General features: G+C 44.4%; 1 protein-coding gene and 1 long non-coding RNA gene across 2 annotated transcripts in view; both read right to left on the reverse strand.

Moving 5' to 3' along the window:
- The window catches only part of LOC130356191 (arf-GAP with SH3 domain, ANK repeat and PH domain-containing protein 3-like), a 151,183-nt gene extending 147,392 nt beyond the window's left edge, over positions 1-3,791 (reverse strand). The window contains exon 1 of the mRNA XM_056557348.1: positions 3,658-3,791. The gene's annotated coding sequence lies outside the window, so the exon portion shown is untranslated. The remainder of the gene's footprint in view (positions 1-3,657) is intronic.
- Positions 3,792-53,018: 49,227 nt separating this feature from the next.
- LOC130356194 (uncharacterized) lies at positions 53,019-112,615 on the reverse strand. The gene is made up of 4 exons (XR_008888808.1): positions 112,557-112,615; positions 80,126-80,180; positions 61,367-61,443; positions 53,019-53,236 (listed from the first exon to the last, which is right to left on the reverse strand). It is a non-coding gene; the product is annotated as an uncharacterized LOC130356194 (long non-coding RNA).
- Between the last annotated feature and the right edge of the window lie 13,858 nt (positions 112,616-126,473).

Consider the following 126,473-nt stretch of genomic DNA (forward strand, 5'->3'; position numbering starts at 1 on the left):
TGTCATGCGGTAGTTTATTTGTATGACATAGGGACGATATTGATGTACTGTATTAGGCATGTGCCCTGGGTGGGGATCCCCTTGTTGAGGGAGCTCACCCCGTTTTTGTGCTTTGGCTGCTTTTAGGCCTGTTTTAAATGTTTTTAAAACAATTTTGTCTGTCTCTTTGATTCATGTATTAATAAAAGTACTCTTTTTGATATCTATGGGTGTGCGCTGTTTTGCGTGTTTCTTTTTCTTTTTGGATATTGTATTACGTTGATACGTATAGCAGCACCCCTTCTCTTGTTGATATAGCTGAGCCCGCTCACATTGTAGTGTTTGATTTCCTGTTATTATCTACACCGACCACAAGAACCTCTCCTACCTCCAGTCGGCCCAACGGCTGAATCCTCGCCAGGCCCGGTGGTCTCTGTTCTTTGCCCGATTTAATTTTGAGATTCACTTTCGTCCTGCCGATAAGAACATTAGGGCCGATGCTCTCTCTCGTTCCTCGGATGCCTCAGAAGTTGATCTCCCTCCGCAACACATCATTCCACCTGACTGCCTGATCTCCACTTCTCCTGCCTCCATCAGGCAGACTCCTCCAGGAAAGACCTTTGTTTCTCCACGCCAACGCCTCGGAATCCTCAAATGGGGTCACTCCTCCCATCTCGCAGGTCATGCGGGCATCAAGAAATCTGTGCAACTCATCTCCCGCTTCTATTGGTGGCCGACTCTGGAGACGGATGTTGGGGACTTTGTGCGAGCCTGCACTATCTGTGCCCGGGATAAGACTCCTCGCCAGAAGCCCGCTGGTTTTCTTCATCCTCTGCCTGTCCCCGAACAGCCTTGGTCTCTGATTGGTATGGATTTTATTACTGATTTACCCCCTTCCCGTGGCAACACCGTTATTTGGGTGGTCGTTGATCGATTCTCCAAAATGGCACATTTCATCCCTCTTCCTGGTCTTCCTTCTGCGCCTCAGTTGGCTAAACAATTTTTTGTACACATTTTTCGTCTTCACGGGTTGCCTACGCAGATTGTCTCGGATAGAGGGGTCCAATTCGTGTCTAAATTCTGGAGGGCTCTCTGTAAACAACTCAAGATTAAATTAAATTTTTCCTCTGCATATCATCCCCAGTCCAATGGACAAGTAGAAAGAATTAACCAGATCCTGGGTGATTATTTGCGACATTTTGTTTCCTCCCGCCAGGATGACTGGGCAGATCTCCTTCCATGGGCCGAATTTTCGTATAACTTCAGGGTCTCTGAATCTTCCTCCAAATCCCCATTTTTCGTGGTGTACGGCCGTCACCCTCTTCCCCCCCTCCCTACCCCCTTGCCCTCTGGTCTGCCCGCTGTGGATGAAATTTCTCGTGACCTTTCCATTATATGGAGAGAGACCCAAAATTCTCTCTTACAGGCTTCTTCACGCATGAAGAGGTTCGCGGATAAGAAAAGAAGAGCTCCCCCCGTTTTTTCCCCTGGAGACAAGGTATGGCTCTCCGCTAAATATGTCCGCTTCCGTGTCCCTAGCTACAAGTTGGGACCACGCTATCTTGGTCCTTTCAAAATTTTGTGTCAAATTAATCCTGTCTCTTATAAACTTCTTCTTCCTCCTTCTCTTCGTATCCCTAATGCCTTTCACGTCTCTCTTCTCAAACCACTCATCCTCAACCGTTTTTCTCCCAAATCTGTTCCTCCCACTCCTGTTTCCGGCTCCTCGGACGTCTTCTCGGTCAAGGAAATTTTGGCTGCCAAAAAGGTCAGAGGGAAAAATTTTTTTTTAGTAGACTGGGAGGGTTGTGGTCCTGAAGAGAGATCCTGGGAACCTGAGGACAACATCCTTGACAAAAGTCTGCTCCTCAGGTTCTCAGGCTCCAAGAAGAGGGGGAGACCCAAGGGGGGGGGTACTGTTACGCCGAGCGCTCCGGGTCCCCGCTCCTCCCCGGAGCGCTCGCTTCACTCCCTCCGCTGCAGCGCTCCGGTCACGTCCTCTGACCCGGGGCGCTGCGATCCTGCTGCCAGCCGGGATGCGATTCGCGATGCGGGTAGCGCCCGCTCGCGATGCGCACCCCGGCTCCCCTACCTGACTCGCTCCCCGTCTGTTCTGTCCCGGCGCGCGCGGCCCCGCTCCCTAGGGCGCGCGCGCGCCGGGTCTCTGCGATTTAAAGGGCCACTGCGCCGCTGATTGGCGCAGTGGTTCCAATTAGGGTTTTCACCTGTGCACTTCCCTATATTACCTCACTTCCCTTGCACTCCCTTGCCGGATCTTGTTGCCTTAGTGCCAGTGAAAGCGTTCCTTGTGTGTTCCTTGCCTGTGTTTCCAGACCTTCTGCCGTTGCCCCTGACTACGATCCTTGCTGCCTGCCCCGACCTTCTGCTACGTCCGACCTTGCTTCTGCCTACTCCCTTGTACCGCGCCTATCTTCAGCAGCCAGAGAGGTGAGCCGTTGCTAGTGGATACGACCTGGTCACTACCGCCGCAGCAAGACCATCCCGCTTTGCGGCGGGCTCTGGTGAAAACCAGTAGTGGCTTAGAACCGGTCCACTAGCACGGTCCACGCCAATCCCTCTCTGGCACAGAGGGTCCACTACCTGCCAGCCGGCATCGTGACACTTCTGAAGTTGAGTTGCTGTTTTCTGTCTAACTGCTCTCTGATGACTCACGTCCCGGGAGCTGTCCAGCTCCTATGGGGATATTCTCCCATCATGCACAGCTCCCGGGACGTGACATCATCATTGAGCAGTTAGACAGAAAACTTCAGAAGCTAATAACTATTGGAAGGATTAAGATTTTTTAATAGAAGTAATTTACAAATCTGTTTAACTTTCCGGAGCTAGTTGATGTATAAAAAAAAGTTTTTGCCTGGAATACCCCTTTAAACAGATTTGTAAATGACTAATAATCAGAAGTGGGGGTACTCTATCTATCGGGTAGTGTATTGTCCGAGAAATTAGCCTTAAAGTGGTATACTCAAATCACTGGAGTAGACAGTAAAAGGTAAGGAGTTTGGCTGGTTCTCAAGGACTAAAATAAAAATAAATAAATAAAATAGAAAAAATAAAAATAAATATAAGAATGTGGTGAAATAAATATGTAATGATATTGATAATAAATGTGGTCAATGTATTAGATATGTCTCTATTGAGTCCTATGTCAGTGTGGATGAAGGCTGTGTGAATGAGTGTTGGTAGAATGTAGCAAATGTATCAAAGGGGGATGTTGTGGTTGATTAGTACATTGGAAATGTATCGATTTAGTGTTTAAGAGTAAATCAGGTGCTTACTATGTCCAAAGTTTAAAAATATTTTATTAGATACAATTTAAACACAATTTAGAAACATAAGTATATCACTATAATGCCAGTGCTGGATCCTAGCACTACCTTACAGTGGCCACGCCTGCAGTGCACTTGCAGGTGCTGGAGTACCACAGTTTATTGCCCACTCCTGTTTATCCAAGGTTAAAATTATTCGTTGTTGGTAAAAAAGATGTTATAGGTGCCGAACAGGCTAATTACAATGTCTATGATGTTGAACAGTTGTTAGTGAACGGCTCGGCGGCCGTTTGAAATCACAGCACGGCGGCTGTGCAGCAATGCTCCAGCTATAAGATACGGTACGGCAGCCGTGAAAAAGAATAAAGTCCCGCCGGTACAATGTACCGCTTACCCTGTGCTGGAGGATGTGTCAGTCCTCTCCCTCTTCAGCGGTGGATTCCTTTTCTCAACGGCCGGGTCTGCCTTCCAGCAGTCCGGTCGTCCAGGTCAGGATGTCAGGGATTGGGTATGGCGGTTTGCGGGAGCACACAGAGTTGTAGCCGCGGAGCAATTTCGTTGAGGGGGCGGGCGTGACGTCACGAGAGGCAGCCCTGAACATGGAAGCCCGCACACAGCGTCCGGAACAATAAACTTCCGGACGCTGGGGAGCGGAGCTTCTGACACAGGGCAGCGGAGTACCCCTTTAAAGAGGTTATCAACTATCAAGTATCTAAAAATGTATCCCCCTATCCACAGGATCCAATCGCTAATGCCCCGGCTCTATGCATTAATGAAGTGTGTTGACAATGATACAAAACTGTGGCCGAAATGCCTCCTTCATGCATCTCTAAGGCTGGAATTCCACTTGTTTTTTTGTTTTTTTTTGTCAAAACGCCAGGAAAAATGCCAATTCTGGTGCATGGCGTTTTTTGGGCCAAAAAACGCTGAGGCCAGATGTTAGCTGTAAATCAATGAGAAATCGCAAAATTCATATTCCACTTGGCGTTTTTCACTTTGGCGTTTTTTTATCCTTTTGGCGTTTTTTCACTCTTTTTTGGCGTTTTTCAGATCGTTGGTAATCGCAGCATGTTGAGCCACTGGCGATATTTAGTCAAAATCGTGGCGTTTTTCTCCCATAGAAGTCTATGGGAGTGAAAAAACGCCAAGAAAAACGATATGTGTGTTTTAACTTTGGCGTTTTTGCTGGCGGTTTTTATTCTTTTTTGGACTTTAGCGATCCAAAAAAGTGATGGAGATACCTTTTTTAATAAAATTTGTAGGGTACCATAAAAAAAAAAAAAGGATGCAGTAGTGAAGAAATTTTTTTTATCCAACGAAATGTATCTTTTTTATAACAAAATTTTTATTACTTTTTAAACAGGGATCGATTTATGTGGGCGGGCGGGGACCTAAAAATGTAGCCGACAATAATAAAAATGTAGTGTGTGTGTTTTTCACTTTTTTTCTTTATTTTTTTAGGTAGTACTACTACTCCCAGCATGGAACGCACTGTACCATGATGGGAGTAGTAGTGCCTGTACTAATTGACAGATCGCTCGTCGTGATCCTCCTGTATAATGTATAGATGCGGCGGACGTATATATACACCTATTCATATTTCCCGCAGAGAGCTGTGATTGACCAGATGGTTCCAGCCAATCACAGCTCTCTGGGGGAAATAGGAATATGTGTATATATACGGCAGTGTAGGGGACCATAGGAGAGCGGCAGCCGCATCTATACATTATACAGGAGGATCACAGCGGGTGTCAGTAGTGACATCCGCTGTGATCTTTCCTTAACTGAAGGTACTACTACTCCCAACATGGAGCACACTCTGCTTCATGCTGGGAGCTGTAGTAGCTGCATTAATAGACAGATCGCAGCGGGTGTCAGAAGTTACACTCGCTGCGATCTGTCTATTATTGCAGGTATTACAGCTCCCAGCATGGAGCAGAGTGTGCTCCATGTTGGGAGTAGTAGTACTTGCAGTTAAGGAAAGATCACAGCGGGTTTCACTACTGACATCCGCTGCGATCGTCCTGTCTATAGCAGAGATGCAGAGCGGCTGTATACAGCACTCGCATAGCTGCACTATACTCCAGCCACTCATTCATTCACATTTCCTGCTGAGAGCTGCAACCATCCGGCCAATCACCACTCTGGGTGGAAAATATGAATGAGTGATGTTCTATTCACATCGCTGGCCGGAGTATAATGCAGAGATGCGAGTGCTGTATAGAGCCGCTCCACATCTCTATATTATGGACGATCGCATCGGGTATCAGGACTGACACCCGGGGCAATATGTCTATAGTACAGGTACTACTACTCCCATCATGGAACAGACTGTTCCATGCTGGGAGTAGTAGTACTACCTAAATAATTTAAAAAGTAGAGAAAAAAATGTGAAACACACTTTATAAAAAAAATTATAAAAAATTTGTTAGAAAATGTATACATTTTGTTTAATAATTTTTTTCCATCACTACTGCATCCTTTTTTTTTTTGGTACCCAACAAATTTTGGGCACCAAAAAAAACTGCCAAGGTGCAATTTCCACACAAATGATAAAACGCCAGAAAAAATGCCAGAAAAAACGCCAGATGCAGGACATTGCACCGGCATTTTTTCAGGCATTTTTTTCAACCCAAAAAACGCAGCACTAGAAAACAAGTAGAAACTTAGCCTAAGGCAGAGCCGGAAATACTTGAACACTGTATCTCCAGCTCCACCATAGAGATACCTGGAGGTCGACACGCCTTCATTCATGAGGAGAGCTGGGGCGCCGGGCAGGAGTTCACAGGGGGTCCCAGCGGTCGGACCCTGTGATCTGACACTTATATCCTGCGATTAGGGGATACGTTTTTAGATACTGAATAAGCCTTCTATTCATACAATATTTTTCCATTATCAAAGCCAGTGGGTAAAACACCTGAAAAAAAGACTACTGTCTGGATTCTAGAAAAAATAAACAAAAATAAACACACCAGAAAAATGCCACAAAGAAAAACATCTAATTGTCGCACAATACATATGCCACCACTAATATGTCCACCACCACCCACACTGGCTGAAGGAGCCCAGCACCACCCCCATAAAGTTACAGAGCACCCTACGTCACCACCTATTCAGTTACTAAGCCACCCGTGATACATCCCACATAAACAGGCTGAGATCCCACTACCCTTGAATCTAAGCTGTGTTTACACTTCCCTAGAGCCTACTGTTAAAAGTATATGTAGCATGAACATTCCGATCTATTCCACTGTATACAGATAGACTGACATGTACAACAGCCACCCTTATAAAGAAAAGTCATACCATAGTATATACGTTTATATTTTTTACTGTATCCCTCTGCATAGAATAACTGGAAATTCACAATTGTTGTTTGCCAAATATATGTCATTCTGCTGGTTGAATGAGAGAGTGTGGATACATTCAGTGTATACATTGGGAGCTTTCCCGGTGCATATGTGGAACATAGTTTACAAAGACGATGTTTAAACTGCCTTCCTGAGTGTCCCCACCACCACTCAAGTGGTAAGAGCTGAGTGGAGATGGTTTTATGGCCATGAGAGTAAAGAGTTCCTGTGAGTAGCTCTTGAAGCATGGACAAGGGTTTGTGTGACTTGGGAGTCCTGGTTTTAAAGGGGTACTCTGGTGGAAAACTTTCTTTTTTTTTTTAAATCAACTGGTGCCAGAAAGTTAAACAGATTTGTAAATTACTTCTATAAAAAAAAAAAATCCTAATCCTTCCAGTACTTATTAGCTGCTGAATACTACAGAGGAAATTCTTTTCTTTTTGGAACACAGTGCTCTCTGCTGACATCACGAGCACAGTGCTCTCTGCTGACATCTCTGCCCATTTTAGGAACTGACCAGAGCAGTATATGTTTGCTATGGGGATTTTCTCCTACTTTGGACAGTTCTAAAAATGGACAGAGATGTCAGCAGAGAGCACTGTGCTCGTGATTCAGCAGAGAGTTCTGTGTTCCAAAAAGAAAATAATTTCCTCTGTAGTATTCAGCAGCTAATAAGGAAGGATTAAGATTTACAAATCTGTTTAACTTTCTGGCACCAGTTGGTTTAAAAGAAAAAAAAAGTTTTCCACCGGAGTACCCCTTTAGGGGTCTTGAAACTGACTGTAAGTACTTAGCCCTGATTGAAAAGAGTCATCACATCGGTTAATGCCTGTGTCCATTAGTGGGCCTGTCCAATGCTGCAGTGACTAAGGGACCTGTTGCAGCAGAGCAGTTCTGTTTGCATCAGCTGTGAGTCTACTGTGGCCTGATAACTGCTGGTAAAATGCTGTGCCCAGGTGTTAGCAAAGCATCAATTGAGAAATATGAAACGCCAAACCTACTTGCTTTGGCATTCTTTCACTCTTTATTGGCATTTTTTATTTTTTTTTGGCTCAGTGCCAGTTTTCAAAAATCTCAGCATGCTTAGACTATGGCATTTTTCCCGTGAATCATGTGGTTTTTTTCTCCCATAGACCTATATGAGAGGGAAAAAAGCCAAGAGAAGCGCAATGTGGTACAATTTTGAAATTTTTTCCCACTGGTTTCCCCCAATTCTTCTATAGAAATCCTTTAATAGGAAGTGTCAGATTAAAATACTTTTTATTTGTTGTACATCTTGGCAAAACATTAGTCTTTCTAATATACTTCATGAGAACAAGTTTTATAGAAATCATGACTTGAAAAAAAAAAAGACCACTAGGGGTTGTCATACCATCCAAAACAAGGTCCTGTCCAGCTGCAGCATCATCTTGTCCAAGCTGAAGCACAGGCAGGGGAAAAGTCCAGTAAGTGAGGGCGGGACTAGTACTCCTCTGTGCTCACTCCTGTCCTATCAGACTGCAGCATTGAAACAGAGAGGAAGGAGTTACAGAGCAGCCTGTAGTGATTGGATGAAGAGACACAGCACAGCAGTATTTTTTCTTTTGTGGTCAGGGTGTGGTTAGGGCAGCTGTTATTACCCTAGGGGCAGATGGCATTAGCCCCTTGAATCCTGGGCTAGGCGCGGGGCAAATAATCACTCCGATGCCAAGTAACAGACCAATGGCAGCTTTACTGAGGCCGACAGATGGAATAGTCTTTAGGCCCAAGGAGATGACCAGTGACTTAGGAGACTTGCGGGCTTGCTGGGACTTGTAGTGGATTTGGATAGAATGCTGCAGACCCACGCTGAATTTAGACAGACTTTACTGACTTGACTAGGACTGACTAGACTTCACCCCTTGTGTAGCTTACCAGGCTTTGACGTTCACCTGTGGGATACTTGGTTGGTGGAAGCGTGGCTGCATGGTTAGGCCTTGGTTCTCTTCAGGACACCAGACACTCTCAGGTCTTGACTGTTCTGTACTCAGCAAAGACTGGAACTAAAGAGAGTGAACCAGCTCCTCCCTTAGTTTATATAGGAGGTCTTTTGGGGAGTCTTATAGATCACCTCACAAGTCACCTAGTCACTGAAACCTTCCTTGGTTACACAGGCTTAGCAACAATATTTAAAGACACACATGCCTCAAAAGATTAACCAACACATAACATAAGAAAATATTGCATATTTAACACTTGACAGTCCATAAGAGGGATGTGGGCCCAGGGAACACCACAACAGAGTCCGCCAAACAGGACAGCAAGGGTACAGGGGTGCAACTCCTGTACCTGGCCACCACAAACTCCCCAACAGCCATCCTCGGCTCCGAGTCCTGGAGGGCGAATAATATAAAGTGGCCACTGGAGGCCTTGAGATGACAACAAAAACAATTCCTGGGGCCTTTGAACCAATGGGCTGATGAAACTGAGGAAGAGTCCATGTGGCATTGTGTATAACGTCCATACATGCTCAGTCTTTTGGGGCATTTAACCATGATAAACTGTACCAAATGATGGTGAGGTGTTATGGACTCGTAACTGCTAGATGGTAAATAATTGGTATGCTGAAAGCTTCACGATACCTTTTGGTGATATTGATGGCTCCATTGACCTGGTCCCTTGGGGAAGTGTCATCTCCCACCTGGAGCTGCGCCCACCAGGGCTCTGGGGTGTTAGCACTGGATCCATAGGCAACTTGAGTTGCACGCTGTCAGGCAATCAGAAGTTCTGTCACAATGTCTTTCGACTCTAGGAGGTACAACTGAGCGACTGAAGTGTATTTGGGTAAGACAGTAGCAGAATCAGACAGGTTTACTAACCGCACTGGGACTCTCCCGTTGGTGACAGGGACGGGATTTCTCGCAGCTCGGATGATCATCCAACTGCATAGGTTCAAGCAGGGCCAGATAGTCCCGATTCTTGACTCTAGAATGTGCACGACACCAGATGATGGTTTCAGTGTTGGGTTGTATGGTCACCGACCTGATATCTTGAACTCGTACTCTGCAGATTTCACCTTGCTTGTTGGCAAACTTCTGCTCCACCTGTGGAACTTTCAAGTTGTGCTGTGCAGCCTGCTGGTCTGAAGGGGACATATGGGGGAGAGAGGCATACAAGACATTCAAAATGTCAGTAAAACAATTCCTCATAATGTTCATCCCCAATATAAATTCAGCTGACCCCTTATCTGTCACACTGGTTACAATTACTCCCTGCCCTTTAAGTGCATGTTCACCCAATTGAATGCTTGGCTACCAGTGTCCATGTCTGGGGACTGGTTGCCCATTACCCCCAACTACTTGGAAATTAACATTATCAGGCTCACACAATACACGAGCATCCCAATGATAGATAGAAAACACATTTAGATATGATAGACACTTGTGACCCTGTATCTATTAACACCTCTAAAGTTACAACTTCTACAATAACCGTTACAAGGGGGCAGGAGGTGACATAAAGTGAGAGTCCTGACTTAGGTCGTTCTGGAGTTGAGCCTGCTGACTTTTCTCCCGAGGGCCAGTCCTTGACCCCTGAGGGAATTCCGTTTAAACCCCAGCAGTGCATTTTCCAGTGGCCGGACTTGTTACAGTAAGTACAGAAGGGTCTGTTACTCCCAGATTACCTATGGGGTGAAGGAGCACAGTAATTGGGATTACATGGGGCAGGAGCAGAAGGGGATTTTCTAGGCAATGATTGCTCACAGGAGAGTGGAGCAGGTCGGATGGCGAGCTCCTTGATAGTCTTAGTCAATTGTTCCAGATCTTGTTTAATACTCTGTAAGTCTGAAGCCATAGTGACTGAATTGTTGCTTCGACTGCGCCAGGACAGTTGAATGGTGCGGTATAGTCCTGACCGTCGCCCCTGAGGGCCCCTGAGCAGGTGCAAGGGGGGTACAAGCATCTTTAGACTCAGCCTTGCACTCAATTACTTAGATAGCTAGTCTCTTAAAAGCAAGAAATCACATATTAGGATTTTGGACTGCTAACATTCTCAGTTGGGCCTTGTCCCAATAAATCAATAAATCTGTCCATTAACACTTTGTTGCCCTGTTCAAGAGTTATACAATCTAACTTCTGGACAGTCTCTAGGGCATTCTGTAGGGCTACAGCATATGCTCTCAAGGTCTCACCTGGCTTTTGTTGTCTTTCATACAGCCAGAGACATATCTCTGATGGAGAATGTGACTCAAATACCTGGTACAGCCCTTCAAAGACCTGCTCTACCGTCACCTTCTCAGATGCTGGCCAGGTGTGGACTTCCTCTAGTGCCAGTCCCTGGACTTGTCCTGTTAACAGTTGCACCTGTTGGCTAGGTGGGAAAGAGTAAAAGACAAACAAACTCTGGATCCTCTCTTTGAAATCCCTCAGGGTGAAAGGATCTTCATTGTAGGTAGGAAGGACAGGGTTCCCCATGAATACTGGTGCAGATGTTGAAACACCAGGACTCTTGATGCTTGCTGGAGAGAGGGGGGGGGGGGGGGGGGGCAGGACCCTGGCTTATCGAACAGGTGATGACCTCGCCGCTGGAGATGTTGGGGCGCTGGCGCCTGGTTGATCTGTGGTGCTGGGTTCCGATATCTTGTTGTTTTTGAGTGCGCTGTCGTTTTAAGAAGAATGGTGTGTGTTCCTTTTTAAGAGAGCTGATGAGGTTCTGCAGCAGCTCCGGTTTGAATGATGGGGGTACTACAGCAGACACTTCCCCTCTATTTTGCAGGCACCCGGAGATAAACAGCTGTGGTGGCCCAGTACAGGAGTTGCACCCCTGTAACCTAGCTGCCCTGTCCGGCAGACTCCATACAGTGACCCCTGCCCCCTCCCCCCTACACTTAAGGAGAGGAAAAAATGGGAAAAAACAATGGGGTGCTCCCTAGTGTAGTATTTTTAGATAAAATAGATGATGCAGTAACTCACCACCAACACCACCAACACCAAAGGTGTCGTACTGACATTTAGTGGATGTACAAAAAGGTCAGCATGACCTGTGTCGTGTGGTCTGCGGGTATGCAAGGAGAGTAATAGACAGTCTGCTGCTCTCACCCCTTTTATTTTCGTGTTCCCTGAGGAGGAGGATGGCGGAGGCAATGTGGAAAGTACAAAAATATGTTTTTCTTTTTTGAGAGCGCTACTGTTTGTCGATGTGAATCAAATATAATGAGACGTGAGCCAGCACTTGCACAGGACTAAGTTTTATTGAAAAAGAAGTCAAAGGAAAACCCCAGCCGGGACTACGAAATATAATTTTGTGGACCTGAGGAAGGTGCGAGTGTGCGCCGAAATGCGTTGTCCACTTTTCACCTTTTACTTATTTTTCAATAAAAGTTAGTCCTGTGCAAGTGCTGGCTCACATCTCATTATATTTAATTCACATCGACAAACAGTAGCGCTCTCAAAAAAAAAACATCTTTTTGTACTTTCCACATTACTCCCTTAAAGGCCTATGTTATTCCATATAATCTACATAAAATGTGTTATAACTTTAGGACCTGTTGTCATGTGATTGTAACCCAGTGATGTATCAGGGGGACCTAAGGGGGACCAATGGGAGCCCTGGGTGGAGTTAGCTCGCTCTCTTATGCTCTTGTATGCTGAATTGCAGTAAGGTCAAGTCCTAGGTATGTGTCTGGAGTCCATAGGAGGCCTAAAGTCAGTCAAGCAGCCATGGATTCCCAAGTCCATTGCCCGACAGGGAAAGTCAAAGCCTGGTAAGCTACAGAAGGGGTGAAGTCAGTCATAGTCTGCCATAGTCAAGTCTGTCCAAGTCATCCTGTATCAAGTCAGCGTGGCCTGCATCCAAATTGTCCAAGTCCACTATAAATCCCAGCAAGCCCTAAGATCTCTGAAGTCACTGGTCACCTCCGTGGGCCTAGCCAAGCTGTATAGACTGTTACATCTGTTTGACTCAGTAAAGCTGCTGTTGTTCTGTAACTTGGTGTCTGAGTCATTATTTGCCCCCATGCCTAACCCAGGATTCAGCGGTATTCCTTCGGGTGGTGTAGAGGATAAACCACGCCCTGGCATCACGAACACAAGGGGTTAATGCCATCTGCCCCTAGGGTAATTCCATTTGCCCTTATCACACCCTCACGACACAGCCTTGCGACCAGACTTGCAAACAATAACGGGACAGCAATCACAGATTCAGGTATCGGAGACCTGGCTTTGATGATCGGTAGTGTATTCAGAGCTTGTACTGCAGGTGACAGCCGGAACGGAGCGTAGTAACCGGAACACTCCAAGATGGCTGCGCCCAGGAAACTTCCTGTTTAGGTGCAGTCAGAAAAATCTTCCCCTGTGCAACAAAGGGCGGCTCTTTGGTTCCTACTTGTTGGTTTGAAGAGGCGTCACCGCTGGGGACTGATAGGGGCGGAGCTGCAACCGATCGTGCGCGTGGGAAACACTGGACCAGATTAATTCTTTAAGGTACAAACGTTATGCAGTTCACAATGGCAGATAACAGACTTTTCTTCCCCTCCCCCTTTATTTCACAAGCTCCTTGGAATGAACACTTTTCACTGACAAAGTCCTGTACACTTTCTGCCGCAATATCTTTTCGCGCGCAAATTTTTGGAAATACTGGACACAGTTCAGACTGGGGGGGGGGGTCTTTTTGCATAAGGCGCACGCCCGTATCCTGTTCGTAGGACGCCAAAAGTTGTGGTGAGGGTGTGATGGAGGGCAGATGTTATTACCCTAGGGGCAAATAGCATTAATCCCTTGTATTTGTGAAGTCAGGGAGTGGTTTAACCTCTTAACCACCCAAAGGTATACTGCTGCATCCTGGGCTATGCATGGGGGCAAATAATGATTCCAATGCCAAGTTACGGAACAACGGCAGCATTACTGACAGGTGTAACAGTCTTAACAGCTTAGTCAGGCTCAAGGAGGTGACCAGCGACTTCAGAGACCTCAGGGTTCGCTGATACTTGTAGTGGATTTGGACAATTTGCTGCAGGGCCACACTGATTTGACACAGATAAATCTTGACTGACTTTACTGGAACTTACTAGACAGACTTCACCCCGTTTGTAGCTTACCAGGTTTTGACGTTCACCTGTGGGGCAGTAGACTTGTGGATGCATGGCTGCGTGGTAGGCTTTAGGCCTCCTCGGGACACCAGACACTCTATCTCAGGACTTGACCTTGCTGCACTCAGTAGAGAAGAGACAAAGAGAAGAGACTGAACTAGCTCCACCAAGGGTTTATATGGGGAAGACTCTGGAGGGTCACATAGGTCACCCGGTGGGTCACATGGTCACTGGTACCTTCCTTGGTTACAACACATAGCAACATTAAAGGTATATAACAATATATGTGCAGTGGCGATTAAAAGTTTGGGCACCCCAGGTAAAAATTTGTATTAATGTACATAAAGAAGCCAAGGAAAGATGGAAAAATCTCCAAAAGGCATCAAATCACAGATCAGACATTCTTATAATATGTCAACAAAAGTTAGATTTTATTTCCATCATTTACACTTTCAAAATAACAGAAAACCAAAAAATGGCATCTGCAAAAGTTTAGGCACCCTGCAGAGTTAATAACTTGTACTGCCCCCTTTGGCAAGTATCACAGCTTGTTAACACTTTTTGTAGCCAGCCAGGAGTCTTTCAGTTCTTGTTTGAGGTATCTTTGCCCATTCTTCTTTACAAAAGTCTTCTAGTTCTTTGAGATTTCTGGGCTGTCTGTCACGCACTGCTCTTTTAAGATCTATCCACAGATTTTCAATTATGTTGAGGTCAGGAGATTGTGAAGGCCATGGCAAAACCTTCAGTTTACGCCTCTTGATGTAATACCCCGTGGATTTCAAGGTGTGTTTCGGATCATTATCCATTTGTAGAAGCCATCCTCTCTTTAACTTCAGCTTTTTCACAGATGGCATCAAGTTAGCATCCAAAATTTGCTGAAATTTTATTGAATCCATTTTTCCTTCTACTCATGAGATGTTCCCTGTGCCACTGGCTGCAATACAACCCCAAAGAATGATTGATCCACCCCCATGCTTAACAGTTGGACAGAGGTTCTTTTCATTAAATGCTGTTCCCCTTCTTCTCCAAACGTACCTTTTCTCATTCCGGCCAAAAAGTTGAATTTTAACCTCATCGGTCCACAGAACTTGTTTCCAAAATGCATCAGGCTTGTCTATATGTTTATTTGCAAAGTTCAAACGCTGATTTTTGTGGTGAGGACGTAGAAGAGGTTGTCTTCTGATGACTCTTCCATGAAGACCATATTTGTACAAGTATCTCTTTATAGTGGAATAGTGTATCACAACTCCAGTGTCTGCCAGATCTTTCTGGAGGGATTGTGCAGTCAAACGTGGGTTTTGAATTGTTTTTCTCACAATCCTGCGAGCTGTTCTGTCTGATATTTTTCTTGGTCTTCCAGATCTTGCTTTAACTTCCACTGTTCCTGATGACTGCCATTTCTTAATTACATTCTGAACAGAGGATATTGACATCTGAAAACATTTTGCTATCTTCTTATAGCCTTCTCCAGCTTTGTGAGCGTTAACTATTTTCAGTTTCAGACAACTGCTTAGAAGAACCCATGGTGCTGATTGTTGGGGCAAGGTCAGATGAGTCTGGGCATTTAAAGGGGTTATCCAGGAAAAAACTTTTTTTTATATATATCAACTGGCTCCAGAAAGTTAAACAGATTTGTAAATTACTTCTATTAAAAAATCTTAATCCTTTCAGTACTTATGAGCTTCTGAAGTTAAGGTTGTTCTTTTCTGTCTAAGTGCTCTCTGATGACACGTGTCTCGGGAACTGCCCAGTTTAGAAGCAAATCCCCATAGCAAACCTCTTCTAAACTGGGCGTTTCCCGAGACACGTGTCATCAGAGAGCACTTAGACAGAAAAAAACAACCTTAACTTCAGAAGCTCATAAGTACTGAAAGGATTAAGATTTTTTAATAGAAGTAATTTACAAATCTGCTTAACTTTCTGGAGCCAGTTGATATATAAAAAAACTTTTTTTCCTGGAATACCCCTTTAAATCCTTTGAGATTGACATCACCTGGTCTTCCCAGATGATGATTGAGAACAATCCATGACACTGGCAGGTCTCAGCTAAGCAAAGGGGGCAGTGCATGCTATAAATTCTGCAGGGTGCCCAAACTTTTGCAGATGCCATTTTTTTGTTTTCTGTTATTTTGAAAGTGTAAATGATGGAAATAAAATCTAACTTTTGTTGACATATTATTATAATGTCTAATCTGTAATTTGATGCCTACTGGAGATTTTTCCATCTTTCCTTGGCTTCTTTATGCACATTAATACACATTTTTACCTGGGGTGCCCAAACTTTTGATCCCCACTGTACATTACATTGAATAACATAGGCACTTAGTACTATTTATGGAACATAGGTAAAGGGGGTGCCCATGGGTCACTGAATGGAGTCTGCCTGACAGGGCAGCAAGGGTACAGGGGTGCAATCAAATCCTCCTACATAAAAGGACACCAGAATTAAACCAGATGGACCCCATTAAAGTCAATGGGATCAGTCAAGATCCATTGCTCTCCATTGTGCAACTATCCAGCTGTTTTTTTCTGGAGTGAACAGACTCTAAGATGAAGGCCCTAAACTGAGCTTCCACTGCATGTCAACAAGTCCTTAGGCCTTCTCCTCACACAATTTTTTTTCTTACTTTTTTCTTGTTCATTACATTTCACAACACAACATGCAACCTGTATTGAAGTCTGTGGGGAAAACACACAAAAAAAAGACTTTGAAAACAAAAATGACACAAAATAAAAATAAAAAACACCAGAAAAACACCACAAATTATTTGTGACAGGTCCGGCACTGGCCACTGGCCTGAGAGGGGGCCCGCTGCTGCCAGAACTTTTCTTTTTTTTTCCCCCGAAAGCTTAGTTGCTGGCCGGGCCAGAGAGGGGGCCCTCCGCCAGCCCCTCCTCCAATACCCACTCCCCCACCCCACACAGTAACAAATAGTGTAATGAATGAAGATGAAACAGGTGCTTTTCCCACCTCCCCCCCCCCCCCCTCACATCTATGTATTAACCTTTTACCCACCTGACTGCAGTTCAGGTGGAGGAGGGGGAGGGGGTCCTGTCCATCACACCCATTCTTACACTCATGGGCGTTGCTAGGTCTTCAAAAGACAAGGGGCTAGAGCCCATAGCCCAAGCCACGTCCCTAACCAAGACCCCAGTCAAGTCCCTTACCCCGCCCAATCGCACACAGCCTCCTCCTTCAATATACCCACTGCTACCAGTGGGCAACTGTACAGTGTGATTTCGGCAGTCACACTCCTATCACCCTCATACTGTTACTAACCAAATCCTGTATACTGAGACCAATTTTACCAATAATAAAAGTATACAAAAATAAAATTTATCACCAGATATATTATCATCATCCTGTTACTGATCAAATCTGACCAAAACTGAGACCAATATTACAATAATACCAGTACAAAAAAACTAAAATTGTCAGTCTGCATCTCCAAACAAAATGTGCACAGGTGAACATTGCTAGTTTTGGGTGGTACCAATTAGGGACAAATAATATCAGCACACCATGACCACTAATACCATTACCACTGACGAATACCGCTAAATTGTTCCTAAATAAAATCCACTATACAAAAGACCAATATACCCACATTAATTCACATATAGAAGTAGATACCAACTGTACACAGGATCTGTATACCATATAAGTGATTATATACAGGACCATACAGAGGTAGATACCAGCTGTACACAGGATATATACATATTAACCTCTTCAGAACGCATGGCGTATGCATACGCCCTGCATCCTGAATCCTTAAGGACGTATGGGTATGCCGTAGACGTATGGGTATGCCGTGGGAATTTCGTTCCCTGCCGCTAGCCGGTCGGGGATGCCTGCTATAATCATTCCTGAGGCCCCCCATATCAGCGATAGCCGGAAATCGCCAGTCATTCCAGACCGGCGACTTTCGGCGATTCCGGGTCATATGGGTCTCCGGTGACCCGGAAAATAAGGGGGATCGGGGGTGTCCAAGACACTCCTGGTCTCCCTGAAGGGATAGGAGTGAGGTGGCAGGGGTGCCATCCCTCCTATCACTACCATTAGAAGCGACCGACCAATAGCAGATCAGGGGCGGAGGGGTTAAAGTTTGGTACCCCCGTTCTGCCCACCCACAGTAATCCGGGCAGAACGGGGGAACTGTATCATGACCGGCAGCGGCGGTGGAGGTACCTTACCTGCGATCGGCGGTGGCGATGACGTGCGGCTCCCTGGTACAGACTATGGAATCCGGTGAGTAGTTGTCTAGCAACAGCTGGAGAGCTACAGTTTGGAGACCACTATACAGTGGTCTCTAAACTGTAACCCTCCAGATGTTGCAAAACTACAACTCCCAGCATGCCCAGACAGCAGTTTGCTGTCTGGACATGCTGGGATTTGTAGTTTTGCAACATCTGGACAGCCACAGTGTGGAGATCACTGTGCAGTGTTTTTAAACTGTGGCCCTCTAAATCTTGCAAAACTACAACTCCCAGCATGCACGAACAGCAAAAGGCTGTCTCACCATGCTGGGAGTTGTAGTTGCGTACCTCCAGCTGTTGTATAACTACATCTCCCAGCGTGCCCTTCGGCGATCAGTACATGCTGGGAGTTGTAGTTTTGCAACAGCTGGAGGCACACTGGTTCGAACATACTGATTAAGGTAACAGAATCAAACTGAAGGTTTTCCAACCAGTGTGCCTCCAGCTGTTGCAAAAGTAAAACTCCCAGCATGCACAGTCTGTCAGTGCATGCTGGGAGTTGTAGTTTTTCAACAGCTGGAGGTTTGCCCCCCATGTGAGTGTACAGGGTACATTCACACGGGGGGTTTACAGTGAGTTTCCTGCTTCAAGTTTGAGCTGTGGCAAACTCCAAGCGGGAAACTCACCATAAACCCCTGCCAGTGCGAATGTAGCTGTCATGATCACACCCTATCGGTCCAGCCAAGACATTAGAGAGAGTGTGATGGTGCAAGGGTTAAAGCCGCCAGACCTCTGGGTATCCACTACTAGTCCCAGCAAGTCACCAAATTAACCCTTAGATAAACGTGTTTCCACCAGAGCTGCCTTCAGAAAGGTGAGCTCATATATTTAGAGATCAAAGACCAGAGCTGATTAATTAAACATTTAATCTGATAAAAGGTATCACAGTGCTATATATATATATATATATATATATATATATATATATATACAGGAACAAATGACGTACAGGTACAAAAATATATAAAAGAGTTTAGCAAGGCAAGTTCAGAAAACAAAAGATGAAGTTCTTACAGTATGATGATATAGCAGTCCATGAGAGTGCTGTTCTTAGGATGGTCTTGTCAGCCTGTGGCACAGCCTTGAACAACAGTTGAGTCCAGCATTTTTAAATCTTATCTCTGCTTCTTTGGAGGGAAACTCCATTCCCCCCCCCCCCCTCCCCTCTGATCTCACCAAGTGGGGCATCTCTCTTCCTGACCCCTTATCTGTTTGATTATATGATGGGACGAGAGTGCATGACTTCAAAGGAGATACCAAACAGCTAGACCCCCAATAAAATGCAATACACAAAAAACAAAGGATACACCGTCTGAATGACCCCTCACCCATGTCTTGGATAATACATCACACAGTTATAATTATAATACACATATAGAATTCAATAATCAGGCCTTGGGCCTGACAGTAGCCTAAAAACACTACACTACACTACACTTACACAAAATAAAGGGTAAAACACTACATATACACCCCCTTTCACTGTCCCCCCAATAAAAATGAAAAACGTATCGCACGGCAGTGTTTCCAAAACGGAGCCTACAGCTGTTGCAAAACAACAACTCTCAACACTTCCGGACAGCCACTTACTGTCCAGGCATGCTGGGAGTCTATCAACAGCTGGAGGCACCCTGTTTGGGAATCACTGGCGTAGACCACCCCTATGCAATCCCTAATTTAGTCCTCAAACGGAGCAATTGCATTACAAATTATTATTTTTTGGGCGGGGGGGGGGGGGGGGTCTACTCCATCCTGTTAGTGGAAAAAAAATGTACACTAACATGCTGGTGTTGACAATACTTTTTATTTTCACAAGCGGTAAAAGGAAAAAAAAATATCCCCAAAATTTGTAACGCAATTTCTCCTGAGTACGGAAATACCCCAAATGTGGGCGTAAAATGCTCTGCGGACACACAACAAGGCTCAGGAATGAGAGACACTATGTACATTTGGGGCCTAAATTGGTGATTTGCAGCAGTTCTGACATAAACGCAAAAAATAAATACCCACATGTGACCCCATTTTGGAATCTATGCCCCTCACGTAACGTAACAAGGGGTATAGTGAGCCTTAACACCCCACAGGTGTTTGATGAATTTTCATTAAATTTGGATGGGAAAATGAAAAAAAAATTTTTTTTAACTAAAATGCTGGTGTTACCCAAAATTTTTCATTTTCACAAGGGAAAATAGGAAAAAAGCCCCCCAAAATTTATAACCCTATTTCTTCCGAGTAAGAACATACCCCATATGTGGATGTTCAGTGCTCTGTCCGGAATTGAAGGCCACGTGTGTTTTCAAAGTCCCCATAGTGCCAGAACAATGGATCCCCCCTTCATGTGAACCCATTTTGGAAACTACACCCCTCATGTAATGTAATAAGGGGTACAGTGGGCATTTACACCCCACTGGTGTCTGAGAGATTTTTGGAACAGTGATCCGTTAAAATGAAAAGCGTAATTTTTCATTTGCACAGCCCACTGTTCCAAAGATCTGTCAAACAGCAGTGGGGTGTAAATGCCCACTGCACCCCTTATTAAATTCTGTGAGGGGTGTAGTTTCCAAAACTGGGTCACATGTGGGGGGGTCCACTGTTCTGGCACCACGTGGGGGCTTTGTAAATGCACAAGGCCCCCGACTTCTATTCCAACCAAATTCTTTCTCTAAAAGCTCAATGGTGCTCCTTCTCTTCTGAGCATTGTAGTGCGCCAGCAGTGCACTTGATGTCCACACATGGGCTATTTCCATACTCAGAAGAAATGGGGTTACAAATTTTGGGGGGCATTTTCTCCTATTACCCCATGTAAAAATGTAAAATTTGGGGAAAAACCAGCATTTTAGTGAAGAAAAAAAATTCATTTACACATCCAACTTTAACAAAAAGTCGTCAAACACCTGTGGGGTGTTAAGGCTCACTGTACCCATTGTTACGTTCCTTGAGGGGTGTAGTATCCAAAATAGTATGCCATGTGGGGGGGGAGGGGTTTTAGCTGTTCGGGCACCATAGGGGCTTCCTAAATGTGACATGCCCCCCAAAAATCATTTCAGCAAAATTTGCTTTCCAAAAGCCAAATGTGACTCCTTCTCTTCTGAGCATTGTAGTTTGCCCGCAGTGCACTTGATGTCCACACATGGGGTATTTCCATACTCAGAAGAGATGGGGTTCCAGATTTTGGTGGACATTTTCTCCTATTACCCCTTGAAAAAATGTAAAATTTGGGAAAAAAATCAGCATTTACAGAAAAAAAATTAACACATCGAAAACTTTTACGAAAATTCGTCAAACACCTTTGGGGTGTTAAGGCTCACTGCACCCATTGTTACATTCCTTGAGGGGTGTAGTTACAAATTTTAGGTTGATTTATCTCCTTTTACCCCTTGTAAAAATACAAAAACTGGGTCTACAAGAACATGCGAGTGTATAAAATGAAGATTTTGAATTTTCTCCTTTACTTTGCTGCTATTCCTGTGAAACACCTAAAGGGTTAAAACACTTACTGAATGTCATTTTGAATACTTTGAGGGGTGCAGTTTTTATAATGGGGTCATATATTGGACATTTCTAATATGCAGGCCCTTCAAATACACTTCAAAACTGAACTGGTCCCTGAAAAATTCTGATTTAGAATTTTTTTTGAAAAATTGGAAAATTGCTGCTGAACTTTGAAGCCCTCTGATGTCTTCCAAAAGTAAAAACATTTCAACTTTATGATGCCAACATAAAGTAGACATATTGTATATGTGAATCAATATATAATTTATTTGGGATGTCCATATTCCTTATAAGCAGATAGTTTCAAAGTAAAAAAAAAAGCAAAATATTCAAAATTTTTATCAAATTTTCGAACTTTTCACCAAGAAACTATGCAAGTATCGACGAACATTTACCACTAACATAAAGTAGAATATGTCACAAAAAAACTATCTCGGAATCAGAACGAAAAGTAAAAGCATCCCGGAGTTATTAATGCTTAAAGTGACAGTGGTCAGATTTGCAAAAAAGGGCTGAGTCCCTAAGGTGAAAATGAGCTGCGTCCTTAAGGGGTTAATGATTACACTTAGATCTAGAAACTCACAGGTGATGTCTTTTCTGAACGGCATCGCCCTCTTTCCACTCTTCGTCGTCGTCTGGATCAGGCCGCTATGATGACTCCCTCCAGCCAAAATTTTAACTCTTTGGCATCTGCAGGACAAACATCGTAGATTCCACATTTTTCCAGTGCCCTCCCCTCCTCTATACTATCTCCTCATCTATAGCCATCAAACTGTCCGGACATGCTGGAAGTTTTAGTTTTGCCACTTCTGGAGGTGCCCTGACTGGGAAACAATGTGGTAGGTAATTAGATAGCCAGGTATGTAGGTAGGTCATTGTTTACCAACCAGGGTCCCTCCAGCCATTGCAGAACTACAACTCCCTCCATGCCCAGACATACTCACGCTATAGAAGTTGCTGTGCATCTGTAACTTTTAGTTAGGTTTTTCCTCAACCAATTTGCCTCAAGCTTTGCAAACTACAACACTAAGCATGCCCAGACAGCCTTTGACTGCCTGGGCATGCTAGGAGTTGTGGTTTGCCTACATCTGAAGGCACACTGGTTGGGGAAAACTGCCTTAGAAGCTACAGATGGACCAAAGATGGTGGTGAGGAGGTACAGGTTCAGTATGCCCTGGTGCGTTAAGTCCCAGATGACAAGGGTGTACTTGTACCTTCTCACCACTATCTTTACTATGGAGAGAGAGCAGCTCCCATTCATTGCTGTGCATCCATTACATTAAATTGGTATTCCAGGCAAAAACTTTTTTATATATATATATATATATATCAACTGGCTCAGGAAAGTTAAACAGATTTGTAAATTACTTCTATTAAAAAATCTTAATCCTTCCAATAGTTATTAGCTTCTGAAGTTGAGTTGCTGTTTTCTGTCTAACTGCTTTCTGATGACTCACGTCCCAGAAGCTGTCCAGCTCCTATGGAGATATTCTCCCTTCATGCAAGGGATATTCTCCCATCATGCACAGCTCCCGTGACGTGACATAATCATTGAGCAGTTAGACAGAAAACTTCAGAAGCTAATAACTATTGGAAGGATTAAGATTTTTTAATAGAAGTAATTTACAAATCTGTTTAACTTTCCGGAGCCAGTTGATATATAAAAAAAAGTTTTTGCCTGGAATACCCCTTTAACCTGTTGGGGACGAAGGGCGTATGCATACGCCCTTGCGTCCTGGTACTTAAGGACGAAGGGCGTATCCATACGCCCGTGGGAATTTCGGCCCCCGCCGCGCGCCGGGCGGGGACCGGGCCGGGGTGACTGCTGATATCTATCAGCAGGCACCCCGTGCAAATGCCCAGGGGGGTCATTAGACCCCCCCATGTCGGCGATCGGCGCAAATCGCAAGTGAATTCACACTTGCGATTTGCGCCGATTCCGGGTCATTACGGGTCTATGGTGACCCGGAATAGAAGGGGGATCGCGGGTGTCTAAGACACCCACGATCCCCCTAAAGCGATAGGAGTGAGGTGGCAGGGTTGCCACCCCTCCTATCTCTGCTATTGGTGGTCTAGACGCGACCACCAATAGCAGATCTGGGGCGGAGGGGTTTACTTTCGTTTTCCCCGTCCTGCCCTCCCACAATAGGCGGGGCAGAACGGGGAAAACGAAGAGGAGCGGCACCGGAGTCCACTTACCCCTCCGGAGGCAGCGGAACGACTGGGATCTGCGGCGGCGGCGGAGATCTGCGGCGGCGTGCGGCAGAAGAGGACGGCTCCCGGATGCGACGGAAGCCGGTGAGTATTTGCCTAGCAACATCTAGAGGGCTACAGTCTGAGACCACTATAGTGGTCTCTAGACTGTAGCCCTCCAGATGTTGCAAAACTACAACTCCCAGCATGCCCAGACAGCTGTTTGCTGTGTGGGCATGCTGGAATTTGTAGTTTTGCAACAGCTGGAGGTCTGCAGTTTAGAGACCACTGCACAGTGATCTCTATACTGCCCTCTAGATCTTGCAAAACTACAACTCCTAGCATGCCCACACAGCTGTTTGCTGTCTGGGCATGCTGGGAATTGTAGTTTTGAAACATCTGGAGGTCCACAGTTTGGAGATCACTGTTCAGTGGTCTCTAAATTGTAGCACTCAAGATGTTGCAAAACTGCAAATTCCAGCATGCCCACTCAGAAAACAGCTGTCTGGGCATGCTGGGAGTTGTAGTTGTGTACCTCCAGCTGTTGCATAACTACATCTCCCAGTATGCCCTTCTGTGATCAGACATGCTGGGAATTGTAGTTTTGCAACAGCTGGAGGCACACTGGTTGGAAAATACTGAGTTAGGTAACAGAACCCAACTCAGTATTTTCCAACCAGTGTGCCTCCAGCTGTTTCAAAACTACAACTCCCAGCATGTACTGACAGACCGTGCATGCTGGGAGTTGTAGTTTTGCAACAGCTGGAGGCTCACTGGTTGGAAAATACTGAGTTAGGTAACAGAACCTAACTGAAGGTTTTCCAACCAGTGTGCCTCCAGCTGTTGCAAAACTACAACTCCCAGCATGTACTGACAGACCGTACATGCTGGGAGTTGTAGTTTTGAAACAGCTGGAGGTTTGTCCCCCCCCCCCCTCCCATGTGAACGTACAGGGTACATTCACACGGGCGGGTTTACAGCAAGTTTCCTGCTTCAAGTATGAGCTGCGGCAAATTTTTCGCCGCAGCGCAAATTCCTAGCGGGAAACTCACCGTAACCCGCCAGTGTGAATGTACCCTAAAAACACTACACTATACTAACACCTAATAAAGAGTAAAACACAACATATACACCCCCTTACACTGTCCCCCCCCCCCCCCCCCAATAAAAAGGAAAAACGTATTGTACAGCAGTGTTTCCAAAACAGAGCCTCCAGCTGTTGCAAAACAACAACTCCCAGCATTTCCGGACAGCCTGTGACTGTCCAGGCATGCTGGGAGTTTAGCAACAGCTGGAGGCACCCTGTTTGGGAATCACTGGCGTAGAATACCCCTATGCAATCCCTAATTTAGTCCTCAAATGCGCATGGCGCTCTCTCACTTTGGAGCGCTGTCGTATTTCAAGGAAACAGTTTAGGATCACATATGGGGTATCGCTGTACTCGGGAGAAATTACACTACAAATTTTGGGGGGCTTTTTCTCCTTTTACCCCTTATGAAAAGGAAAAGTTGGGGTCTACACCAGCCTGTTAGTGTAAAAAAAAAATGTTTTACACTAACATGCTGGTGTTGCCCTTTACTTTTTATTTTCACAAGAGGTAAAAGGAAAAAAAGACCCCCAAAATTTGTAACGCAATTTCTCCTGAGTACGGAAATACCCCATATGTGGGCATAAAATGCTCTGCGGGCGCACAACAAGGCTCAGGAGTGAGAGCACACCGGGTACATTTGATGCCTAAATTGGTGATTTGCACAGGGGGGGCTGATTTTACAGCGGTTCTGACATAAATGCAAAAAAATAAATACCCACATGTGACCCCATTTTGGAAACTACACCCCTCATGTAATGTAATAAGGGGTACAGTGAGCATTTACGCCCCACAGGAGTCTGAAAGATTTTTGGAACAGTGGTACGTGAAAATGAAAAATAAAATTTTTTTGTTTGCACAGCCCACTGTTCCAAAGATCTGTCAAACGCCAGTGGGGTGTAAATGCTCACTGTATCCCTTATTACATTCTGTGAGGGGTGTAGTTTCCAAAATGGGGTCACATGTGGGGGGGTCCACTGTTCTGGCACCACGGGGGGTTTTGTAAATGCACATGGCCCCAGACTTCAATTCCAAACAAATTATCTCTCTAAAAGCTCAATGGCGCTCCTTCTCATCTGAGCGTTGTAGTTCGCTCGCAGTGCACTTGACGTCCAAACATGGGGTATTTCCATACTCAGAAGAAATGGGGTTACAAATTTTGGGGGGCATTTTCTCCTATTACCCTTTGTAAAAATGTAAAATTTGGGGAAAAACCAGCATTTTAGTGGAAAAATATTTTTTTTTCATTTACACATCCGACTTTAACAGAAAGTTGTCAAACACCTGTGGGGTGTTAAGGCTCACCGTACCCCTTGTTACGTTCCTTGAGGGGTGTCGTTTCCATAATAGTGTGCAATGTGGGGTTTTTTGCTGTTCTGGCACCATAAGGGCTTCCTAAATGGGACATGCCCCCCAAAAACCATTTCAGAAAAACTCACTCTCCTAAATCCCATTGTTGCTCCTTCGCTTCTGAGCCCTCTAGTGCCCCCGCCGAACACTTGACATACACATATGAGGTATTTTCTTACTCGAGAGAAATTGGGTTATAAATTTTGAGAGGATTTTTTCCTTTTACCCCTTGTGAAAATTCAAAAATTGGGTCTACAAAAACATGCCAGTGTAAAAAATGAAGATTTAGAATTTTCTCCTTCACTTTGCTGCTATTCCTGTGAAACACCTAAAGGGTTAAAACGCTGACTGAATGTCATTTTGAATACTTTGAGGGGTGCAGTTTCTATAATGGGGTCATTTATTGGGTATTTCTAACCAGAAGACCCTTCAAATCCACTTCAAACCTGAACTGGTCCCTGAAAAATTCTGATTTTTAAAATTTTGCGAAAAATTGAAAAATTGTTGCTGAACTTTGAAGCCCTCTGATGTCTTCCAAAAGTAAAAACTCATCAATTTTATGATGCAAACATAAAGTAGACATATTGTATATGTGAATCAATATATAATTTATTTGGAATATCCATATTTCTTATAAGCAGAGAGCTTCAAAGTTAGAAAAATGCAAAATTTTCTAATTTTTCATGAAATTTTTGAATTTTTCACCAAGAAAGGATGCAAGTATCGCCGAAAATTTACCACTAGCATAAAGTAGGATATGTCACGAAAAAACAATCTCGGAATCAAATTTATAAGTAAAAGCATTCCAGAGTTATTAATGCTTAAAGTGACAGTGGTCAGATTTGCAAAAAATGCTCCCGTCTTTAGGGTCATAATGGGCTCCGTCCCCAAGGGGTTAAGGGCAGTGTGCCTCAAGCTATTGCAAAACTACAACTCTCAGCATGCCCAGACAGCCTTTGGCTGTCTGGGCATGCTAAGAGTTGTAATTTTGCAATATCTGGAAGCAGCCTGGTTGGGAAACATTTTTTACAGATGGAGAAAAGATGGCGAGGAGGAGGTGGTGAGAGGTTGTGGTGTGAGGTGCACTGCTGCTACACATCAGCTGCTGCGTTCAGATATCTGCTGTGATGGAGAAAGAAGCAGCAGCAAACAGGTGTCCTGCACTTTGCCGCCAGTGGGCCCACAAGGTTAGTTTGTGGTGTGGCGCTCTGCTTCTCCTCGGTGTGTGCCAAACAGAGCTGGACATCACTGGGGGTAGGCCGGTGTCTTCTGTCTTAAAGCAGTGATGGCTTTGATTTTTGCAGCGGCGGCTTGAGACTCAGGGCAATCCGATATAGCCTGTTAGCTCCCCCTAAGCGTTGCCACTGATTACACCCATAATTAAACTGCTCATGTTCAATTGGACCTTTCATTAGACTATGCTGCGCTATATACTATTGGGACAGGTCTACTCTCATTTTAGCCAAAATGGCACAAAAATATACTGTGCAAATACAAAAATGACAACAGTACATTGCAGTCGCAAAGATAGATGTATAATGTAAATCATTTTAAATTGAAATACTGCTATATAAAAAAAAGGGGTTCTTAGCATAGCATTTGATCAAATAGTGTGTACAATTCCACTTGTATTGCAACCATGAAAATAACACTGTGATGACAGATGTGTAGGTCAGTCTGTAACCGACATAATAAAGATCTTTGTTGGTGTACCCAAAAGGAATGCAATGTATTAAAGGACTTATACTTCTTTTTCCTACTGGATCCACTTCTGACTTTGGCTCACAAATTGCAGGTCGATGTGTGGCTGATAATGATCATTTCATTGGCTGCACAAAAGATTTAATGAGACAAAAAAATGTGCAAAGCAGCTAGTATGTCAGAGTGATCGCTGGCCCTTTTACATGGGCCGACTATCAGGAACATGCGTCACCAATCAATGGGAGTCAACGGGCAATGAATGTCTCTGGATGGGTGCCAGTTACAAGTGGAGTACCACAGGGGTCAGTACTGGGTCCACTTTTTTTCAATATGTTTATTGACACAAACTATACAGATGACACAAACTGTGTAATGTGATCACCCAGGATCTTGGGAACCTGAGGGGTTCGGCACAAACATGGCAAATTCAATTTGCCGGTGCAGTACAGTTTCCCCACATTAGGTGCAGTACAGTTCCCCCACATTAGGTGCAGTACAGTTCCCCACATTAAGTGCAGTATAGTTCCCCACATTAGGTGCAGTACAAGTTCCCCCACATTAGGTGCAGTATAGTTCCCCCACATTAGGTGCAGTACAAGTTCCCCCACATTAGGTGTAGTATAGTTCCCCACATTAGGTGCAGTATAGTTCCCCACATTAGGTGCAGTATAATTATCCACATTAGGTGCAGTACAGTTCCCCCACATTAGGTGCAGTATAGTTCCCAACATTAGGTGCAGTATAGTTCCCCCACATTAGGTTGGCAGTATAGTTCCCCCACATTAGGTTGGCAGTATAGTTCCCCCACATTAGGTGCAATATAGTTCCCCACATTAGGTGCAGTATAGTTCCCCACATTAGGTGCAATACAGTTCCCCCACATTAGGTGCAGTACTGTTCCCACACAATAGGTGCAGTATAGTTCCCCCACATTAGGTTGGCAGTATAGTTCCCCCACATTTGGTTAGCAGTATAGTTCCCCCACATTAGGTGCAATATAGTTCCCCACATTAGGTGCAGTATAGTTCCCCACATTAGGTGCAATACAGTTCCCCCACATTAGGTGCAGTACAGTTCCCCCACATTAGGTTCAGTACAGTTCCCCCACATTAGTTGCAGTATAGTTCCCCACATTAGGTGCAGTATAGTTCTCCACATTAGGTGCAGTACAGTTCCTCCACATTAGGTGCAGTATAGTTCTCCACATTAGGTGCAGTACAGTTCCCCCACATTAGGTGCAGTACAGTTCCCCACATTAGGTGCAGTATAGTTCCCCACATTAGGTGCAGTACAAGTTCCCCCACATTAGGTGCAGTATAGTTCCCCCACATTAGGTGCAGTACAAGTTCCCCCACATTAGGTGTAGTATAGTTCCCCACATTAGGTGCAGTATAGTTCCCCACATTAGGTGCAGTATAGTTCCCCACATTAGGTGCAGTATAATTCTCCACATTAGGTGCAGTACAGTTCCCCCACATTAGGTGCAGTATAGTTCCCCACATTAGGTGCAGTATAGTTCCCCCACATTAGGTTGGCAGTATAGTTCCCCCACATTAGGTTGGCAGTATAGTTCCCCCACATTAGGTGCAATATAGTTCCCCACATTAGGTGCAGCATAGTTCCCCACATTAGGTGCAATACAGTTCCCCCACATTAGGTGCAGTACTGTTCCCACACATTAGATGCAGTATAGTTCCCCCACATTAGGTGCAGTATAGTTCCCCACATTAGGTGCAGTACAGTTCCCCCACATTAGGTTGGCAGTATAGTTCCCCCACATTAGGTGCAGTACAGTTCCCCACATTAGGTGCAGTATAGTTCCCCACATTAGGTGCAGTACAAGTTCCCCCACATTAGGTGCAGTATAGTTCCCCCACATTAGGTGCAGTACAAGTTCCCCCACATTAGGTGTAGTATAGTTCCCCACATTAGGTGCAGTATAGTTCCCCACATTAGGTGCAGTATAATTCTCCACATTAGGTGCAGTACAGTTCCCCCACATTAGGTGCAGTATAGTTCCCCACATTAGGTGCAGTATAGTTCCCCCACATTAGGTTGGCAGTATAGTTCCCCCACAATAGGTTGGCAGTATAGTTCCCCCACATTAGGTGCAATATAGTTCCCCACATTAGGTGCAGTATAGTTCCCCACATTAGGTGCAATACAGTTCCCCCACATTAGGTGCAGTACTGTTCCCACACATTAGGTGCAGTATAGTTCCCCCACATTAGGTGCAGTATAGTTCCCCACATTAGGTGCAGTACAGTTCCCCCACATTAGGTGCAGTACAGTTCCCCCACATTAGGTGCAGTATAGTTCCCCCACATTAGGTGCAGTATAGTTCCCCACATTAGGTGCAGTATAGTTCTCCACTGTCACGATGCCGGCTGGCAGGAGGTGGATCCTCTGTGCCAGAGAGGGATTGGCGTGGACCGTGCTAGTGGACCAGTTCTAAGTCACTACTGGTGTTCACCAGAGCCCGCCGCAAAGCGGGATGGACTTGCTGCGGCGGTAGTGACCAGGTCGTATCCACTAGCAACGGCTCAACCTCTCTGACTGCTGAAGATAGGCGCGGTACAAGGGAGTAGACAGAAGCAAGGTCGGACGTAGCAGAAGGTCGGGGCAGGCAGCAAGGATCGTAGTCAGGGGCAACGGCAGGAGGTCTGGAACACAGGCTAGGAACACACAAGGGAACGCTTTCACTGGCACAATGGCAACAAGATCCGGCGAGGGAGTGCAGGGAAAGTGAGGTATACATAGGGAGTGCACAGGTGAACACACTGATTAGAACCACTGCGCCAATCAGCGGCGCAGTGGCCCTTTAAATCGCAGAGACCCGGCGCGCGCGCGCCCTAGTGAGCGGGGCCGCGCGCGCCGGGACAGGACCGACGGAGAGCGAGTCAGGTACGGGAGCCGGGGTGCGCATCGCGAGCGGGCGCCACCCGCATCGCGAATCGCATCCCGGCTGGAGGCGGTATCGCAGCGCACCCGGTCAGTGGATCTGACCGGGGCGCTGCGGGAGCGAGAGTGTAGCGAGCGCTCCGGGGAGGAGCAGGGACCCGGAGCGCTCGGCGTAACAGTACCCCCCCCTTGGGTCTCCCCCTCTTCTTGGAGCCTGAGAACCTGAGGACCAGACTTTTATCTAGGATATTGTCCTCAGGTTCCCAGGATCTCTCTTCAGGACCACAGCCCTCCCAGTCAACCAAAAAGAAGGTTTTTCCTCTGACCTTTTTGGAGGCCAGTATCTCCTTTACAGGAAAGATGTCTGAAGAACCGGAGACAGGAGTGGGAGAGATAAGTTTAGGAGAGAAACGGTTGATGATGAGTGGTTTAAGAAGAGAAACGTGAAAGGCATTAGGAATACGAAGAGAAGGAGGGAGAAGAAGTTTATAAGAGACAGGATTAATCTGGCACAAAATTTTGAAAGGACCAAGATAGCGTGGTCCCAATTTGTAGCTGGGAACACGGAAGCGGACATATTTAGCGGAGAGCCATACCTTGTCTCCGGGAGAAAAAATGGGGGGAGCTCTTCTTTTCTTATCAGCAAACTTCTTCATGCGTGATGAAGCCTGTAAGAGAGAATTTTGGGTCTCTTTCCATATGGTGGAAAGATCACGAGTTATTTCATCCACAGCGGGCAAACCAGAGGGCAAGGGAGTAGGGAGGGGGGGAAGAGGGTGACGGCCGTACACCACGAAAAATGGGGATTTGGAAGAAGATTCAGAAACTCTGAAGTTATACGAGAATTCGGCCCATGGTAGAAGATCTGCCCAGTCATCCTGGCGGGAGGAAACAAAATGCCGTAAATAATCACCCAGGACCTGGTTAATTCTTTCTACTTGCCCATTGGATTGAGGATGATAAGCAGAAGAAAAGTTTAATTTAATCTTGAGTTGTTTACAGAGAGCCCTCCAGAATTTTGACACGAATTGGACGCCTCTATCCGAGACGATCTGCGTGGGCAACCCGTGAAGACGAAAAATGTGTACAAAAAATTGTTTTGCCAACTGAGGCGCAGAAGGAAGACCAGGAAGAGGGATGAAATGTGCCATCTTGGAGAATCGATCAACGACCACCCAAACAACAGTGTTGCCACGGGATGAGGGTAAGTCTGTAATAAAGTCCATACCAATCAGAGACCAAGGTTGTTCGGGAACAGGCAGAGGATGAAGAAGACCAGCGGGCTTCTGGCGAGGAGTCTTATCCCGGGCACAGACAGTGCAGGCCCGCACAAAATCAACAACATCCGTCTCCAGAGTCGGCCACCAATAGAAACGAGAGATGAGTTGCACGGTTTTCTTGATGCCCGCATGGCCTGCGAGATGGGAGGAGTGACCCCATTTGAGGATTCCGAGGCGTTGGCGTGGAGTGACGAAGGTCTTCCCTGGAGGAGTTTGCCTGATGGAGGCTGGAGAAGTGGAGATCAGGCAGTCAGGAGGAATGATGTGTTGCGGAGAGAGCTCTACTTCCGAGGCATCCGAGGAACGAGAGAGAGCATCGGCCCTGATGTTCTTATCGGCAGGCCGAAAGTGAATTTCAAAATTAAATCGGGCAAAGAACAGAGACCACCTGGCCTGGCGAGGATTCAGCCGTTGGGCAGACTGGAGATAGGAGAGATTTTTGTGATCGGTGTAAATAATAACTGGAAATCTTGATCCCTCCAGCAGATGCCTCCATTCCTCAAGTGCTAATTTAATGGCTAGTAGCTCTCGATCCCCGATGGAGTAGTTCCTCTCCGCCGGAGAGAAGGTCCTAGAAAAAAAACCACAAGTAACAGCATGCCCGGAAGAATTTTTTTGTAGAAGGACCGCTCCCGCTCCTACTGAGGAGGCATCTACCTCCAATAGGAAGGGTTTAGATGGGTCAGGTCTGGAGAGCACGGGAGCAGAAGAAAAGGCAGACTTGAGTTGTTTAACCCCTTAAGGACCAAGGGCGTACAGGTACGCCCTTGGTCCTGCTCTCCTGATATAACGCGGGGTTACACAGTAACCCCGCGTCATATCGCGGCGGGCCCGGCGTCATAGTGAAGCCGGGACCCGCCTCTAATAGCGCGCAGTGCCGATCGCGGCACCGCGCGCTATTAACCCTTTAGCCGCGCGCTCAGAGCTGAGCCGCGCGGCTAAAAGTGAAACCGAAAGTGGCCGGCTAGCTCAGTCGGGCTGTTCGGGATAGCCGCGGCTAATCGCGGCATCCCGAACAGCTGACAGGACAGCGGGAGGGCCCCTACCTGCCTCCTCGCTGTCCGATCGCCGAATGACTGCTCAGTGCCTGAGATCCAGGCATGAGCAGTCATGCGGCAGAATCGTTGATCACTGGTTTCTTATGAGAAACCAGTGATCAGCATAGAAGATCAGTGTGTGCAGCGTTATAGGTCCCTATGGGACCTATAACACTGCAAAAAAAAAGTGAAAAAAAAAAGTGAATAAATATCATTTAACTCCTCCCCTATTAAAAGTTTGAATCACCCCCCTTTTCCAATAAAAAAAAAAACACAGTGTAAATAAAAAGAAAAATGAACATATATGGTATCACCGCGTGCGGAAATGTCCGAATTATAAAAATATATCATTAATTAAACCGCTCGGTCAATGGCGTGCGCGCAAAAAAATTCCAAAGTCCAAAATAGTGCTTTTTTGGTCACTTTTTATATCATTTAAAAATGAATAAAAAGCGATCAATAAGTCCTATCAATGCAAAAATTGTACCGTTAAAAACTTCAGATCACGGCGCAAAAAATGAGCCCTCAAACCGCCCCATACACGGAAAAATAAAAAAGTTATAGGGGTCAGAAGATGACAATTTTAAACGTATTAATTTTCCTGCATGTAGTTATGATTTTTTCCAGAAGTCTTAAAAAATCAAATCTATATAAGTAGGGTATCATTTTAATCGTATGGACCTACAGAATTAAGATAAGGTGTCATTTTTACCGAAAAATGTACTCCGTAGAAACGGAAGCCCCCAAAAGTTACAAAACTGCGTTTTTTTTTCAATTTTGTCGCACAATGATTTTTTTTTTCCGTTTCACCGTAGATTTTTGGGCAAAATGACTGATGTCATTACAAATTAGAATTGGTGGCGCAAAAAATAAGCCATCATATGGATTTTTAGGTGCAAAATTGAAAGAGTTATGATTTTTTAAAGGCAAGGAGCAAAAAACGAAAATGCAAAAACGGAAAAAACCCCGGTCCTTAAGGGGTTAAAGGCGTCTTCCGCTTGAGGAGGCCATGACTTAGGATTGGCATTCTTTTTGGTTAAAGCCACGATAGGAGCCACAATGGTGGAAAAATGTGGAATAAATTGTCTGTAATAATTGGCGAACCCCAAAAAACGTTGGATAGCACGGAGTCCGGAGGGGCGTGGCCAATCTAAGACGGCAGAGAGTTTGTCTGGATCCATTTGTAGTCCCTGGCCAGAGACCAAGTATCCTAGGAAAGGAAGAGATTGACATTCAAACAGACATTTCTCCATCTTGGCATAAAGTTGATTGTCACGAAGTCTCTGAAGAACCATGCGGACATGCTGGCGGTGTTCTTCTAGGTTGGCAGAAAAAATCAGGATATCGTCCAGATACACAACAACACAGGAATATAAGAGATCACGAAAAATGTCATTAACAAAGTCTTGGAAGACGGCAGGGGCGTTGCACAGGCCAAAGGGCATGACCAGATACTCAAAGTGTCCATCTCTAGTGTTAAATGCCGTTTTCCATTCATCCCCCTCTCTGATGCGGATGAGATTATAAGCACCTCTTAAGTCCAGTTTGGTAAAGATGTGGGCACCTTGGAGGCGATCAAAGAGTTCAGAGATAAGAGGTAGAGGGTAGCGGTTCTTTACCGTGATTTTGTTAAGACCGCGGTAGTCAATGCAAGGGCGTAGAGAGCCATCTTTTTTGGACACAAAGAAAAATCCGGCTCCGGCAGGAGAGGAGGATTTGCGGATAAAGCCCTTTTTTAAATTTTCCTGGATGTACTCAGACATAGCAAGAGTCTCTGGGGCGGACAGAGGATAAATTCTGCCCCGGGGTGGAGTAGTGCCCGGGAGGAGGTCAATAGGACAGTCATAAGGCCTGTGAGGAGGAAGAGTCTCAGCTTGTTTTTTGCAAAACACATCAGCAAAGTCCATATAGGCCTTAGGGAGACCGGTTACAGGGGGAACCACAGGATCACGGCAGGGAGTACTGGTAACCGGTTTAAGGCAGTCCTTGAAACAAGAGGTACCCCAACTCTTGATCTCCCCTGTGGACCAATCCAGGGTTGGGGAATGGTGTTGAAGCCAGGGTAGTCCAAGGAGAATTTCGGAAGTGCAATTGGAGAGGACCAAAAACTCAATTGCACATTAGGAGGGGTTCCGTGCGGTAACGCACGGCACAGTCCAATCTTTCATTGCTAACGCAATTGATGTAGAGAGGTCTGGCGAGACTGGTCACTGGGATGTTGAACCTGTTGATGAGAGAGGCCAAAATAAAGTTTCCTGCAGATCCGGAATCCAAGAAGGCCTTAGTGGAGAAGGAGAAGGTAGAGGCAGATATCCGCACAGGCACAGTAAGACGTGGAGAAGCAGAGTTGACATCAAGGACTGTTTCACCTTTGTGCGGAGTCAGCGTACGTCTTTCCAGGCGGGGAGGACGGATAGGACAATCCTTCAGGAAGTGTTCGGTACTGGCACAGTACAAGCAGAGATTCTCCATGCGGCGTCGTGTCCTCTCTTGAGGTGTCAGGCGAGACCGGTCAACTTGCATAGCCTCCACGGCGGGAGGCAGAGGAACGGATTGCAGAGGACCAGAGGAGAGAGGAGCCGGGGAGAAAAAACGCCTCGTGCGAACAAAGTCCATATCCTGGCGGAGCTCCTGACGCCTTTCGGAAAAACGCATGTCAATGCGAGTGGCTAGATGAATGAGTTCATGTAGGTTAGCAGGAATTTCTCGTGCGGCCAGAACATCTTTAATGTTGCTGGATAGGCCTTTTTTAAAGGTCGCGCAGAGGGCCTCATTATTCCAGGAAAGTTCTGAAGCAAGAGTACGGAATTGCACGGCGTACTCGCCAACGGAAGAATTACCCTGGACCAGGTTCAGCAGGGCAGTCTCAGCAGAAGAGGCTCGGGCAGGTTCCTCAAAGACACTTCGAATTTCCGAGAAGAAGGAGTGTACAGAGGCAGTGACGGGGTCATTGCGGTCCCAGAGCGGTGTGGCCCATGACAGAGCTTTTCCAGACAGAAGGCTGACTACGAAAGCCACCTTAGACCTTTCAGTAGGAAACTGGTCCGACATCATCTCCAAGTGCAGGGAACATTGTGATAGAAAGCCACGGCAAAACTTAGAGTCCCCATCAAATTTATCCGGCAAGGATAGTCGTAGGCCTGAGGCGGCCACTCGCTGCGGAGGAGGTGCAGGAGCTGGCGGAGGAGATGATTGCTGAAGCTGAGGTAGTAGCTGCTGTAGCATCACGGTCAGTTGAGACAGCTGGTGGCCTTGTTGCGCTATCTGTTGTGACTGCTGGGCGACCACCGTGGTGAGGTCGGCGACAACTGGCAGAGGAACTTCAGCGGGATCCATGGCCGGATCTACTGTCACGATGCCGGCTGGCAGGAGGTGGATCCTCTGTGCCAGAGAGGGATTGGCGTGGACCGTGCTAGTGGACCGGTTCTAAGTCACTACTGGTGTTCACCAGAGCCCGCCGCAAAGCGGGATGGACTTGCTGCGGCGGTAGTGACCAGGTCGTATCCACTAGCAACGGCTCAACCTCTCTGACTGCTGAAGATAGGCGCGGTACAAGGGAGTAGACAGAAGCAAGGTCGGACGTAGCAGAAGGTCGGGGCAGGCAGCAAGGATCGTAGTCAGGGGCAACGGCAGGAGGTCTGGAACACAGGCTAGGAACACACAAGGGAACGCTTTCACTGGCACAATGGCAACAAGATCCGGCGAGGGAGTGCAGGGGAAGTGAGGTATACATAGGGAGTGCACAGGTGAACACACTGATTAGAACCACTGCGCCAATCAGCGGCGCAGTGGCCCTTTAAATCGCAGAGACCCGGCGCGCGCGCGCCCTAGGGAGCGGGGCCGCGCGCGCCGGGACAGGACCGACGGAGAGCGAGTCAGGTACGGGAGCCGGGGTGCGCATCGCGAGCGGGCGCCACCCGCATCGCGAATCGCATCCCGGCTGGAGGCGGTATCGCAGCGCACCCGGTCAGTGGATCTGACCGGGGCGCTGTGGGAGCGAGAGTGTAGCGAGCGCTCCGGGGAGGAGCGGGGACCCGGAGCGCTCGGCGTAACATCCACATTAGGTGCAGTACAGTTCCTCCACATTAGGTGTAGTATAGTTCCCCACATTAGGTGCAGTATAGTCCTCCACATTAGGTGCAGTACAGTTCCTCCACATTAGGTGCAGTACAGTTCCCCCACATTAGGTTGGCAGTATAGTTCCCCCACATTTGGTTGGCAGTATAGTTCCCCCACATTAGGTGCAATATAGTTCCCCACATTATGTGCAGTATAGTTCCCCACATTAGGTGCAATACAGTTCCCCCACATTAGGTGCAGTACAGTTCCCCCACATTAGGTTCAGTACAGTTCCCCCACATTAGGTGCAGTACAGTTCCTCCACATTAGGTGCAGTATAGTTCTCCACATTAGGTGCAGTACAGTTCCCCCACATTAGGTGCAGTACAGTTCCCCACATTAGGTGCAGTATAGTTCCCCACATTAGGTGCAGTACAAGTTCCCCCACATTAGGTGCAGTATAGTTCCCCCACATTAGGTGCAGTACAAGTTCCCCCACATTAGGTGTAGTATAGTTCCCCACATTAGGTGCAGTATAGTTCCCCACATTAGGTGCAGTATAGTTCCCCACATTATGTGCAGTATAATTCTCCACATTAGGTGCAGTACAGTTCCCCCACATTAGGTGCAGTATAGTTCCCCACATTAGGTGCAGTATAGTTCCCCCACATTAGGTTGGCAGTATAGTTCCCCCACATTAGGTTGGCAGTATAGTTCCCCCACATTAGGTGCAATATAGTTCCCCACATTAGGTGCAGCATAGTTCCCCACATTAGGTGCAATACAGTTCCCCCACATTAGGTGCAGTACTGTTCCCACACATTAGGTGCAGTATAGTTCCCCCACATTAGGTGCAGTATAGTTCCCCACATTAGGTGCAGTACAGTTCCCCCACATTAGGTTGGCAGTATAGTTCCCCACATTAGGTGCAGTATAGTTCCCCACATTAGGTGCAGTACAAGTTCCCCCACATTAGGTGCAGTATAGTTCCCCCACATTAGGTGCAGTACAAGTTCCCCCACATTAGGTGTAGTATAGTTCCCCACATTAGGTGCAGTATAGTTCCCCACATTAGGTGCAGTATAATTCTCCACATTAGGTGCAGTACAGTTCCCCCACATTAAGTGCAGTATAGTTCCCCACATTAGGTGCAGTATAGTTCCCCCACATTAGGTTGGCAGTATAGTTCCCCCACAATAGGTTGGCAGTATAGTTCCCCCACATTAGGTGCAATATAGTTCCCCACATTAGGTGCAGTATAGTTCCCCACATTAGGTGCAATACAGTTCCCCCACATTAGGTGCAGTACTGTTCCCACACATTAGGTGCAGTATAGTTCCCCCACATTAGGTGCAGTATAGTTCCCCACATTAGGTGCAGTACAGTTCCCCCACATTAGGTGCAGTACAGTTCCCCCACATTAGGTGCAGTATAGTTCCCCACATTAGGTGCAGTATAGTTCTCCACATTAGGTGCAGTACAGTTCTTCCACATTAGGTGCAGTATAGTTCCCCACATTAGGTGCAGTATAGTTCTCCACATTAGGTGCAGTACAGTTCCTCCACATTAGGTGCAGTATAGTTCCCTCACATTAGGTGCAGTATAGTTCTCCACATTAGGTGCAGTACAGTTCCCCCACATTAGGTGCAGTACAGTTCCCCACATTAGGTGCAGTATAGTTCTCCACATTAGGTGCAGTACAAGTTCCCCCACATTAGGTGCAGTATAGTTCCCCCACATTAGGTGCAGTACAAGTTCCCCCACATTAGGTGTAGTATAGTTTCCCACATTAGGTGCAGTATAGTTCCCCACATTAGGTGCAGTATAGTTCCCCACATTAGGTGCAGTATAATTCTCCACATTAGGTGCAGTACAGTTCCCCCACATTAGGTGCAGTATAGTTCCCCACATTAGGTGCAGTATAGTTCCCCCACATTAGGTTGGCAGTATAGTTCCCCCACATTAGGTTGGCAGTATAGTTCCCCCACATTAGGTGCAATATAGTTCCCCACATTAGGTGCAGCATAATTCCCCACATTAGGTGCAATACAGTTCCCCCACATTAGGTGCAGTACAGTTCCCCCACATTAGGTGCAGTATAGTTCCCCACATTAGGTGCAGTATAGTTCCCCCACATTAGGTTGGCAGTATAGTTCCCCCACATTAGGTTGGCAGTATAGTTCCCCCACATTAGGTGCAATATAGTTCCCCACATTAGGTGCAGCATAATTCCCCACATTAGGTGCAATACAGTTCCCCCACATTAGGTGCAGTACTGTTCCCACACATTAGGTGTAGTATAGTTCCCCCACATTAGGTGCAGTATAGTTCCCCACATTAGGTGCAGTATAGTTCTCCACATTAGGTGCAGTACAGTTCCTCCACATTAGGTGCAGTATAGTTCCCCAAATTAGGTGCAGTATAGTTCTCCACATTAGGTGCAGTACAGTTCCTCCACATTAGGTGCAGTATAGTTCCCCACATTAGGTGCAGTACAGTTCCCCCACATTAGGTGCACTATAGTTCTCCACATAAGGTGCAGTATAGTTCCCCCACATTATGTTGGCAGTATAGTTCCCCCACATTAGGTGCAGTACAGTTCCCCACATTAGGTGCAGTACAGTTCCCCCACATTAGGTGCAGTACAGTTCCCCCCCCCCCATTAGGTGCAGTATAGTTCCCCACATTAGGTGCAGTATAGTTCCCCACATTAGGTGCAGTTTAGTTCTCCACATTAGGTGCAGTACAGTTTCCCCACATTAGGTGCAGTATAGTTCCCCACATTAGGTGCAGTATAGTTCTCCACATTAGGGGCAGTATAGTTCTCCACATTAGGTGCAGTATAGTTCCCCACATTAGGTGCAGTACAGTTCCCCCACATTAGGTGCAGTACAGTTCCCCACATTAGGTGCAGTACAGTTCCCCCACATTAGGTTGGCAGTATAGTTCCCCCACATTAGGTTGGCAGTATAGTTCCCCCACATTAGGTGCAGTATAGTTTCCCGCATTAGGTGCAATACAGTTCCCCACATTAGGTGCAGTATAGTTCCCCCACATTAGGTTGGCAGTATAGTTCCCCCACATTAGGTTGGCAGTATAGTTCCCCCACATTAGGTGCAATATAGTTCCCCACATTAGGTGCAGCATAGGTCCCCACATTAGGTGCAATACAGTTCCCCCACATTAGGTGCAGTACTGTTCCCACACATTAGGTGCAGTATAGTTCCCCCACATTAAGTGCAGTATAGTTTCCCACATTAGGTGCAGTACAGTTCCCCCACATTAGATGCAGTACAGTTCCCCCACATTTGGTGCAGTATAGTTCCCCCACATTAGGTGCAGTATAGTCCCCCACATTAGGTGCAGTATAGTTCTCCACATTAGGTGCAGTACAGTTCCCCCACATTAGGTGCAGTATAGTTCCCCAAATTAGGTGCAGTATAGGTCTCCACATTAGGTGCAGTACAGTTCCTCCACATTAGGTGCAGTATAGTTCCCCACATTAGGTGCAGTACAGTTCCCCCACATTAGGTGCAGTATAGTTCTCCACATAAGGTGCAGTATAGTTCCCCCACATTATGTTGGCAGTATAGTTCCCCCACATTAGGTGCAGTACAGTTCCCCACATTAGGTGCAGTACAGTTCCCCCACATTAGGTGCAGTACAGTTCCCCCCCATTAGGTGCAGTATAGTTCCCCACATTAGGTTCAGTATAGTTCCCCACATTAGGTGCAGTTTAGTTCTCCACATTAGGTGCAGTACAATTTCCCCACATTAGGTGCAGTATAGTTCCCCACATTAGGTGCAGTATAGTTCTCCACATTAGGGGCAGTATAGTTCCCCACATTAGGTGCAGTACAGTTCCCCCACATTAGGTGCAGTACAGTTCCCCACATTAGGTGCAGTACAGTTCCCCCACATTAGGTTGGCAGTATAGTTCCCCCACATTAGGTTGGCAGTATAGTTCCCCCACATTAGGTGCAGTATAGTTCCCCACATTAGGTGCAGTATAGTTTCCCACATTAGGTGCAATACAGTTCCCTCACATTAGGTGCAGTACAGTTCCCCCACATTAGGTTGGCAGTATAGTTCCCCCACATTAGGTTGGCAGTATAGTTCCCTCACATTAGGTGCAGTATAGTTCCCCACATTAGGTGCAGTATAGTTCCCCACATTAGGTACAGCACAGTTCCCCCACATTAGGTGCAGTATACTTCCCCACATTAGGTGCAGTATAGTTCTCCACATTAGGTGCAGTACAGTTCTCCCCATTAGGTGCAGTATAGTTCCCCCAGATTAGGTGCAGTATAGTTCCCCACATTAGGTGCGGTATAGTTCCCCCACATTAGGTGCAGTATAGTTCCCCCAGATTAGGTGCAGTAAAGTTCCCCACATTAGGTGCAGTATAGTTTCTCCACAGATATACAGCCTTCAGCCATATACAGGGTATGGCTGGAGGCTGTATGCCTGTTTACTGCCCCACTTCAGTGTTCTGACCCCCGCTCCTCCGGTCTGGGGACCCCGGGGACCGGGGCCACGATCTATTGCTATGGCCTATGGGCCATCGTAGTAGGTCCCGGTACCGGAGGAGCGAAAGTCGGAACACTGAAGATGGCGTGCTGCTGGTAACTTACCATGAGATCGTCATCCTCGATGCTCCGCTCTGTTACTATGGGCGCACGTGTGCGCTACCTCCTGGCGGCCCCTGAGTTTTTAAAGTTAACGCGGGGGACACCGCAGAGAGGTAACTGCCGGGACATCCTTGTGTCCTGAAAAGATTTTTCGGGACACAGAGATGTCCCGAATGTGACGGGGGTCCCCTGTGTGCACGGGGCCCAGAGCAGGCGCTCCAAGAGCGTCAATGATGATCCGGCCCTGTCTATGACACGGGCTCAAGAGCTGAGCGCGCGTCATAGCAGGATGGTCCTGGCATGTCTAATGTCTACAGATTGCGATGATGCCGGTATTAAACCCTTAGACGCGGTGATCAAAGTTGATTGCGGCATCTAAAATAAGAAAAGAAGGGTCCCGGCAGCTGAGAGGATGGAGGAAGGGCCCTTACCTGCCTCCTTGGTGTCCAATCGTTGGTCTGAATTTGGTCAGCAATGGCAGGCTGGAGCAGCAGAGCACCGATAACACTGGTCAATGCTATCCTATGGCATAGCATTGAGCAGTGTATGCAATCCAAGGATTGCATGTAATAGTCCCCTATGGGGACTAAAAAAATTGTGTAAAATAAGTTAAAAAAAAGTTAATAAATGTGAACTAGCCCCTTCCCCAATAAAAGTTTGAATCACCCGCCTTTTCCCATAAAAAAAAATGTAAACAAAGATAAACATAAATATATGTGGTATTGCGGCATGTGTAAATGTCCGAACTGAAATGTCCGAAAAATGTAATGTTACTTTAACCGCACAGTCAATGGGGTACATGTAAAAAAAATATTAGTCCAGAATTGCGTATTTTTGGTCACTATGTATAACCTAAAAAAAATGTGTAAAAAAAAGGATCAAATAGTCCCATCAAAACAAAAATGATACCAATAAAAACTTCAGATCACAGTGCATAAAAATTAGCCCTCACACATCCCTGCATCCCTGTATACAGAAAAATAAAAAAGTTAAAGGGGTCAGAAAGGACAATTTTAAACATACTAATTTTCGTGTAAAAAGTTATAGTCTGAGATTTATCAAAACCTGTGCAGAGGAAAAGTTGCTGAGTTGCCCAGAGCAACCAATCAGATTGCTTCTTTCATTTTGCAGAGGCCTTGTTAAAAATGAAAGAAATTATGTGATTGGTTGCTACGGGCAACTGGTCCACTTTTACTCTGCACAGGTTTTGATAAATCTCCCCCATAATTTTTTAAAAGAAGTAAAACAAAATAAAACCTATATAAGTTGGGTATCACTTTAATTGTATGGACAGAATAAAGGTAAGGTGTCATTTTTACCTAAAAAAAGCACTGTGTGGAATTAAAAGCCCCCCAAAATTACAAGATGGTGTGTTGTTTTTTTCCAATTTTGTCCCACAAATGTTTTTTTTTATTTTGTTTAGGCATAGATTTTGTGGTAAAATGATTGATGTCATTACAGAGTAAAATTGGTGGCGCAAAAAACAAGCCTTTTTATGGGTCTGTAGGTGCAAAATTGAAAGTGTTATGATTTTTTGAAGGGGAGGAAGAAAAAAAAAGTGCAAAAATAAAAAATGGCCCGGTCCTCAAGGGGTTAAAATTTGTCTGGAACCTAATTTATATGTGTGAACATGGATAGGCTGAGCTACAAAAAAAATCTTTTTTAAAAGTGTCCTTTTGTGCCCCGATACCCTGCTGCTTTCTTTCCAACAGTGCTTAGTCACATTGCACAGCACAAATTGGTCTCAGTCTCTCACCCAAGGAATTGCTTGCTCAGTCAATTACTGGCCACAGTAGCGACCCATCTTAGACAGTAGTAGGCTAATAAGGCAGTACCTTAGCCCAAAACCAACACCAGCTGGATTAGGCACCATCACAACATCAGCAGTAGGGTGTTTGAGCAGGTGAGCACACATTTTTGTATATTTTTCAGCTCATCTTGTCCACATTCACACATAAAAATTGGTCCGCAGGCAAGACCCTTACAGCCAAAACTATGCTGATAATTAAAGAGGTATTCAAACCTTAGGGGGGAAAAGTAGAAGGTGACTCAGAAACAAAAAGAAAACAAACAATACTCCCCTGCACATATCCGCCACTGTTACCATTCTGACATCTCTGGGTCCCTGTCATCCACCAATACTTCCTAGTTACTGTCAAGCATCAGCCCTGTAGGAGCTGCCCATTAAAAATGTATACTGCATGACATTGATTTTTTTGAGTGATGTATTTATCAGTTAGTTATGCTTTTCTACACTATAAATAAAATGGACACTACTACCTATATACAGCAAGCGTAGGGACTCAAACATGCTCAGCACAGAGCCTAACAGTCTTCAGAATAAATTATCATGGTTCTTATCCATCAAAAAATATACATGGGAAATTTCACTATACAAGCTGTAGATTTGTAATAATTGGTAAAAGGATATAAATGTGTGGTAATACATACTTATTATTAGATAGATAGATAGATAGATAGGTAGATAGATAGATGATAGATAGATAGATAGATAGATAGATAGATAGATAGATAGGTAGATAGATAGATGATAGATAGATAGATAGATAGATAGATATTTAGTATGACCTTTAGATGTACTCATATGAATAGCCCAGGGCAATAAGCAAGCCTTTCTGTTTCCACATACCAAGCATATTTCTTGTTACAACTAAGAATAACATATACTGAAACTTTATTTGACATTTCTATATTCATTAAAAAATTAATTAAAAAAAACATATTCTTTCTCCTCTTTTCGTATGGGGCATAATTTTTCAGTTTACCATATAACCTACATAAAAAGTTCAGTAACTTCAGCAAAAGTATGAAAAATATCTTAACAAGTATGAAATGTTGACCTTTTTAAAGGGGAAGGACAGGGATCAAGGTATTACTTTTTCTCATTCCCAAGAACTCCAAAATCGGCTTCCTGTCATCTAAAAAGTATACCTTCCAAGAAGAGAGAGCGATCCAAACCACACCCCCAATCCCCAATAGCTGCATGATGTTAAGCATGTTGCAGAAACATTGTGCGGCTGTTGGCCCCACATGCAGGCAGGGTTTCACCCTCTCAACTTGGTACCCTCTCAACTTGGAGAGCCAGAAGTGAAGTGCCAGAAAACGAGAAAACATAATGAAGGAGATTTATCAAGCTCCTTATTTAATTTTTTTTGGCGTAAAAAAGTTGCACGTACTTGCGCATGTGCGACTTTTCTATACATGCTGCGACTTTTAGATTTTTGCTTATTCCAAAGCACATTTCTGAAATTTGCTCACTTTTTTTTTTTTTTTTTTTACTTTGCAGTGGTCATGTACTTATCAACTGCGATAATCGCTATTTATGAAGAAAAAAGTTTCATCTCCACTGAAAAGTCCCATATGTATTCCAGGTCCAACCTGGCTTACAGAAAGTGCATATATCTGCAGAAAAGGACATTAACACCCACTTTAACATGAAACAAAGCTACTACATTAATGTTAATGTTAATTATAGAAAAAAATAATTATATAACTAATAACTATTAATTTTATGGTTGAAAATACAAACTGCACACCTTGTTAATATTAGGAAACGTACATACTGGCGTACACGTTAGATTTAAAAAAAAAAAAAATTAATGTTGAGTTTTTACCAAAAAGTTCTACTTTGGTTTCATCTGACCATATGACATTCTCCCAATCCTCTTCTGGATTATCCAAATGCTCTCAAGCAAACTTCAGATGAGCCGGACATGTACTGGCTTAAACAGGGGGACACGTCTGGCACTGCATGATTTGAGTCCATGGCGGTGTCGGGTGTTACTGATGGTAACCTTTGTTACTTTGGTCCCAGCTCTCTGCAGGTCATTCACTAGGTCCCCCCGTGTGGTTCTGGGATTTTTGCTCACCGTTCTTGTGATAATTTTTACACCACGGGATGAGATCTTGCGTGGAGCCCCAGTGGTCTTGTATGTCTTCCATTTTCTAATAATTGCTCCCACAGTTGATTTCTTCATACCAAGCTGCTTGCCTATTGCAGATTCAGTCTTCCCAGCCTGGTGCAGGTCTCCAATTTTGTTTATGGTGTCCTTCGATGGCTCTTTGGTATTGGCCTTAATGAAGTTTGGAGTGTGACTGTTTGAGGTTGTGGACAGGTGTCTTTTATACTGATAACAAGTTCAAACAGGTGGCATTAATACAGGTAATGAGTGGAGGACAGAGGAGACTCTTAAAGAAGGTTAGTTACAGGTCTGTGAGAGCCAGTCTGTGAGAGCCAGAAATCTTGCTTGTTTGTAGGTGACCAAATACTTATTTTCCACCATAATTTGCAAATAAATTATTTTAAAAAATCTCGCTCTGTGCGTAATGACGGGCGATACAGGGGCCGGAGCATTGTGACGTCATGGCTCCGCCCCTCGTGATGTCACTTCCCGCCCCCTTAATGCAAGTCTATGGGAGGGAGCCGCCACACCCCCTCCCATAGACTTGTATTGAGGGGGCAATCAGTGACGTCACGAGGGGCTGAGCCGTGACGTCACGATGCTCCGGCCCCTGAATTGCCCTTCATTACGCACAGAGCAAGTTTGCTCTGTGCAGTAATGACAGCGGGGTGCTGCACCCGAGATCCCGGGGGTCCCCAGCGGCGGGACCCCCACGATCAGACATCTTATCCCCTATCCTTTGTATAGGGGATAAGATGTCTAGGGGCGGAGCACCCCTTTAAGTGGGAGAACCTGCACAATTGGTGGCTGATTAAATACTTTTTTCCCCCCACTGTATTAACATCATACTGTTACTGACCAAATCCTGTATACTGAGACCAATATTACTGATAATACCAGTACAAAAATTTTTTAATGGTCAGCACCTCAAGACAAAATGAAGCACAGGTGCTCACTGTTAGTTGTGTGTGTTATCAGCAAGAAACAAATAATACTGCCACACCATGACCATGACTACCATTGTGACTGACTAATGACTGACTAACACCAATTGTTTCTGTATAAAATTCACTATATAAAGACCAATATTCCCACATACACAGATACCAGCTGTACACATCACTGTGACATCACTGTGTGTATTATCCCTGTACTGTGACATGTGTCACGATTCGGCAGGCTGGAGGTGGATCCTCTGTGCCAGAGAGGGATTGGCGTGGACCGTGTCAGTGGACCGGTTCTAAGTTGCTACTGGTATTCACCAGAGCCCGCCGCAAAGCGGGATGGTCTTGCAGCGGCGGTAGCAACCAGGTCGTATCCACTGGCAACGGCTCAACCTCTCTGACTGCTGAGATAAGCGCGGTACAAGGGAGTAGACAAGAGCAAGGTCAGACGTAGCAGAAGGTCGGGACAGGCGGCAAGGTTCGTAGTCAATGGTGGAATAGCAGGAGGTCTGGAACACAGTATGGGTAATCAGTAAAGCTTTCTCAAGGCACAAGGCAACAAGATCCGGCAAGGTAGTGCAGGGGAAGTGAGGTATAAGTAGGGCAAGGAACAGGTGCAAGCTAATCAGGGTGATTGGACCAGGCACCATCATTGGTGCACTGGCCCTTTAAATCTCAGAGCGCTGGCGCGCGCGCGCCCTAGAGAGCGGAGCGGCGCGCGCCAGAGCATGACAGCCGGGGACCGGGACAGGTAAGTGACCTGGGATGCGATTCGCGGGCGGGCGCGTCCCGCTATGCGAATCGCATCCCCGCCGGCCATGTCAGTGCAGCGCTCCCGGTCAGCGGGTCTGACCGGGGCGCTGCAGGGAGAGAAACGCCGCGAGCGCTTCGGGGAGGAGCAGGGACCCGGAGCGCTCGGCGTAACAACATGATTGTGTGTATTATCCCTGTAGTGTGACATCACTGTGTGTATTATCTCTGTACTATAACATCACTGTGTGTTCTCCGTAGAGATGAGCAAATTTTTGAAAAATTCAAGTCGGACGATTCACCAAATTTTGCCCAAAAAATTCAGTTCAGTCTGAATTTATTTGCAGCGAATCACTATTAAAAACGGCTATTTCTGGGCTACAGAGAGCCTCAATAGGGGTGTAGAACACTTTGCCTTGTTGTAACACTCATAGGGAGTATGCTGTGTTAGTGAAACAATACTGTTATCCAGTATGACATGGAGATTACAGGAGTCGCTATTAGAATCACTGTCGCAGAGCGGCTCAATGACTGGAGGAGGCATCAGTATGAGGAGACCCTATAGTGGCTGAATGACACAGCCTGGAGGTGGCAACAGCATGAAGAGACCATCTAGTGCCTGAATGACACAGCATGGAGGTGACGGCAGCATGAGGAGACCATATAGTGGCTGGATGACCCAGCCTGGAGATGGCAACAGCCTGACGAGACCATAGGGCCTCACAAATGAAAACATTAAAGATATTTTTTAACATTTAAATTGAAAATTTCAAATAGATGAACCTAAAAAGTTTTATTTTATGTGCCAGCAGCATGAGGACACCACATGGCAGCACAGTGACACAGACTGAAGGTGGCAGCAGCATGAGAAGACCATAATCTGGCAGAATGACACAGCCTGGTGTTGGCAGCAGCAAGAGGAGACCAAATAGTGGCTGAATGACACAGCCCGGAGGTGGCGGTAGCATGAGGAGACCATATAGTGGCTGAATGACACAGCCTGGAGGTGGCAAAAGCATGAGGAGAACATATGGGGGCAGAATGAGACAGCCTGGAGCTGGCATCAGCATGAGAACATATGGTGGCAGAATTAGACAGCCTGGAGGTGGCATCAGAAGAATCAGGAGTCCAAAAAGTAACCCGGTGACAGAGTGGGGCGGTGGGTGGCAATACCTGTACCTGGTGACGAAGGTGGGTGAAAGAAGGAGAACTTGGCAACAGATGTGTGGCATCAGGCGGGTAAAAAGTGTAAAAGTGTTAGTGTGCATAAGTAAGTATTGAGCATATGCATTACGTAAAAGTTTACTTTTAATAATAATCTTAGGATAAAATATATGTACCCAATTTTTTTTTTATTTAACAAAAGGGAAGGTGTGCAAAAAACACCATGTGCCACCTACACCACCAAGTATTGATGTGATGCAAAGATCTCTAAAAGGTGAAAGGGAACAACGTATGGTCCATTGTAAAAGGTGGGGGTAAAAACTTCCCCTATAAGGCCCTACTCTTGCACTATTAATTCTCTTATTGGTAATGGAGCCTCTCCCTATTTCCACCTACAAACACTGCCATTTCCCAGGGTTTTTAGTTGGACATAGGGAGAGGTTCCTGTGTGGGGCTGGCCTTTTTAGGACGAGTAACACTTGCCAAGAAGGGAATTAATAGTGCGAGAGTAGGGCCTTACAGGGGAAGTTTTTACCCCCACCTGTTACAATGGACCATACGTTGTTCCCTTGCACCTTTTAGAGGTCTTTGCATCGCATCAATACTTGGTGGTGCAGGTAGGTTGCACATCGTGTTTTTTGCACACCTTTCCTTTTGTTCGTTTAAAAAAAAAAAAATGTGGGTCCATATATTTTATCCTAAGAAAAGTTAAGTTTTAGTTAATGCATATCCTCAATACTTACTTGTGTTCTAATGTGGAGGAATTTCTGTAACTGGGGACCAGCACCTTAATTATGTTATGTGGGTAGTAGTACAGTAGAAGGGCTAGGGTGGGTAGTAGTCAAGTAGAAGGGCTAAGGTGGGCAGTATTACAGTAGTAAGGCAAGGGTGGGTAGTAGTAGAGCTAGGGTGGGTAGTAGTACAGTAGAAGGACTAGGGTGGGTAGTAGTATAGTAGTAAGGCTAGGGTGGGTAGTAGTACAGTAGTAAGGCTAGGGTGGGTAGTAGTAAAGTAGAAGGGTGAGGGTGGGTAGTACAGTAGTAGGGCTAGGGTGTTTAGTAGTACAGCAGTAGGGCTAGGGTGGGTAGTAGTACAGTAGAAGGGCTAGGGTGGGTAGTTGTACAGTAGTAAGGCTAGGGTGGGTAGTAGTACTGTAGGAGGGTTAGGGTCAGTGGTAGTACAGTAGAAGGGCTAGGGTGTGTAGTACAGTAGTAGGGCTAAGGTGGGTAGTTGTACAGTAGAAGGGTTAGGGTGGGTAGTAGTACAGTAGAAGGGCTAGCGTGGGTAGTAGTACAGTAGAGGGGCTAGGGTGGGTAGTAGTACAGTAGAAGGGCTAGGGTGGGTAGTAGTACAGTAGTAAGGCTAGGGTGGGTAGTAGTACAGTAGTAAGGCTAGGGTGGGTAGTAATACAGTAGTAGAGCTAGGGTGGGTAGTAGTACAGTAGTAGGCCTAGCCCTGGCCCTACTACTATACTACTACCCACCCTAGCCCTACTACTGTATTACCACTCATGTCTATACCAGTGACTGTGCTGTGCTTACTGATCTGGCTTGCCCATGCTATATGTATATAGCATGAGCCAACCAGGGCAGTAGGAGCAGCACAGTGACTGGTATGCACATTATCTGCAAAATACCAGAGGAGTTATAGCCTGCCATGCACAGAGGGCTGGATGCTGACTGGACCTCACATGACCTGGAGAAAGGGCAGCAAACGCAGAGCACTTACGGCAGCAGCTCACAGGGGGAAGGGCTGGGCAGGGATGTAACAGACATCCTGTGCGTGGCACATGACCAGCCCCAGCAAAAACTTTTCTTAAAGTGGCAGAGAGGGAGCAGTTCTCAACTGTGAGCACTGTTGATGTAAAACTTGCAGCAGTTGGGGCTAGAGCGAGGCTCCCATCAGTGTGAGGGCTTAGGCAGGGGCCTTAGTGGCCTCTGCTTTTGACACAGTGTGCAGACAGGTAAAATGTTTTGATGGCACTGGGGCACTCCTGAGATTGTGATCACTAGTTGAAGGCCAGAGAAGTTTGCATCATCATGCTGCTCACTTCCAGGCTTTCAGTCAATTCCGACCTTTACCATGTATAAGTCTATGCCAACTTGTATAGAAAAAAGGTTGGATCTGCCGGGCGACTAAGAAGTCAAACTCCCTGCCACTTGCTTCCATGGTTATAACTAGAGATTGCAATGGGTCTCAGGAGTGACCCAGTGCCATCAACATTTTTGATGAGTCAAAACTCTTTTTTAATAATCCTTTAAGGGACAAATTGGGAGGAAAGGGGTATAATGGAGCACGAATAAAATGGTTTGGTGTCTGTGGATAGGAAGAAGCAAAACAATGAAGCCTACCCATTCTTTCTTCCACAAGGAGGTATGGAATTTTCCAAGTAGTCTCCCAAAAATAGTCACTGATAAATTCAAGATCAGAATTAGAGTCAAAGAAGCAACAAGAAAATAGCTCAACAACGGATGTACCCTAATCTGCACTTTTTGTTCATTGTAAATAGGCCCTGATCATCTAATACAGCCGGATGTGGAGAGGAGGCTAGCAGAGACCAGAACCAGCAGGCCTGTGGAAGGAAAGGTGTGTGACAGTTCTCCTTAACTTAGGGCCTCAAGTAAAGGAGATCTGATACTTGAGAGGATATTTAAAATAAAATGTAATGTCCTATGCAGCATGAAGAAAATTCTTTATTTGGATCCACAGTCTTCCCAGTCCATTAAATGCAGATAACTTGACCATGACAAGTCAGTGGGTCAGAGAAAGGGAAATGTAAAAATAGTTTGGAATCCAGAGAGAATGAGGCAACTTCTTGTGATGAGTTACTTGACTGGTCTGATTGAGAAATAAGACTGGTTCAATGAAGCAAGATATTAAGATGGAACTCTAAAGCTGGTCATACACATTAAAGGGGTTATCCAGGAATCGAAAAACAGAGATAATTTCTTTCAAAGACCTCTCCTTATCTGTCTCCAGGTTGGGTGTGGTTCTGCAGCTCAGTTCCATTGAAGCGAATGGAGCCAAGTTGTAATACCACACCCAACCTGGAGACAGACAGGGAGCAGTCTTTGAAAGAAAATAGGTCTGTTTTTTTTATTTATTCCTGGATAACCCCTTTAAGCTCATTTAGCTTACAGCTATCTCTCCCGCTACCCCCATACACATGCACAGTTAACCAGGTATGCATGTTTTTTTAAGATGAGAAGGTTGATTCAGGACTAATTGAATAAGTACTGCCACAGTACTTATTGAGAAGCACACATACACTGCATCTCATTCCTCTAGCTGGACACTCAGTAAATGTGTGCTGTCTAGCAAGTGGTGGTGCTAAAGCATTGCCAACTACACTAACTGGGTCATCCTAGCGTATGGCACCAGGGAAGTTACGTAATGGGGCAAGAACTCTTATTTATTATTTTGATATGGGCCTTGCTCCTCTACAGTAAGCTATAATGCTCGGATTGCTGTTTACAGTTCTTGGACACAAGGAGGTAAGTGGCAATGTTACACTGAGCAGATGTGCAAACTGATTTGAAACTAATTGAATTAGTTCCAAATTTTAAAACAGAATTTAGATTCATACAAATAAAATAAAAACTTCTAAGCAGTGATGCATTATGCATTGCTATTTTTTCTATGGCTCATGAAGGTAAGTGGCAATGCATAACAGTTAAAGAGTACCTGTCACAAAATAAAACTTTGAATATAGTGTTGCTTGTGTAATTAGTAGACACTTTCCATTCACTTGCTTTTAAAATTATCAACATAAACGGCCACTAGTGAGTTCGGTCTCCTCCCGGCCTGGCAGGAGTCCAAACTCAGGAAGTGCTTCTCTGCACTGAGCTTGATTGTCAGCTCCACAGAAAGTGAAAGCTCCACAGATTCTCACAGAAAGCCACACAGACTGACAGCTGAAGGAGACCCTCACAGACAGACACATGCAGAGAGCCTAAGATCTTCTATTCATCACAGCTTTGCAACCGAGGGCAGAAGTGGTCCCCCAGCAGGCTTCAGTGATGTCATGCCTGCTGGAAAACACCCACTATCTCCTGCTGGGAAATTGCATGTGAGCAAGAAGAAATGTAAGATATACAGCTTTTTAAAGCTCTGAATTTTTTTTTAAGGACTAGAGTGGTGTTAGGAGTAGTTAGGGAACACAGCCTGTGGTAGTTTAGAACAGTTTATTTGGTGACAGGTACTTTTTAACTCACTTCTTAACTCCTTACACTTGCTGGACAGGGCACTCTCTACCTAGCCCAATGGGTGTAGGGCTGAATCCGAATTATGAATCTAATCCTATATAATTCTGAAGTCAAGAGGAATCCCCCAAAATACATTTTGGGAGGTTCACGCATCAAATTCTAAATAAAAAAGTGTTATTTAGAGAATGAATTTGTATAAAACAACTACTGGTCAAAATAAAATAAAAAATGCATTCAAATAATACAAAAAAACAAACTCACATTCTTTTTTTTAATAATACCAATAAATACTAATGTTTTGACTTACAAGAGTTCAGAAATCAATAGTAGAGTAACCTTGATATTGCTTCACAGCTTTCGTGCGTCTTGACTTGCTCTCTACCAGTCACATTACTGTTGGGTGATTTAATTCCAGTTCTGGCACAAAAATTCTAATAGCTTGACTTTGTTTGATGGTTTGTGACCATCCATCTTCCTTTTGATAAAACTCCAGACATTTTCAATGGGGTTCAGGTCATTGGGCTGGCCATGACAGGGTCTTGATCTGGTGGTCCTCCATCCACACCTTAACTGGCCTGGCTGTGTGGCATGAAGCATTGGCCTGCAGGAAAAGTAAAACAGTTCTCAGAGCTAGGGAACCTTGTCAGAGCAAAAAGATGCTTGATAAGCTTTGATAATGCGTCCTTCCCAGAGACAAATCTGCTTAGTTCCAGCCTTTCTAAAGCACCCCCAGATCATCCACCAAATTTTTTCAGTGGGCATGAGCCACTGTGGCTTGTAGTCCTGTCTAGGTCTCTGTCTAACCATTAGATGACCAGGTATTGGGCAATGCTGAAAATGTAACTTATCAGAGATGACCTTACTCCATTCCTCTATGGTCCAACCCTAATGGTCTTTTGCAAACTTCAGCCTGGCTCTTCTTTGCTTCTCATTGATGAAGGGCTATTTTTTAGCTTTACACAACTTCTGCCCAACCTTTTTAGAACCACCCTCACCATGCACATTACCCCAGCTGCTGTTTGCCACTTTTTTGTAGGTCATGTAATGTCATCCTACGGTTATTGAGTAACATTTGATTATGCTAACGGTCATCTCAGTTGATTCTGGCTCTCTGTAGGTCTGTAGCCTTGTTGTCCCCAATGTCTGTTGCTTGGCCTAGTTCTATGAATTGCTGTCTTTGAAATTTTCAGGATAGAAGCAATGAGGATACTTTTATATAGGAAAAACAATCTAAATTTGTGTGCATGTATCAGTGAACCTTTTTTTTTTTTTTATTGCGCACTGATTGGTGCTACTCGTTTATTAACCATGTAAAAGAATGTCATGATGGCAGTAACAAAGGGTTAACATTTTTGCAGGTTTCTAACAGACAGAGGTGCAACCACAAGGGATTGTTCGTCACATTCAGTTACTTAGAAGTTAAGGGGTATTCCAGGAAAAAGCTTTTTTTTTTATATATCAACTGGCTTCAGAAAGTTAAACAGATTGGTAAATTACTTCTATTAAAAAATCTTAATCTTCAATAATTATCAGCTGCTGAAGTTGAGTTGTTCTTTTCTGTCTGGCAACAGTGCTCTCTGCTGACATCTCTGCTTGTCTCGGGAACTACACAGAGTAGAAGAGGTTTGCTATGGGGATTTGCTTCTACTCTGGACAGTTCCCGAGACACATGTCATCAGAGAGCACTTAGAGAGAAAAGAACAACTCAACTCAACTTCAGCAGCTCATAAGTACTGAAACTGGAGCCAGTTGATGTAAAAAAAAAAAAAAAAAAAGTTTTTTTCCTGGATAAACCCTTTAAGCTATTTGGATCATGCTCTCAAATGCGTTAGGACCATTGGGTCTTAATGAACGCAACAATCTTAGTTCATTTCTATGAATCGCTCGGATTCTTTTATACCTCTGTTTTTAACTGCCTTTTTTATATATAAAAATTGGCTGACCCCTTAGGTTATACAACAAGGATGATAATACACTTTAAATACAATAAAAAATTATTAATCAGCTTTGGGTTGCTACGAGACACCCCAAGGCACTCTTATTGTTACAGAGTAACCATCTACCCTCAGTCTCATTGCTAGCCCCCATGGCCTTCACTAGGGCGATCTGGCATAAGTGTAATGCTAAGTACTCTTTTGCTCCTTCTGCCCCTTTACTATCCTCCTTCCTTTTCACTCCTGGCCTTCCTGATGGCCTGGCCTCCTCCATGTCTGGTCCTTGGTCCCGCAAAGGACCTTTTCAGGATTCAGTTTACTCCATGAATAGGGCTTTTCCTCCCTTTTCCTCTCTACATGACAAGTTTCTGTTTCTCTAACTGCCTTTTCTATTCTTATCTATAGATTTGTGACCTATTCCGGACTCTCTTTTGTTCCTACCGTCCCGTGCTTTTCGCTTTCTCCCAATGCTCTATCATGCATTCCATAAATTTGGGTGCATGCTCAAATAGGAGCGTGACCTCGGGGGACCCTTCCCTAGGTTGGCAGACTGCAAAATCTTCCGTCTGTATTCAGTATAAGGAGATTGAGATTGAGTGTAAGTTACTTATATTATAAATGTTACCCTGCCTTTCCAGACACCTGCTGAAAATGTGGGATGGCCCCTGGAACCCTTTACTGCTTGATTTGGGACTGTTCTCTCATTAAAGCGTACCCGTGAGATCCGACAAAAAACTATTTTTTTAAATATATCACTCAGTACCTAATCCTGACCATGTACATCTAATGTGTCTAGCACCTTAATTTTTTTTTTATTGCACTTTTAATTTAGCTCACTAGTCTGAATTCCTCTCCAATAGAGGGGGCGTGGCCTCACTGTGCAGGTCTCCGCCCCCTCCCTCAGTATGCTGTCTGCTCACATCTCCCCTAGGATTAGCAAAACTACAACTCCCAGCTTGTCCTCACTGACAGTAGTGGGACACAAGCTGACAGTGGGATGATTTTTCCTCCAGGTGTGAGCCCTGTGCTCACAGCTGTCAATCAAGGAAGTGTGTCCATGACATAGGTGATGATGCACGGACACAGCAGGGCTAGTATGTGTTCAAGCAGGCAGGGGGGCAGATGTTTGACTGGCTTTTTCAGTATGAAATACTGAAAATTTTCTAATGAAAGCAATTGCAAAACCCATTGTTTTTGCATGCTTTACAACATATCTTAAGTTTTGTATTTGACAGTGCCCATCTAAAGACTACTGGACGATGGGGTGACCACTTGATGTTGAGGCTCCCCTTACCCCCCTTAATTTTCTTTTTGCCATGCCAGTTCATAACCTTCGTGGGGTGGGGTGCTCATTCACCTGCTGACCGCTGCAAAATGCCTTATCCCTCTCCACTGGAAGTGTACCTCTCCTTCTTTTGTGGTGCTATGAGGGTGCAAGGAAATACCTTACCACTTTGTGATGCAAGGGCACCGTTAGCCTATACATGGTCCGAGGTTGGAGACAGCTTCTCTTGGGCCAGACACAGGGAGTAAAGGAACACACAGATGTCAGGTTACGGATAACTGTCTTTACTGAGCAGGGTGCAGATGGTATTACACAGACAGTATGGTGCAGAGTGGAGAGGATGCAGTGTAACCCCTTGGGAGCCTTGTTGCCTTGCTGGGACTTTTGTTGCTTTCACCCAATAAATTGATACTGACTTGAGAGGATAACTAGGGTTCTGTCAAGGTCCTGTAGCTTTCTCCGCCAGGGCATGAACTTCCACTGTGCAGATGATCCTTGCAGAATAACCGGATAATATAGTTTACATCATTACATGTAGACTCCTGATTCAACACTAGATGGCAATAGAGACAAGATAATATACTGCCCACAGTTAAAATACTGATGTATACACATTGGTACAAACGTACAGAGCCAGCCCTGTTCTGTATATATGTAGCATCTTCCATGTGTGTACAGTGTTTCCTGTGTGTATAGCGTAGGTTTTATTATTGTTATGTACCAGGTGGTGTATGCTGTATCTGTAAACTGTATGGGGGAGATTTATCAAAAAATGTTTAGAGGAAGAGCAGTGCAGTTGCTCATAGCAACCACTCAGATTGCTTCTTTCATTTTCAACAAGGTCTTTAGAGAAATAAAAGAAGAAATCTGATTGGTTGCTATGGGCAACTGCACTGCTCTTCCTCCACATGGGTTTTGATAAATTCCCCCCTATGTTTATGTGGTGTTTACTGTAAATATCTATTTTATGGTATGCTGTGTATAGTGTGTCTGTAGTGTATATAACAGTGCACCGTTTATTCTCTTAAAAATGTCATCTAAAATACCAAACTCAAACTTGCTATTTTTGGTCGCAAAACAAGCTAGAAAAGGTGGAATAAAAAGGGGTCAAGTTACATCCATGCAAAAGTTATACTGAAAAATACAACAGATCATGACTCAAAGAATGAGCCCTCAACAGTGCCGTTTGAAGGAATATGGGGGCCCCAAGTTATAACCCGTCCTTCCCCCCACATAAAAATAATGCCCTCTGTCCTGTGCCCCCGCATATAATAACCCCTGTCCTGTGCCCTCACATATAATTCCCACGTCATGTTCCCCTCACATATAATGCCCCCCTGTCCTGCCCCCTCAGGGGGGCATTATACGTGAGGGGCACAGGACATGGGAAATTACATGTGAGGGGCACAGGACAGAGGTTATTATAAGCGAGGGGCACAAGTCAGGGGGGCATTATATGTGAGGAGCACATGACAGGGGGCATTATAAGTCAGAGGCACATGTCAGGGGGGGCCCTGTCATGTGCCCCTCACATATAATGCCCCCCCCCCCCCCCATCATGTGCCCCTCACTTATAATTACCCCTGTCTTGTGCCCCTCACATATAATGCCCCCCTGTTATGTGCCCCTGACATATAATTCCCTCCTGTTATGTGCCCCTCACTTATAATTTGCCCTTTTCTGTGCATGCCCCCTCCTCCCCTCTTTTAATAATTCCCCTGTACCATAGCACCCGAGCAGCTGTCACCATTCTCACACGCTGCTCCATTCTTGCAGTGTGAGCCGCGGGGACGTGATCTCCAGGCGCCGGCGCGAGAGTGTGACTTAATTGCGCTGGCCTGCCGTGGATGGCGTCCCCGCGGCTCTCATTGCATGAACGGAGCAGCGTGTGAGAAAGGTGAGGGAATGGTGGAGCGGGACAGCTGACAGCTTCCACTCCACCATGCTATAGGACAGGAGGGGCAACAATCTCAGGGGGGAGGGGGGGGATTGCCCCCCCTCCCCCCTAGATCCGCCACTGGCTGGAGGCTGAGCGGATTTAGACTCTGCCTCCCGTCCCGCTCCAGGCTCTCGCACTGCTGGCTTGGCCGGCCGACAGGGCGAGCTGCTGAAACGGGATAGGGGCAGGAGGACGGGCCGTCAGAACAAGCACCGGCTGTGCTTGGGGCACCGGGACAGTTTGGGGCCCCAAGCAATTGCTTGGTTTGCCTGCCCTGTAGCAACGGCCTGGCCCTCAAACAGCTTCATAGGTAGAAAAATTAAAAAGTTATTTAGGATTATTTTGAATTTGTGTTTGATTTATTTATTTATTTATTTATTATTTGTAAAACAAAACAAAAAACATACAAATGTAATATTATTATAATCAATACTGATGTTTAGAAGGAATTTAGCAATTCTGCTGCCCCTCCGAATTTTTTTTTTTTCATTTTTTAAATCAAGGGTGCCAGTAAAGAGTAAAACTTATTCCACATAAAAAAAAACCCTTATAGTACTCTTACAGCCCAAAATTCATCCCAAATTATGTGCAAAAATACGTTTATCTTCTGTCATGTAAATGGACAAAAAAAATGGCCTAACAGTTTTCCTTGGTGTAAACAAAGAGTTGTTTTCATAGAAACATAGAATGTGTCGTCAGATAAGAACCAATTTGCCCATCTAGTCTGCCCAATACTCTGAATCCTATCAATAGTCTCTGACCCTATCTTATATGAAGGATAGCCTTATGCCTATCTCTATCTTATATGAAGGATAGCCTTATGCCTATCCCGATCTTATATGAAGGATAGCCTTATGCCTATCCCATGCATGCTTAAACTCCTTCACTGTATTTGCAGCGACCACTTCTGCAGGAAGGCTATTCCATGCATCCACTACTCTCTCAGTAAAGTAATACTTCCGGATATTACTGCATAAACCTTTGCCCCTCTAATTTAAAACTATGTCCTCTTGTGGTAGTTTTTCTTCTTTTAAATATACTCTCCTCCTTTACCTTGTTGATTCCCTTTATGTATTTAACATTTTCTATCATATTCCCTCTGTCTCTTCTTTCTTCCAAGCTATACATGTTAAGGTCCTTTAACCTTTCCTGGTAAGTTTTATCTTGCAATCCATGCACTAGTTTAGTAGCTCTTCTCTGAACTCTCTCTAGAGTATATATATCCTTTTGGAGATACGGCCTCCAGTACTGCACACAATACTCCATGTGAGGTATCACCAGTGTTCTGTACAGCGGCATGAGCACTTGTCTCTTTCTACTGCTAATACCTCTCCCTATACATCCAAGCATTCTGCTAGCGTTTCCTGCTGCTCCATTACCCTGTTACATATCTTTGTGTCATCAGCAAAAAGACATACCATATCATAGAGACCTTTTGCGATATCACTAATGAAGATATTAAACAAAATTGGTCCCAGTACAGATCCCTTAGGAACCCCACTGGTAACAAGACCTTGCTCTGAATATTCTCCATTGACTACAACCCTCTGTTGTCTGTTGTTCAGCCACTGCCTAATCCACTCAACAATAAGGGAGTCCAATCTCAATGACTGTAGTTTATTGATAAGTCTTCTATGTGTGACAGTGTCAAAAGCCTTACTAAAATCTAGATATGATATGTCTACTGCTCTTCCGCGATCTATTATTTTAGTCACCCAGTCAAAAAAATCAATAAGATTTCTTTGGCATGATCTCCCTGAAGTAAACCCATGTTGTTTTTCATCTTGCAATCCATTGGATTTTAGATGTTCCACAATCCTATCCTTTAGTAGGTTTTCCATTAATTTCCCCACTATTGATGTCAGACTAACTGGCCTATAGTTGCTTGATTCCTCCCTACTACCGTTCATGTGAATGGGCACGACATTTGCAAATTTCCAATCTTCCAGGATGACTCCTGTTACCACTGATTGGTTAAATAAATCTGTTAATGGTTTTGCTAGCTCACCACTAAGCTCTTTTAATAATTTTGGGTGTATCCTATCAGGCCCCTGTGACTTGTCTTCACTTTAGACAGCAAACGTAGAACCTCTTCCTCTGAAAAGACACATGCATCAAACAATTCATTAGTCTTCCTCCCTAATTGTTGTCCTTTTCCTTCTTTTTCTTCTGAAAAGACTGAACAGAAGTATTCATTAAGGCAGTCTGCTAGCCCTTTATTCTCTTCTACATACCTTCCTTCCTTTGTTTTTCATTTAGTTATTCCTTGTTTTAATTTCCATTTTTCATTTATATATCTGAAGAATGTCTTATCCCCTTTTTTCACAGACTGAGCTAGTTTTTCTTCTGCCTGCGCCTTATTCTTCTGCCTGCGTTTTACATTTTTCACATTGGATTCAACAGATTCCATGGGGAAAATACAAAAAAAAAAAACAGCCCAGGGGTTCTGATGAGCCAAACACAAATCGGCAGAGAATCATATGGTAATTTAAGGGTTTTTGCTTTTTTTAACTGCAGCACGAGGTCTGGTTTGCAACAGATTAAAGGACTGAAACTTTTACAGACCATTTGATTGTTTGATCTTCTCATGCCTTTTCATGGGGAACATTAAAAGAATATGGGGGGAATTTATCAACGAATTTATGTGGGGTTTTTTTCATAACTTTGGCGAAATTCTTTGGTGCAGTGTCTTTTTGCGCCAAAGTTTGGCACATTCTCTCCACTGTAATTTTTTAAACTTTCTCAAAATCACATGGTCCTGTGTGTGATTTTTACTTTGGCCAGTAATTCATCATTTGCGCCAATCGATCTTGGGCGCAATTTTGCACCTTTAGGGTTTTTTTTTGTCGCAATTCACTGCCAAGAAATTTTGTACATGGAAAACCACATAGCAATGTCAGAAAATGTAAAGGCGTCAAAATACATTAAAATATTTTTTTTGTGAAAGCAGCGACACCTCCGGGGCTGCGCAATACTATCCTGTGACATGGTTGTCTCTGAGGGACCTTCACCCTCCGTTGAGCCAGCATTGGACAAGGCCACACAGGTTCAGGAAAGGTAAGCACTAAAAGTAACCAAAAATACAAAACAAAAAAAAGCACCCAAGTTAAAAATAAAATCCATTTGACATGGTGGCTATCAACCCCACAAAAGAAAATAACTCTTGTCGCTTGCTGATATACTGCAGGAGGGACTCCGGAATGGCTGCTCTACAGGGTAAAATACGCGTCCTCTGTGGCGGTAAGTTCTGTGTAAAAAAGTTCTGTGAACAGATGATTTTAACATTTGCGCCAAAATTACTAACAACGTGCACCAAATGATAAATTTGGTGCATGTCCACAAAAACCAAAGTGAAAAAAAAAGGCTAAAAAGAAACTGTCAACAGGCAAAATTGATAAATACCCCCCTATTTGTACAAGGTGCCATTACGACTATCCTCCATAGGTAGTCATGAAAAACAGAAGCTTAGCTTTAAGTTAATTTAAGGCATTGTAAAGCTCTGTTTACTACGTATAAGGCTCCATCACATATATCATTCAAAAATGACAGACACTATGATGTAACTCAGCAGACCTCAATGGGGTCCATCAGGTGCAGATGGTGTCCATTTTGTCATGAATCCAAGTCTTGTCACTTTAGTTTTTCTTTTTCTATGACAGGACTTATAAAAAATGAACTGATTATACATCTTAATAAATATTAATAGTTATTGAGAATGTTTGCATAATGTTCTCTGCATCTTATATAAATTTATTCTTATACGTGTCTGGAATTCTATTTGAAGTTAGACAAAACAATAGATTGCTGTATAGAGATGAGACCTTTCTATCAGCATAATAAAAATCTGAATGTATTCATAACCTGTCAGTCATTTTAAGAATAGGTACAATTACAATCTACTTCTACACATTGTAACATCAGTCACTGGGAATGTATGAAGCTTAAACATTCAAAGTTTTTTCCCTTTATTGTGACATCTTTTAGCTTATTATCTTATGCTTACCTTGGCTTATTAAAACTGTAATGACTAGCTAAGGATACAATTTGCAAAGCATGGAGGAGATTTTTAAAGAGAACCTGTTGCCAACTAAAAAAAAATTATATTTTATTGTCTTTAAAAAGCCTAGTTTCTTGATACGCCTTTCCGTTCCTGAGATATGAGGGTTTATAGCTTGACTATTAAAGGAAAATGGTCACTTGTTCACCCACACTAAAGCCAATACACCCGGTTATAGTACGTGTGAATAACCGGGCCCAGTAGGCACAGGCGCTCACGTGACCAGCGCCCATGAATATTCAAATCCATACAGCGGGCCCGCCTCCAGCGCTCAATTCACTGAAGACAGAAGAGGATCTTCAGAGGGACCAGGCACCGGACTGCAGGTACGTATATGAGTCAGGGACCCCGCATGGGTCTCCTGTTCACCCTCACTGTAACCCGGCGTATTGGGTTTAGTGTGGGTGAACAGGTGACTGTTTTCCTTTAAAAAAATCAAGTCAGATGGACACAAACTTAATTTTAATAATGAGAGTTAAAATCAGGTAATGGGCAGGATTATACAGTCAGGAGGTGTAAATGTTTTACATTGACAGACATGTCTACCTAATACACACCCCCAGGCAGTATAATCCCGCCGTCACCTGATTTTAACTCCCATTATTAAAATTAACTTAACGCCCATGAAGGCTAATACATAGTTTATCTCTGGAATGGTGGGACCGATCCGGGTAAGTAATTCATGATTACATGACAACAGAAATAATTTAATAAAAATGGAATCAATAAGTTTGATCAATACTAAAATTGTATTAATGAAACCTACAGATCATGGCACAAAAAATGAGCACCCAAAAGAGCTCCATAGGCAGCAAAATAATAAAATGTTTTAGGTATCAGAATATGGCAAATTAAACAATTTTGTTTTCTAAAAAAAAGTTTACATTTTTTTTATACAGTTAAATATGAGGAAAACTATCAAAACCCAAAAAGAAGAAAGACCCAACAACAACAAATATATATCATAAGTTTAAACAAATTTTATTAGCTCACAAAATACATTCAAGGAAGAATATCAAAGCACTGGAATCCCTCTATTGACCTTAACCCCACTCCACTCTAGAAGCAGTGGCCAGGCTAGTGTGTGTGTAGATATATATATAGAGGTGAATAGAGGTATATATATATATATATATATATATATATATATATATATATATATATCTACACACACACCAGCCCTATCAGCTTGGCTTTGGGCCAAAATTGGAAGCAGAATTTTACCCTGGTTTTTACCATTTTTTCTCCAGAATGTGAAAGCTAGACTTCAGTTACAGGGGAGATACCAGGTCACTAACGCAAGAGTTGCTCTAAATAGGTGGTAGCTGGTCAAAATGCCAAGGTGCCAAGCACCAGAGATACAGGAAGGAGGGGCGAGCTGAAGCTGTAGATGATAATAACGTAGCAAACAGAGTCTAATGTAGCAGAGCTAAGTTAATGTAATTAGTAAAGATGAGTAGCTCAGAAGCAGCATTAGCTTAGTATTAGTATTAGCTAGCTCAGAATTCAGAGGCGTGGTTGTCCGAATCATAAACAGGAGGATCAGGCAGAGACAGGGTCAGGAAACAGGCTTAGGTCAGAAACATTGGAACACAGGAACAATGCAGGCACACGCCTTTGCTGTAGTAAACTACAATGTTGTTCAGACATCAGGGAATTGATGGAGAAGGGTAATATGGATGGCACCTGGCAGAAATTGGAAGAGGACTGGAATTAGGGCCATGTGCTAACCCTTAAAGAGATGGTACATGCATGTGCACGACCCCAACAGGGTGCTCCAGAAACTGTCGCTGCCTGCTACAGTACAGAAGAAGTCCACAGCCTGCAGTAGAGAGGGACACTGAGCAAGAAATTTGGCCATGGTGTGCTGGTGGCTGCCAAGTGACAACATTACAAGCAGGAATATCAAAAGAAGGCTTTACGAATACTTTATGAATTTTAGCTCAGATGGGAATACCCCTTTAATTACAGCCCCAGCATTCATTATTGCATTTTTTTCCTCTTCGTCTTCTGAGAGCCATAACTCCTATATTTTTATTTACCGTATTTTTTGCAGGACCAATTGTCCATTATCTGTGGGGCAATAAAGCTGTTTACCGAGCAGTGGAACTACCGGTATCCATTTTTATTCCGTGTTTTTTTTATTTTTTATGTTTTACTACTTTTTGCCCTATGATTTGTAGTTGATGGGACTTCTTGATCCCTTTTATAATTTTTTTTGTGGGATGGGATGTAACAAAAAAATCTGCAATTATGGCATTGTGTTTTTTTTTTCATTTTCTATTCACAGTGTTCATGAGGTCAATAATGTTATATTTTAATAATTCAACATTTCCACACATGACAATGCCAAATATGTTTCTGTTTGTTTTGTTTTTTTTTTTATCATGGGGAATCTTTCTTTACTTTAAAAAAGTTGCTGATCACCAAACTGTCAAACAACTATTTACATGCCATGGTCATTATTGAAAACAGCATTTAGAGGGTTAAAGTGGTTTCCAGTATTAGTAAAAGCTGCTTTTCTTTTTTATTTTTTTTTTACCTTTTACCACTTCTGTCTACAGGTTGTATCTGGTATTGCACTCAACCTTTTTCTACTACTTGATAATCCCTTTAAACTGCCTAGCTGGGACTGAGGTCTGATCCCAGCAGTTGCTGAACAATATGGAGTGGACTCGACTTCTGAGCAAAGGTTTTAGGCAAGTGTGGAAAAAATGCTGCAAAGTAAGAATGCTTTCAAAAATAGAAAATCTTTTTTTTTTTATTAATTAACAAAGTGAATGAACAGAAGTGAGACCTAAATCAAATCTAATTAAAATTCAGATTTTCACACATGTCCTAAAAGTAGATAGAGAAAGACAACCAAACCAAGCAAATATTAGGCAAAAATATCAGACTTAGTAATTTCTTTTTTTAAGAAAATTGTTGAACATCAGGTATCTGTGAGTGGCAAAAGTACAGTTGTATGTAAAAGTTTAGGCATCCCTGACGATTTCCATGATTTTTATTTATAAATAATTGGGTGAGTGGATAAGCAAGTATGCAAACGCACATTAACCCCTTAAGGACATAGTGTTTTTTGCGTTCGTGCACTCTAGTTTTTTCCTCCTTACCTTTTAAAAAACATAACCCTTTCAATTTTGCACCTAAAAATCCATATGATGGCTTATTTTTTGTGCCACCAATTCTACTTTGTAATGACATCAGTCATTTTAACCAAACATCTACGGCGAACCCCCCAAAAAAATTATTGTTTGATAAAATTGAAGAAAAAACACCATTTTGTAAATTTTGGGGCTTCTGTTTCTACGCAGTGCATATTTCGGTAAAAATGACACCTGATATTTATTCTGTAGGTCCATATGTATAAATTGATAGCCTACTTATATAGGTTTGATTTTGTCGCACTTCTGGAAAAAAATCATAACTACATGCAGGAAAATGAATACGTTTAAAATTGTCATTTCTGACCCCTGACCCCTATAACTTGCTGACCCCTATAACTTTTTTATTTTTCCGCGTATGGGGTGGTATGAGGGCTCATTTTTTTGCATCATGATCTGAAGTATTTTTTTGTTTGGATCAGACTTTTTGATCGCTTTTTATAAAAAAAATGTTATGGTATAAAAAGTGACCAAAAATATGTTATTTTCGACTTTGGAACTTTTTTGTACATATGCTATTGAACGTGCGGTTTAATTAACAATATATTTTCTTAGTTTGGACATTTATGCACGCGGCGATACCACATGTTTATTTTTATTTACAGTTTTTTTTTAAATGAGAAAAGGGGGGTGATTCAAACTAATATTAGGGAAGGGGTTAAATCATCTTTATTAGCTTTTTTTTGCAATGATATAGCCCCCATAGGGGGCTATAACGTGTATTATACAGATTGCAGGCACTGATCAATGCTATGCCATAGCATTGCATTGATCAGTGTTATTGCCGCTTGACTGCTCCTGCCTGGATCTCAGGCATGGAGCAGTCATTCGGCGTTCGGAAGGAGTAGGCAGGTAGGGTCCCTCCTGGTGCGTCCTAGCTGATCAGGACACCGCGGTGTCACTGCGGGGGTCCTGATCATCCTGACTGAGCTGCAGGGAAGCTCCAATGTCCTGGAATGGCCATCCCATTCACCAGACCTGAATATTATTGATAATCTGTGGTGTGATTTAAAGTGGGCTGTCCATACTTGCCAACCAAACCTAACAGAACTGGAGATGTTCTGCAAGGAGAAATGGTCTGAGATCCCTTTATCCAGAATCCAGACACTCATTACATGCTATAGAAATTATTTCTGCTGAAGGAGGCTAAACTAAATATTGAAGGGATATTTCTGTTGAATTGCCCAAATGTATGTACCTGTCCGTGGCAAATTTATTGGCAGTAGGACTGTGTGGATGTGCGCCATCTCCAATGTTCAGTTTTTGGGAGTTTTCAACCACAGAACTTCAGTAGTATGTACTGTGTGGTCGGGCCCTTAAAGTGATCACTTGTTTCTGCTCAAATTTGATTCTAAGGAAACTAGATTCTGAGAAAAAATATATGTATTTTGAGCAGTAAGATATGGCCCATAGCTTCACATATCTTAGAGTAGCCTTTTCACCACAGAAGAGTCAATGTGCACATAGGATTATATCTTACAGAACAAAATAAATAAATTGTTCACTTTTTTATGTGTAAAATACAGGACATACTTTAAGATTTTTTGGGGGGCTCCAACCAAAGCATAAAAAGTTAAAGCAAAACTGAACCCCTTCATGACACTTTAAGTTATAATTTGTGGCTCTTGTTTTCTTTCTCCATACATTCTAATACCCCTGACAAAGTCATACGAGGGCTTATTTTTTGTGGGTCAAGTTGTACTTTTCATTAGTGCACTTTATATTATCATATAATGTATTATTAGTCCAGAAAAATATATGTAGGGCAAAATTGAAATGCGCAATATGGTAAAACTGACATGCTATCTTTATTCTATGGGTGAGTAGAATTCCAATTATATCAAAGTTGGATAACGTTTGTTTCGTTTTATGGGTAAAAAAAATAAAAATATAGAAAACTTGAAAAACTCTGTTGATTGCTGTGTTCTAACCCTTATAACTTTTTTATTTTTTCACTGAGCTGTGTTAAGCTAGGATTCCACTGAGTTTTTTTCCCACCAGAAAAAATGGCAGGAAAAACTGCCACAGGTTTTTCCAGCGTTTTGGCAGTCTTTCTGGCGTTTTTCCTGGTGTGTGGAAACAGCCAAATTTGTACCCTGTGGCAGTTTTTTCACTGTCTTCAGGTACCACTCTGTGGGTCAGATTCTGAGCGCCCGGTCCACAAAGCGTAAGGAGATGAGGAGTGATGTAAAGCATCACTACTCACCTCCCCCGGCCATATAGTATACAGGGGGGCATAGTGTACCCATGTATACCATACAGAAGCCGGGAATCCTGTTACTATATTGACAGGACTCCCTGCTTCTATAGCCCCTTTGGGCGGTATATAGGATATACAGATGATGTCATTAAGGGGCGAATCTACAGACGGGAGGCAGAGTGGTAAGTCTGAGGCTCTGTTCACATTGTATGTTTTGTATAATGTGAACAGACCCTTCTGCCAGTGTCTTCCCAGACAGGGAGACACCAGCTGTTGCTAAACTACAACTCCCAGCATGCCCAGACAGCCAAAGGCTGTCTGGGCATGGTTGTAGTTTTGCAACAATTGGAGGATCTCTGTTTGGAAAGACATTGCATTATGGGCGCTTTTTTTTTTTTCCTTCTTGTTTCAGATCCTTGTATGCAGAGAATTACAGCAGATTCGGAGAACTACTGTGGATGAACGGGATTTTTTTCCTTTTAATAAAATGGCTAACGGGGGCTGTGAGGGAGTGTTTTTCAAATAAAATAATTTTTCAAATGTATCATGTTTTTTTTTTTATTGAATTCTTAGGCTTAGTAGTGGAAGCCGTCTTATTGACAGAATTCATTACTAAGCCAGGGCTTAGCGTTAGCCCCAAAAACAGCTAGTGCTAACCCCCAATTATTACCCTGGTTCCCGCCGCCACAGGGGTGCCGGGAAGAGCCGGTACAAATAGGCCCAGAGCATCAAAAATGGTGCTCCTGGGCCTAGGCGGTAACAGGCTGGCGTTATTTAGGCTGGGGAGGGCAAGTAACAAAGGTCCTTGCCCACCTTGGTAACGTCAGGCTATTGCTGCTTGGTTGGTATCTGGCTGAGAATAAAAATGCAGGGAACCCTATGCGTTTTTATTTATTTATTTATTAATGGGAAAAAACGCATAAGGTTCCCCGTATTTTTCTTCTCAGTCAGATACCAACCAAGCAGCAACAGCCTGACATTACCAGGGTGGGCAAGGACCTTTGTTACTGGCCCTCCCCAGCCTAAATAACACCAGCCTGTTACTACCTAGGCCCAGGAGCACCATTTTTTGATGCTCCGGACCTGTTGGTACCGGCTCTTCCTGGCACCCCTTTGGCAGTGGGTACCGGGGTAATAATTGGGGGTTAGCACTAGCTATTTTTGGGGCTAATGCTAAGCCCCGGCTTAGTAATGGACCCTGTCTATAAGACGGCTTCCACTACTAAGCCTGAAAATTCAATTTAAAAAAAATGACACATTTGAAAAATTACTTTATTTTAATAAACACTCCCACACAGCCCTCGGTAGCCATTTTATTAAAAGGAAAAAATCTGCAGTAGTCCTCCAAATCTGCTGTAATCCTCTGCATATTGCAATGTCTTCCCAAACAAGGTGCCTCCAATTGTTGCAAAACTACAACTCCCATCGTGCCTAGACCGCCTTTGGCACATAGTGCACAGCTCAGCAAAGGGTTAATGGGTTTATCCATGATGCTGAGCAGTAGATATACGTCGTATATCTACTGCCCAGCAAGAACTTACAGTGAGCCTGCAATGTGTATACAGTATACACATTGCTGGCTCACTTAAAGGGGTTTTCCAGGAAAACCCTTTTTTATATATATATATATATATATATATATATATATATATATATATATATCTCAACTGGCTCCAGAGAGTTAAACAGATTAGTAAATTACTTCTATTAAAAAATCTTAATCCTTTTAGTACTTATGAGCTGCTGAAGTTAAGTTGCTCTTTTCTGTCTAAGTGTTCTCTGATGACACCTGACTCGGGAACTATCCAGAGTAGAAGCAAATTCCCATAGCAAACCTCTTCTACTCTGTGCAATTCTCAAGACAAGCAGAGATGTCAGCAGAGAGTACTGTTGTCAGACAGAAAAGAACAACTCAGCTGCAGCAGCTGATAATTATTGGAAGGATTAAGATTTTTTAATAGAAGTAATTTACAAATCTGTTTAACTTTCTGGAGCCAGTTGATATAATTTTTTTTTTCCTGGAGTACTCCTTTAAGTAATCCAGCAGTGTGTATACTGTATACACATTGCAGGCTCACTGTAAGTTCTTCCTGGGCAGTAGATATACGACTTATATCTACTCCTCAGCATCAGCAGTTCTCCCGGCTCTGTCCCAAAATCAGCTGAGTCCCAAAATTCACATCAGGACGATCGCAACAGGTGTCAGGAGTGACACTTTTTGTGATCTGTCCCTTACTGCAGGTACTACTGCTCCCAACATGGAGAACACTCTGCTCCATGCTGGGAGCTGTAGTATCTGTACTAATAGACAGATGGCCCCGGTGTCACTTCTGACACCCCTTGCGATCTGTCTATTAATGCAGGTACTACAGCTCCCAGAATGGAGCAGAGTGTGCTCCATGTTGGGAGTAGTAGTACCTACAGTTAAGGTCCGATCACAGCGAGTGTCACTCCTGACACCTGCTGCAATCCTCTGGTATAAGCTATAGAAGCGGGCGGCAGCCACACTTGTCTGGTCCCCTGCTCGACACTATACTCCGCTGTGATGTGAAGTTATCTTCACATCACAGATTCGTATATGCTGCTGAGAGTTGTGATTGGCCAACACCATCTAGCCAATCACAGCGCTCAGGGAAATATGAATCTGTGAAGTGAAGAGAACTTCAAATCACAGTGGAGTATAGTGCGGGCAGTGGAGCAGAGAAGTGTGGCCGGCCGAGGCTTCTATAGCTTATACTAGAGGATCGGAGCAGGTGTCAGAAGTGACACCCGCTGCGATCTGTCTATGAGTACAGGTACTACTACTCCCATGCTGGGAGTAGTAGTACTGTGGTGTGCCACTATAGTGAGTAGTGGCAGGGCCACGGGTGTTGCAGTGAGTGGTGGGATCAGATGTTATTAACCCCGGGGTCTGGTGGTATTAACCCCTATGTGTTCATGACACCAGTGTGGTTTTCGGGTTCCGGAACACCACAAAACCCAGATTCTCTGTAATCCCATGGGCTAGCAGTGAATAAAGAGTCCACAACCAGTTATGGAAAAACGAAGGCTTTACTGAATAGAAGACAGGTGTAATTATCTTCACAGCTATGGCCAGATTGTCCCAGAGATGTGACCAGTACCCAGAGGACCTCACAGCTTGCTGGACCAACACTTGTAATAGACTTGACATGGACTTGTAATTTAGACTTGATGGTTAATAGACTGGACTTGACTATGTGCAGGACTAACTTCAGTGACAGCAGACATAGACTTGACTTACTGGAGGTTTGTAGCTTTGTGGAACTCCAGATGCTGAACACTGTCCTGAGATTCTCTGGTAGCTGCTTCAGCAAAGACTTGTTCTCAGCAGCAGGTGATAAAGCTAAGAGACTGAATTAAAGATGGCTGCCCCTTATATAGTGAGGGGGCTGGACTATAGCCCATTGGTCAAGCTGTGGGTCATAGGTTAAACCTGATGCTCTTTGGGATTACATATTGCAACAAATCATATAACAGTATAACACAACATGTGATCAGCTTACTCACACAGGTCCTTGGAGTCCTCCAAAGGCCCTATATACTATCTATACATTAGAATCCTATCTATTGTCTTAAGGTAACATACACTACATTTAATAAACTAGGAAGATAACACAACGAGTCCCTGCAGGGGAGCCCCCAGGTCACTGAGGGACTCTACCTGACAGGGCCTACAGGTAATAAAGGACTATGTAGCTGTAGTGAGACACCACAGTACTACCTAAAAAGATCTAAAAAATAAAACACATACTTTATTAAACACATAATTAAAATACATTACTAATAAAAAGTTTTACTAAATTCATTATAAAAAATATATAATTTTTATAATTAAATGGCCCCTTTCTACATTTTTTATATTGCTGGCTAGATTTTTAGTTCCCTGCCCGCCCACATAAACTGATCCCTGTTTAAAAATGAATAAAAATGTGGTTCTAAAAAATATATATGTTGTTAAATACAATTTTTTCCATCACTACTGTACCTTTTTATTATTTTTTTTAATGGTACCTTACGAAATTTAACAAAAAAAAGGTATTTTCATCACTTTTTTGGATTGCTAATGTCCAAAAAAAGAATAAAAACCACCTGAAAAAAACACCAAAGTTAAAACTCACATGGCGTTTTTCTTGGCGTTTTTTCATTCCCATAGACTTCTATGGAAGGAAAACGCCAAGATTTTCCCGAAAAAAACATACTCTGAATTTGAGGACGTTTTTGAGCCCAAAAGAGCTGAAGAATGCCAAAAGGATAAAAAAAAAAAAAACGTCAAAATGAAAAACGCCAAGTGGATCTGGCATTTTGCAGTTCACTTTTGATTTGCAGCTAACATCTGGCCGCAGAAAAAACGCCATGCGGCAAAATGGGCGTTTTTATCGCCGTTTTTGCATGAAAAATCTCAGTGGAATTCAAGCCTTAGGGTTTATTTGCTCCATGGGCTGTAGTTTTTAACAGTACAACTTTTGTTTAGTTCTGTTTTTTTTTTTTTCACTTTTAATTACATCCTTTCTGGGATGTGACCAAAAATCAGCAATTTTGGCATTTGGAAGTATTATATATATATATATTTTTTTTTTATTTTTTTTTGCTTTTACGCAGTTGACAGTGCAGGATCAAGAATGCAAAAATTAATAGTTTGGGCATTTACGCATGCAGTGATACCAAATATGTTTTTTGAGTTTTATTTAAAAAATGGAAAAGGGACAGTGATTAAAATTTTAAAATTTTAAAAAAGTCATTTTTTTATATTTTATTTTAAAAAAAATTACTTTTTTTTTTACAGGGGCCTATCACAAGCCATAGATAAATGTAATCCAAATGCATTACATTGATTTACGTAATAGGCACTCAATTGTGATTAGCTGCCTAAGGCAGCCATTAAAAATCGCTAATTTATGAAAGCCTGAGGAACAAAGTTAAAGCCCCGGACTTCCCCAGCAACCCATCAGCACCCCACAATTACATAGCAGGGGTGACGATAGGTCTTCTAGACACCAAGGATTACCAGGATTCAATGTGTAAATGCTGTGATCGCTGGTGATCTTCGATATCCGTCACTACCAGCAGATGTCAGCTGGTAAGGACACCTTCCCAACTCATGGGCCTGCGCCATATTTCCCTCACCTGACCCATGACTTACTGGAACAAGCATAACATTTTGTAGGGGGGGGGGGGATATTTTAATGGGTTGGTTTACCGTGGTGCAAAAAGGAAATCTACTAGGTCCACTAGACTCCTCAGGAAGCTGAGGGATACACATGTGGTTCTGGCTAGGCCCAAACCACAACTCTGACTGACTAGAACAGGTTTGGGATCTCATATTGTCCCAGGAGAGAAAGGTGGCAAAAAGGACTTTCTTCTGCAATGGTTGGTCAGGAGCAGACATGTGACCAAATGACTAGTTCGGCCGTACACGTCCAAAATATTAACCCTGAGCATCCTGGTTACCTCAGTGTATGCATAAACGTTAAGTGCAAGGCAAGGAAAAACATATACAGGATTCTCCAGTAATACACAATACATATCCAGCAATCCTTAAGTATCTCAGCCACCGGCAACTATCTAATGGGTAACAGCTGGAACTGCATTACTGGGACACCCCATAACTGTTTCCAGTTATTTTGGCATGGGGAAAAGAAGTCTTTGAGACAACTTGCATATGTTCAGCTCAAATTGTTCTTATTGCTATATGTTGATGAATGTTGCATTAGCTTTGCTTACAATTCTGAACATTTGCTGTCCATATGTGGTAGAGATGAATCCAAGAACAGAATCAGCAATGGGTTCAGAGCCTGAGTACAAAGCCAGAACTTTTCTCAGGGGAGCTAATGAAGCTAAAAAGCACAATGTGTATAGTAATGCTCTGAATGAAGATCTGTTTAACCCTATGAAAATCTTTATTACATTAAGTAATAATGAAGATTATCTCAAATTTATGGCTACAGTTGCGCAGAAAGGGACAGTGTTCCTAGATTTGAGTGTGATAGGTGAGGATCGTCATGGCATTATTATCAGACACTCCAAGAAGGGAACACCATTTTAGAAGGGACTTCATGCCATCTGGCACACACTATAAAGGCAATATCAATGGCAGAGTGTATCCGAGCAAAAAGAGCCTGTTTAGATTTTTCCACTTACAAACTCAAGCAAGCAAAAGACAAAGTTGAGCTTAGCTCAAGGGTCTCTTTTTTAATATAAAGATGTGTAGTGTCTCAGTACCAATGTTCCAGCTTCTATTCTTATCTTTAGCCATACTGCATAAATGTGTAAAGGATACTTTCAGTTTATTTGCAAAAGGTAAAACCTGGTAGTCAATAGTCTAGGCCTGGTAAAATCCTGTCACTGTTTTTGTTCATGTTCCTGTTTATGCCTTGAGGATAAAGGGGGAGATTTGTCAAAAAATGTCCAGAGGAAAAGTTGCTGAGTTGCACATAGAAATCAGATCGCTTCTTTCATTTTTGAAAAGGCCTCTGAAAAATGAAAGAAAAGATCTGATTTGTTGCCATGGGTAACTGGGCAACTTTTTCTCTGGACAGGTCTTGATAAATCTCCCCCAAAGTGTTTAAGTCTTCATATCCAGAAAGGGATAATAAGAGAGAATAACAAGGCTGAACAAGGGTCTCTCTGCAATACAGTAATCTGTTCAGTAGCCTATGGTCAGAGTTAGCATATGGTAGCTGCTATGTCACTGAAAGTTAAAATTGCAGATTTTTGACCACATCACATCCCCAAAAAATTACCTAAATTTCACATATATGCAAAAGTTTTACTGTTAAAAAGGACAGATCATCACACAAAATGAGCCCTCATACAGCTAGGGACTTACACAATTTGAGTGGTTTAATAACTGATTCTACCTCTTCCACAGTAATAGGGCTGTCCACATATCACCTGTTCAGCCGGTTCGGCTGCACAGGGGCCCAGCGTGTTAGAGGGCCCACCTAGTTGTGACCTGGGCCTCACAGTCTGGGCCCCTGCAGGGCCCCCTGCCAGTACTTCATACTATATGCTGCAGCAACAGGTCCCGGACCTGCCGCTGACAGCAGTAATTTACTTTTAAACCGGCCGGGCGAGGCGGACAGGCCAGGGGCTGATGGGAACAGACGTGCCCAGCGCAGGCATGCACGTCTGTTCCAAGCCCCTGACGTCACGTGTCATGGCCTCTGACCCCGGCAGAAGCGACAGGAGCAGCAAACCCTCCCGCCTCACACGGCCGCATCGCTGAGCAGATGAGGTGGGGAGAGCGACAATCGGTGCAGGGTGGTGGGGGGGGGGGATTGTAATGATGATGAAGAGGACTGGAGGGGGTATTGAAGAGGTTGGTGGTGTAATGATAAGGAGGATTGGGGGTCTGGGAGAGCATACTGTTGATAAGGAGGACCAGAAGGGGGGTCAGGGGTGTAGTGATTAGGGGATTTAATGTTGATGAGAAGGACCGGGGGGGGGGGCCGTCAGCTGTGTAATAATGATGAGGTGCTTAAGGTATATGGGGTGATGAGGAGACTGAGGATGGAGTGCATGGGGTGATGAGGAGACTGAGGATGGAGTGCGTGGGGTGTATGGGGTGTAGAGGAGACTGAGGATGGGGTGCGTGGGGTGTATGGGGTGATGAGGAGACTGAGGATGGGGTGCGTGGGGTGTATGGGGTGATGAGGAGACTGAGGATGGAGTGCGTGGGGTGTATGGGGTGATGAGGAGACTGAGGATGGGGTGCGTGGGGTGTATGGGGTGATGAGGAGACTGAGGATGGGGTGCGTGGGGTATATGGGGTGATGAGGAGACTGAGGATGGAGTGCATGGGGTGATGAGGAGACTGAGGATGGAGTGCATGGGGTGATGAGGAGACTGAGGATGGAGTGCATGGGGTAATGAGGAGACTGAGGATGGAGTGCATGGGGTGATGAGGAGACTGAGGATGGAGTGCATGGGGTGTATGGGGTGATGAGGAGGCTGAGGATGGGGTGCATGGGGTGATGAGGAGACTGAGGATGGGGTGCGTGGGGTGTATGGGGTGATGAGGAGACTGAAGATGGGGTGTGTGGGGTGTATGGGGTGATGAGGAGACTGAGGATGGGTTGTGTGGGGTGTATGGGGTGATGAGACTGAAGATGGGGTGTGTGGGGTGTATGGGGGGTGATGAGACTGAGGATGGGGTGCGTGGGGTGTATGGGGGTGATGAGGAGACTGAAGATGGGGTATATGGGGGTGATGAGGAGACTGAGGATGGAGTGCATGGGGTGATGAGGAGACCGAGGATGGAGTGTGTGGGGTGTATGGGGTGATGAGGAGACTGAGGATGGGGTGTATGGGGTGATGAGGAGACTGAAGATGGGGTGTATGGGGTGATGAGGAGACTGAGGATGGAGTGCGTGGGGTGATGAGGAGACCGAGGATGGGTTGTGTGGGGTGGATGGGGTGATGAGACTGAGGATGAGGTGCGTGGGGTGTATGGGGGTGATGAGGAGACTGAGGATGGGTTGTGTGGGGTGTATGGGGTGATGAGACTGAGGATGGGGTGCGTGGGGTGTATGGGGGTGATGAGGAGACTGAGGATGGGTTGCGTGGGGTGTATGGGGTGATGAGGAGACTGAGGATGGAGTGCGTGGGGTGTATGGGGTGATTCAGTGGATGGTACAGTATTTGGCAGCATTATATTCATGGAGTACAGTGGTTGGCAGTATTATATTAATGGAGTACAGTGGTTGGCAGTAATATATTCAGGGGTACAGTATTTGGCAGTATTATATTCAGGGGTACATTGGTTGGCAGTATTATATTCAGTGGTATAGTATTTGGCAGTATTATATTCATGGAGTACAATGGTTGGCAGTATTATATTCATGGAGTACAGTGGTTGGCAGTATTATATTCAGGAGTACAGTGGTTGGCAGTATTATATTCATGGAGTACAGTGGTTGGCAGTATTATATTCAGGGGTACAGTATTTGGCAGCATTATATTCATGGAGTACAGTGGTTGGCAGTATTATATTAATGGAGTACAGTGGTTGGCAGTAATATATTCAGGGGTACAGTATTTGGCAGTATTATATTCATGAAGTACAATGGTTGGCAGTATTATATTCATGGAGTACAGTGGTTGGCAGTATTATATTCAGGAGTACAGTGGTTGGCAGTATTATATTCATGGAGTACAGTGGTTGGCAGTATTATATTCAGGGGTACAGTATTTGGAAGTATTATATTCAGGGGTACATTGGTTGGCAGTATTATATTTATTGGTACAGTATTTGGCAGTATTATATTAATGGAGTACAGTGGTTGGCAGTAATATATTCAGGGGTACAGTATTTGGCAGTATTATATTCAGGGGTACATTGGTTGGCAGTATTATATTCAGTGGTATAGTATTTGGCAGTATTATATTCATGGAGTACAGTGGTTGGCAGTATTATATTCATGGAGTACAATGGTTGGCAGTATTATATTCATGGAGTACAGTGGTTGGCAGTATTATATTCAGGGGTACAGTGGTTGGCAGTATTATATTCATGGAGTACAGTGGTTGGCAGTATTATATTCAGGGGTACAGTATTTGGAAGTATTATATTCAGGGGTACATTGGTTGGCAGTATTATATTTATTGGTACAGTATTTGGCAGTATTATATTCATGGAGTACAGTGGTTGGCAGTATTATATTCAGGGTACAGTAGTTGGCAGTATTATATTCAGGGTACAGTGTGTGGCAGTATTACATTCATGGAGTACAGTGGTTGGCAGTATTATATTCAGGGGTACAGTATTTGGCAATAGTATTCAGGGGTACAGTAGTTGGCAGTATTATAGTTAGGGGTACAGTGGTTGGCAGTATTCAGGGGGTACAGTGGATGGCAGCATTATATTCAGGGGGTACAGTATTTGGCAAGGTTATAATGATTATTGTCATCACACAGAGGGTGAGAATCTACTGACAAATTAAGGAACCAATGATGTGTCCAGGTGTCAGACTCTGTAGAGAAGATGGAAGGAATCCTGGTGTCTGGACCAGATGAAGAAGAAAAGTAAAGACCACAGAGAAGACGTCACTCAGGTCAGTGATATCATTGTGTATTTTCCTAACTGTCCCATCAGAGCTGTAGTCACTGATATCATTGTGTAGTCTCCTGACTGTCCCATCAGCTGTAGTCACTTCAGACATGATGGGAGTTGCAGCTTTCCAACATCTGGGGAGCCACTTGAACCAAGGTGATTGATGGGGGTCCCATGAGTCAGACCCCCACCATAAAAATGGGTTGTTTATTTTAAAATGCATGGGCCTATTTTTGGTCCCAGTCTGGCCCTGCCTATAAGTCACTTCTATCACTAAGGAGCCAAGGAACCATGGGGTGCCAAGGGGTGTCGTGCTAAGTCCAGGGGTGCGAGTGTAAAGGGGAGCACTGCCCTCTGCCTCCCAGCTAGATACGGGTCAGGCTGACCCGGGGGAGTACTCATCGGGCCTGGGCCGCACACTGAGAGGGACAGGGGCCACCCGGAGCCCACCTCAGGAGCCGTTCCATCCACCTGTGGTGGACAAGGCAAGTGGCGACACTACACGCGCAGGGTAAGTGAAGGCACTCCGGTGGGGTCTAGGTACATGAGGGGGCACAGTGCTGGGGGGGGGCATGCACATTCTTTGCACAGGGGCCCTCTGCTGTCTGTGTCCGCCCCTGGGGCTGTCCATTACCTTCCTGTGAAAAGCACCACCATCTCGCTCGCCATCAGAGGGGAAATAGTAAAGTTCATCATAAAAGTTTCTAAAACCTTACAGATTGTGAACTGGGGAAGCTGTCAGAAGTTACTAGTTGAGACACCGTGGTAGAAGTTGGATAAGGCATGGTTAAAGGGGTACTCCAGTGGAATAATTTTTTTTTTTTTTAAATCAACTGGTGCCAGAAAGTTAAACAGATTTGAAAATTACTTCTATTTAAAAATCTTAATCCTTCCAGTACTTATCAGCTGCTGTATGCTCAGGAAGTTCTTTTCTTTTTGAATTTATTTTCTGTCTGACAACAGCGCTCTCTGCTGACACCTCAGTCCATGTCATGAACTGTCTGGAGCAGGATAGTTTTGCTATAGGGATTTGTTCTTGCTCTGGAAAGTTCCTGACATGGACAGAGGTGTCAGCAGAGAGCACTGTGGTCAGACAGAAAAGAAATTCAAAAAGAAAAGAACTTCCTCTGTAGTATACAGCAGCTGATAAAAACTGGAAGGATTAAGATTTTTGATTAGTAGTCATTTAGAAATCAATTTAACTTTCTGGCACCAGTTGATTAAAAAAAAGTTGTTTTCCACCGGAGTACCCCTTTAAAGAGCCTAGTAAATTCCCTGCCCTATTGCCCCAGCTGAAATATTCATTCTTCTGATGAGCCAAATGAGAAGAAGCCTGCTCATGCAGCACTACATCAAGATCACTCTTCCCTTGAACATAGGCATCCTTAGCTTCAAGAGTGCCCCAGGTACAAAGATACTTATAAATCTTGGTCAGCTTGTGAATGGAGGACAACAGTTTTTGTTTTTTTCTGAGAGACATAGGAAAGAATATGACCTCTCAGGATGGCCTTAGCAGACACCCAGATGGATAATGTTCCCCTCCACTTGGCTATTTATTTTTTTTGATACATGCAGATATCTTTTTCTAAAGCACTTTGTTAAACCAATGGTGGCATCCTTTCATTACATGGAGCATTTTGAATGGAGCTGTAGTTCTGTAGTTATAAATGACAATATCTGATGGCAAAAGGAATAGCGCAGCTCATGATACCTGACAATGGCACATTGAGGTTAAAGGGGAACTCCACTGGAAAACATTATTATTTTATTTCTTTTTTTAAATCAACTGGTGCCAGAAAATTAAACAGCTTTGTAAATTACTTCTATTAAAAAATCTTAATCCTACCAGTACTTGTCAGCTGCTATATCCTCCTCATGAAGTTCTTTTCTTTTTGAATTTCCTTTCTGTCTGACCACAGTGCTCTCTCCTGACACCCCTGTCCATTTTAGGAACTGTCTAGAGTAGGAGCAAATCCCCATAGCAAACCTATCCTGCTCTGGACAGTTCCTGACATGGACAGAGGTGTCAGCAGAGAGCACTGTGGTCAGATAGAAAGGAAATTAAAAAAGAAAATAACTTCCTGTGGAGCATATACCAACTGATAAGTACTGGAAGGATTAAGATTTTTTTTAAAGAAGTAATTTACAAATCTGTTTGACTTTCTGGCACCAGTTGATTAAAAAAATTATTTTTTTTCCTTTGGAGTACCCCTTTAACTGCATATTATGGTATAATGTACTTAAAGGGGTACTCCGCCCCTAGACATCTTATCCCCTATCCAAAGGATAGGGGATAAGATGTCAGATCGCCACGGTCCCGCTGCTGGCGACCCCCGGGAACGCCGCTGCGGCACTGCGCTATCATTACTGCACAGAGCGAGTTCGCTCTGCCCGTAATGACGGGCGATACAGGGGCCTGAGCAGCGTGACATCATGGCTCCGCCCCTCATGACATCACGGCCCGTCCCCTTAATGCAAATCTATGGCAGGGGGCGTGATGACCGCCACGCCCCCTCCAATAGACTTGTATTGAAAGGGGCGGGCCATGATGTCACGAGGGGCGGAGCCATGATGTAACGATGCTCCGGCCCCTGTATTGCCCGTCATTACGTGCAGAGCGAACTCGCTCTGTGCAGTAATGATAGCGCAGTGCCGCAGCGGCGATCCCCGGGGTCCCCAGCAGCGGGACCACGGCGATCTGACATCTTATCCCTTATCCTTTGGATAGGGGATAAGATGTCTAGGGGCGGAGTACCCCTTTAAAGGGATTACCCAGTGATTCATTTATTTACATTTTAATCGGCTCTGGCTTCAATAAAAATAACCAATTTTAACTTACCTTCTGCCGCTTCCCCGATGTTCCTGGAATCAGTCTCCTGTGCTTTGGCCCCGGTCTAGAAAATATGCATGCAGATGTTGCTTGAGATTTACAAGAGATGAAAACGGAGCAAAAACAGTGGGAAAAATGACAGAACAGATCTAATGGATATAAAAATAGTTGAGAGGGGGAAGAGGGACACAAATATAAGTGGTTACTGGAAACTTTTAGATTGGAAAAATTGACCCAATTCTTTTCCGTAGAAAGAGCACATGGACTTTCTACTAAAGCAAGACCAGTGGGATCACAGCCTAGACCTGAATTACTGTGCCAGCAGGAGAGGAACATCATACTTATTCTTAACAGAACCAAGGGGAACTATAATATAAAGGAAATAGGATCTATATCCATCCAGATTATTCTGTAAAAACAAGTAGACAGAGAGCTAGCTTTAGACAGGTAAAATGGAAATTGAGATATGCAGTTGTGCCATACATACTTTTGTTTCCAGCTAAACTTAAAGGGAATGTGCAATCATAAAATTACTTGTTAAAAATAAGTTTTTAAGTTAATGATATTGTTAGGATTTTTTGGTGATTTTTTTTTTCTTATTTTCATTTTACTATCTATATACTGTATTCCTGAAATCTTGCAGTTTACATTCCTGCCACTGGGTGAATAACTGAGCTGAGATTTTCTCCTTTGTACAGATCAATTCCCAACAATGCCCTTCCTCAAAATGCCCTTCATGACAGACAGGAGTACACTGGAGGGTAGGATCACACCAAACAGATCTGCAGCATATTTTACACTGCGGATCTGCCATTGACCGGACTCTATATTGTGCCTTCAGGTGCTCTCCCAGTGTCCTGCTCGTAGCGGCAATGCGTCGATCCAAGCAGCCACATATGCCAGCATGTGTGCAGTGACTTGCAAGTCCCTGTGTGGCTGCTCGGAGCGGCGCATTGCCGCTGTGAGCAGGACATGGGGGGGAACAGCTGGAGGCACAATATAGGGTGGGGTCATCGTGGATCTGCAGCGTAAAATACGCTGCGGATCCGTTACATGTGACCCTACCTGGAAGCTGACATCAGTAGATAGATAAGACATTATTTACAATATCTGAAGTTCAGCACCCTTCTCCCTGTAGAATGACCTCTGAAAAGGAAATATAAAAGTATGGAGCACAGGGAACTTAAACAAGATTTCTGCATACTCATTGTGGGTTAGAGAGTTAGGGTGTGTTTTTTTTTTTTGTTCTTTCTCCTCCCCCAATGGTATTGATTATGGTTATCCTTATATTATTGGATGAGAATGGGAGGGATCAAGATGAAATTTTATAGGTCTTGCCAGTAGAATAAAACGTGTATCTATTTTTTTAAGCAAATAAATATTTCCTTCCTTCAATAATTTTACCTTCAAGAGACCCTCATGACTTTAGAGCCTTTACAAATTTAAAGAAATCCATGATTAGGGACAGTTATCACTCAATTTTTCATGAGGGGTTAGTAATTTGATTAATTTGGAGTTCTTTTTAAATGAGAGAATTTATCGGACACATGGGCATGTTTGAGGAAATGGTACTTATTGCTGTCTACTATTCTCCACCCTTTTCAGTCAAACTTATGATTGAGACAATAGATGCTCAGTGAAATAGAGCATTGCTCAAAAATCTGGTTTGGAAATTTTAAAGTAGTATTCTGGGATTTTTATTTTATTTATTTCACTATGCTACAGGGGCCGTGTGGGTGGCTGATGTGTGGGAGAATGAAAAGTTACCTCACACTTACAAATAAGGGATCCTGGGACTTGTAGTTGGAGGGAGGGAACTCCAACAGGAAATAGTCATTTCACAATAAGAAAGCAGCAGTGTTATGGTGGACTCACAACATAGCCATTTAGCCCAAGACAATCACAAATCCTTCTCTGGCAGGTAAGTATTAAATCACACTTCAATATGGTCTGGCATGATAGGGTTAATCATATGAGTAATGAATTAGAATGGATAGATCTGTAGAGTTGAAAGAATGGAAACAAAACTTTCAAACAAAGGAATGCTACCTCCAATAGGGGGCAGTGAGAAGCTATGTTTTTCCTCTGGAGGAGAGCTACATTGCATACATTATTAAGAACAGGATGTATTTGCTGGATTTATCGGATATTCTTTAGATTGGCTTGAGGGTGGCTATGAGACAGTTGTTGTCACGTCTGGGCCAGGAAGGAGTGCACACTATTCTCCAGGGCTGTGGAGTCGGTAGATAAATGTTCCGACGCAGACTCCACAGTTTTTTGTACTTCCGACTCCGACCCCGACTCCTCTGTATTAATATGCGAATGTATTTATAAACACTTACAGGTAAACCCAAGAAGTTGTTCCACCAAGTTCTTCTAAGCTCTTCTAGCAGAGAGAGGTAGTTGGGCAGAAGCTGCTGCCTTCTCCTTTTTCTGTGCTGATCTGCTGCTGAAGATAGGGCAGTAGGAGGATCCAGGAAGGGGCATTTATTATAAAACATGATTTCCCTAGTAGAATCCCATATTCATGTTTAAAGTTTAAGCTAACAATCGGAGTTTACAAGTTTTTATAGCCTTAGCTGAATGGCAGCAGTTTTTCCAATGGTTTACAGCTTCAGTCTTGAACTATTGACCCTCCATTCCCTTCACTTATACAAGTGTCTCTAGTCCTGCAAAAAACATATTTACTTTATCCCTTATCAATGAGAGGCTAGGTTACTCATGGGTTCCCTGTAACAGCAGAATACAACACTATGGAAAGTATAAGTATTGCCGCTCCTAATAGTGCATTGCGTGCCATATAGTGAAGCACATGAAAAGCATGCTTCTTCACGGTCACTTAACGTGTTTGTTTTGCGGTTATGTGAGGCACTGCATGCATTGATCTTTATTCTTACAGCAGAGAAGTCATTAATTATAACTATTTGTGAATTGGGACATTTAAACTTGCTTTTCTTTTTTGTCCAATCTAAATTGTTTGCCGACTCGGAGTCCGACTCCAGGTACCCAAAATTTCGTCCGACTCTTTGACACCGACTCCACAGCCCTGCTATTCTCACCCACTCCCCTGTCCCTGCCTACTTACGTACCTGCCCTAGATGACAGGTCCATAACCCCGGTGAAGGTCCCTTCCTAAATAATTGAAGGACAGTCAAAAAGTCAAAACAATAAAACTACAAAACTGACTAAAGGTCGGGAAAGGCTGGAGGTACGCAACTAACGGAAAACAAACCTAAACACGCACACACAAAAATACGTAGTCAGAGGGCGGAGTCTAAACCTGGAGAGCATGAAGTACAGTAACAGAGTATCAAAGGGAAGTCAAAAACCAAGACAAAAGTAAAAAAACTGAATAAACAGAATGAGCAGAGAGATATCTAGATAAGTTACTAACAACTGTCACAAGCGGAGAATGACTGAAAAGGGCCTCCTTATATATGCCTGAGCTGCAACCAGGAGGACTCTAATTGGCTAAGCAAGCTTAATCCCACCCAGGAGCACAGAGATGTCATCCCAGCAACCAAAACAAACAACAGGGCTAGAAATCATTAACCCTATGAGTTGTGGCAGAACCAGTCATCACAGTTATGAATGGTTATGGAGATACTGCAAAAGACCCCATTGGAATTAAGGTCAAAATAATCATAAATCCTTTGACCCTGGGATTCCCGTCCTCTAAGATGTTATACAATTAAAATACTCCATACAGAATTGCACCATATATCATTAGAAATGGAGATGTAAAACAACACCCCTGAGGAAGTCGCCTCAGTAGCGACAGAAAAGCGTGGGGTCCTTTGTGGCCCCGTCCTCATTACTTACCATCATCATCTGGTCTCTCCATCCAGTCTGCGACGCTATGCATTGTTCATTGTTGCAAGTATTTATTGATGGGATTGTGGCAACACACTGGGGAACAGGACTTTGCAGTATTCACACTATTCATGTCTTTGGGATATTTGTGTCATTATTTACTAGCACCTTACTATTGTTTCCCTAAATGGTCTCATTCCTATTGTGTTTTTTGCATCTTCATTTCTAATAGTATATGGTGCAATTCTGTATGGCGTATTTTAATTGTATAACATCTTAAAGGACGGTTGTCAATTTCTAGGAGAGGGGATTCATGGCCCCTCCCTAGGGTTGTGCTTAGGCTCCTATTGAGCCAATTTTAATTGATTTTATTTAGTCCTTCAAAAGTGTAATATTTGTAGTGTTTAAAGGAAGTTTTTGTACAATAAAGATGTGTCCATTTACATTACTTTTGGTGTGCTGCTATATTTCAGTGTTGCCTTTTTGGTATTAAGCCTATAAGATGTCTGATCACGGGGATTTAGCCGCGGTGCGCAGAGTGAACTAAGTACCGGATGATGGGCGACCACAGCTGTCACGCCCCCTCCATTCATGTCTATGGAAGGAGGCATGACGGCTATGTACTAGCTTCAAGCTTCCATGTTCAGAACGCTGTGACGCCGGCCCTGAGAACACGATGTCCCAGCGGATGTCAATGGCTGGACCCCCCCCCCCCCCCCGTGATCAGACATCTTATCCCCTATCCTTTGGGAGGCCATAGGTCTTTAAGGAAGAAAGAAGAAGTTTTCATGAGGGATTCCACTGAGCAAAGGCCAAGGAGAAGTTGGACATATGGATCTCCGCAAAACATAGAATCATGTTTGTTCCTGGAGAAGTGCAACTTCATGCAGTGTTGGAATCTAAATGGATGGATTCTAGTAGAACATCACTATATTAAGAAGATAAAAACTTTAACCATAGTAAAACATTTATTATTATGCCTCTCCATAGTGCTGTTTGTTAATTAAATGAATTTTTATTAGTATGTAAATTCGGACATTCGGTGCACTGGGGCCTTACTTTACTCCTAGGTGCACAGACCCACCCTCTACAGCGCCTCCTCATAAATATTCATCTGACCCTCTGCAGTTCCAAGTTACACTGCAGAGGGCACTGAACACAAAGGCACAGCAGAGAGGCATAATAAATATACACAAAGGCGCAGCGGAGAGGCATAATAAATATACACAAAGGCGCAGCGGAGAGGCATAATAAATATACACAAAGGCGCAGCGGAGAGGCATAATAAATATACACAAAGGCGCAGCGGAGAGGCATAATAAATGTTCTCTGTTAATCATGGTCCTGTTTCCTATTAGTCAATATCAAGCAGGTTATATTTTTCTAACCTGCTGACAGTTTCCCTTTAATGTATATAGTCACCTATACCTTCAAGGTAGAAAACTGGCTATATGAAATTACAAAAGAGAAAAGTGTAGCCAGTTAATTTACACCAGAAGCAGCAAAGGGAATAGCCCCATAAAGATCAACTCTATACATCACTTTTTTGTGTGTGCCTTATCTGTCCCATCTGCTGCCCCCTTCCTTCTCATCTGCACCTATGCTAGCCAACCGATTTTTCTTGGCCTTCCCCACCTCTTTATCTTAACTGTGTCCTTGTCAGATTATAATAACAGCCAGTTTAACCAGTTACTGCTTTTAATGATTCTGAAATACACCTGCAAACTGCAGTCGTACGAGTTTATTCTAACCTTCATGTCTGACTACATAGTGATAACACATTTTTATGAGCGGGGTCACTGTTTAGGTTGTATATTACTGCCACTGTTTCTGATTCTGCATCTTGTTCATTGCTATTTAAAGGGGTACTCCACAGGAAAACTTTTTTTTTTAATCAACTGGTGCCAGAAAGTTTAACAGATTTGTAAATTGCTTCTATATAAAAATCTTAAAGGGGTACTCCGGCGCTAAGACATCTTAGCCAAAGGATAGGGGATAAGATGCCTGATCGCTGCTGGGGACCCCCGTGATCTTGCATGCAGCACACCGTTAAAATCAGTCCCCCGAGCACGTTCGCTCTTGGTCTGATTACTGGCGATCACGGGGGCCGGAGCACTGTGACGTCACAGCCCCACCCCGTGTCACATCACGGCCCCACCCCCTCAATGCAAGCCTATGGGGAGGGGGCGTGACAGATGTCACACCCCCTCACATAGGCTTGCATTGAGGGGGCGGAGCGTGTCATCACACGGGGGCTGGGCCGTGACGTCACAATGCTCCGGACCCCGCGATCAGGCATCTTATCCCCTATCCTTTGGATAGAGGATAAGATGTCTTAGTGCTGGAGTACCCCTTTAATCCTTCCAGTACTTATCAGCTGCTGTATGCTCCACAGGAAGTTCTTTTCTTTTTGAATTTATTTTCTGTCTGACCACAGTGATCTGACACCTTTGTCCATGTCAGGAACTGTCCAGAGCAGGATAGGTTTGCTATGGTGATTTGTTTCTGACATGGAGAGTTCCTGATATGGGCAGAGGTGTCAGCAGAGAGAACTGTGGTCAGACAGAAAATAAATTCAAAAAGAAAAGAACTTCCTGTGGATCAAACAGCAGCTAATAAGTACCGGAAGGATTAAGATGTTTAAATAGAAGTAATTTACAAATCTGTATAACTTTCTGGCACCAGTTGATTTAAAAAAAAAATAATAATCCACCGGAGTACCCCTTTAATTCCACTATCCAGCTAGCACATCTTATATATATATATATATATATATATATATATATATATATTTTTTTATAGTAAAGCGAGTTTTTGGGCTGGGATTTTTTTTTTTTTAAGTACTCAGTAAGCAAACACTTGAGACAACAGGAGGAATTTTATTTTTTATTTAGGCATGCTTTTATGTGTAAAAAAAAAAAGTTTAAAAAAAATTGTGCAAACCTCAATTTTTAAGCTACTCTTTAAGCTGTCTGATAAAATAAAATAAAAAACTGTACTTACCTCCCTTGCTCCCTTACAGCCTCTGTTATCGTGGCGCCCGTTCTCTGCTGTGCTGCACATCTCAGCGTCGCAGACAAAACGTCACATTGCGTCTTCAATTATGAAGAGAGATTCTTGACCATAGATTTCTTCGTTAAAGTAAAGCATGATTTTTTTTTTCAGTCTTACAAACTATATTAAGGCATTGACAAAATGGTCTCAGACTGTTCTAACCAAAAAAACTCAATGGCCCTTATTTACTAAGAGTGTTGTGTAGGTTTCTTTGTGGGTTTTCATTCCCTACAATTTACTTTCCACGGTATTTACTAAGGTTTCCCTACATTTTGCACTTTTCCCTACACTTTGCTTTTTTTTTTTTTTACACATTCTCTGATCTGTAGGGTTTTCCTCATCTCAAATCCACCACATTTTATGTGGAAACCTTAGTAAATATATAGTTTTTTTGTGAAAATGTCGGGAACACGCCCCTTTTCAAAGACCATGCCCCCTTTCCCCAGCATCCACGCCCCCTTTTTCTTAGCAAAATATTTTCTTGGCAAAATGTAGAGTTAGTCGGGGGTTTTCCAATTCTGGCGTAAATTCTGGCGCAAAATATGGCGCAGACAGAATTTCTGGCGCAATGCGACAGAATCTGGCGTACAACCCGACAAAACATGTCGGGCTTGCAATAGTATATGAGGGCCAATGTGTGAGAAATTCTCATTCAAGTATAAATCCTCATTCACTAACAGCGCACATCTGGCTGCTGTGGTGATACCACAAAGGCCGAGCCACACTGCAAACGCCCTGAGTGAACCCTGATTTATTCCCTGTGGACTTACTTTATTAAATGATTCTCATAATGTAGACGCCTTAGATTTAGCCTTTGGTATACTATATTTATACTTTAATTGCTCTTTCAACATCATTTTATGGGTTCTGCACTAGAATTGCACTGTGTGAAAAAGAGCTTACTGCCTTCTGAGCCTCCGGAAAGCAAGAGCCTAGAATCATTTTGAAAATGTTTTTTTTTTTTTTCTGAACTGAGAAAGAAACATCATGAACTTAAAAAGTAGATAAGGGGGGTCATGGCCTGGCTGCTGAATCAGATGGTCGCTTGTTAAGAGAGCTCTGCATGCTTACCTGCTAAAGCGACCTATTTCCATCATACTGCCATCTAATTTCGCACTGCCCAATTCCTAAACAACCGCTCACTATGCCGGTGAAGCAGTGAAAACATCTGCGGCCCGGATCACTGAAAAAGTTCAGCTTTACTCCCCGCTCAGCCTCCACCCAAGATGGCGCCGGCAGCTACTCTCCAGCGCGGTCTCCGGCGGCCTGCGCCCTGACCGCTGAAGCACACAATGCTTCCTCATCTGCCTCCCGTCGGTGCTCCTATCAGACCTGAAGCTCCATCTCTCTCAGTCCGCACATTATCCTGCTGACCTCTCCGGAGATGCCGTGACTCAGCTGCCTCATGCGGAGGACCCAGAAGTCTGGCACAGCCGCCATAGAAGGAGATCCTCCCCTGAAGCGTCTCCTCGTTCTCAGGCGAGTCTCCCTTCTGCTACCTCACCCTCTCGACCTCAAGGACGGGCCTCTGCTATGTCGAATCTCAGGGTAAGACAAAGGGACACATCTCCTTTGCTTCCCTCTTCATAAGGGGACATACTAGCAACCCTCCCTGTAACTGGCCAGCAACTGACAGACTCCACAATGAAGGACATGCTATTACTCTTATGGTCCACCTTTTTAAAAGACATGCAGCATGTGGTTACCCCTGCTGTAGCTGACCTGGGTGACCTCGATCACCTGGAAGTAAAATTTGGGGAATTTGCAGATTCCCACAACTCCCTGATAGACTCACACAACAGCATGGAAGACGATGTTATTGCATTGAAAGCGAAGGTGGCAGAAGAGTCAGTAGCTCCCGCTGACATTCCGGACTATGTCCATTCCTTAATACATGCCGCTCTTCCTACATGTACAATCCGAGCGGGCTCGACTGGGCTCACCAGATTTCACGGCTGAAACATTTGGAGGACTCTGTACCCCGCAATATCATTGCCCGCATCCATTTCTTTGGTATAAAAGAACATTTAATGGAATATAACAGATGCAACAAGGGCCTCCCTGCAACATTCCACAGAGTATCTGTATATGCTGATCTCTCTGCAGCTACACTCCAAGTGTGCAGAACCCTGATACCTGTTACTTCTGCCTTATGTTCTGCAAAAATCCCATATCGTTTGGGTTTCCCTATGTGTCTGCTAATCCAGCACAATGATTTTATCGACGTAGTGCGCTCCACTAAAATTGGGGCATTGCAACTCCACAGCAATCCCTTCAAACCCACCTGGATAAAGACTGGTCTGTAGCCTGATGCCCTCATAGGCAGTAATTTCTTCCTCTTTATTCTGCAGGCCCTGGCACTGTGATCCTCCGCCCTTGGCTTCAGAGTGGACTCTAACCCCCACTCACAGTTGGGTGACTATACACCCTATGTGTCATCTTTTTTTTTCTAAGTCCTTTTTTTTGTTTCCTATTCATGTTTTTTATGTTATTGTTTATTTCTGTACTAGTGGTGATGTTTCCGTATGATTTTTCTGGTGCAATGTCTACTATATCTAGGTAGGCGCATGCCCGCTTGGGGGTGCATCCTGTCTTCCTTTACCAGGTTTCAAGCTACTACTCATGGAAAATATCTCTATTGTTTAGTTAGGTGTTAGTCGTTAATCGTTTAGTTAGTTATTACTATAGTCAGCATTAATGTGAATGGTCTCAATGCTCCACACAAACAATCCCATCTTTGGAGAGAGGCTCAGTCACTGGATTGCGATGTTTTATGCGCCCAGGAGACTCCCCTCCTTGCAAAAGGTGCCCACCAAATATGCCATCCTGCTTACCAAAGTGTCTTTCAAACTCATTTTAGCACAAAGTTCAGTGGGGTTCTTATCGCAATCAAAAAACACAGTCTCGTTTACATGATGTCACAGGGGATAAGTAAGGTCAGTACGTAACCTTACGTTGCACCATCAACCCCTCCCTCCTGACCATACTTTCAGTGTATGCTCCTAACATGGGTCAGCTGAGATTTCTGAGACGTCTCACTAGGGATACTCGCAAAGCGCCCTGGTGTTCTTTACTTGTATGCAGAGATCTAAACTTTGTCTCTGACCCTACTCATGACTCTAACTCTACCTCTCGCTTATCCTCACTTCCTTTTGGAGCAGGACTTATGGAGTCTTCACCACGCTACTGAGAGGGAATATACTTTCCTATCCGGAGTCCATAATACCTACTCACCTACTCATGGAAAGATATGATATTAACTGATCCTGCCTCACTCCGTTAGATGTGCCACCATTGAGCCTATCAAATGGTCGGACCATGCGGCAGTGACGTTACAACTTAGTGATAGCATTTCTTCTCCCCCTACATACACATGGCGAAGCAATCCCTATCTTTGGTCTAACCCTACTTATGCCAAACATTTGACATCTGACCTCACTGGTTATTTTGCCTTAAAAAAAATGATTTGTGGCAATTGTATCAAGTATGGATCGATTCTGAAGAAGCAGAGAACTCAATGAATGGAGGATACTTTAGACCGCCTTCAGTTAGCTGAGCGGCTTAATCAAACCTCCCCTTCTTCTGCACATGCTGCTGATGCCGCTGCCACGAGGAGCAATCTACGCTGTCTGCTACTCTCTGCATATGAAAAATCATATAGTAAGCTCCAAGCGAAATATTACTCTCAAAATAACAAAGTGGGCAAACTTCTTGCCCATCGCTTAAAAAAACGCCAACTCCAGTCTCGAGTCCCGTACTTGATACACCCATTTATGAAGGATAAATGACATACCGATGGATATTGCAAACGCGTTTAAATCATTTTATGCCCATGTCTATAATCTCCGTGACTCCATCTCTTTACTCTCACACAAGACTATCTAGCTCGACTCCACCTTCAAACTCTGTCCTCTAGAAGAGGTACTCCAAACCATTAACTCTCTACCTTCTGATAAAGCCCCGAGCCCCGACGGTTTTGTCATCTCCTACTTTAAAAAATGTAAAAATATATTAGCTCCTTACCTCCGTGACTTTTGCCAGATAGCCATTTCCCGTGGGGATTTTCCAAGTGAAAACCTTTAGGCTACCAAAGTCAGCCTCCCCAAGCCTGGGAAGTCGCCCGACCTCCCGCAAAACTACCAGCCCATATCCCTACTCAATCAAGATCTCAAGATATTTGTAAAGCCATTCGCCTCTCTCTTGTTCTCCCCTTCCTAATCAATCATGACCAGGCTGGATTTGTTGCCGGAGGCCAAGCTTCGGATAACACCAGGTGCCTGCTGAATGTGCTGTCCAACCTTGAGCACCACAAACCTCCCTCCCCCCCCCCTTGCCTTACTGGTGGCGTTGGAAGCTGAGAAGGCGTTTGACCGCCTCCGGTGGCCCTACGCCTTCTCGGTCCTTGAGAGTATGGGTTTCGCCAGCCCTATCATTACAGCCCTCTCTGCCTTCTATTCCTGCCTGTCTGCCCGCGTATTGGCCAACAACTCCTTCTCTGATCCTTTCCAGATCACTAACAGGTCACGACAGGGCTGCCCACTGTCCCCCCTCTTATATATTTCAACTGGCACACTCCATCTGACTAGATCCCACAATTACTTGAGTAACTATAGGTGGCAGATCCCATGTTATCTCAATAAATGCTGATGATGTGATCCGGTCATGGACAACGTCTTAAAATTTGGTACACTTTCCTTCTATCACCTCAACGAAACAAAAACACAGGCCCTTCTGGTCGATCTTCCCTCTCACACAATAGCATCACACAAACATACTTACCCTTTTGACTGGAAGACGGATCACCTACAATATTTGGGCATCATGCTTTCATATCCACACAAGTCATTGTATAGTGCAAACTATGAACCACTGTTTGCATCCATAGCCACAGAAGCCAATAGACTGTAGTCCACTGACGTCTCCTGGGAGGGCAGAGTGGCAACTTTCAAGATGTTCTTGCTCTCCAAATTTCTTTACCTCTTCCGCACCCTCCCTATTCATCTTCCTTCTACCTTTTTTCTAAGGCTCACTTCTCACTTTCCTCTTTCATATGGGCGGGTGGATGACCAAGATTATCTGCGAGTATTCTTACCAGGACAAAATTTAGTGGTAGTCTAGGTTCTCCTAATATCCACTTTTATTATATTGCTACACTGGTCTCTATGCTTCGGCGTTGGTGAAGCTGCTCCCCGACCTTCCTTGGGTTGAAATAGAAAATTTTTCCATAGCACCTTACTCGGCTAAAGATCTTATACATTCCATTCTGGAATATCCCAGTCCCGCTACTTCACAATCCCCTTGTACAAGCTTCTTATACAGCCTGGGTGACCTATGTCACACAAGCGCTCCCCTCGGGGGCTGCCCTCAGTTCAGACCTACCACTATCCTCCTTACAAGCCTCGATACCTGACCTTAACATACGTTTTTGGATCTCACAGGGGGCTACAAAGGTTGGGGATCTATATATTGGGAACTCCCTTACCATGTTTCAAACACTAGCCACCACATATCACCTCCCCTCCGTGGATTTTTATAAATACTTGCAAATGTGCCATTTTCTACAAGACTGGCAACTGAGGGAGGGCCCCAGGAATTACTCAGCTATACGCCTGTTAACCTCTCTGCTCAAAAGCTTAAGACCTTGGTATGACAATTTGCTAAGATCTAACTCCTTCTCTAAATCCTATCCGCTTAGACATTGGGAAAGGGAGCTGGGTTTGGATTTCTCAACAGAAGATTGGAGATTAGCTTTTAAAACAATACATATCTCATTCCAATGCTCCTCACACATAGAATCGGCATTCAAGACAAAATTACGATGGCACTATTTTTCAGTGGGCAGTGTGAACATAGCCTAACTGGTAATAACTGGTTATTTTTAATGTTTTTTTTCTTTAAAAACCTGATGTTGTTAATCCGTTATCATCAGTTACATCCGTTTGTTTTTTTTTATCAGGTTTTTAACCCTATTTTTTGTAAAGTTGTACTGAGCATGCTCAGTACAAAAAAACTGATGTTAAAAAAACTGACAATAACTGATGATAATGGATGTTTTTTTGAACATCCTGTCCCCATAGACTTCAATGTTAAATTTTAACGTCCAGTTTTTCACCAAGGTCATGCTATTTTCCTTTACATACTGGTGGTTGTAGTAGAGCTATGTTCCTTTACATACTGATGGTTGTAGTAGAGCTATGTTCCTTTACATACTGGTAGTTGTAGTAGAGCTATGTTCCTTTACATACTGGTGGTTGTAGTAGTGCTATGTTCCTTTACATACTGGTGGTTGTAGTAGAGCTATGTTCCTTTACATACTGGTGGTTGTAGTAGAGCTATGTTCCTCTACATACTGGTGGTTGTAGTAGTGCTATGTTCCTTTACATACTGGTGGTTGTAGTAGAGCTATGTTCCTTTACATACTGGTGGCTGTAGTAGTGCTATGTTCCTTTACATACTGGTGGTTGTAGTAGTGCTATGTTCCTTTACATACTGGTGGTTGTAGTAGAGCTATGTTTCTTTACATACTGGTGGTTGTAGTAGAGCTATGTTCCTTTACATACTGGTGGTTGTAGTAGTGCTACGTTCCTTTACATACTGGTGGTTGTAGTAGAGCTATATTCCTTTACATACTGGTGGTTGTAGTAGTGCTATGTTCCTTCACATACTGGTGGTTGTAGTAGTGCTATGTTCCTTTACATACTGGTGGCTGTAGCTGAGCTATTTTTGGGTGGAGCCGGGGAGGGAGGGGGTTGATTTTGAAGAGATCAAGCATATAATGGCCTATAACCAAACCAGTGTTTCCCAACCAGGGTGTCTCCAGCTGTTGCAAAACTACAACTCCCAGCATGCCCAGACAACCATTGGTTGTTCGGGCTTGCTGGGAGTTTTGCCACAGCTGAAGGCACCCTGGTTGGGAAACTCTGAATCAAACATTCCCAGAAAAAAATAAAAGAAGAATAGAACTACAGAAGTTCGTGTTTTCCTCCTCACATTCTAAAAATCAATGTTTTCAATTTTTCACCTATAGACCCATATAAGGGCTTGTTTTGTGCATCAGAAATCGTACTTTGTAATGACATCACTCATTTCACCACAAACTCTATGGCGAAACCAGAAAAATATTTGTGGGGCAAAATTGAAACAACAAAGCAGCAATTTTGTAACTTTTGGGGGCTGCTGATTCTACACAGTGCACTTTTCAGTAAAAATGACACTTTATTTTTATTCTGTAGGTCCATACGGTTACAAGGATACCTAATTTATATAGGTTTTATTTTATTTTTCTACTTTGAAAAAATGATATCTACATGCACCAAAATTTGTTTAAAATTGTCATCTTCTGACCCCCATAACTTTTTTATTTTTCTGCATACAGGGCGGTATGAGGGCTAATTTTTTTGCACCGTGATCTGAAGTTTTTATTGTACCATTTTTGTTTTGATCGCTTTTTATAAAAAAAATTATGGTATAAAAAATATGCTATTTTTTATAGTGCCCTTTTTTTTATTTGAGCCCCTGCCCTCTAAAATGTCTGTGCACGTCCCTGCAATGCTTTCACATTATTTCAGAGAGCATTGTAGGTTTTTCTGTCTTAAATGGAAAGGTACTAACAATTTTTTCCATGTCTGTAAATCCCTCCCTAGTATTTTTCAGAAAAATTATTTTAAAAAAATGATACCTTTTGTCTAAAACACAATGCTTCTAGATATTACTGAAACTCAATAGGGAGATATAAAAAGCTCTACCTACAATTTGTTGTTGGATTTTTGTTAATTTTAGTCAGTGGTTTTCTTCAATAGATATTTTTTCCAGTATACTTATGTTTCAATTTTTTTATATGTATATATATTTTTAAGAAGGGGGGTCTTTTTAACATTGAGGTATTTATTTCTTTGCAGGGCACTTTACAGTTAAAATGACATTATCTTTATTTTGTAGGTCCATACAATTACAGCGATACCCAATTCACATAGGTTTTGTTTTAGTCATAACTTTTAGGGGTTATCCAGAAATAGAAACAGAACTAATTTCTTTTAAAAACAGCTCCACGTCTGTCCCCAGGTTGGGTGTGGTATTACAACTTGGCTCCATACACTTCAATGGAACGGAGCTGCAGAACCACACCCAACCTGGAGACAGACAGGAGCATTCTTTAACCCCTTAAGGACGCAGGACGTAAATGTACGTCCTGGTGAGGTGGTACTTAACGCACCAGGACGTACATTTACGTCCTAAGCATAACCGCGGGCATCGGAGCGATGCCCGTGTCATGCGCGGCTGATCCCGGCTGCTAATCGCAGCCAGGGACCCGCCGGCAATGGCCGACGCCCGCGATCTCGCGGGCGTCCGCCATTAACCCCTCAGGTGCCGGGATCAATACAGATCCCGGCATCTGCGGCAGTTCGCGATTAAAATGAACGATCGGATCGCCCGCAGCGCTGCTGCGGGGATCCGATCATTCATAACGCCGCACGGAGGTCCCCTCTCCTTCCTCCGTGCGGCTCCCGGCGTCTCCTGCTCTGGTCTGTGATCGAGCAGACCAGAGCAGGAGATGACCGATAATACTGATCTGTTCTATGTCCTATACATAGAACAGATCAGTATTAGCAATCATGGTATTGCTATGAATAGTCCCCTATGGGGACTATTCAAGTGTAAAAAAAAATGTAAAAAAATGTAAAAGTTAAAGTTAAAAAAAAGTGAAAAATCCCCTCCCCCAATAAAAAAGTAAAACGTCCGTTTTTTCCTATTTTACCCCCAAAAAGCGTAAAAAACATTTTTTATAGACATATTTGGTATCGCCGCGTGCGTAAATGTCCGAACTATTAAAATAAAATGTTAATGATCCCGTACGGTGAACGGCGTGAACGAAAAAAAATTAAAAAAGTCCAAAATTCCTACTTTTTTAATACATTTTATTAAAAAAAAAATTATAAAAAATGTATTAAAAGTTTTTTATATACAAATGTGGTATAAAAAAAAAGTACAGATCATGGCGCAAAAAATGAGCCCCCATACCGCCGCTTATACGGAAAAATAAAAAAGTTATAGGTCATCAAAATAAAGGGATTATAAACGTACTAATTTGGTTAAAAAGTTTGTGATTTTTTTTTAAGCGCAACAATAATATAAAAGTATATAATAATGGGTATCATTTTAATCGTATTGACCCTCAGAATAAAGAACACATGTCATTTTTACCAGATATTGTACGGCGTGAAAACAAAACCTTCCAAAATTAGCAAAATTGCGTTTTTCGTTTTAATTTCCCCACAAAAATAGTGTTTTTTGGTTGCGCCATACATTTTATGATATAATGAGTGATGTCATTACAAAGGACAACTGGTCGCGCAAAAAACAAGCCCTCATACTAGTCTGTGGATGAAAATATAAAAGAGTTATGATTTTTAGAAGGCGAGGAGGAAAAAATGAAAACGTAAAAATTAAATTGTCTGAGTCCTTAAGGCCAAAATGGGCTGAGTCCTTAAGGGGTTAAAAGAAATTAGCTCTGATTTTCTACTCTTGGATAACCCCTTTAACCCCTTCCTGCAAATGGACGTATATTTACGTCCTCTGCGGGCTCCCGGTGTATGACCCGTGCTCAGCTGTGTGTCATACACAGTGGGTCCCGGTTGCTGTTAGCAACTGGGACCCACAGCTAATGCCGGAAATTGCTGATCGGGCTGATGTACAGCATTAACCCTTTACTACTTTGATCGCAGCATCTAAATGTGGTAAATCGTATTCCTGGCTAGCTTAGCAGGCTGATCGCGACTGTTGCTTCAAAATCACAGCATCCCGATAAGCTGAGAGGATGGTGGGTGGTCTCTTACCATCCTCCTTGCTGTCCAATCTGGCTGGAGCAATGGAGCACTGATCAATTCTGCTCTATGAAGCAACATTAATCGCGTATGCAATCTAATGAGTGCATGTTATAGTCCCCTATGGTGACAAAAAAAAAAGCGTGAACAAAAAAAAAATTATAAATGTGCACTAAAGTTGTACTCGGGTGGAAAACATTTTTTTTTTTTTTTTTTAATCAAATGGTGCCAAGAAGTTAAACAGATTTGTAAATTACTTCTATTTAAAAATCTTAATCCTGCTGTATACTACAGAGGAAGTTGTGAGGTTCTTTTCAGCCTGACCACAGTGCTCTCTGCTGACACCTCTGTCTGTGTCAGGAACTGTACAGAGCAGGAGAGGTTTGTGATGGGGATTTGCTTCTGCTCTGGACAGTTTCTGACACGGACAGAGGTTTTAGCAGAGAGCACTGTGGTCAGACAGAAAAGAACTATACAACTTCCTCTGGAGCATACAGCAGCCCCTACTTACCATCTATAAAGCAAGCTCAGCTCTTGAGCTCACTTCATAAACCACTAGCACGGCTGCACCGTACATGTATGGTGGATGTCACCTAGGGGTTAACAGTGACTCATACTGTTTGAAAATCTGGTGCATCTTTAGATTATTTAATCTATATATTAGAGAATACATTCACCTTAGCTACTAATTTCACAGGGTTTAGTCATGTTGGATTTCTACTGCCCTATCCTATTGTTCTAGGAGAGTTAAGACAACTGATTACCCCTCCCTATAGTGTCAAATGTTCATGTGTATGGGGAGATCAGAAAAAAAAAAACTGTCAGCCTTAAAAGGGGTTACATTTTTTCCCAAAAAAAACAGCACCACACCTGTCTGGAGGTTGTGTGTGGTATTACAACTTGGCTCCATTAACTTCAGTGGAATTGAACTGCAAAACCACACACAATATAACCCCTTAAGGATTCAGCGTTTTTCCGTTTTTGCATTTGAATTTTTTCCTCATCACCTTCTAAAAATCATAACGCTTTCAATTTTGCACCTAAAAATCCATATGATGACTTATTGTTTGCGCCACCAATTCTACTTTGCAGTGACATTAGTCATTTTACCAAAAAATCCACGGCGAAACGGAAAAAAAAATCATTGTGCGACAAAATTGAAGAAAAAATTTCATTTTGTAACTTTTGGGGGCTTCCGTTTCAACGCAGTGCATTTTTTGGTCAAAATGACACCTTATCTTTATTCTGTAGGTCCATACGGTTAAAATGATACCCTACTTATATAGGTTTGATTATGTCGCACTTCTGAAAAGAATCATAACTACATGCAGGAAAATAACTTTTTTTTTTTTTCTGCGTACGGGCCGATATGAGGACTCATTTTTTGTGCCGTGTTCTGAAGTTTTTATCGGTACCATTTTTGTGTTGATCGGACATTTTTTTATGATATAAAAATTGACCAAAATATGCTATTTTGGACTTTGGAATTTTTTTGCGCGTACGCCATTGACCGATCAGACGCCGCGGAGAGAGGTAAGGAGACCTCCGCCTGTGTTCTAGCTGATCGGAACATCGCGATTTTATCGCGATGTCCCAATCAGCCCGACTGAGCTGCCGGGAAGCGTTTACTTTCGTTTTCAGATGCGGCAACTTTGATCGCCGTGTCTGAAGGGTTATCAGTCGCGCGGCACAACTATCGGTGCCGCACGCTGTTAACCCAGGGTCCCGGCTATCGGAAACCGCCCTTGCGATCTGCGGCGATGCTGGGCTGATCGGGTCTCTTGGAACCCGCCCGCCCGGTAATTTTGCATGATCCCGGCTGTCACAGACAGCCAGGACCATGCTAAAGTATAGGAGTGAGGTGGCAAGCTTGCCACCTCCTCCTATTCCCTGCGATCCGTCAGTTAGTTAATCGACCAATCGCAGGGGGGGGGGCGATTACTTCCTCCCGCCCTGCCCGGCCCCTTGAAGTCCGGAGAGGACGGGAGGAAGACCGGAGGACGCGGCGGGGGACGGGGGAGTGCTGGGGACCGGCCCCGGTACTTACCTCGTCCCTGAAGACCCGGATCCCGGCGATGAAGACGGTGGCGGCGGCAACAGGTGAGTGGATCTTCAGCCGCGGCCGGGCCCTTTACAGCAATGCACGTCGCCGTAAAGCAACATGCATTGCTGTAATGGGACCCTGTAAACTACAACTCCCAGCATGCCCAGACAGCCCTTGGCGTCTGGGCATGCTGGGAGTTGCAGTTTTGCAAAATCTGGAGGTCCACAGTTGCGAGACCACTGTGCCCTTCCAGATGTTGCAAAACTACACATCCTCAGCATGCCCTTACTGTCCAGGCATGCTGGGAGTTGTAGTTCTGTAACATCTGGCACTTCAGATGTTGCAGAACTACAACTCCCAGCATGCCTGGACAGTTTTGGCATACTGGGAGTTGTAGTTTTGCAACATCTGGAGGGCTACAGCTTGGACACCACTACACAGTGGTCCCCAAACTGTTCTCCTCCAGCTGTTGCGTAACCACTACTCCCAATATGCCCTTCGGCTGCCTGGGCATGCTGGGAGTTGTGGCTTTGCAACAACAGGAGGCACACTGATTGGGAAACATTGTCTGTTTCCTAACTCAGTGTTTCCCAACCCTGTGTGCCTCCAGCTGTTGCAAAACTATAACTACCAGCATGCACTGATAGACTGTGCATGCTGGGAGTTGTAGTTTTGCAACAGCTGGAGGTTTCCCCAACCCCCCACCCCCACCCCCCCCCTGTGAATGTACATGGGCAGGGGGCTTACAGTGAGTATCAGGCTGCAAGTTTGCGATGCAGCAAATTTTGCACGGCAGCTCAAACTCGCAGCGGGAAACTCGCTGTAATCCCCCGCCCGTGTGACTGTACCCTAAAAACACTACACTACACTAACACAAAATAAAATAAGTAAAAAACACTACATATACACATACCCCTACACAGCCCCCCTCCCCAATAAAAATGAAAAGCGTCTGGTACGCCACTGTTTCCAAAATGGAGTCTCCAGCTGTTGCAAAACAACAACTCCCAGTATTGCCGGACAGCCGTTGACTGTCCAAGCATGCTGGGAGTTTTGCAACAGCTGGAGGCACCCTGTTTGGGAATCGCTGGCGTAGAATACCCCTATGTCCACCCCTATGTAAATCCCTAATTCAGGCCTCAAATGCACATGGCACTCTCACTTCGGAGCCCTGTCGTATTTCAAGGCAACAGTATAGGGTCACATATGGGGTATCGCCGTACTCGGGAGAAATTGCCTAACAAATTTTGGGGGGCTTTTTCTCCTTTCATCCCTTATGAAAAGGGGAAGTTGGGGTCTACACCAGCATGTTAGTGTAAAAAAATTAATAAAATTACACTAACATGCTGGTGTTGCCCTATACTTTTCATTTTGACAAGAGGTAAAAGGGAAAAAAGCCCCCCAAAATTTGTAATGCAGTTTCTCCTGACTACGGAGATACCCCATATGTGGGCGTAAAGTGCTCTGGGGGCGCACAACAAGGCCCAGAAGGGAGAGTGCACCATGTACATTTGAGGTGATTTGCACAGGGGTGGCTGATTGTTACAGTGGTTTTGACAAACGCAAAAAAAACAAAACCCCACATGTGACCCCATTTCGGAAACTACACCCCTCACGGAATGTAATGAGGGGTGCAGTGAGAATGTACACCCCACTGGTGTCTGACAGATCTTTGGAACAATGGGCTGTGCAAATAAAAAATTTTGTACAGCCCACTGTTCCAAAGATCTGACAGACACCAGTGGGGGTAAATGCTCACTGTACCCCTTGTTACGTTCCTCAAGGGTCTAGTTTCCAAATGGTATGCCATGTGGGGGTTATTTTGCTGTCCTGGCACCATAGGGGCTTCCTAAATGCGACATGCCCCCCAAGCAAAACTTGCTCTCAAAAAGCCAAATATGACTCCTTCTCTTGTGAGCATTGTAGTTTGCCCGTAGTGCACTTCAGGTCAACTTATGGGGTACCTCCATACTCAGAAGAGATGGGGTTACAAATTTTGGGGGTATTTTCTCCTATTAACCCTTGCATAAATGTGAAATTTGGGTGGGAAACACACATTTTAGTGAAAATGTTTTTTGTTTTTTTACGTATGCAAAAGTCGTGAAACCCCTGTGGGGTATTAAGGCTCACTTAATTCCTTGTTACGTTCCTCAAGGGGTCTAGTTTCCAAAATGGTATGCCATGTGTTTTTTTTTTTTTTTGCTGTTCTGGCACCATAGGGGCTTCCTAAATGCAACATGCCCCCCAAAAACCATTTCTGAAAATGTACTCTGAGCCCTCTACTGCGCCCGCCAAATACTTTAAATAGACATATGAGGTATGTGCTTACTCGAGAGAAATTGGGCTACAAATACAAGTATAAATTTTTTCCTTTTACCACTTGTAAAAATTAAAAAATTGGGTCTACAAGAAAATGCGAGTGTAAAAAATGAAGATTGTGAATTTTCTACTTCACTTTGCTGCTATTCCTGTGAAACACCTAAAGGGTTAAAACGCTGAATGAATGCCATTTTGAATACTTTGGGGGTGCAGTTTTTATAGAGGGGTCTTTTGTGGGGTATTTCTAATATGAAGACCCTTCAAATCCACTTCAAACCTGAACTGGTCCCTGAAAAATAGTGAGTTTGAAAATTTTGTGAAAAATTGGAAAATTGCTGATGAACTTTGAAGCCCTCTTGCGTCTTCCAAAAGTAAAAACACGTCAATTTTATGATGCAAACATAAAGTAGACATATTGTATATGTGAATAAAATAAAAAAAATATTTGGAATATCCATTTTCCTTACAAACAGAGAGCTTCAAAGTTAGAAAAATGCTAAATTTTCAAATTTTTCATCAAATTTGGGGATTTTTTCACCAAGAAAGGATGCAAGTTACCACAAAATTTTACCACTATGTTAAAGTAGAATGTGTCACGAAAAAACAATCACAGAATCAGAATGATAACTATAAGCATTCCAGAGTTATTAATGTTTAAAGTGACAGTGGTCAGATGTTCAAAAAATGGCTGGGTCCTAAGGTGTAAAACGTCTGGGTCCTTAAGGGGTTAAACAGATTTGTAAATTACTTCTATTAAAAAATCTTAATCCTTTCAGTACTTATGAGCTGCTGAAATCGAGTTGTTCTTTTCTGTCTATGTTCTCTGTGATGACACCTGTCTCGGGAACTGCACAGTTTAGAAGCAAATCCCCATTCCCAAGACAAGCAGGGATGTCAGCGGAGAGCACTGTTGCCAGACAGAAAACAACAACCAACTCAACTTCAGAAGCTGATAATTATTGAAAGGATTAAGATTTTTTAATTTAAGTAATTTACAAATCTGTTTAACTTTCTGGAGCCAGTTGCTATATTAAAAAAAGTTTTTTCCTGGAATACCCCTTTAAGGACATGCAGCATGGTGAGCTACACATGCTGTCAGCAGCAAATAATGCCAGGCATCAGTTGCTCTCTGCTGACACCTCTGTCCATGTCAGGAACTGTCCAGAGCAGGAGAGGTTTGCTGACATGGACAGAGGTGTCAGCAGAGAGAACTGTGTTCAGATAGGAAAGAACAGCTCAACTTCCTCTGCAGCATACAGCAGCTGATAATTACTGGAAGGGTTAAGATTTTTTAATAGAAGTAATTAACAAATCTGTTTAACTTTATGGAGCCAGTTGATATGAAAAAAATTATTTGCCACAGGAGTACTCCTTTAATCTTATAAGGACGAAGGGCGTACAGGTATTCCCTTACGTCCTGATACTTACGGATAGGGGATAAGTTTAGGGGATAAGTTTGAGATCGCGGGGGGGGGTCCGATCACTGGGGCCCCCTGCGGTCCGACCGCGGGGGCCAGGCTCTCCGGCCAGATAGCGGGTGTCGACCACCGCACGAAGCGGCAGCCGACACGCCCCCTCAATACATCGCTATGGCAGAGCCGGAGATTGCCGAAGGCAGCGCTTCGGCTCTGCCATAGAGTTGTATTGAGGGGGCGTGTCGGCCGCCGCTTCGTGCGGAGGTCGACACGCCCCCTTCCCGCAGGCTGTCGGGGCTCCGTACAGGAGATCGAAGGGGGCCCCAGCGGTCGGACCCCCCCGCGATCTCAAACTTATCTCCTATCCTTAGAATAGGGGATACGTTGTTCACCACTGGGTTCACCACTGGACTACTCCTTTAAGCTGCATTGACGCGAGGGCAGGAGCCATATCCCTGTATCCGGAAAAAAAAAAAAAAAACATATTTGGTATCGCCACACGCGTAAATGTCAAAACTATTAAAACGTATAACGTATATGATCCTGCTCGGTAAATGGTGTAAATGTAAAAAAAAAATACCAAACACTAAAAATACTGATTTTTAAGCCCTTAAGGACGCAGGACGTAAATGTACGTCCTGGTGCAGTGGTACTTAACACACCAGGACGTACATTTACGTCCTGTGCATAACCGCGGGCATCGGAGCGATGCCCGTGTCATACGCGGCTGATCCAGGCTGCTGATCGCAGCCAGGGACCCGCAGGCAATGGCCGACGCCCGCTATCTCGCGGGCGTCCGCCATTAACCCCTCAGGTGCCGGGATCAATACAGATCCCGGCATCTGCGGCAGTGCGCGATTTCAATGAATGATCGGATCGCCTGCAGCGCTGCTGCGGGGATCTGATCATTTAGAACGCCGCACGGAGGTCCCCTCACCTTCCTCCGTCCGGCTCCCGGCGTCTCCTGCTCTGGTCTGAGATCGAGCAGACCAGAGCAGAAGATCGCCGATAACACTGATCTGTTCTATGTCCTATACATAGAACAGATCAGTATTAGCAATCATGGTATTGCTATGAATAGTCCCCTATGGGGACTATTCAAGTGTAAAAAAAAATGTAAAAAAATGTAAAAGTAAAAAAAAAGTGAAAAATCCCCTTCCCCAATAAAAAAGTTAAATGTCCGTTTTTTCCTATTTTACCCCCAAAAAGCATGAAAAATAAATTTTATAGACATATTTGGTATTGTCGCGTGCGTAAATGTCCGAACTATTAAAATAAAATGTTAATGATCCCGTACGGTAAACAGCGTGAACGAAAAAAAAAAGTCCAAAATTGCTACTTTTTTAATACATTTTATAAAAAATTTTTTTATAAAAAATGTATTAAAAGTTTTTTATATGCAAATGTGGTATCAAAAAAAGTACAGATCATGGCGCAAAAAATGAGCCCTCATACCGCCGCTTTTACAGAAAAATAAAAAGTTAGAGGTCATCAAAATAAAGGGATTATAAACGTACTAATTTGGTTAAAAAGTTTGTGATTTTTTTTTAAGCGCAACAATAATAGAAAAGTATGTAATAATGGGTATCATTTTAATCGTACTGACCCTCAGAATAAAGAACACATGTCATTTTTACCATAAATTGTACGGCGTGAAAACGAAACCTTCCAAAATTAGCAAAATTGCGTTTTTTAATTTTTAATTTCTCCACAAAAATAGTGTTTTTTGGTTGTACCATACATTTTATGATATAATGAGTTATGTCATTACAAAGGACAACTGGTCGCGCAAAAAACAAGCCCTCATACTAGTGTGGCGATGAAAATATAAAAGAATTATGATTTTTAGAAGGCGAGGAGGAAAAAATGAAAACGTAAAAATTAAATTGTCTGAGTCCTTAAGGCCAAAATGGGCTGAGTCCTTAAGGGGTTAATCACATCATATTTTAATCACAAAAAAAAGCGATCAAAAAGTCCAATCAAAACAAAAATTGTACCGATAAAAAATTACCAATCACGGCACAAAAAATTAGCCCTTATACATCCCTGTATACTGAAAAATAAAAAAACATATAGGGGTCAGAAAATGACAATTTTATGCATACCAATTTTGTTGAAAAAAGTTAGCTTTTTTTATGAATAGTACACTAATAGAAAAACTATATAAATTGGGTATCGTTTTAATTGCATTGACCTATAGAATAAAGATAATGTATAATTTTTACACTAAACTGCATTGCGTGAAAACCAACCCCCCAAAAAAAAGTTTTTTTTCAAATAAATTTCCGCCTGCAAATAATATTTTATTGGTTCTGCCCTACATTTTATGGTAAAATGAAGGATGTGATTACAAAGTACAATTGTTCGCGCAAAAAACAAGGCATTATATGGGTCTGTGGGTGAAAAAATAAGAGTTATGGATTTTAAAAGGAGAGGAGGAAAAAAATAAAATGCAAAAATAAAAATTGTCCTGGTCCTTTAAGGGATATTCCATGAAAAGTTAAACAGATTTGTAAATTACTTCCATTAAAAAACTTATTCCTACCAGTACTTATCAGCTGCTGAAGTTGAGTTGTTCTTTTCTGTCTGACACCTCTGTCTGTCTCAGGAACTGTCCAGAGCAGAAGAGCTTTGCTATGGGGATTTGCTCCTACTCTGGAGAGTTCCTAAGACAGAGGTGTCAGCAGAGAGCACTGTGGTCAGACTGAAAAGAACAACTCAACTTCAGCAGCTGATAAGTACTGGTAGGATTAAGATTTTTTAATAGAAGTCATTTACAAATCTGTTTAACTTTCTGGAGCCAGTTGATATGAAAAAAAAATATATACCGGTAACTTTTTCATATTTTCATAGAATATGCCTTGGGGACGAAGTCCATTTTAACCTTAAAGGGGTTCTCCGGTGCTTACACATCTTATCCCCTATCCAAAGGATAGGGGATAAGATGCCTGATCGCGGGAGTCCTGCCACTGGGGACCCTGGGATCTTGCACGCAGCACCCCGTTTGTAATCAGTGCCCGGAGCGTGTTCGCTCCAGGTCTGATTACAGGCGACCACCGGGCCGGCGGCGTGTGACGTCACGCCTCCGCCCCGTGTGACGTCACGCTCCGCCCCTCAATGCAAGCCTACGGGAGGGTGCGTGATAGCGTGATAGAACCCCTTTAAGGTTAAAATGGACTTCGTCCACAAGGGGTTAAAGGGTTTTTCTATGAAAATATGAAAAAGTTATATATTTATTTTTTTCATATCAACTGGCTCCAGAAAGTTAAACAGATTTGTAAATTACTTCTATTAAAAAATCTTAATCCTACCAGTACTTATCAGCTGCTGAAGTTGAGTTGTTCATTTCAGTCTGACCACAGTGCTCTCTGCTGACACCTCTGTCTTAGGAACTCTCCAGAGTAAGAGCAAATCCCCATAGCAAAGCTCTTCTGCTCTGGACAGTTCTTGAGACAGACAGAGGTGTCAGACAGAAAAGAACAACTGAACTTCAGCAGCTGATAAGTACTGGTAGGAATAAGTTTTTTAATAGAAGTAATTTACAAATCTGTTTAACTTTTCATGGAATACCCTTTAAAGGACCAGGCCAATTTTTATTTTTGCATTTTATTTTTTTCCTCCTCTCCTTTTAAAATCCATAACTCTTATTTTTTCACCCACAGACCCATATGAGGGCTTGTTTCTTGCGCGAACAATTGTACTTTGTAATCACATCATTTTACCATAAAATGTAGGGCAGAACGAAAAAAATATTATTTGCAGGCGGAAATTTATTGAAAAAAAATGCTATTTTACAAAAAAATTTTTTGGGGGGGGGTTGGTTTTTACGCAATGCAGTTTATGGTAAAAATTATACATTATCCTTATTCTATAGGTCAATGCAATTAAAACGATACCCAATTTATATACCAATTTTTCTATTAGTGTACTATTTATTAAAAAAAAGCTAACTTTTTTCAACAAAATTGGTATGCATAAAATTGTCATCTTCTGACCCCTATATGTTTTTTATTTTTCCGTATACAGGGATGTATAAGCGCTAATTTTTGTGCCGTGATTGGTAGTTTTTTATCGGTACAATTTTTGTTTTGATTGGACTTTTTGATCGCTTTTTTTTTCCCAAAATATGATGTGATGAAAAATCTGTATTTTTAGTGTTTGCAATTTTTTTTTACATTTACACCATTTACCGAGCAGGATCATATACGTTATATTTTAATAGTTTTGACATTTACGCCTATGGCGATACCAAATATGTTTTTTTTCCGGATACAGGGATACGGCTCCTACCCTCGCTTCAATGCCGCTTAAGGATTTAGGGCATACAGGTATGCCCTTGGTCCGTAAGTATCGTAAAGCATCCCAGAGTTATTAATGCTTAAAATTACAGTGGTCAGATTTGCAAAAAAATGGCCTGGTCCTTAAAGGGGTTCTCCGGTGCTTACACATCTTATCCCCTATCCAAAGGATAGGGGATAAGATGCCTGATCGTGGGAGTCCTGCCGCTAGGGACCCCCGGGATCTTGCACGTGGCACCCCGTTTGTAATCAGTGCCCGGAGCGTGTTCGCTCCGGGTCTGATTACAGGTAACCACCGGGCCGGCGGCGTGTGACGTCACACCTCCGCCCCCGTGTGACGTCACGCTCCACCCCTCAATGCAAGCCTACGGGAGGGGGCGTGATAGCTGTCACACCCCCTTCCGTAGGCTTGCATTGAGGGGCGGAGCGTGACGTCACAGGGGGGGCAGAGGTGTGACGTCACACGCCGCCGGCCCGATGGTCGCCTGTAATCAGACCCGGAGCGAACATGCTCCGGGCACTGATTAAAAAACGGGGTGCCACGTGCAAGATCCCGGGGGTCCCCAGCAGCGGGACTCCCGCGATCAGGCATCTTATCCCCTATCCTTTGGATAGGGGATAAGATGTGTAAGCACCGGAGAACCCCTTTAAGGACCAGGCAATTTTTTTGCAAATCTGACCACTGTAATTTTAAGCATTAATAACTCTGGGATGCTTTAACTTATTAATTTGATTCCAAGACATATTGTACTTTATGTTCGTGGTAAATTTTCATAGATACATACATAATTTCTTGGTGAAAAATTTCATGAAAAATTAGAAAATTTGTAATTTTTCTAACTTTGAAGCTCTCTGCTTGTAAGAAAATTGAACATTCCTCATATATATATATATATATATATATATATATATTCACATATACAATATGTCTACTTTATGTCTGCATCATAAAGTTGACATTTTTTTTTAAGGCATTAGAGGGCTTCAAAGTTTAGCTGCAATTTTCCAATTATTCATGGAAAATTTCAAAATCAGAATTTTTTTAGGGACCAGTTCAATTTTGAAGTGAATTTGAGGGCCTTTGTGTTCGAAATACCCCATAATGGACCCCATTATGAAAACTGCACCCCTGAAAGTATTCAAAATGACTTTCAGAAAGTTTGTTAACCCTTTAGGTGTTTCACAGGAATAGCAGCAACGTGGAGGAGAAAATGTAAGATAATTTTTTACACTAACATGTTCTTGTAGACCCATTTTTATTTTATTTTTTTCATTTTAACAAGGGGTAAAAGATGGGTAACAAGGGGTAACAAAGATGTAAAGTGCTCTGTGGGTGCACTAGAGGGCTCCAGGGGCGTACCTAGAGAATTTGGCACCCGGGGCGGACCCTTTGTTTGGCACCCCCCCCCCCACCCACACCCCTCCTTAATTACGCCCCCCTACCCGCACCCCCCCTTAATTACACTCCGCTCCCTCCTCCCAATTACACCCCCCCCCCCTAAATTACACCCCCTCCTTCCCCTGGTCTCCCTCCCCTTAATTACACCGCCCTCCCTTCACATATAATTATTTACTTACATTTTGATGATGCCTCCGTCCGACTGCTGGTGATGGATCCTTCCGCTCCTTTAAAAGATCCGTGAAGGCGGCATCAGCATCATGACGTCACATTGCGCACCGCCGCAACACTCCTCCCCATGCTGCTCTGACTCCACAGATGCAGGTGCCGGGCGGAAAAGCATCGCGGTCACGGTGCAGCAGTGGATAGGGCAATTAGGTAGCAGTTTCTCCACATTAGGTAGCATAGATTCCCCACATTAGGTAGCATAGATTCCCCACATTAGGTAGCATAGTATTCCAAATTAGGTAGCATAGTAATCCACATTAGGTAGCATAGATTCCCCACATTAGGTAGCATAGTTTTCCACATTAGGTAGCATAGTTTTCCACATTAAGTAGCATAGTTTCCCCACATTAGGTAGCATAGTTTTTCACATTAGGTAGCATAATTTCCCCACATTAGGTAGCATAGTTTTCCACATTAGGTAGCATAGATTCCCCACATTAGGTAGCATAGTATTCCACATTAGGAAGCATAGATTCCCCACATTAGGTAGCATAGATTCTCCACATTAGGAAGCACAGTTTCCCCACATTAGGTAGCAAAGTATTCCACATTAGGTAGCATAGATTCCCCACATTAGGTAGCATCGTTTTCCACACATAGATAGACACACACATAGACAGACACACACATAGGCACACACACACATAGACAGACACAGACACACACACATAGACACATAGACACACACTCTCCTGGCAGAGAAAATTTGGCTTGAATTGAAGGCCATGTGCGTTTACAAAGCCCCCATGGTTCCAGAACAGTGGACCCCCGACATGTGACCCCATTTTGGAAACTACACCCCTCATGGAATGTAACAAGAGGTGCAGTGAGCATTCACACCCCACTGGCATTTGACAGATCTTTGGAACAGTGGGCTGTGCAAATGAAAAATTTTATTTTTCATTTTCATGGACCACTGTTCAAAAAATCTGTCAGACATCTGTGGGGTGTAAATGCTCACTGCACCCCTTATTACATTACGTGAGGGGTTCTGCTTCCAAAATGGGGTCACATGTGGGGGGCCCACTGTTTTGGAACCATGGGGGCTTTGTAAACGCACATGGCCTTCAATTTAAGCCAAATTTTCTCTCCAAAAACCGCATTTTGCTCCTTCCCTTCAGAGTCCTGTAGTTTGCCCGCAGAGTACTTTACATCCACATATGGGGTATTTCCTTACTCAGAAGAAATGGTGTTACAAATTTTGGGGGGCTTTTTTCCTATTACCCCTTGTGAAAAATATAAATTTGGGGTAACCAGCATTTTAGTGAAAAAAATCTAATTTTTCATTTTCATGTCCAACTTTAATGAAAATTTGTCAAACACCTGTGGGGTGTTAAGGCTCACTATACCCCTTGTTACATTCCGTGAGGGGTGTAGTTTTCAAAATGGTGTCACAAGTGGGTGTTTTTTTTTGCATTTGTTAGAACCACTGTAACTATGCAAATCACCAATTTAGACCTGTACATGGTGCTCTCATTCCTGAGCCATGTTGTGCACCCGCAGAGCATTTTACGTCCATATGTGGGGTATTTCTGTACTCAGGAGAAATTGTATTACAATTTTTTTTTTCCTTTTACCTCTTATGAAAACGAAAAGTATGGGGCAACACCAGCATGTTAGTGTAAAAAATAAAATAAAAAATACAATAACATGCTGGTGTAGACCCCAACTTTTCCTTTTCATAGGGGTAAAAGGAGAAAAAGCTCCCCAAAATTTGTAACGCAATTTCTCCCGAATAGGGAAAAAACCCATATGCGGCACTAAGCTGTTGCCTGGAAATACGACAGGGCTCCGAAGTGAGAGAGCGCCATGAGCATTTGAGGCCTAAATTAGGGATTTGCATCTGGACAGACCTGGATGCAAGCATTACACTTGCCTCCGCCGCCAAATTACGCTACAGCAGTGTTTCCCAAACTGGGTGCCTCCAGCTGTTGCAAACCTCCCAGCATGTCTGGACAGTCAATGGCTGTCCGGCAATACTGGGAGTTGTTATTTTGCAACAGCTGGAGGCTCCATTTTGGAAACAGTGCTGTACAAAATGTTTTTCATTTTTATTGGGGGGGGGGAGAATCAGTGTAAGGGTGTGTATATGTAGAATTTTACTTTTTACTTTGTGTAGTGTAGTGTTTTTAGGGTACATGCAGACGGTCGGGTTCATAGCAAGCTTCCTGCTGGGAGTTTGAGTTATAGCAGAAAATTTTCCGCAGCTCAAACCTAAAGCGGGAAACTCACTGTAAATCCCCACCTGTGTGAATGTACCCTGTACTTTTTTTGGGGGAGTGGGGGGGGGGTTCAAAACTACAACTCCCAGCGTGCACTGACAGACCGTTCATGATGGGAGTTGTAGTTTTGCCACAGCTGGAGGCACAATGGTGGGGAAACACTGAGTTAGGTTTCAGTGTGCCACCATCTGTTGCAATACTACAACTCCCAGCATGCCCACCCAGACTATCCAGGCATGCTGAGAGTTGTAGTTTGGCAACATCTAAAGGGCCAGATGTTGCAGAACTACAACTCCCAGCATGACTGACTGTCTAGGCATGCTGAGTTATAGTTTTACAACATCTGGAGGGCCACAGTTTGGAGACAACCGTGCAGTGGTCTCCAAACTGTGGCCCTCCAGATGTTGTAAAACTATAACTCCCAGCATGCACTGACAGCCGAAGGGCAAGCTGAGAGTTGTAGTTATGCAACAGCTCGAAGGGGCACTGTTTGGAACCCAGTGTAGTGGTCTCCAAACTATGTCCCGCCAGATGTTGCAATACTACAACTCCCAGCAAACCCAGACTGTCCAGGCATGCAAAAAGTTGTAGTTCGGCAACATCTGAAGTCGTAGATGATGTAGAACTACAACGCCCATCATGCCTGACTGGGCATGCTGGGAATTGTAGTTTTGTAACATCTGGAGGGACAAAGTTTGGAAAACACTGCACCTCCAGGTGTTGCAAAACTACAACTACCAGCATGCCCAGACTGTCCAGGCATGCTGGGAGTTGTAGTTCTGCAACATCTGAATGGCCAGATGTTACAGAACTAAAACTCCCAGCATGCCCAAACTGTTTGGGCATGCTGAGAGTAGTAGCTTTGCAACATCTGGAGTACCACAGTTTGGAGATCACTGCACAATGGTCTCCAAACTGTGGATCTCAAGTTGTTGCAAAACTTCAACTCCTAGCATGCCCAGACAGCCAAAGGCTTTCTGGGCATGCTGGGAGTTGTAGTTTTTATAACTTTTACAAGGCCACAGTGGATCACTCACCAACTATCTTCACTGCCGCCTGCCGCCGCAACCGTCACAGCCGCTCATCACACCTGCACCGCCGCAGCTGCTGATCGCCGTTAAGCAGCCCTGCAGCCCCCGCCACCCGGCTCTGAACTTTAACCCTCCCGCCCCCCACCTACCATGGTCAGTCAGTTCTGACTGACCAATGGCATGGGATAGGAGGAGGTGGCACCCCTGCCACCTCGCTCCTATCCTTCATGGTGATCGGGCTGTCTCTGACAGCCCTGATCACCTTTATTTTCCAGTCGATCGGGTCACCAGAGACACGGTCAACCCGGAAAAGCCGTGATTCGCCGGTCAGAATTGACCGACGAATCACGGCGATTGCCGACAAGGGGGCCCGTGTGCGGCAGTGACCAGAATTCCCACAGTGTACAGGTATGCCCTTGGTCCTTAAGTACCAGGGAGCAAGGGCGTACGCCCTTCGTCCCTAACAGGTTAAGGCCAAAAGGGGCTTGGTCCTTAAGGGGTTAAGTGTGTACCATCTATTAGTTGGTTATGCCAAACATATACACAAGTGTGAAATTGGCCTAAAATATAGTAATACAGGAGCCTGTATTTCATTCTGATTGTTAATACATTGTAAAAAAAAATTTGCTGGCAGTTTGCACTTGATGCCAAAGTTATTAAGATATTGTAAACAACAAACTGGCACTTGAATTGTTAATTATTTGCCCTCCAATTTTGGAATCATGACAGATAAGGTTATCATGCCTACACCTAGTTACACACACTTTTCTTTAGCTGCTGAGTCGTTTATCTCTACCTTTTAAGGTTATCCATTTTAACCCTTACATATGCAGTTTTGTTGCAGGAACAGCAAATTGTCTGCTTTCTATTGGAGAACAACTGTCACTTATATGTGCACAGTACGGCTTATATTTGACTGTTGATTTCTGCATGTGGCTGAAGGTGTCCACTAGAGATGAGCGAACTTTTCAAAAATTCGATTCGGCCGATTTGCCGAATTTTCCGAAAAAGTTAGCTTTGATCCAAATTTTTTTGCTGCAAATCTATATTACCGTATATACTCGAGTATAGGCCGAGTTTTTCAGCACGATTTTTCGTGCTGAAAACACCCCCCTCGGCTTATACTCGAGTGAACTCCCCCACCCGCAGTGGTCTTCAACCTGCGGACCTCCAGAGGTTTCAAAACTACAACTCCCAGCAAGCCCGGGCAGCCATCGGCTGTCCGGGCTTGCTGGGAGTTGTAGTTTTGAAACCTCCGGAGGTCCGCAGGTTGAAGACCACTGCGGCCTTCAACATCATCCAGCCCCCTCTCACCCCCTTTAGTTCTGAGTACTCACCTCCGCTCGGCGCTGGTCCGGTCCTGCAGGGCTGTCCGGTGAGGAGGTGGTCCGGTGAGGAGGTGGTCCGGGCTGCTATCTTCACCGGGGAGGCCTCTTCTAAGCGCTTCGGGCCCGGCCTCAGAATAGTCACGTTGCCTTGACAACGACGCAGATACGTCGTTGTCAAGGCAACGGCTCTATTCCGGGCCGGAAGCGCGGAGAAGAGGCGCCCCCGGTGAAGATAGCAGCCCGGACCACCTCCTCACCGGACCACCTCCTTACCGGACAGCCCTGCAGGACCGGACCAGCGCCGAGCGGAGGTGAGTACTCAGAACTAAAGGGGGTGAGAGGGGGCTGGATGATGTTGAAGGCCGCAGTGGTCTTCAACCTGCGGACCTCCGGAGGTTTCAAAACTACAACTCCCAGCAAGCCCGGACAGCCGATGGCTGCCCGGGCTTGCTGGGAGTTGTAGTTTTGAAACCTCTGGAGGTCCGCATGTTGAAGGCCGCAGTGGTCTTCAACCTGCGGACCTCCGGAGGTTTCAAAACTACAACTCCCAGCAAGCCCGGACAGCCGATGGCTGCCCGGGCTTGCTGGGAGTTGTAGTTTTGAAACCTCTGGAGGTCCGCAGGTTGAAGACCACTGAGGGCGAATGATGAGAAGAGGATGATGAAGGGGGGGGGGGGGTGTGGGGATGATGAAGGGGGGTGGGGATGATGAAGGGGGGGGTGTGGGATGATTACAAGGGGATGATGAAGGGGGGATGTGTGGGATGATAAGGGGATGTGTGGGATGATGACAAGGGGATGATGAAGGGGGGATGTGTGGGATGATGACAAGGGGATGATGAAGGGGGGATGTGTGGGATAAGGGGATGTGTGGGATGATGACAAGGGGATGATGAAGGGGGGATGTGTGGGATAAGGGGATGTGTGGGATGATGACAAGGGGATGATGAAGGGGGGATGTGTGGGATGATGACAAGGGGATGATGAAGGGGGGATGTGTGGGATGATGACAAGGGGATGATGAAGGGGTGATGACAAGGGGATGATGAAGGGGGGATGTGTGGGATGATGACAAGGGGATGATGAGGATGTTAATGACGGGTCTGGATGATGACAGGGGGGGATGAGGTATTTCCCACCCTAGGCTTATACTCGAGTCAATAACTTTTCCTGGGATTTTGGGTTGAAATTAGGGGTCTCGGCTTATACTCGGGTCGGCTTATACTCGAGTATATACGGTAAATAAGGCTATTTCTAGCCTACATACAGCCTCTATAGGGGTATAGAACAATTTGCTGTGTTCTAAAACACATATGGAGTGTGCTGGGGTAGTGAAATAATACTGTTATTCAGAATAACATGCAGATTACCGGCATTGCTTTTAGAATCACTGCCGCACAGCAGCCTGGTGGTGTTAGGAGAACATATAGCGACTGAATTACATAGCGTGGAGGTGTTGGCAGCATGAGGAGACCATATAGCGGCTGAATGGCACAGCGTGGAGGGGTTGGCAGCATGAGGACACCATATAGTGGCTGAATGACACAGCTTGGATGAGGCTGAAGCATGAGGACACCATATAGTGGCTGAATGACACAGCATGGAGGTGTTGGCAGCATGGGGAGACCATATAGTGTCTCAATGGCACAGCCCGGAGTTGCCAGAAGCATGAGTAGGCACTAGGCCTTCACAATCCCTAAGATTAAAAGATGAATTAAGAAATTTAAACCGAAGATTTTGGACAGCGGGTGCTACCTATGAGAACATTTGAAATTCCCAGACTCAGGCCCCACAGCGGCATCAGTAACCCATATATTGCCTGAATGACACAGCCTGGAGTTGGCTGATGCACGAGTACACAGCAGGGCTTCACAATCCCCCCCCCAAAAAAAACACCACAATTTTAGACATTTTTTTAAAAGATTTTGGATAGCGGGTGCTACCTATGAGAAAATTTTAAATTCCCAGACCCAGGCCCCACAGCGGCATCAGTAACCCATATATTGCCTGAATGACACAGCCTGGAGTTGGCTGATGCATGAGTTTTTGTACCATATCCAAGCGCATATCCAAGAGTCCAGAAGACTCTATAATGCAGGACGGTGGACCACCAAAAGACATTCTTCTATAAAATAATTTTTTATGAAATAAAGAAGCAGAGTTCATCCCTCTCTGTATTTTTTTGGAAAATTTTACTTAAAAAATCACACGCAACAAGCGTTCAATAGTGTAATGGTTATTATTCTGGAAAATTCTAGTTTATTACAGTGATAATTATCAGAAAATTTGAAAAAAAAACACTACCCAAGAGTGTTTAATAACCCCATACATTGCACCATAAATGTTGAAATTTTAATTAAGCATGTATGTATGTATTTCAAAAATCCTAAAATTAAAGGCCCAAGCCCAGAAGCATCATTAAGTCAAGGAGTTCCTGAAAGACACAGGAGCAGTCAAGAGTAGGCATCAACAGTACCCAAGAGGCATTAATAACCCCTTACATTGCACGATCAATCGCGAGATCGAGCAATAACAGGTGTGTTATGCGCTCAGATGTCTGGGGCTGCACTGAACGAACCTGCGTGTGTCTATCTTTCACCGACAGGTGCGGGTAACCCGCTGAACCCCGTTCGCGATACGGATCAGGGATTGCAATTATTTGCCAGGAAAGAAGAATCACAACTAAGTGCGGGTCAAAAGCTCGGGTTCATTAAGTCCCTGCCCTTTGTACACACCGCATGTCTCTACTACAGATTGGATGGTTTAGTGAGGTCCTCGGATCATCCCCGGCGGGGTAGGAGAAGACCCTGGCAGAGCGCCAAGAATTTAAAGATCATTGTTGAAATTTGCACTAAGCATGTATTAGCTACTGCTAAACTTCCAAAAATTAAAGGCCCAAGGCCAGAAGTGTCAGTGAGGCAAGTAGTTCCTGAAAGACACTGGATGAGTCAGGAGCAGGCATTCACAATACCCAAGAGGGTTTCATAACACCTTACATTTAAAGATCAATGTTGAAATTTGCATTAAGCATGTATTAGCTACTGCGAAACTTCAAAAAATTAAAGGCCCAAGGCCAGAAGCATCAGTGAGGCAAGTAGTTCCTGAAAGACACAGGATGAGCCAGGAGCAGGCAATGGCAGTACCAAAGAGGGTTTCATAACCCTAATTGATAACCCAAGATGATCCATCCCTGATTCATCTTGACAAACGTCAGTCTCTCCACATTTTTAGTGGACAGACGAGTTCGCCTTGGGGTGACTGACACGGTCCACGCCAATCCCTCTCTGGCACAGAGGATCCACCTCCAGCCTGCCGAATCGTGACAGTAGATCCGGCCATGTATCCCGCTGAGGTCCCACTACCAGTCGTCGCTGACCTCACCACGCTGGTCGCCCAGCAATCCCGACAGATCGCCCAACAAGATCACCAGCTGTCGTACTTGACCACCATGACTCAGCAACTTCAGTCACAGCTACAGCAGCTTCAGTCACAGCTACAGCAACTTCAGTCACAGCTACAGCAGCAACAACCATCTCCTCCGCCGGCTCCTGCACCTCTTCCGCAGCAAGTGGCCGCTCCTAACCTCCGCTTGTCCCTGCCGGACAAATTTGATGGGGACTCTAGACTCTGCCGAGGTTTCCTGTCACAATGTTCCCTACATTTGGAGATGTTGTCGGACCAATTTCCTACAGAACGGTCGAAGGTGGCTTTCGTGGTTAGTCTCCTGTCTGGGAAGGCTTTGGCTTGGGCCACACCGCTCTGGGACTGCGATGACCCTGTCACCGCCACTGTACACTCCTTCTTCTCTGAGGTTCGCAGTGTCTTCGAGGAACCAGCCCGAGCTTCTTCTGCCAAGACTGCCCTGCTGAACCTGGTCCAGGGTAATTCTTCAGTAGGCGAGTACGCTATCCGATTTCGTACTCTCGCTTCCGAATTATCTTGGAACAACGAGGCTCTCTGCGCGACCTTTAAAAAAGGCCTATCCAGTAACATCAAAGATGTGCTGGCCGCACGAGAGATTCCTGCCAACCTGCATGAACTTATCCATTTGGCCACCCGCATTGACATGCGTTTTTCGGAAAGACACCAGGAACTCCGCCAGGAAAAAGACCTTAATCCCTGGGCACCTCTCTCATGGTATCCCTTGCAATCTACCCCTGTGCCTCCCGCCGAGGAGCCTATGCAAGTAGATCGGTCTCGCCTGACTATTGAAGAGAGGTCTCGCCGTAGGGATAAAAACCTATGTCTGTACTGCGCTAGTACCGAACATTTCTTGGTGGATTGCCCTATTCGTCCTCCACGTCTGGAAAATGCACGCACGCAACCTGCTCATGTGGGCCTGGCGTCTCTGGGTACGGAGTCTGCTTCTCCATCTCTCTCTGTGCCCGTACGGATTTCTCCTTCTGCCAACTCCTCCTTCTCTGCTGTGGCCGTCTTGGACTCTGGTTCTTCTGGAAATTTTATTCTGGCCTCTTTGCTTGATAGGTACTGCATCCCGGTGACCCATCTCATCAAGCCGCTATACATTTCTTCGGTCAACGGGGTCAAGCTGCACTGCACTGTGCGTTATCGCACAGTGCCCCTGCTTATGAACATTGGACTGCATCTCGAGGAAATTGAATTTTTGGTCTTGCCCGGCTGTACCTCTGAAATCCTCCTCGGTTTGCCATGGCTCCAGCACCATTCTCCCACCCTTGACTGGACCACCGGGGAGATCAAGAATTGGGGTCCTGCTTGCCGCAAGGAGTGCCTCACGTCTGCTCCCAGCCCCGTCTGTCGGTCCTCAGTGTCTCCTCCTGTGCCTGCTCTCCCCAAGGCCTGTCAGGACTGTGCCGTGCCTCCTCATAGTCCCCGTCCTGGTGATACTCTGCTCCGTGCCAAGCCTCACCCTCTGCCCCCCCCCCCCCATTCCCACTCCTTCTGACCGGTCTGCCATTCATGAGTATACCCAGGACTTCACTGTCCCCCAGAAGGAGACTCTACAATCGCTCCCAATGTCCTCGTCTCAGGTGGAGCGATATCCCGACAAAAAGAGGGGGAGACCTAAGGGGGGGGGGGGTACTGTTACGCCGAGCGCTCCGGGTCCCTGCTCCTCCCCGAAGCGCTTGCGGCGTTTCTCTCCTTGCAGCGCCCCGGTCAGACCCGCTGACCGGGAGCTCTGCACTGACATTGCCGGCGGAGATGCGATTCGCATAGCGGGACGCGCCCGCTCGCGAATCGCATCCCAGGTCACTTACCTGTCCCGGTCCCCGGCTGTCATGCTCTGGCGCGCGCGGCTCCGCTCTCTAGGGCGCGCGCACGTCAGCGCTCTGAGATTTAAAGGGCCAGTGCACCAATGATGGTGCCTGGTCCAATCACCCTGATTAGCTTGCACCTGTTCCTTGCCCTACTTATACCTCACTTCCCCTGCACTCCCTTGCCGGATCTTGTTGCCTTGTGCCTTGAGAAAGCTTTACTGTGTTACCCATACTGTGTTCCAGATCTCCTGCTATTCCACCATTGACTACGAATCTTGCCGCCTGTCCCGACCTTCTGCTACGTCTGACCTTGCTCTTGTCTACTCCCTTGTACCGCGCTTATCTCAGCAGTCAGAGAGGTTGAGCCGTTGCCAGTGGATACGACCTGGTTGCTACCGCCGCTGCAGGACCATCCCGCTTTGCGGCGGGCTCTGGTGAATACCAGTAGCAACTTAGAACCGGTCCACTGACACGGTCCACTCCAATCCCTCTCTGGCACAGAGGATCCACCTGCAGCCTGCCGAATCGTGACAGTATGCCACCACCTGCTGGTTCAGGTCCTGCTCCATGTCTACCTGCTGCTGATGAGTTGCTTCACTATGCGGGTGAAGAAAGCTACTCATCAGCGACTGTAGACTCAGGCTGCTGCTGATTGAGCTGGTACTGCTCCTGCCACCCCTCCCCTCCCCAGCAGCCATGGCAGTGGAAGGTGAGCGCAGAGGGCCACCCCGAGTCAGACCAGTGAGTGGATGGACCATGTGGGCGATAGGCATCGGCCAACTGACTACGTAGAATCTCTCTGTAGTAGGTCAGTTTGTCCTCCCTCTCAGTGGGTGTAAAAAAAGGTCCCATTCTGGGACGATAGCGAGGGTCTAATAAGGTGGAGATCCAGAAGTCATCCCGCTGATGAATTTTTACAATTCGGGGGTCACTACGCAAGCAACTGAGCATGCATCGTGCCATTTGCGCCAGTGACTCGGAGGGACTACCTGCCTCCATCTCCACTGCATACTACCACGGTGTGTCTGGGTCCTCTGTCTCGCCTTCCTCATAACCCTCTGGCTGCTCCTGCTCCTCCTCTCCTGTCCGATGACTAGAAACACCGGCCATCTCATCCAAACTAAACTGTGCTCCGCTCTGCCCCTCATCATCCTCCTCCTCCAGTTTAGCCCCCACAGGGCTCATGTAGCCTTGAGATGTAGACGCAACGTCTCCATTGCTGTGACCAGCCATGGTTTCAATCATTTGTTGTAGGAAATGTACGAGTGGAATTACGTCGTTCATGGCGTAATCCAAGCGACTTACAAATAATGTGGCTTCCTCAAAGGGCCTCAGCAAATGGCAGGTGTCACGTATGAGCTGCCACTGGTTCACATTGAAGTTACACAGGGGAGTACTCCTATCTGCTTGGATCATCAAGAAATCGGCGATGGCTTTTCTTTGTTCGTATAGTCTGTCCAACATATGCAGGGTAGAATTCCAACGTGTGGCAACGTCACAAATAAGACTATGTTGTGGGATACCGTTCTGACACTGCAGCTCAAGGAAGGTATGCTTTGCGGTGTACGAGTGGCTGAAGTGCATGCACAGTTTCCTTGCCATTTTCAGGATGTTTTGCAAATGGGGTGAAGACTTGAATCTGGTTGTCAAGCACTTCCTCAACACGTGTGCCATGCAGGGCGCATGTTTCACACTTCCTTGTAGCAGCGCGGACACGATGTTCTTCCCGTTGTTGGTCACCATGGTTCCCATTTCCAGATTTCGTGGAGTAAGCCATACTCGGATTTCTTTACAAATGAACTTTAGCAGTTCCTCCCCTGTGTGACTCCGTTCGCCAAGGCAAACCATGTGAAGAACAGCTTGACACCGCCGTGCCCTACACACATGGTACGATGAAGGGCCACCGAGATTTGGACGTGCAGTGGAGGTGGAGGACACGGTGGAGGATGAGGAGGCGGCGTCGCACACTGTAACAGGACCAACTGCCTGGGAGCGAGAGTGTGGAAGAGGAAGCGGTGTGACCTGTCCAAGTTGCTGTTGTGGCTGTGCAGGAACCACATTTACCCAGTGGGCCGTAAAAGACAAGTATTGTCCCTGCCCATAGTTACAGCTCCACACGTCGGCGCTGCCGTGCACTTTTGAACACACCGACAGGCTCAAGGACTGGCCCACCTTCTCTTGTACAAACTTATGCAGGGCTGGTACTGCCTTCTTCGCAAAGAAATGACATCTTGGGACTCTCCACCTCGGCTCAGCACAAGACATCAATTCTCTGAAAGGTGCAGAGTCCACCACTTGAAAAGGGAGGGACTGCAACACCAGCAACTTGGACAGGAGCACATTCAACTTCTGCGCCGTTGAATGAGTGGGCGTATACTGTTGTCTCTTGGACATGGCTTTGCTGATGGATTGTTGGCGGAATGGCTGACTAAAAGCGGGAGAAGCAGGAGCGACAGAAGGAGGGTTTGACACACAGCTCCCTTCGGCTGAGGTGGTTGAGCCTTGGCTGGATGAAGGAGGGAGCGGATGGCCACTGGGTGATGCAGCAGGCTGGACCACTACATCGGAGCCACGGTTCTCCCAGGCCGCTTTATGGTGGCGAAGCATGTGTTGACAAAGGGCCGTGGTGCTGACATTGGGACCCTGGCCCTGCTTCACCTTCTGCCGACAGATCTTGCATGTGACTACGTGAACCTCCTCTGGATGCCTTATGAAAAACTTCCACACCTCAGAGTAGCTGATTTTCCCACCCGCAGTCTGCACTAGTTGACTGCTACTGGCGCCGTCTACAGGAACCCCTGTTCCACTACCTCCCAGAAAGGTAGGCTGCCGCGAAGCAGGTGGTCTCCCCCACACACGTTTGGCTCCTGAATTTCCACTCCTGCCACCACGCTGACTGCCAACCGTGCTACCGTCTTGCTGCCTCAAGGGCAACCTGCAACTCTCTTCTCCTGATGATGATGAAGCCCCTTCTGCACCCGGCTCCCAATTGCGATCGGCTTCATCATCATCAACAGGTGTGTGCACGTCACTGATGTCCTCCTCAGGTTCCCCAACAGTGTCTGCTTCAGGACCCTGAACACTTGCAACACCGCCTCCCACGTCACTCTCCGCATCACTACTTGGCCGCCTAGCGGAGCAAGCAGCGCATGTCTCCTCCCCTTCTTGGCTGTCCAGTAGCTGCTGACTGTCCTCTATTAGATCCTCCTCAGTAAATAGTGGAGCTGAACCCACAGCATTAGATATTTCTTTAGGAGAGGGAACAGCATAGGACAAAGGCAATGGGAGGACAGGGACTGCTCCCGGGCCATGCCAACTGAGGGTTGTGTCTGGGGAACCCACCGACTGTTGACTGGGGGTGTCAGATGTCACTTGTGATGATGTGGATGAGCGTGTTAACCAATCGACGACGGAAGATGGGTTGCTGGTGGAGACACGACCGCTGGCTGATAACGGGAGCTCAGGCCTCTCGCTGCGACTCCTGCTGCCACTCGCCCCAAGTCTGCTGTCAGGATCCGGAGTAGTATGCAGGGGAGACACAGATAGTGGATCCTCTATGTCAGTGAGGTGATGGCGTGGGCCGTACCAGGGGAACGGAATCTAAGGGGTTACTGGTATTCACCAGAGCCCGCCGCAAAGCAGGATGGACTTGCTGCGGCAGGTAACCCCCAGGTCGTTCCACCCTATAGCGACTCAACCTCACTGATCGCTGAGTCAGGCGCGGTACAGAAGGATTAGACAAAAGGCAAGGTCAGAGGTAGCAGGTCAGGGCAGGCAGCAACGGTTCGTAGTCAAGGGCAACGGCAAGGGTCTGGATACACAGGCAAAGGACACACGGGAACGCTTTCACTGGCACAAGGCAACAAGATCCGGCAGGGACAGGAAGGGGAAGTGGGTTAATATAGTGTAGGGAGGTGATTGCACTGATTGGGACAGGCACCAATTAGTGGTGCACTGGCCCTTTAAATTTCAGAGAGTGGGGCCGCGCGCGCCGGGACGGGACAGAAGGAGGACGGGGCAGGTGAGTGACATGGGGCGCGATCCGAGAGCGGGCACGTCCCGTTCGGTGACACGGGAGCAGCGATCGCTGTCAGCAGTGCTGACCGGAGCGCTGCATGCAGAGGCACGCCGCGAGCACTCCGGGGAGGCAGCGGGACCCAGAGCGCTCGGCGTGACATCTGCTGTCAACTCTGCCTGAAGTATTTAGGCCTCTGCCACTCCTCTGTGCACATCCTGGCACTTCTCTGCCTGACATAGTTAGTGCGTTTATGAGGGTATTACAATACGCTACACTACTCTTTAAACAGTATTTGTCTAGAACAACAGCAGGTGATAACTTACGGCTGTCCTTTCAAAGTATGAAGGCCCTTTACAGATTAACAGGTACAAGATGGTACACTACTTGGATGTACGTATGCGGTATGCACTGATGAGGGCAGTAAGATGCGTAACTATACGCAGAAAAAACTCTGTATTTTTGTAAAACACCAGCCAGTGGATACTATTGTTTGGACTTTGACGGTATGGAGCACCTTGACAACTTAACAGGAACTAAATGGTACAATATTTGGATGTACCTATGCGGTATGCACTGATGAGGGCAGTAATATGCGTAACTATAAGCAGAAAAAACTCTGTATTTTTGTAAAACACCAGCGGGTGGATACTATTGTTTGGACTTTGACGGTATGGAGCACCTTGACAGCTTAACAGGAACTAAATGGTACAATACTTGGATGTACCTATGCGGTATGCACTGATGAGGGCAGTAATATGCGTAACTATACGCAGAAAAAACTATAAAAAAAACAAACAAACAGCCGGTGAATACTATTGTTTGGATTTGCACAGTATGTAGCCCCTTGACAGATTAACAGGTACAAAATGGTACAAATGCACTACAGTCCACTGAACAATCACGTATTTCTGAACAGCAGCATGACCCAACAGTGCAGCACCACAAAAAAACAAAAAATACAGGGATTAAACCCTAAATTGCACCCTGTCACACAATTCTGAGCAGCAGAAGATTTGTGGAGCAAAAAAAAAATAAAAAATCAATTGGGCTGAAAAATGAGGAGATAAGATGGTTCAGAAAGTTCAGGCATCTTGGAGATCTGTATGAGGCAGCTGACAGCTATCTGCTCCTCTCTGCTGCAATGCTCAATAACGTGAATAGGAGGTTTAGCAATCAATGATCCTTCTCAGTAACAGCACAGCACTCTGCACTCCTGCCTTTCCCTAAAGCTGATGTGACTAGCAGTTGCAGTGTAACACTGTGGTATGAGCTATTCACACACACGCAGTCCCGTCCTCTCTATCTGAGTGCATAGATGAAATGAAGAGAGGCAAGATGGCCGCCGATTATATAGGGGCTGTGACATCACAGGGGTCAGTGAACACTGATAGGCTGCATCTCACATGTGATTCAGGGTCAGCCCGCCTACCTTCATTCCCGCCGCTGTTTCCCGCTCTCCCATAATCCCCTGCCCCATGTACTCACATGTGGATGCGCCATCTTAGCTCTACAATAGCCTGTAACGCTGTAAAATGGAGTTTAATGAAGCGATTCGCGTGATTGAATCGCGGCGATATTCACATTCGTTGCGAATCAAATTTTTCATGAAATTCGTAACGAATTCGGGTTTGTCAACTTCGATTCGCTCATCTCTAGTGTCCACACACATTAGATAAAGGTATGTTGATGGTTGAACAACTGTTTAATAAATGTTCTTCTGAAGGACGTGTGTTTTGTAGACACCATCACATACTGTACATTTTACTCCATATTGACAGTTTTTCAGACTGGTCACAAGTGATCAGTGTCACTGGGTGAAGGTTGAACAATCTTTTTCGAAATATTTTGGGAGTTTCAAGGATATTCTTTATAGATGGTTTGTCAATAAAAAAAAATCTCTCCAGGGCGAAAAACTTTTTCAAGACTACCGTCCAAAAATTTCAAACATGGCTGTCTTCTTTTCAGATGATAACAGTCTGCTATTGGATGGCTACAATGATTGTTTGTAGTTCATACAATGATTTCATACAATGGATGATTGTTTTGTTTAAGATTGTCACTTCCACCAATGTTACTCTAATATGTATGGATACCTTAAAAACAGTACCTGTCACCAAATAAAAATGTTATATATAGCGTTCCTTGTGTAATTAGCAGACACTTTCCCATTCACTTGCATTTAAAATTATCAACAGAAATGTTTAAAATGCTCTGTTCTGTTCCCTTCCACAATTAAAACAGTGAGTTTGGTCTCCTCCCGGCCTGGCAGGGGTCCAAACTCACGAAGCGCTTCTCTGCACTGAGCTTGATTGTCAGCTGCACAGAAAGTGAAAGGTCCACAGAGTCTCACAGAAAGCTGCACAGACTGAAAGCTGCAGGAAAGCCTCACTGATAACAACACAGACTGAAACATGCACAGAGCCTGAGGTCTTCTATTCATCATAGCTCTGCAACCATGTAAGGGTGGAAGTATGTGGGCAAGAAGAAAGGTAAGATATACAGCTTTTTAAAGCTCTGAATTCTTATTTAAGGGGCTTGAGGGGTGTTAGGAGTAGTTAAGGAACATAGCCTGAGGTAGTTTAGAACAGTTATTTACATTTGGTCTAGAAAAAGACAAAGAAGGAGCGCTCCATGCTGTAATATCGCCAAATCAATGTAAGACACTAGGTGGAAAATAGCGCTTACCAAAACAAGTTGTGCATGGGCCAGCACAACTTGGGTGAGAGTATATGACAATGGTCCACTGCTGCCGTTCCACCAGTGTAGCAATGCAAAACAAAAACCTCCAAGGAACGTGGAGTTCAGGTGCTGAAGGACCAGACAGGGAAGAGACAGTAAAACATTTATTCCCATAAATGTTTTACCGTCTCTACCCTGTCTGGTCCTTCAGCGCCTGAACTCCACGTTCCTTGCAGGTTTTTGTTTTGCATATTTACATTCGGTGACAGGTACTCTTTAAGGAGTTATCTGGGATAATTTGTTTTTTAAAGGGGTTATCCACCATAATGTGATTTTAGTACATACCTGGCAGGCAGTAATGGACATGCTTAGGAAGGATCTGCACTTGTCTTGGGGCAAAATTGCTATGTTGTGAGATTACCATAATACTGTGGCTAGCTTTTTGGGAACTGGTATTTCCTGTTTGACTTTTCTTTTTCTGACTACAAATCCCATAATTCCATTTTCCTCCCTCCCACACATCAGCCACCCCACCCATTGAAACATAAATGAGCTGCATCCATTCAAAGACCTGTGGTTTACAATCAGGGTGCCTACAGCTGTTGCATTAGTTGCAGATTGATCTCTCTCCCACCAAGCGATTGCGCCACCCATTGAAGCAGACAGGCTCCCTGTTATCAGCTGACTAGTGAGTCAGGTCTTGGCCACATTGCAACCTGGGAAAAATCTAAGACAACAGTAATTTTGTATGCTGGTAAAAATAAATAATGGATTGAAAAATCACAGAAGAATTGTGAGAAAACCATCACACACAGGTACATACATTATATTATGAACAACATTAACTTTACAGCCACTGTAGCATAGTCAAATAAAAAAAATCCTGGAATACCCCTTTAAACTATACACTATAGAAAAATAACATTTATTTGCCTTGTCGCACTTGCAAGATAAGGGTCAGCACATGCAATTGCCCACTAAGCCAATCAGAGGCACAACAGCGCTGTGGCCACTGTTAGGCTGAGGGGGCAACTGAATGTGCCAAACCCGATCCCGGATGAGTAGTGGAAATGTATGCTCTTTGAGAATGGTTGTGGTGGAGAAGCAATGAAGGTAAGTATCTAAAATATTTTTCTGTCTTGCACATAGTAATTTTTGGTGTAGGTGAACAATTTTTTTACACATTTATTTTGAGCAGATTCACATTTCCTGCAATCTCACTTCAGTACACTGTTTTCCATAGTTTACTCTATTAATCCCATTGCACAAAAATTGGGGACTTTTTATTCCATTTAATTCCATTGCTCAAAAAATTTGTAATTTTTTATTACCAAAAAAAACTGTGTAAAACCAATGATTAATTCCCCCCATAATCCCTTTAAGGTCACTTTAATACAGCAGTATTTCAGTATTTTACGTCAGAGGCATTTATCCCATTACAAATCATAGTAA

The sequence above is a fragment of the Hyla sarda genome, chromosome 2, assembly GCF_029499605.1.
Source record: "Hyla sarda isolate aHylSar1 chromosome 2, aHylSar1.hap1, whole genome shotgun sequence".
NCBI lineage: Eukaryota > Metazoa > Chordata > Amphibia > Anura > Hylidae > Hyla > Hyla sarda.